The sequence below is a fragment of the Artemia sp. Qi Xiang Cuo genome, chromosome 3 (assembly GCF_049724085.1).
Source record: "Artemia sp. Qi Xiang Cuo chromosome 3, ASM4972408v1, whole genome shotgun sequence".
NCBI lineage: Eukaryota > Metazoa > Arthropoda > Branchiopoda > Anostraca > Artemiidae > Artemia > Artemia sp. Qi Xiang Cuo.
The window spans coordinates 54091699-54235877 of record NC_142796.1 but is presented as its reverse complement, the minus strand read 5'-3'; the positions used below and the strand labels follow the sequence as shown (position 1 = coordinate 54235877).

At 35.7% G+C, this 144179-nt stretch overlaps 5 protein-coding genes and 1 non-coding gene across 9 annotated transcripts in view; 2 read left to right on the top strand and 4 right to left on the bottom strand.

The window, feature by feature from the left end:
* The window catches only part of LOC148954282 (kelch-like protein 25), a 51609-nt gene extending 16544 nt beyond the window's left edge, over nucleotides 1-35065 (top strand). The window contains exon 2 of the mRNA XM_089086177.1: nucleotides 31272-35065. Within this exon, the coding sequence (XP_088942303.1) occupies nucleotides 31281-32393 (1113 nt within the window). The 5' untranslated portion in view covers nucleotides 31272-31280 and the 3' untranslated portion in view covers nucleotides 32394-35065. The remainder of the gene's footprint in view (nucleotides 1-31271) is intronic.
* Nucleotides 15624-15959, bottom strand: LOC148954283 (uncharacterized). Its single transcript, XM_089086223.1, has one exon. The coding sequence runs from the start codon at nucleotides 15957-15959 to the stop codon at nucleotides 15624-15626; it is 336 nt and encodes a 111-aa protein (XP_088942349.1).
* Nucleotides 35066-49814: 14749 nt separating the features above from the next.
* Nucleotides 49815-58198, bottom strand: COX6B (Cytochrome c oxidase subunit 6B). Its single transcript, XM_089086164.1, has 3 exons — nucleotides 58151-58198; nucleotides 52472-52560; nucleotides 49815-50053 (listed from the first exon to the last, which is right to left on the bottom strand). Exons 2-3 carry the CDS (start codon nucleotides 52555-52557, stop codon nucleotides 49885-49887), a joined length of 255 nt encoding a protein of 84 aa, XP_088942290.1. The 5' UTR covers nucleotides 52558-52560; nucleotides 58151-58198; the 3' UTR covers nucleotides 49815-49884.
* LOC148954279 (mitochondrial inner membrane protease ATP23 homolog) lies at nucleotides 49815-119099 on the bottom strand. Its single transcript, XM_089086159.1, has 8 exons — nucleotides 118944-119099; nucleotides 97688-97945; nucleotides 95270-95315; nucleotides 83328-83409; nucleotides 79864-80088; nucleotides 63577-63773; nucleotides 52472-52560; nucleotides 49815-50053 (listed from the first exon to the last, which is right to left on the bottom strand). The coding sequence occupies exons 2-7, from the start codon at nucleotides 97854-97856 to the stop codon at nucleotides 52548-52550; spliced, it is 732 nt and encodes a 243-aa protein (XP_088942285.1). The 5' UTR covers nucleotides 97857-97945; nucleotides 118944-119099; the 3' UTR covers nucleotides 49815-50053; nucleotides 52472-52547.
* TRNAF-GAA (transfer RNA phenylalanine (anticodon GAA)) lies at nucleotides 65876-65948 on the bottom strand. Its single transcript has one exon. It is a non-coding gene; the product is annotated as a tRNA-Phe (tRNA).
* An 84-nt stretch (nucleotides 119100-119183) lies between the features above and the next one.
* LOC148954278 (uncharacterized) lies at nucleotides 119184-140033 on the top strand. 4 transcript variants are annotated; one of them, XM_089086160.1, is made up of 3 exons: nucleotides 119184-119294; nucleotides 137848-138036; nucleotides 139309-140033. In XM_089086160.1, the coding sequence occupies exons 2-3, from the start codon at nucleotides 137909-137911 to the stop codon at nucleotides 139850-139852; spliced, it is 672 nt and encodes a 223-aa protein (XP_088942286.1). In that variant the 5' UTR covers nucleotides 119184-119294; nucleotides 137848-137908; the 3' UTR covers nucleotides 139853-140033. The 4 variants fall into 4 exon arrangements, with proteins under 4 accessions (XP_088942286.1, XP_088942288.1, XP_088942287.1 ...); XM_089086162.1 differs by having other exon boundaries at nucleotides 119187-119205; XM_089086161.1 differs by having other exon boundaries at nucleotides 119225-119243.
* Nucleotides 140034-144179: the final 4146 nt, after the last annotated feature.

The window sequence follows — 144179 nt, the reverse complement described above, 5'->3', positions numbered from 1 at the left end:
CTGGAATTAACAAAACAAATTGTAAAAGTAAGCCACTCCAAGGGTGGCAAACCTCTTTAAACGTATCATACAAGTAAATACAATATAAAAATGATAATAACCCATCACAAAAAAATGAATAAATAAAAAAAATAAGGAAACTAGCATTATAACAAAAAATCCTTCCAAGGGTGGTTTGACGGATAATCTGAAAGCTTGGAAAAAAACTTATCTGCAGCATCAAGAGGATTCGGCAAGCTGTATCTATCCCGGAGTCTACCATTCCTGGTCCTAGGAGGAACCCGAATAAAGAACTCTAAATATTTAAAATATTCCCTCCTGATTTCTATTTTATCTGATTGATTAAAAATGTCCCAGAAAGGAACCAGGTAAAAAACATGAGGGAGAGAAAGAGCATTATACAATTTCGCAAGATGGCGTTTACCAAGATTCAGCTGTGATCAAACTGCACGAGCATACGCATTACGGATCTTACGTTTGGTTTGGGCATTTAGTAATTTCTGAGTCGACTTTAGCGATGTACCAATAGGTAAACCAAGGTTAACAAGCTCCTGCAGTGGTACAAAACCAGAATCACCCAGATTTACTCTATCAGGGGTTTCAGAATGGTTAAAATTAAATTCAATTCAAATTAATTTATTTAACATAAAAAAATACAAACAAATTTACAGCGGCCATCTATAAAAACCCGAAGGTTTGTTTACGATGGCTGCAAATCCATTATTATAAAGCTCTACATCCACATAAAAACTATCTCTTTACGGGGAAAAATCAGCACTTGAACTGAATCAACATAAATAACATCTCCTACTCTAAAAGGATTACACTCTAGAAATCGCAAGTGATAAATATCAAATATAATCCTTAAAACATACACTCTAAAAAAAAAACAAAAAAAAAAAAAGAAAGAGAGATAAATCTAACTAAATCAACTATGACAAAATCAATAAGTATCAACTATGCTATAAAGCCGACTCCGTGGGCTTTGGCTGGGTAATTTCACGAAAATGCGATCATTATCTGTCCAAACAGTTTTCATACCAAACAATAATCAAATTCAAAAATCTAATCATTCAGGTTATAACCCAAAAGGTAACGCTTCAATCTACTCTTGAGCTGGCCTACATTATCAACTTGTCTAATAGCATCCGGGAGGGAATTCCACACCCCCGGTCCCGCAAAACGAGGCAGAAATGCAGCACGTTGAAACTTAGCCGCATTTAAAAAAAGAACAATCTAATTATAATTCTTAGCAATCTCCCAAAAACTTTTTTTAGAAACTAAACACAGGCCTACTTAGGTTAAGAATGTCATCCACATAACATGACACAGACACGCTAACAGTATTCAATATACAGCAAGGCAATAAATCTACTTGTGCTGTTAAGGTCGTGTTATAATAAATAGTAGGAGAGGTAATGTCCCCTTGCTTAAGTCCAATATTCACACAGAGTTCTGAAGGAATAAGTGAAGATCCAATCTTTAAACGTACTCGGAGGTGTCTATACATACAATAAAGAGGTTCAGCTACATCAACAGATACCTCATTTTTAATAACTCAAGCATAGCCTGAGAATGATTTTGAGATCCAAAAGCATTACTAATGTCATATGCGCCAATAGCCAAAGGGCTACCTGACCTTTCAGCATCCTTTAATATTGTATATAAACTCCTTAAAGCGTGGTAGCAACCGAGACGTGGTTGAAACTCAAACTGAAAAGGAGGCATGACACACTGTTGTCAAATAAGATCAATAGTCAATAACTCAAAAATCTTTGAAAACACACTAGAAACTGTAATGGGCCTATAAGACGAACATTGAGAAAGCAGTATCCTTTTTTTTAAAATGGAGTTACAACACCAGCACAAAAGCAATCGGGCACAACTCCTACTTTAAAAATCATCTGGAACAGTAAAGCCATATGGTCAAAAATGTAATCGCTGGCAAACTCAAAATGGCAAACACAAATCCCATCCGACCCACAAGAAAACTTCTTTTTAAGCTTCGGTATACGGTAACCTCTTTAATAAAATTACCTCCAACAATTAATGCTCGGATCTAGCTCGACTGTTCAAAAAACTCCGAATTTCATGATCAAACTTTTTAGCCTGTGAAATTGGGGCTTTAAACTGGGCAGAAAAATGAGCCACCCACTCAGACTTGGGTATTTCTAAAGCCCTAAAATCAGTAGATTGACCAGGGCAAGACTTCCAAAGCAAATTTGGATCGTCAGCGATATTTGCCACCAGTTCAGCTTGGATATTGGCAGCATGATCATGGAGCGCTTTACAAAATTTTGTTTTCATATGAATACGGACGGTATTTACAACACCAACTCTAGGCCTATCACACTCTTGCCATATACGAAACCATACTTTAGCCTGAGAACAAGCACTAGCTAAAATTGGATTTTAAAACCAACCATATTTTTCCGTGGTACAATTGCATGACCAGCACATCTAATAGCAGGAATAATTTGTTCACAATGTAGGTTAAGCTGTAAACAAGCTCAGGCTCGTCCCTAATTGCAGAAGAAGGTTGAAGGAGGTGGTAAGGAACTTTTATTTTAGTCAAAATATCATCACAAACTTTCCGGAAAAGTCCTATGTTGGTAAGATCCCAAGATTTCCAGACAGACCATTTAAAATGTAGAGGGGCCCTTGGAAAACTAGATATTGGAATACTCACATTAATAGGAATGTGATCACTACACAAAAAGTCATTCAAAACTGAAACTACATGCAGAGGCTTGCCGGAGAACAGAGCATGATCGATGTTTGAAGTAGTGTTAGCTACGGATATGAAGGTAAACTGTTGACTTTTCGGGAGCACATGGAACACATTAGGCAACATCTTCTTTAAAATTTGAGCTCGGGGCAACAATCACTTGATAAATTACAGTTGAAATCGCCAATGATGAGACAAAGTGGGAGGAATTGAGCAGTTGTTTTATATATTTAGCCAACTTGCGACATGCGTTAGTAGACCTCATTTCTGAGGCCTGATTGCCATAATCAGTGGGTAAATAAACATTCACAATAGCAAAACCATTGTAGTCCAGGACTTTTAGCTCAAAAAAGTGTCGAACCCGGACAAAATTGCAATATAAACGAAAATGGTACCAAAATAATCAGAAAAAAATTCTGTACAACATACTAAAAGTCCCCATAAATCCGAGTGGGGCGAGTACCCGAAAAACAGGGGAAAAGGGGGAAAATGCCGAACATGCCCATAAAATAGTTTAAAGTGAGTTTTCTGAGGTTTTCACATACGCTGATTACCAAATTGACATCTAAAATTCAGTATAGAAAAAGAGTACTGCGGAAAATGGGGGAACAGCGGAAAGAGGGGAGAAAAGAGAAGAATACAGGGTAGGCGTAGAAAGCGGTTTGAAAGATATTTTCTGGGGTATTCCTATCTGGTGATTACGAAATTGAGAACTAAAATGATATAAAAAAATTGATTAACATAAAACGGGGAAATGGGGGGGGGGAGGGGAAAAGGGAAATATACAGGGTAGGGGTAGAAAGTATGTGGAAATGTTTACAAATGTCAATACAGGAGATCTATAGAGGTTCGGCTACCCCATAGGTTCGGAAAAGACAAAAAAAAAACTCGAGAAAAAAATACGGAAAGATACTGAAATTACTTTATTCCGTATTCTTCGCCGTTATCAATAAGCGCGTGGGTTAGTCAACATAATCCTGTTCTATTTCGACATCCAGTAAGAGAAGCAAGGTAGACTAGTCACCACGGAGTTCCAGTGCCGACGACAAAACCTATCCTGACAGAATGACATCAAGCGGATCCAATAGTCCCCAGTATAGAAAGAAGCGAAAATGGACTCGATTCACCACCTGGCAGTGTCAGATCGTGTCACTGTAGTTGACAGAGGTTGGCTGCTTCAGCAAGTACCTTGGAAGATTGGTGATACTTATGATTCAATCTGTGACAGCTATGTTAGTTTCGTTACTCGACGCTGTACCTCCCCTAATGTTGTCTTCGATGGATACAGCGCTGGTCCAACCACAAAAGATGCTACCCACAACCGACGGTGTAAGGGAAGCCAGCATCAAGTGATCGATTTCAGCTTAGGGATGAAGCTCCAGAAAAAGAAGGAAGAGTTTTTGAGCAATTCTCAGAACAAACAGCGAATTATAAGCTACATCGGGGAAAAACTCAGAGCCAAAGGATTTGAAGTCGTCCTTGCGAAGGACGATGCTGACTATCTAATCGTGAAGACTGCCGTAACGAAAGCAGAAAACTATGAGACAATAATTCTTGGCAACGACACTGACTTTCTGATTCTACTCTTGTATCACCTCCCGCCTAATGCAAAAACACTTTACTTCGAATCGTCAACGAACGCAAAAGAAGCGCTAACATGGTTCTGGTGCCTCAACTAAGTTCAAAAAAAAATGGGAGAAGTATCCAGGCTACTTCTGGTAGGGCACGCACTCTTGGGATGTGACACGACCTCAAGAGTTTTCGGACTTGGAAAGCAAGCTGTGCTACCTCTTTTGAAGAAGAGCGAAGTGTTCAGAAAAAAATGCGAAGTGTTTCTGGATGAATCATCGTCTAAAGATGAAATTGTGAAAGCGGGTGAATATCCTCTCCTCAGCTTCTATAAAGCACGACCAAACGAAGATCTCACTAAGCTGCGACATCGAATTTTCTTGGAAAAAGTTTCTTCGTCAAATACTACGGCGTTTGTTAAACCTGAAAGGCTTCCGCCAACCGAAGCTGCAGCGTCATTCCACTCCCAGCGAGTGCACCTCCAGGTATCCCGTTGGAAAGGGGAACCAGCTGACTTCGACCCGGCTGACTGGGGTTGGGTCCTCAGAGACCATAAATACTCACCTGTGATGACCGATTTGTTGCCCGCACCTCAGACTCTTTTGAGTGTCTTGAGATGCAACTGTAAGACAGGCTGCGATAACTCGCGATGCAGCTGCAAGAAAAATGGATTAGTGTGTACGTTCGCGTGCGAAGAATGTCAGGGTATCAACTGTTTGAACAGGGACAACGAGATTGTCGAAGACTTGTAAGAAATGCCTGTGATTCAAGAAAGTAAAAGTTTGATACTTAAGCGAGTTATTTTGTCCATAGGCCTACTTATTAGCCATTAGCAGCTGGCTCAGGGTCAGGCTTCCCTTCCCCTTGTCCGTTATTTCCTCCAGTTGTGTTCATTTTTCATGGTTCTTGTTTTTTTTCTTTTATTTTAGGTGTCAGTGTCTTGATCAGCAGAAAGAAAAACCTCAGAAAACACATTTCAAACTGAATTTCTAACCCTGAATTCAATTGTATCTTTTCTTAACCTCTTTCACACTTTTCCCCCGGTATGGTGTGGCTCATGTTCTTTATTTTATTTTAGATGTCAGTTTCGGGATCAGCAGATAGAAAGACCCCAGAAAACATATTTCAAAGTGCTTTCTACCCCTACCCTGTATTTTAAATTTTTTCCCCTCTTCCCCCTGTTCCCCCCGTTTTCCGTTGTAACTGAATTTTAGATGTCAGTTTCGTGATCAGCGTATGGGAAAGCCCCAGAAAACTCACTTTGAACTATTTTCTGGGCATTTTTCCCAATTTCCCCCGCATTTCCCCCTTTTCCCCTATTTTTCGGGTACTCGCCCCACTCGGATTTATGGGGACTTTTAGTATGGTGTACAGAATTTTTTTCTGATCATTTTGGTACCATTTTCGTTTATATTGCAATTTTGTCCGGGTCAAACCCTAAAAGTCCTGGACTATTGCTACTAATGGCAAGAAAGTGATCTTCTGAATGTAAACATTCAAATTTATACTTGCTCAAGACAGCCAGCCGTCTGCTAGGTTGTCCATTTGGTTTTTGAAGAGAAGTAGGGTATATCAAAGTAGAATTAGCACGAGGTATTTGTAGTATGTTTTTGCGGTCCGGTAGAAGAAAGTGTGCATATATGCACAGTATGTCATATTTTTCAACCATTTTTTCAAGCAAGGCAAGTTTATTCAGGATGCCACCATTTATGTTCCAAGATAACACCAATACAGAAATATGGTTAGTTGCCATGTCTATGAATTTGCTGGGATTTTATTAGCTTTCGGTTTTCGGGACAGCTTCTTCTCTTCTTCTAATTCACAGCAGGCGGGCTATTACGTTTATACTATTTAGCCCTCTTCTTTTTGCTTCACTCTGTGGGTTACAGAGCTACTGTCTTGGTTGTCTCTTATTTATTAGATGTTCTCAGATGTCTTTCAATAGATCTTTTGACTCAATGAGTTCAAATATAAGATGATAGATATCGATTTCTGTGCTCAGTGTGCAGGTATAGTTGGCTAGGCTAGGCTCTTGGCTGATAATGAGATTTTGTGGTGTTTGAAGCATTTTAACAGTTTACAAAGCAACGTATGTTGTGCAGACGTCAGCATATTACATTCAAATAGGCAATGGTCAATTGTTTCATTATTCATATTACAATGCCTGCAAAGAGGGGATAGGGGAATTGAACCACTTGAATTAAAAAACTTACATGAGAATGCAAGGAAATTTAGTCCATTTGTTCCAGAACGAATTCTATGATAAATTTTAGAAAGATACTTATTGGGAAAGGGGAAAGGATAGGATTAATCTTATTAAAATTAATATCTGATAGCCTCCGTCGGTAAATATCTCCAATTGGGATTGGTCTCCCACTTGGCTGGTCAATATTTATAGCATTTTTTGCTATTTCCTCAACCTGATGATTACCACATATGCCAGAGTTGCTGGGAATGTACTGAAAATAAGTTTTTATGCCACTTGAAGCAAGATTATCAATAATGCTGAGACAATGATAAGTTTCAATGTCCAACTTATATTGAGGATCTGAGGCCAGCAACTCAAGGTTTAACAGAGAGTCAGAATATTGATAATATTATTTGAATTTTCAATCAAAGGTTGGTTTTCTGTAAGGTGTTCTAATGCCATGATTATGGCATTTAACTCAGAAGACATAGATAAATTATTAAATAATCTCTCACCCATTGCAATTTTCAGGTGAGGAAGGAAAACACCACTGGCAACCTTCTCATTCATTTTTGACCCATCAAGAAATATTTGGAAATGATTTTTATATGTAATTTTATTAAGTTCGGCAATTTTTTTTGGACGAAAGCAATGGGGGTTAAATCTTTATTCCACTTTGAGAACTCATTATTTATTATGAGACATGACCAATTTCATGGGGGGGATCGGGGGAAAGTGGGTGCAATAGACTATGCTGGTATAGGGAACTTCTTCTGAATATTGGCATACTCATCTGCAATGCCTCTTTACATGGCTGGATTTCTTAACCAATTATGTAGTGTGTGTGAGCTATTTGATTCAATTTTTGTAAGATGTTTTGTCAAAAGAAAGCTACGTCTCTCCCTTATTGTTATTAAACCACACTTCATCGGCATAAAATTGATGCTGTAGGGTTTCTTAAGACCAAATATGAGACGTATTATATCATTTTGTGTTGTTTAAATTTTTGCATCTGGGTCTTTGCACATGCACCATAGACGATGAGCCCATAGTCAATATGGGGTCTTATATGTGATTTATAAGACTGGAGTAAGGTTTTCTCCTTACAACCCCATGGTGTGGAAAGAAGTCTTTTTAGTACAGTTGTTTTTCTATAGCATTTTTTTATTGTGTTTGAAATATGGAGGTGGAAATTATGTTTCTGTCCAAGCATGAGACCTAGGTCATTTTTATTATGATCTTCTGGAATAGTTGATTTATTTAGAGTTAGTTTTGCATTAACATGGTTTCGCTTCCGGTGAAATTGGATTATTTTTGAGTTGGTGGGTGCAATGGGTAAATCTGAATGTTGAGAGAATTTTTCAAACTGGAAAAGTGACTTTTGCAGATTTGACTGTGCTATCTGGAAGGTGTTGCCAGATGACCATAGCACTAGATCATCAGCACATTGTAGATTCGTGTGGGGTAGGTTCATGTCCCAGAGATATAGGGCAAATAGGAGGCAACTGAGGACTGCTCCCTGAGGTAGGCCTTTGGTTATTGTCTTTTGAGGTGAAGAGGCTGAACCAACACAAACGATGAAACTTCTCACTCATATGAAAGATTTAATAAAAGATAATAGCTTAGGGGGTACTCCAAGGTTCGCTAGTTTGTTTAAAAGGGTTTGGTGGTTCAAGTTGTCATATGCCCCCTCAAAATATAGGAAAGCTGCTACTAGGACATTATTTTTTTAGAGATTCATTGATTGCATTTGTTGGCAAAATGAAAGCATCTGTTGAGGAGTGGTGTTTCCTGAATCCAGTTTGAGTGTGAGGGATCATATTATTTTTTTCAACAAACCAGAGGAGTCTGTGATAGATTATTTTCTCCATTATTTTCCCCATCATAGGAGTAATCATTATGGGCCTATAAGACTCAGAGTTATCTTTTGGTTTATTTTTCTTTAGGATTGGTAGGAGGGACGAACATTTCCATATATTGGGGAACCGAGAAGATGCCCAAGCGTGATTATAACAATTTAGCAATTCTTATTTGTATGAAGGTGTGAGATTCTTTATCCATGTAGGGTGTATATTGTCGTAGCTGCCGCTAGTTTTGGTTCTAATATGATGTATTGCATTATTCATTTCCTGGATTGAAAATAGATTAGTTATGCACTCAGATCCTGGCCGTGGTTGGTAGGAACTTGGGTTCATAGGAATTGTGGACAGTTTGCTTTGATTATTTTATGTTAGCCTATTAACAAAAAGAGTTGCAAATAGGTTAGCTTTTCCATTATCATTGTCATAATGGGTATTATTATGTATAAGCTCATACAGGAGTGGGTTGGGGGAAGTCTTTTTCCCACAGATGTGGCTTATGACTTTATGTATAATTGGCTCATGCGTTTCTCTGGAGAGATTATTTGTAAAATTATTCCAGTATTTATATTTAGCATCTATTATAGTCCTTTTCAGATTAGATTCTGCTTGTAATTTTTTTAAATATGTAGTAGGTGATTGTTTTTTTATGAAGTCTGTCCTAGCTGCCTTTTTTATCCTCCATTTATTTAGGCACTCATTTGTCCACCATGCTTTAGGAATTTATTTAGGGAATATTTTGTTAGGTGTTGTCTTGGGGATAGCATGATTAGGTGTATTTATTAATAAAGATGTCAAGGCTTCAGCATGTGTGTCAGCTGTTGTGTTAGAAATGCATGAACTTTGGGTGAAACTTGTAATTTCATCATTTAGCTTATTTTGAAACATAGACCAATTTGCTTTAGTGTTGACATACTTGGAGGTATGAGATAAAGTTTCAGCAGGTTCATTTAGGGAGCAAACTATAGCAAAGTGGTCAGTAGATAGACTATCAATTTTATTTATGTAAATTTTGTTCAACAAATTTAATGACACAATTTGTAGGTCAATTGTGGAGAATCTGTCACTTTTGGGGTTGAAATATGTATTCAGGTTTGGAGGGGTAGCAACAGCTAATTCATTATTATTAGAAGTCATATGCTCAAGAAATTTACCAGCTTTATTTGCTGGTTTATTCCCCCGCAAAAGGCTGTGGGCATTGAAATAACCACAAATAATAATATTTTTTAACATATTAGAATTATTTATATAATTAAAGAAATCCTTGGCATCTGTAGTTTGGCCATTAGGGTTATAAAAGCTTATTATGTAGGTTTTTAAATTATTCAGCCAAACACTGGTACCAATTACATCAACATCATTTGCAAAATCTGGAAAATTGATGCCACAAAATTTTATATTATTATTAACTAATAAAGCTACCCCACCTCCTTTTCTATCTGAAGATCTATCCTTTTCCTGGATAGTATATACCAGAGACTCAATTTGTTGATTTTGGGTTAAATGATTTTCCTGGAAGCAAGCAATATTAATGGAATTATTATTCATAAATGTTATTAGTTCATTTAGCTTATTTTCTGTGAGTGATCTTACATTCCATTGGAGTATTGATAAATGTTGTGTTGTTGATTTATTCTTCATATGACTGTGTATGTATGTTCAGCTTTGTTAAAAGTAAAGCGAGATCTTTTTTGCTTGAATGAGCATATCATCTGGGATGTAGATTTTTGCCAATTCTGCAATAATTTTTGTTTTCTGTAGTTGATGTATGTTCATGGCCTGAACTGCATTACAGTTTAGAATGAATAAGCATATATTTGGGGATTGCATTTTTGGTTGTGCATCCTGTTTGTTGGTTAAGGGATTGATTCCTGGTAGTGTTTCTGGTTTGTTTCTTCTTGGGAGGGGGGCCTGGCTGACCTCATCTCACTGGACAAGGAGGCTCGTTGGCTTGGTGATTCCTTCTGATAGGGATTTGCGCTAGGGGGCTTAGAAGATGGTGTTTTCTCTGGGGCGCTTGATGCATTGGGGGCATTTGTCGTGGGGGTTTTGGTTGGTTTCATTACAGCCTTTGTTTGGTATCGTTGGGCAGCATTTACTTCTGTTGCTGCAAAGGGGTATGGGATGGCCTATTCTGTTGATATTTGGAGTGTTAGATCTCTTTTCTTGTAGGCAGGGCATAATGATTTTTTTGTAGATTCATGTGGACCTTTTCAATTGATGCATGTAGGCTGAGTGTTGCTGCAAGTTGTCAGCTCTTTAGGATTGAAAACTTTACAATTACTACACTCTCGGAGAATTTCATTACATTTGTTTGTTGTGTGTCCCAGTTTGAAACACTTCTGACATTGGATAGGCTTAGGTTTGTATTCCTTGTGTGGTTTGATTTGCCCAAATAGGAATAATTTTTCTGGGATATCAATTTTATCCTTCAGTGTGAATAAGAAGGATCTACTAGTTTTTAGGCCATTAGAGTTAGGTTTTCCAAGTTGGGTAACATCCTCAACTGGGATTGTGTTTCCAGCCCTATTTGAGAGCCCTTCTTTTAACTCCTGAGTGGATATCTCTGGGGGAACATTATAAACTACTATTTTTGTTGGTGATTTTTTTGGGTTCCAATTAGATGCAATAATTGGGGTATTCAGAAGGGATTTTAGGTTAATTATTGTATCTGCTGATTTCTGATCTTCTACAGCTATTAGCAGAGATCCATCACGGTTAATATTAAGAGAGAACATTGATTTTAGCAATTTAAAAATTTCATTTTTATTTCAAAGGGGGTAGTGGGAGTAATTTTAAGGTAAATTCCTAAGTTTTTGGAGGGAGGATCTTGGGCAGGGAGAGGGGAAATGCTTTTGATTGGGGATATTTTTTTCCTTTTTTAGAGCTTCTAGAGAGGACCTCTTGAAACCCATTATCATCATTTATGGTTACATTATCCCCTTTACTTATCATTGTCCTATTCTCCGAATTGGAGCTATCATTTGAACTTTGAGATAGTGTGCTTTACTAGCCAAAATGGGTATCTTTCAATATCACACTTTCACTGGAAATTGATTTGGGATCTGGGGGGACTTTTTTTTTTTGAGGACTTCTAAACATTGCCTATTGGAAAAAGCTTTAAACAAATAAAAGACAAGACTAAAACAAGAAGGGGAAAATAGAAAGATATCAAACCGTCTGCACTATACTATGGGGAGGAGAAACACCACAGTATAGCCCTGAGGATGAGTTGAGCAGGATTGGTTTAGTAAAACTGCTGATTAGAAGCGATAATAATTCACAAGAAAATATATTTTAATTGTCTTATGACAGCTAAAAGAGTAACAACTGTGTTTTCTAGATTGACATGATACACAATATAGACTATTAGTGCAAGGGGATTCTTTGATATGTCCGTGGCCAGTTTGCGCACAGTGCCCGCATATCTGGGGAACTTTGCAATCTTTTGTCACATGACCATCTCTTTGTGGCAATGCCAATTATAGCATCTGCGGGTAGATACCGATATTTTTCGACGTGGAGAATCTCGTATCCAAGTTTAGGGGCTTTTTCTAAAAAAATTCTAAATCATTCTCAGAAGCGAATGATAATTTAAAAGTTAATGAAAACCCACAACGTTCGGCCTTGATGCAGTTAGGAATCAAGGGTTGTAATCCATCATGAAACTCGAATGTTACCTGCTTTAAGATGTCCGTAAACTGTTTAGCTTTGATTTTTACAGCTTCACTATCGTCCGAAATTTTAAACGAATCTGCAATTCTCTCAGCCGTTCTAACAATGTCTGCAAGAAATTTAAACTCGTCAATTTGCGACGACGAACTTCGATCTTATTTCTTGAAGGATCCGTATTATATACTGAATCAACAGCTAATTTACTAGCTTCAGGAGTCAACAAGGATTTAGGGGGATTTTCACCACTTCAAAATATAGTAGAGGAGTTACAAAAGTATTTCTATCCAAATCAGGGATACCCTTACACACTGACTCTTGTCTGAACTCGGTTAGAGTTTCTTCCATCTTTCTACACATTTGATTCACTGTAGAGGTGATGCAGGCCAAAACTAATTCAATACCCGCTGGGACTTCTGACCTTCTGGGGTCCCAAATCATAAATTTGGGAAGTGTCTCTTTTGAGCATTTATGAAATATTTTTGCAATATCCATGATGTTATCGTCATCATTAAGGTAGTTTCCGCATCTATCATTACAGCCGCTTACTTTTTATAATAGCTTTTCCCCCTTAAGAATAGTTTCTTTAGGAAAAAACTCCACACTACTCTTGACAAATTTATCAGTTTTCACGCCAGCATACATGCATCGGCTAATTTCTTTTACACTGAAAACAGCTTAGCAGAGATCTTTGCAAAAATGTCTGCTTTGTTTTTTTAGATCACATCTTCCCAGTGCAGTATAAGAACCTATTCAAAATCATCAAAATGCTATGCATATCCTAGGGCTCTATCCAAGTAATAGAGAGATAGGGGGGGGGGGGTCTGGGAGCTCCTCTAAAAAAATATATTCCGTTTCTGAAGTCCTCCTTCTTTTCAGATATGAACAAATCAAACCAGTAGTGGTAGAAAACCCAGGAGGCTTATTCAAATAAAACTCTGAGGTTCTATTGTCTCTTCTTTAAGTAACAGCAAAAACCATACCGCTATAAAGTGCCATGTTAAGGTGTACACTGAAACAATTTTGGTGTAAGAGCTAACAAAGTTCAAAAATTATAAGGTCATCATTTGTGTCGAGGTGTCAACAAGCCTTATAAAGATTGACTGATATTTAAGTTAACGCTACAATGCAGGTGTATGGTTCATTTATATGTATTGTGCATTCTAGAATTTTCTTAGTATAATCAAGTCAAAATAGATAATATTTAACTTTAGAAAGGCAAGTCTTTGTATTGAAGCAAAGGGTAGAGCTACAGCTTTAACAAAAACTCACAATAAATATAAGGGGGTGGAGGCTGATGCCCTCCTCAATGCCACCAATTTATGCCCTAAGTTGAATTTGTGCTTTGTTGAAAACAAATATTAGAATGTAACTCCTAGAGCTGGCTCTTTATTGTGTTACACACATGTGTTTATCTGTTGTTTTTCAAAGTATCTGAATTGAAAATTGTATTGTGTAAATCTAATAAGGTAGTGTACCTGAACAAGCAATCTAACTTTTCACTAGCATTATCTTATTCGTGGGTTATCTTACACAAGGATGCTTAAGTGGATTTCCGGACTGGTAGAGGTATCTGAAATGATGCGTTTGCCAAGGCTATCCTGGTTCGCAATTCTTTTTCAGAGTTGCCACTGGAAGTGACTGCACTCCCTAAGTACTCGAAATCTGTCACCTGTTCGATGTCCTCTCCTCTTAGTTGGATTCCCATGTGTGAACTATTGATTGACATAGCTTTTGTCTTTGGGGCGTTGATGTGTAGTCCGAATTGTTCAGCTTTCTCTGCGAGTTTGTTCAGGAATTCCTGAAGCTTCTGCTTGTAGGCTTCTATGCGCCCAACATCGTCGATGAAGTCAACGTCCTGAAGAAGATTCCCTGCAATCTGGATCCCTTGCCCATTTATCTGTTTAAAGATGTAGTCTACAACTAGGATGAAGAGGAGAGGTGACAGGACACAGCCTTGCTTGACGCCAGTCATCACCTTGAAGTAGCGTGTGTTGCCGCCCAATGTTTTAACGTAGTATTCCGTATCTTGGTACATGACGACTATTGGATGGATTAGCTTCTTGGGAATGCCGTAAAACTGCAATACTCTCCACAGAGTTTGACGATCTACTGAATCAAACGCCTTTTCGAAGTCTACGAAGAATATATACAAGCGCTGCTTCCCCTCGTTAGATTCCTCCTGCATGGTGCATAGAGTAAAAATAAGGTGGGCACAAGATCGTTTTGGCCAAAATCCATACTGTTCTTCACGTGAGGGAGGATCAAGGGCTGCTTTGAGCCTTCTTAATATTATTTTCGTGAAGAGCTTCGCAGGGATAGAGAGATGATGATTCCTCTATAGTTGCCGCATTCTTTTACGTCTCCTTTCTTGAAGAATTTGACTAAGGTTCCTGTTCTCCAGTCTTTAGGGAACTTTTTCGTCTGCCAGAGGAGTGAGAAGAAGGATAACCAGATGGCCTGGGTTCAATGCAGGCTGAACTTGGTTATTTCAGCTGAAATGCGGTATCTACCTGGAGTCTTCCCATTCTTAAGTTTTTTAGCTGCTGAGAGTATCTCGTTGACTGTCGGCATTACATCATTGATGTTAAGACTGGAGATAGGTTGATGTGGTATATCCAGCGGGACCACTGGCGTTGGGCGATTAAGTAGGGCTTCGAAATAACTCGCCCATCGCTCCTTTTGTTCTTTCGCATCTGTCAGGAGCCTTCCATTTTCACCTTTCCCCAGGCATTCTTGGATACTTGACTTGCCTACTATTTCTTTGGTAAAGTGATATACGGTACGTGTGTCTCCATGGCTTGCTGCTTCTTCAGTTTGTCTGGCCTTTTTATTCATGTATTGCCTTCTGTTATATATGGCACTTTTCCTTACATTTCTATCAACTTCTTTATAGGCCAAGCTCTTGGTCACCTGTGAGTGACCACTTTTCCAAGGGAGCTCGGCTTCAGCTTCTTGTGGTTTTCTATGAGATCACAGGTCTTTGTATATATCCACTGTTGCTTAGCTGGCTTTCTAAACCCGAGGGTTTGTTTGGCCGTGTCCGTGTAGCTATTGCGTATCGTCTCCCAAGCTTCTTTGACGTCTTCTGGTAGGTTATACAGGGCTTCGAATTTATTGGACAGTTTGATGCTTAACGAATATCGGATGCTTTTGTCGCTAAGTTTGTTTTGTCAGCTTCTGAGTATGTCCGTCTTCTGCTTCTGATTATTAGACTTCAGCTTCAATTTCTGTGTGGTGACTACTAGTTCGTGGCCTGAACCAACGTTGTCGCTTCGGAAACTACGAACGTCTTTTAGGCTTGTTCGCCATCTCCAGCGGATAAGGAAATGGTCAATTTGGTTTTTGATGGTGCCATCCGGGGATGTCCAAGTGTATTTGTGGATATCTTTATGCTGAAAGAACATACCACCCATCAGCAAATCGCTCCCCATAGCGAAGCTGACAAGTCGAGCTCCATTTTCGTTTATGGTGCCAAGTCCATGGTTGCCCATCACTTAGGGTAGTAGGATCTGTATTGGCCAACCCTTGCGTTGAGGTCACCTGCAATATAGGTGACGTCGTGGAGTGGAATTGAATTGATCACAAAGTGGAGGTCGTCGTAGAACTAAGTTTTAAGGGTGTCATCAGCATCATTTGTGGGTGCGTCGCACATGATCAACGATTTTTTTGCGTGGTTAGAAACAAATATTGCATACAGTATTCTTTCATTGACTGGTTGCCATGAGCAGAGGGCCTTTGTCGCTTTTGGACCTAATACTACTGTAACTCCGGCAGAGTGACTTTCAGTTTTTCCGCTGTATAAGGCTTTAAACATTGTACAGTCGCCACTGATTTTCTTCTCGCCGCTGCCTTTCCACCTTGCTCCCGAAATGGCGACTATATCAAGTCCAAACTTCTCGCATTCGCGAAGGACTTGCTCTGTTTTTGACAGTACTGACATGGTTCTAACATTCCATGGGCTGATTTTAAACGGTTTATTCGCATTCAAAAATCTGGTTCGGGGGCTTGCATGAGTCGTCATTAAATTTAGAAGTTCAGATTCGAGGCTTAACGTTGACGTTTCGTTAGCGGTCTTTGTTTTACAGGCGTAGCTTGCTAGGCCGACGCCCAACCAGTTTCTTTGGCTCGGCTACGGGCAGAGACGCCAGTCCCTGACTGTTAGGCCGGAACCCAACAGGCCTATTACTTTCAAGCTCGTCGGGCAGGGATGCCAACCCCTGAATGATTTGCCAGAGCATAGGACTGCATACCCAATAGGTGGGTGCTTTACTCATGATATTTACTTTGAGCTGATTAAAAACTAGGTAGCAACATGATTATATATATATATATATATATATATATATATATATATATATATATATATATATATATATATATACTCCTCTTAGTGACCCCAGGCCCCAGCCAATCGCTGATAATCAGGCCATTATTGTCATTTCAAAAGTTCCATCTCACCTTAATAATCCTGTAAAACGCCGTGAAGTGATTGACCTTATACCTGGTCATGAATGTATTCATAGCATAAAGCCCTCCGGCGATAAATTGGTGGTGCGGATTGATCAGACTGCTTCTAAGGGCTTTTGTGATTCTGTTCCCTCTATTATGAGCAACTGTGACGTCAAAGTAAATGAAACAAAATATATAGGTATTGTGAAAGGTTTATCTAATGCCTTTGACATGAGCATGCTTATGTACCATGAGTAAGATGTGATGTAGTTGAAATACCAAAATAAAGTTACTTTCTAAAGATAATTCCGATTTCTTATAATTAAGCTAAATCTAGTTGCAAAAATGAAAAGTCCTTAATCAGCAAAAAGAGAAATTGCATTTCTAGCTTCAGTCAGACAACGGCGCTAGTCGTTCGAATTTCGCTAAGATAATTGTAGCAAGAAAATGCAATGCACAACATTTCTAAGGAAGTTTAAAAGGCAAAAAACTGTGTGAACTCCTGAATCATCTGAAATATCTTTAAGAGACTATTGGACGAGGATTCGCGTCCTGGGGGCACGTGAGCCAATGGCAGGCAGTCCCTAGAGCGCAGGACGAAAGAACTGCGTTTGGGAGCGGGGTAAATGTGCTTTTTAATTTTAATATGAATATGTATTTGGATTTAAAACGAGTAGTACCGCAATTAATCCCGGTCACCATTTTATTGTCATTGAAGTGACCCATTGCTGTACAACTAAGCATGCAAGTTAAATAAATCTATTTTCTTTCTTATCTCTGTTTATTCCATTTTATATGTCTGTATTTAGCCTATATAGCTAATTAGTTCGCCATATCGTGTGCCAAGAAAAACTTCTATTGCTACAAATGACGCATGTCGGAAATTGGAGGAAAACTGCGAACTAATTAGGATATTAAAACTATTTGCTTCAAATTTAATTATTTGAAAGATACAGACATATAAATAGATTGATTAGGCCTAGTTCCGCTAGGCTGCGATAGGAAACCCATTATATCTCATAGAAGATAATAGCCTCCCCAAAATAGGTTAAGTAAAATAATAAATTTGTTTTAAGTTGATATAAACGCAAAAAAAAAAATATTGAAAGATTGTATATTGTAACAGAACTGGCTTTGTCAAAGGAGGAAGGTAAATGGACTTCGCTTTTAGCTGCTCTCGAATTAGGAAAACTTCGAGCAGCTTTGCTTGAACTTTGGCTATTAGAAATAAATGTGTATCCCCTCAAAGATTTGGGTACAATAGAAAAAATGGAGAAAAGGCTCAATGAAGAATTGTAAAATGAGAAAAAAAAATTAAAAAAAAAATAGTATTCAGTTTTTAACAAGTAGAAGCAAGTGTATAATTAGTAATTTTTTTAGTGTTAGTAATAAATGCAATGTAGTAGTGCCGTATATTACTAAATAATAAAGTATTTGTACCGTGAATTGAAAGAATTAAATAAAAGATAATACGGAAAGAAAAACAAAATCTAGCTGGACCGATGAAACGTTGGTAGAAACAGAAGAATTTTAGGCATAATAGTGGGTCTGCCAATGGGGTCTGTTATATTCCACCCCTGTTTCTTTTCCTTTCAGATAAATGACCTATTTTCGTTTCTTTAATTACATTTGTGACCCTTTTGGAAGAATACAAGTAAGGTATTTTCTACAAACTGTGTAGTATTTTCCGTAACCCAGGCAGGGTAGGAATAGAGCTACAAGGCGCCGTCATTATTATATTGACAGGGAGGGTTATTACCTCCAAGGAGAGAGTAGAAATTTTTCTAGCCGTAACCCAAGGCGGGTACATTTGGCTTTAGAAAGTGGCCATTTGACCACTCGATCGCGTTACCATACCCTGAGACAGGGTATACTGTAAATAGGGTAGTACCAAACCCGATATTTGCAGAACCGTTGGGGTAAGAGCGGGAATCTCACTAACATTAGGGCTGACAAGGGGTTCTCCCATTCGAGTAAGTGGCATAGCAATCTTTTTGCGTCATTCGAGTAAGTGGCATAGCAATCTTTTTGCGTCATTCGAGTAAGTGGCATAGCAATCTTTTTGCGTCATTCGAGTAAGTGGCATAGCAATCTTTTGCGTCATTTTTTGCCTTTAAAATTAGTGACCCTGCACAAACACCCCAATAAGTGGTGCCAGCAGTAGCTAGCACTACGAACATTGGCGGCAGCGGCATAAGCACACATCCTAGGAAGCTTAGCAAAAGTCCCCGAAGGAAGCAAAAAAAAAAGAAGAGTTATTACCCAGCTGTGACTGGAACTCTGCATGAGGCGAGAAATTCGGCGAAAGAAACCGTTAATCACAGAAAATTGAGGCATAGGGATAGGTCTTAAAAGGATCTCCTTTACCTACACAGATGACTTTCACGTGAATAATGGTGTTAGAAAAAATTCAAATTCTGAAGTAGTTCCGCAAAATGAGTGAACAAGAAAATTTGAATTTTGAACCATGGCTGTTTCAGAGCCATGTAGATGTAAAACAAGCCAGTGGACATGCTTGTTTACAAAGAATAATTAAAAATACATGAATATATTATTTTGGGTCGAGTGTCATTTGTATCGCTGGGGTCGACTCCCCTCGCACACGTTAGGTCCCCTAGTGGATAAATATCCGCGTTATTTGTGCTTATTAATTTTATGGGTTATTTGTAATGATGGCAAAGATCAGACTTAACTTATTGCTTTTTTTATAAACAGATACCATTCAACACAATTAAGAAAGGTCGTCAAAAGTCTGCCCATTGTTCTTAAAAACTGCTTATTTGAAAATGTCAATTTTCTTTTTATTTTGTTCTATTTATTTAAGAGCGAGAGAGAATGAGCATATGTAGGTTTTATTTTTGTAGCTAGACATAAGACATATCTTAGTACTTCAGTTTAATTAAATCTACGTTCAATGTTTTGTTACAACAAGCATCCTTGATTGCTATACTTCGCGCACCTTAGACTAAATTAGTCTATGTTAGTAAGGATTTGATTACGTTTTGGATGTCTTATTTTTGTTAGTGTTATTTCTATGCCCTTTCAAAGGATAATAGAAAGGTTGGAACAGAAAATAACCAAAGGTAGGAAGCTCGTGGTCTACTGAAAACGACAAATGGTGTTGGACCACGTCTTGTGGGAAGCCCGGGTAAAAACTCAAGGCCCAAGATTGTTTTTTGTATTTTTTTTAAACGATCGTAGGAAGGGATATTTCTCAGTCCTTCAAGTGTAAGAAATTATTATTTTTATGCCAATCAGGGCCAGTCAAAACAATACTTAAAGGTTGAATAGAAACTTCTGAGAGCTAGTTAGGTTTTCGTTTTTTTGATCAGAATGCTTTGAAAGAGAAACAGAGAGTTTACTTTCTTATAGCTCCGAGGCGAAAAAAAAAAAAAGAAGAGAAAAGCGTTTTAATTTCATTAGATTATATCCAGTGCGTAATTATCTTACAAATAGATCACCTTTCTTTAGTTAGGCTACAAAAACGTCATTTATTTTACCTGGGTTATCCATTACATTTATTTTGCTCTTATTATTGTGGTATATTTTTGCAAGTCTGTCACGTTATAGATTACCTAGACGAACTCAGGTCCCCTCGGATTTTCTATTAAAAATCAACCCAGGTCCGAACAAAGATTGATGTCATCAAAAACAAAACAAAAATTTTTACATATCGATTAATTTCTACCAATAAAAACACTGAAAGGTGAGGATGGTGATTTCTTTACTATTAATTTTATGTATAGATTAAGACGAGGCAACATTGCCTCCCTCCAACGTGGCTAAGAGTTTTCTAAGATGTATAATCCCTCCTTAAATTGCCTTCTGCGTGAATATTTGAAAAAAAAATTAAACTGTGAATAAAATTAATCAAAATAAAATCTAATATTCCTAAATTTACTTAAAAATTCGACAATCCGACACTATTCATAGCTAGAGCTTGATCTGAATCATGTTTTGCTCTATTTTTAGGCTTTTAGTGTTTAGTCTTCCTTTTTACTTGCCGTTTTGTTCGTTTTTCTTGCTTAAAATATCTGTCGAATTCTTATTTAGTTATTCTAATAATCAATTCGTACTCAATTTTTTACTTTAATTATTTATTAAAATATAATTTCTCAATAAGTTATTAATTAAAATTTATTTATCTCAATAAACTATTTAGAACCTGATAATTTATTTAAGTTAGACTAAGGTTTATGTTTAACTCGAAAAGACTGTGCTTCATTTAGTGAAAAGCGTTTATTTTTGTCAATTTTTTTCACTGTTTCCCCCTTTTTTAGTTTATGCGAAATTTATTTGAGCAACATGTACATTAAATTACCCAATTCTGATATAGTGAATACTAAAGAAATTTCCTCTTGAAACCTATATTTCTTCACCCCCATTATACCCGTACAAATTTCAGCCAGTTTTCAGTATACTTTGATAGAGCGAATTTGTTTTTATTAGCTGAAGTAAACACTACTAATTCGGAGCGTCGGGTATTTTGAAAAGAAGTTTAGTTTTTAAACTATGCAATTCAGTAGGCTATACCCTTATATCTGTCAGCTTTATAAAATCAAAAAAAAAAAACTACCAGTACAGAATTGTCTAATTATATGAAACATTTTATCTTAGTGCCGATTATAATTATTTTAGGCCTACAAATTGCTCATTAATGTGTTTCTTACTCGAGTAATATATGTACTAATAGCCAACTATTGGTAAATATAACCAAACAACCTATTGGTACGTTTATATGAAGAATTTCACGACGGATGTGAAATTATATCTCAATAATAATACGGAAAATTATAAAACCATTTAATCAGTTAAGATATATGGATTGAAACCCTGTGTATGTCCAATGGCGACTAAGTAAAATCCACAAGGAATTCCCTATTACTGTGAAGGTGTTTCTCGCTTAACGGATTCTAATAAGACTTTAATATAATATTTATTTATTTAGTGCTGAAAGATTTGCTCAAACAATAGCCTTCTAAAAAGATATTGATGTCAGTTCTTCATTATGCTTATATTCTTTGCTAAGCTTCCACTGGAATCTACAATGGAAAGCTTGGAAATCCTTCATCAAATTACCTTATTGGAAAAGTGAATATGAGGTACCAATGTTGACTTGTAATTACGAAAAAATCCTGAGACCAAGAACCTCGGCATTTCAGCCGTTAAACCCGAAACCCCATGAGAACGTCTAAGCGAAGAAATAGGGAAGACATCAGAAAACTAGTGGGTATAGAGGTCTCCACTAGTCCTTGTTATGCCTCATTCCCCCACCGTAGTATCGTTTGCGTAAAACCATGTGGTTATGACGCCGCACAGGCGTTTCTTATGTAGCACGGGCTTACATGAACAATGCAGGCATGAAAAGAATCGTAAAAGTAGACATCAAACTTAATAATGTAGGGTAAATTATGTTTATTTAATATTGATATTTTCGTTATCAAAACAAATTTGAAGAAATTTCTGTTTTAGATTTTCATTGAGAGTACTAATATTAGTGTATTTATTTAATTCTGTCTCATAGCTTAGAAATTATAACCCAATTAATGCGTGAATTATTGTATGTGTATTTACTTCAAAGAACATGTGATTCTGCCGCGTTGTTTTTATTGCAGGAAAGTAAATGGACACTTTGGTCATTGAGTATTACAATAAGCTGACCAGTACAGATACGACCCAGTAACATCTATTTTATCATATCTCAACCAACGAAGAGTACTCACCATAACTCCAGGCAAGTTTCATCCCAACTTCGTCTACGAAAACAACAGTTACCTTCGATCGTCGTTTCTTCGACCATGAACCATATTATGTATCAGGTAAAACTATATCTGAACCTCAGTATCAAGTGCTTTAACGAACTATATAATCACTTAAATGCCAAGAACCCCATCAATCAGTACAAGATAACAATATTTAACGATATTTGAAGTTAAATAATATTTAAATTTGAAGATATTCGAAGACGAAATTAAAGACAATTTGAAGTTTAATTCTGAGAACTCAATCAATCAGCACATGATAAACGATATTTAAATTTAAATGACACTTAAAGACATTTGAAGATATTCGAAGAAGAAATTAAAGACAAGTTGAAGTTTAATTCTGAGAACTTCATCGATCAGCGCATGATAAACGATATTTGAAGTTAAAAGATACTTAAATACATTTGAAGATATTTGAAGACAAAATTAAAGACAATTTGAAGTTTAATTCTGAGAACTCTATCGATCAGAACACGATAGACGATATTCGAAGTTAAATGACACTTAAAGACATTTGAAGATATTTGAAGCAGAAATTAAAGACAATTTGAACTTTAACTCTGAGAACACCATCGAGCAGTACAAGATAAACGATACTTAACTATATTTGAAGTGAGATAATAGTTGAAGATGTTCGAAGTTGAATTTAAAGACAATATATTAAGAGAGTCACTATAATACGACGACAACCTGTTTCAAATGGCACAAATGAACAATTTTACGCGAGAATACATTCTCTATGTGCCCCAAAATCCTAAAAAATTATATGCTGAGAAGAAGAACACCAACACCTATAGTGGGAAGAATCGTTTCCCAGTTGACCATTTGAACGATACTTAACGGTCATTTCCCAGTTGACTATTAGGGAAAACTTACCGTGTGAAGACAACTAGACTCGAACTGTTCCATGAAGAAACCATAACGTAAGTGCTTCAAAATTTTTGCCAGGACAAAAGAAGTGAAGGACAGTAATTTATAACAGAAGGGTGTAGTACACTAAGGACATGAAAGGTGACCAATAGATGTGAATCTACATGTGTTACTTCCTAATAGCTTTGACAATGCAAAAATCTCAATAGTGAAAGTGTTTTAATGTCATCAGTGAATATGTTGAACCAAATATTGTATGTTATAAATCATTCATGTATGTACAACAAGTAGAATTAGGTGTAATATTATTATGTTATTCACTTAACGTTGGGTATATAGTATGTAATACGTCATATATACAGCAAAATAAAAAAAAAAACAATTAATGTAAGAGTAGAATAATCCCAACCTTATTAGAAAATTAAAAGTAATCAGTGTTAGATAAAGAAAAAAAAAATCTTTAGCATAGTAGCTAACCTAGGATCAAAAGTAATCTTATTCCGGTAGATGAATTTTAGATAGGGGTGTAGAATAAAATAAGAAAAACAATTGAAAAATTTTAAAACTCCTAATGGGCAATAACTAATGACGGGGCGTCATTATTTCATGGGAAGGGTGATATGTACCATGAGTAAGATGTGATGTATTTGAAATACCAAAATAAAGTTCCTTTCTAAAGATAATTCCGATTTCTTATAATTAAGCTAAATCTAGTTGCAAAAATGAAAAGTCCTTAATCAGCAAAAAGAGAAATTGCATTTCTAGCTTCAGTCAGACGACGGCGCTAGTCGTTCGAATTTTGCTAAGAAAATTGTAGCAAAAAAAATCCAATGCATAACATTTATAAGGAAGTTTAAAAGGCAAAAAACCGTGTGAAATCCTGAATCATCTGAAATATCTTTAAGAGATTATTGGACGAGGGTGCGCGTCCTTGGGCCACGTAAGCCAATGGCAGACAGTCCCTAGAGCGCAGGACGAAAGAACTGCGTTTGGGAGTGGGGTAAATGTGTTTTTTAATTTGGAGTATGTATTCAGACTTAAGACGATTAGTACCGCAAATAATCTCGGTCACCATTTTATTGTCATTGAAGTGACCCGTTGCTGTACAACTAAGCATGTAAGTTCAATAAATCTATTGTCTTTTTATATGTGTTTGTTTCTCTCATATGTCTGAGTCTAGTCCGATAATAGGTAACTAGTTCGCCAGTCTCCAAGGTTAATGCTCCCAAAGGAATCTGATCTCCAGATAGCTCAAGAAAGAAGAAGTCACATTCGTATGTCTACATATTCAATTTTCTCTCATTAATTGAGACCCGCGCTATAAGTGGCGCTATAGGAGAAATCTCTATCGCCACGAGCAAATCTCTTCTATTACCGCAAATAATTCTTCAATGGTACACTTATTGGCTGTGGCAATATTAAGGATGCAAAACGAATTGGCAATTCTTTTGCTGCTAAAGCGTTTTTTGAAAATGCAATTGCTCTTGCTAATGCACTGAAGCTTGGCGTGAAAGTTGGTTATGAGATTTTCCGTGTTCATGAGTTTCAGCGTCCACCAAGGTGCTGCTATAATTGCCAATCGCCTAATCATCTGAAGTCGTCTTGTAATAACCCTAAACGTTGCTCCCGCTGTGCAGAAGAGCATGAATCGTTGCGCAATTCCCTGTGCCAAACTACCCCTAAATGTGCTAATTGTCATGGCAATCATGTTTCATTTTCTCTAAAATGCCGAATCCTTCGTAATGATGTAGGTAAACGTTCTAGTCAGCTAAGAAAATGACTATTAAAATCGAATTTTCTATATGCTCATTCAACATTAACGGAACGAAGGATAAGGATGATTCTTTGAACCAGAAACTATCTAATTTCGACATTTTGTTTCTACAAGAACATCTTTTGCCTTTGGTCAGTTTGAACTCCCTTTACAGGAGTAAAGAGCACTTAGTTTTCACTAGAAGTGACCAAAAAACTTTTGGGAGACCTTCAGATGGGCTGGCCTGCCTATTAAAACATAACCTATTCCCGCTATCCCCTGTGTGTTATCGTGACTGTGATTATTTCATTGCAATTCGTCTTGCTAACCTAGTTCTTATTAATCTATACCTCCCTTGTGACCAAAGATCATTTTCCTCTCTAACAAAGTATGCTAAACCATGTGCTTCACTAAAGACCCTTCTTATTAGTGTTGAGAGTAATGGATTGGATTGGATCCTTGTAGGCGATATGAACTGTGATATAAACTCTACCTCAACACAAACTGATTTATTTTTGGATTCGCTACCTAATGGCTAGCGGGTTTTGGATAAAGATACATCCCATTCATACATACATAATAGCGGTTCATTGTCTCATATTGATCACTGTGTTGTTTCTTCTGGTGTTTCTATTAGTGATATTCACATTGACTAGGATAAACGTGGTTATGACCATCTGCCCCTTTCAGCCACTGTCACCATCAATACGACTCGGGCTAAACCGAACTTATGTGCTAATTACAAAAAGTGGATAACCAAAAGAGACTGGAATAAAGCGGACTGGGCTCTATATCTATCTACCCTTGCTCTTCTTCTGTCTACAATTAAAGTTCCATTTAATTTACTCTGTACCAGTGTTATATCCCCACAAGCTCGAGTTCCTTACTGTAACTCCGGCAGAGTGACTTTCAGTTTTTCCGCTGTATAAGGCTTTAAACATTGTACAGTCGCCACTGATTTTCTTCTCGCCGCAGCCTTTCCACCTTGCTTCCGAAATGGCGACTATTTCAAGTCCAAACGTCGCGACGGACTTGCTCTGTTTTTGACAGTACCGACATGGTTCTAACATTCCATGGGCTGATTTTAAACGGTTTATTCGCATTCAAAAATCATTAATGTATACCTCCCTTGCGACCAAAGATCATTTCCCTCTCTAACAAGGTATACTAAAGCATGTGCATCGCTAAAGACCCTTCTTATTAGTGTTGAGAGTAATGGATTGGATTGGATCCTTTTAGGCGATATGAACTGTGATATAAACTCTACCTCAACACAAACTGATTTATTTTTGGATTCGCTACCTAATGGCTATCGGGTTTTGGATAAAGACGCATCCCATTCATACATACATAATAGCGGTTCATTGTCTGATATTGATCACTGTGTTGTTTCTTCTGGTATTTCTATTAGTGATATTCACATTGACCAGGATAAACGTGATCATGACCATGTGCCCCTTTCAGCCACTGTCACCATCAATACGACCCGGGCTGAACAGAACTTATGTACTAATTACAAAAAGTGGATAACCAAAAGAGACTGGAATAAAGCGGACTGGCCTCTAAATCTATCTACCCTTGCTCTTCTTCTGTCTACAATTAAAGTTCCATTTAATTTACTCTGTACCAGTGTTATATCCCCACAAGCTCGAGTTCAGCTGAATATATATTACAGCCAAATTGTTTCCTGTCTGAAAAAAGCTGTAGAAGTGGCTGTCCCGCTTTGTCGTTTTAAGCTTAAGACTAGAGGCTCAATATGGAAATCTGACCCTGATTTAAAAATTGTGAAAAATCGTGCAAAATTGTGGCTTAGACTTCGGGTAGCGTGCGGCCGCCCTTTAAGGGGTCACCTTTTTAACATTAAACAGAAAACGAAGTTGGAGTTTAAACGTTATCTTCGTAAAGTGAGGTACAATGGTGTAGAATTTCCCAAGACCTCTAGTCAGTGGAAACAAGTGATTAATGTTGCGAAATTTAATTCACCTCCTAATGCCGATTGGATCCCTAATGCCTCTTGGATTAATCATTATAATAAGATTTTTAATGTTATGAATTATGCGGTTCACTCTCAATTTGTTAACCTCTGTTCTTATGTATTACCTGCGAAAATTTACCAAGGTCATGTGCCTCCCGTTTCTGCTGACCGTGTCATTCGTTGTGTTAAGAATTTAAAATCTAAATCATGTGATATTGATGGTATTAGTGTTTTTCACCTTCATATTGATTCAAAAGAATTGATCTAACATTTGCAGTTATTATTTAAAATTTGTCTATGCACGTATTTTGTCCCCGATTCTTTTTTGTTCGGGAGTGTCACTTCGATTCTTAAACTTGGGAAAGATCCGACTAATTGCGCATTATATAGACCTATAACGGTAGCCTGTTTGCTGAGAAAAGTTTTTGAATATGTCCTGCTTCCTGAAATTCTTCCAAAAGTTGATTATGTGTCCAATCAATTTGTGTTTAAACCAAATATTGGATGCCAACATGCGCATCGAAATCTTACTTCTTTTTTAATTCAAGCACAAAAAGATGGATCTGAAGTTCATTTATATGCGTTCGATATTTCAAAAGCTTTTGATTCGGTTTGTCACAGCCAACTATGGTATTCTCCTACCCAGCTAGGAGTGAATTCATCTGTTATATGTGTCCTTCGTTTTTGGTATGCAAATTCGTATGTTCGACTTCTGTCAGGAGAGATCTTTTTTGGTAATATTCCAATTCGGTCTGGACTTAGGCAGGGAGGGGTTCTGTCACCATACATTTTTAATGCTTGTTTATACCCTGTGCTTTCTCGTATTTTTCCGTCGTGTTTTACGGGTCTAACTAATTTATCTTATATTGCTTATGCAGATAATTTATTACTTATTAGCCGTTAAAAATTCATCATTGTTAAGTTTATCAAGTCTTTTTCTAAGTTTTTGGAAAAAATTCACCTTGCGCTTAATACTGAAAAATATTAGTATTTAGTGTTAAATGCTAAAAAACCAAGTGGAGAGGTTTTCTGTAGATCTTTTTAGTTAAGTTGGCTCCCGCGTTGCGCTGGATTGTCATTAGTTTCCGCTTTTTTATTTCAGCTCTCCATGTTAGTACACTTACAGATATTAAGAATAAGTTTAAAGCAGGTTATGCTAAAATTGTCCCAAATCGTGGCCGACATTCTCGTTAGGCATTGGCTAAACTATATTCTACGTATTGTGACCATTCTTTTTCTATCAGGTTTGCGCCCATTTTTTAATAATAGTGATATGCAGGATATTAGAGTTTTGTATTTCCGTTATTGTAAATATCTTTTGTATTTGCCTCGTTGGTATAGAAACCGTAAGATTATTCGAATATTTAATGCAACTGATATATTGACGTCATATAATAAGTTGGACTCCAAGTTAAAAGATGAGGCCTGCAAGCGGTTGGGTCCTTTTCATCCTCTTGTGCAATTGTTTTGATTTGTATTTGTAGTTTTTATATTGATGTTGTTTTGCATGTGTTTTGTTTTTGTATGTCTTTACTTTTTATTTTCTTTTGTTACACCACTTTTTTATAATTGTTAGTGGGTCAAAAATATAATTATTATTATTATATATATATATATATATATATATATATATATATATATATATATATATATATATATATATATATATATATATATATATATATATATATATATATATATATATATATATATATATATATATATATATGACTTGGATATTTCCAAAACCTCCTGTATGTAAGTTTACAATGGTTTATGCTTATAATATTCATTATGCTGACAAACTTAAAAATAATATTTATTTTACTAATATATATATATATATATATATATATATATATATATATATATATATATATATATATATATATATATATATATATATATATATATATATATATATATATATATATATATATCTTAATTAGTAATCTTTGATATTTTTTGACTGGTTTGTAATCTTTGATTGCTGGACAAATATTTCTGAATTGATTGTTTGGTCCCTTGGTAGAAGCTAAGCAAATACTTTGTATTTTTTTACTTTCATTTTTGGTATATCTTTACCCAGGGATTAAGTTTGTTTAGGCACTGCATTATTTTAACTGATTCTTTTGTCATCAAATATCGAAAAAAGTATTTATTCTGAAGGGCTGTGAAGCGGATTAGTACTGCCAGTTTGGACTATAAAGTCTAGTTTTGCATCCTTTATCTCCTTTTACATGTCATCAACACTTACAAAATCAATGTCTCTGACCTGTTTAACCTGAATGACAATGGAGCTCAATCTATTGCAGTTTATGATTCAATGAAAAAAGGCAAAGCCAGGATATTCCACTAAAAAGGAGGAAAATATATCTTGTCATGGTGCAACCCAGGGGTACCAATTCACGAAAATGTAGCAAGGAGGCAAATATATTTTTTTTTAAATGAAAATATAGAAAAAAGTATCTTCCAAAATCCAGGGGAGGCAACTTTTATTTTCCATGAAAATACCAAAAAACTAAATTTTCTAAATCTAGTGCCAGAAAAAAATCTAAGGGGACAATTGACCCCCCACTCCCAATTGGTGTCCCTGGTACAACTGGATGCTGGATATGATAAGACTGCATACTTACCCTAACAAGTAGAAGCTAAGGATGTTTCCAGATTTTGATATGCAGCCTGGGGATAAATAACTGCATAAACAAAGAGAATGTCAGGTATCCCTCTGCACTGAATGCTTTAAACCATACCATAGCCTATAATCAAATTAACATTCCAATAATTACCATGTCCACCAGAATGAAAAATCTTTTAACTTTCCTTGGGAAGAAGTTGCTGAAATACAAGTGATGCATGTAAACTTAGTATGCTTTTTTTGTGTAAGAAAACATGCTCAGAGAGAGTTTACCTCAACAGTAAAAAAAAAAAAACTGGTTTATAAGGATAATTAGTTAACTGCTCAATTGAACTGATTAATTTATCTATGAGTTAATAATGATAGTATAATGATAATAATTTGCCTCTAAATTACTTGGACTATCTGTCTTGGCTTTTCTCTGTCTACAATTAGCCATGTCTTGATGCAACCTACTGCAAAATGCGTGGTGACTAAGTTTAAAGAGTGAAAACTTCTAAACTTCCTTACAAGCTTTAAGAGTTTGGTTAAAGTCATTACAATGGTTTCAAAATGGCAGCAGTTTCATGCAAGCCAGTGCAAGCTCATTGGCTTGCATAAGCTCAATGTCAGTTTAATTTGTTGACTGGTGGCACATTTTTAACTGATCAGCTATTGACCATTTTACATTTTTTGCTAAATAGCTGGTGTTACAGAATGGCTACATGAAACTGTTACTATCTCTATGGCCATCTTATTCTATAGGGCAAAAAAACTGAAACCAAAGAAAAATAAAATTAAGAAACAATTAACCAAACTACATTTTATTAGTCACAATTTGTCCAATCAAAATACTACTAAAGCTTCAAGAATGCATCCTGTATCTAACTTCTATGAACAAATGCTTGTCTCCTAACATACCAAGCAAGAACTTTCTATAATTTTAGTATTTATATTAAATCATGACTGTAATATTTAATTCGGATGTAAAACTTGATCGATCGACCTACAATGTTGAAAATGCAAGGTGATGTGTTACAGGACGGTGAAGGCTTGTGGGTTGCCTCACCATGGGAAGGTAACTACATGTTTTTTTATGCATTCTTAACTCTATAAACCCTCCTTTGTCTTTACTTTCTAATGCAGTGGCTATATATATATATATATATATATATATATATATATATATATATATATATATATATATATATATATATATATATATATATATATATATATATATATATATATATATATATATATATATATATATATATATATATATATATATATATATATATATATATATATATATATATATATATATATATATATATATATATATATATATATATATATATATATATATATATATATATATATATATATATATATATATATATATATATATATATATATATATGTACAAAAGAAAGGAAGTAAATACAAGTCAAATTTAGTAGCAACAAAATAAGTAAAAAGTCTTTTGAATTTACCAAAGAACTGGCCTTCCTTGTTATACTGGTAATGGGTTGCATATTTTCACACGAACAAGCTTTGGGTTGTAAGGTAAAGACTTCTTAAAAGTAAGTTTCAAATCTTGGTCTGTTGTTTTCCTCTCGAATTGCTTACAAAAAATTAAATATAATTAATTACACAATAGACACTACTTTATATATATTTGTAAATTTATATTTGCTTTATAAATAAGTTTATGTTTAACTTATTCCACTCGCTTATACTAAATTTACACCGACTAAAAATTTCATTGGTTAGATTGAATCATCTTTCAAAGTAATCACAGAAATATGTTATTGTTTTAGGAAAAGAAAATGCTGGTTGGAGATTGTCTAAATACGCTGTCGTGTGTGTTTTCCAAACTTAATGAAGATCGCAAAAGTAATAAATTCTGTGATGTCATCCTCAAAACCGGTCTGAAATCATTCCCTGCCCATAAAGTAGTTTTATCAGCCTCATCAGCCTACTTCAGCGCAATGTTTGGTGGCAACTTTCAAGAAAAAGATAAAAAAGAGATCATCATCAAAGAAGAATCAGAAGATGTAATTGAAGCTATGCTGGAGTATTGTTATACACGACAAATTGATATGAATCATCCATCAATGCTGAAATTGATCAGATGTTTTGATAAATTTGCCATTGACTCCGCAATTAAGCTTCTGGATAAGAACTTAAGCAATATAATTAATATTGAAAATTCTGTAAACTACCTGGAGGTATCCATCCAGTTTAGTGGTTTCAGAGAGTTAAAACGAGCCTCTGCTGTGTCTTTCCTTCAAATGAATGATAGCTTTATCACGAACTATTTAAAATCTATACATGTAGATATTTTACTTGAGCTGTTAAAACATGAAGAATTTTATTCGTCCAATTCTGCTGTTGCTTCTCTCTTTGAGTGGATCAACCATGAAACTGTTTTTAGTATATTATTAAAAGAGATCAGCTGCCCTCATCTGCTTACTGAGGATGCCAGCCATATTTTGGACATTTGCCATCCAAGTTTTAGAAGTCTTATTAAAAAGGGTGTGAAAAAGCAAAATATATACTTTGATTACAAATTTTTAGCTGATGATTTTGACTTTACTTTAGTGGAGGGTTTGAGAATGGAGTCAGTGCCAGGGTATTTTAGTAGAAAGTTTGAGTTAGGTAATAATTTTATTCTTCAACTTTATAAAAACCATGAAGGAAATTTCCCTCAACATAACATTTCTGGTTTGAAAATATGGCCTGAAGAAAATTGCTTAGCACTGGGTACTTATGATGTAGAAATTCTTATGACTGAAAGTCCTTTGAACTTATATGGGAGAAATTATAGATTTACATGTCGTTGGTCTTTCTGTTTGTCAAATAGCCATCCCCTAGTCTTCTATTTTGACTTTGATGATAGTCTAAAGTACAGAATAAGGGTAGTCATGTCAAAAGTCTAAAATGATGAATACTAACTTTAAAAAAAAATTCTTAACCTGTCAAATAGTGTAAGTGGAAAAAAAATGACTACCTGTTAAATAACTATTACCCAAGCTTTGCTTGTCACATTGACATGGTTGTCAGAACTCAAAGCATTTTCCCGATAAATCTACAATTTTTTAGCAGCTTTAGCTTTAAGTTATTTGAGTGCCTAAAAAAATGTGTCTATATGGGATAGAGTAATCTAAAGACCTGTGTGTATGTAGCGATTTAAATAGTAAAAAAAAAAAAAAATCACCAGAAAAATAATATTTCTCAAGTTAATAACTAAGAGTTGCTTGTCACACTTACACAGTAGCAAAAGAAAAAATAGTTGTAATTGTCTTTTTTTTTACAATTTCAGTTGTATGTTACTTTATTCGATAGAAAATAATCATAATGTTTTGAAAGAATGCGAATAAAAAGGACATATAGCGCTATTACACAATATTCTAACTTAAAGCAAATTTTTGCTAGGAAATTGTTTTGATTTTGGATGGCCAAACAGTGCGTCATTTTCCCCTCTTCCAAAATAATTTTTGAGAAATTTGATAATAAAGTTTTTGAAGGTCTAATCCTTTAATTTATAGTTACCTTTTACTTTGTGGATAGGTAATTAGAAACTCTTGCTTATACCCTTTTTTTGAAGTTATTATAAAGTTTTAAGAAAAGTTGTCTCTAATTGTGGTTATAAGCATCAAGAAAAATTAACAAGCTTCAAGCCCAAAATATCTAACAAAAAAAAGAAGAAAAACTCAAACAAACTGGAATATTTCTCAAGACGATTGAAAAACAGAACTAAATTAACAATAAAATAGGTCAAAGATTTATTCCATGTTCTAATATATAATCAGCCACCAAGTAGAATCAAACATAAAATACAAAACTTACAATAGAAAAGAATAAAACCTACCTCAACAAATGTACTCATTCTTTGACCAACTCTGCCTTAAAGCTTTTTCACTTCCAATCCTGATTGCCAGAAAATGTGTTTGGTTGCCCTGGGATTAATATTTTTTTTTTTTTTTTTTTGCTGTAACACAGAAGATAGTGATACTTCTGTCCTTATGTAATCATTGTTGATATTTAGACATTTCAATTGTGTTTTATGATGCTTCCATTACTCATTTCAAATCTTTGGTTCGTCTTGGTATTTTTAATTCAAGGAAGGGGTTTTGCTACTGGCTAGCCGATTCTTAGCTGAATTATCTAGAGTGTAAAAAGATAAAAGTTGTATATTTGTTAAGATGAACAGTGGCGGTTTGGTCCTGTATTGTGACATGTGTTTTGTTTTTTTGTTTTTTCATTATTTCTATTAGTTAGTTTCCCCTTGGTTGTTTTTTTGTCCGCCTTTTTTTTCATTCCGTATTTCTTATTTTAATGAGCTTATGCAGTGCTTAATTTGTTAATACCAGTGACTACAAAGTACAATTTTTATTGTAAGTTTCACCATTCAATACCAGTGAAAACAGTTCCTAGAGTCTAACGTTTTATGTATTGTCGAAACTGTCAAGCCAAGTGATGAATCTGCCAATTTCTATTTTATACATAGTATCATGAATATATACTTCTGCTAAGTTAAGACGCATAGGATGTTTTAAGGACGCACAAGATGCTTTAAGGATTTTATAGCTATTCTAAACTTGTAAGTTTTTCAAAAAATTCTACAAGGTTTTTTAAAAACAAGAAGGTACTAAAACGTTTAAGGTTTTTCTAACAGCCTTGTAAGGCAGTGTTTCCCAATCTTTTGACATATATCTACGCTTTTTGTAATTTTCGTAGTGCTGGAGCAAATCGTGAAAAACGGATATATTTTTATAGCTGTCAAAGTATATTTGTTTTTGCACTTTTAGGCTCATACTCAAAATAATAATAGAAGAGATGTAGAATTACTCACAATAAATTATAAGTAAAAATTATATTTTGAATAACATTTATTCGGAAAGATATTCATGATTTGATTCTCTGGTTGGGAATTTCAGTCTGTGATACAGTTCCACGTCCAATACCCTTGCACAGTGTTGGTGCATGAATATTCCCACAAAATTCTTGTGCAATGCGTACCCGTACTATTATTCTCGTATCCGTAGGGATACGGATGATCTGTTTAATGATTTCTTACCTGGCAAGTGATAACCCTAGGTAAACTATAATCTCTATGTCACCAATATTATAATTTTTTCTAGTTCATCTGAGCACGCATAAATACGCTTTTATGAAATGAATATTAAACTTATTGACTTGACTGTATTAAAATTCTTAATTATTGAAGATTAGCCAGTTCAAAATCTTGGAGTTTCTGCAGCACTTCCTATAGTTTTCTTCTTTTAACTTTATTGGGAAAAGCTGCCAGCATTCGTATAAATAGATTAGACAGCGTGTTGCCCAACAACTAGTAAAAAAGTGAACTGAGGCGACATAACATCAAATATTCTCGTGAAAGCCATATTGGCTGTAGGGGAACTATTAACACGTGACATTTTTGAATTAAGGTAAAGTACCATATACTAGCGGGTAAAAGACGGTTTTGACTTTAAATTAACATTATTTGTAGGACTCAAGACCTACAAAGATTTATGAAATGTAGTCCATTGTATAATATGCGGATTGAGGAGCTTTGAAATTCTTTTATTCCATATGAATAGCGGTGCCATGTAATTTATAATTACTCCAAGGTAGAGGTCGTCTCTGTTCCAGACAACGACAATCTAAAAAACAGACAATTAAAATTTTTCATGTTTTAACAGCTCAAGTAATACATCTAAGTGTGTAGATTTCAAATAGTTTTTGATGGAGCTATCATCCGCTTGAAGGAAAGACACAGAACAGGTTCGTTTTAATTTTAACTCTCTGAACTGGATGGATACCTCCAGGTAGTTATAAATTTTCAGTTGGAACACATTGTATATATACAAATGGAATAAATTAAACATGGCGTTTTATAAGGTAAGTATAAATTCATATATGTATATGGAGTTAGACTTGTTATATAAATAAATTTGATTGTTTGGAAGTAATCGTTGAAGCAAACAACAGATCACGATCTGAAACTCAAATCTAAGAAGACCTTACAAACCATAGTTCAATGAAAATATGCAACCTATACAGGATTGCCAAAACTTTTAGGGACAAAAGTGTCCAAATCAGCCGAAAAAGGACACTTAGTGTCCTTCTAGAAAATTAGCCAATATACAGGGTTGCCACTATGAATTTTCAAAACTTGTGAAAAAAGTACCAAAAACCAGTGAAATTCGTCCTTAGTTCTGCTACCTGCATGAGTTCTGCAGGTATTTCCAGCTTTGATATTAACGCTACCTATAAATTAAGTTTAGTGCTAGTTCAATTTGAAGAGAAAAAAAAAACATCATGAGAATGTCAACAGAGCGAAAATTTATATCGATACCGCTACCTATCTTAGTCGAAAAGTAAAGTACAAATCATAAAGATTCATTTTCACTTCGGCAAGTTATGCGAAAAAGATGCGAGTTGTTGATCTTCGGTAGCTATTAAGGATCTTTGGGTGCGACAAGGTCCGAATGGCTTTAGCAACGAAATATCTATTTTGACCTACTTAGTTTTAAAGTTAAACAAAAGACGTCGATCACCTTAACCATTCAGCTAACTTGTTGGTCAAGTGGTTAAAATCATTTAACAACTGCTCTATCTTGCCGTTTTCTGAACATTTAGAAGTAGCCCTGAGCAAAAATGACGGTTTCGAGAACTAAAAAAGTGAGAAGACAAGGCTGATTGAAATAAATTCGCTTGATTTATTATATATATAGGTACTTATGCACTATGCGGTGCCCACCGCTATATACTGTATAAGGAAACCAGACATGGAAACCCATCGGTAAATTTTTCGCAGTTCATATTATTGACTTACGAATAAAGTAAACATACCACTCGATGCCTTTTTTTTTGCTCTTTCCAAACATAATAATTAATTTTGTCGCAAATTAATTTTACACCCAGCCCTTTATATACCAATTCAGGGTATATATTTTCACATTAAGGGGGGGGGGGGTAAATGTTTTATTTGTGATGTAAATAAGAGGTAAGTTTAAACTTAACCTCCCCCCCCCCCTAATGTGAAAATATATACTCTGAATTGGAGTATACAAAAGGGTGAGGGTAAAATTCATTTCCGACAAAAATAATTGTTATATTTGGAAAGAGCATAAAAAAGGCATCGAGTGGTATGTTTGTTTTATTCGTAAGTCAATAATATGAACTGTGAAAAACTTACCAACCTGCCAAACGGGTATTTGCTATCTAAATTGATTGCAAAGCGTGGTTTGCTATATTTAAACGATTTTTTCGGTAAATTTTTTGTTATTCATATAATTAACTTACATATAAATTAAAAATACCATTTCATAGCTTTTTTTATGCTCTTTCCAAGCATAATATTCATGTCCGCTGCAACTCAGTTTTATTCCCACCCTAATATAAACCCATTCATGGTATAAATTTGCACATTTGGGCGTTGGGGGGAAGTTTAAACTTACCTCTCATTTACATTAGAAATAAAATTTACCCCCCCCCCCTAATGTTCCCTCCTAATATATATATATATATATTATTGAGCTATATCACCTAACATTAAATTTTTACTTACTTAAATTTCTTTCAGCTCCTTTCCCGTGATGAAAATTTTCAAACTGAAGGAATTTACCCCGGGTGTTGACAACTTGGCTTTTGTTTTGATTTCAGACCATCAACAATCGAAAGGTTTCATTTTGTTAACTTTTCATTGAGGTTTTTGTATGACGTTCGGAAGCAGGAAGAAAGTTTATATGAAAAAGGTGACAGCTTGTCTGTTATCTTGACCGTGACGAGTAAAAATCAGGGTTAATAATACCATTTATAGGTAAAAGAATTTTGAAGGCATTTTCAGAAAGTTTGCTTCAGGGTAAAGCAAGCAACCCAGGAAAATACAATATAGAACTTAAAAAATAAGTAAATATAAGTCTTCGCACTCATTTGGTGATCAGTGACATTTTTTTATGAAAGTAATTTGTTTTGCGTCATAAATTTGGAAAAATGTCCTTTTTTCAAAAACCTGCCTTTTTTTACCCAACAGTGTCCCGGTGTCACTCAGGGTGAAAAAGTGTCCAAAAGACACTAAAAGTGTCCATCTGGCATCCCATAACCTATAGCAGTTATTATAACAAAAGCTAGTACTCAGATTACTGATTATTTATTACTGGTTATTACTCATACGTAAAAAAGTATTTGTAAATGTTAGCAGTAATTTTGAAGTGTTCAGTATTGCCAGTATGATTATTTCATCAAGTTAGTATGGTGCAAAATAGTTTTTGCTCGAAGTTTGTTGTTATTAATATTTTTTTTTTTTCGGAGGTGTTTGAGGTTCATCGTAGTTAGTTCAGCCCGATTCCATTATTCCAAAAAGGAATATTTATAGATTCCGTAGATCTTTTCTAAACTATGGATCCCCTCCCCCTTCAAGGAGCATTTTGAGGGTTGGCTCTGGCCCTTTTCAAAGTTTACACTTCTAGAATAGAGCCAGCTTGTTGATACGCCCTTTGCCAGACAGTAATTTCCAATTTTTTATCAAGTGCAAAAGAATTAAATGTTACAGCCAGTAATGTAAGTTTTTATGCTATGGATATTTTCCCATCTTGCTCTATGTTACTTTTTTATTGTAAGATTTTGTTTTCTTCAATTTTTGTTCCAGTCCTGCAGTAAATCGAAGCTTCTAATTTTTGATACTTTGTTCTTCTGCAATAACATATTAGCAAAATGCATTGCTGTCATTGGCTCAGCAAAACAGGGTTGCCCAATTCCGAAGCCAGTTGTTCAAAAAGCCAAGACCTCGTTTCGTTCACAATTCGTTGAATGCTGTTTATGTTCAATGATGGTATTCCAGATAACGTTAGTCAAAACAAAGTATTGGTGCATCGAAAAAAATAATATTGAATTTAATTCTGATGGTAATTGGGTTAAAAGGGGATTTCTTGGCTGATTAGTAGACGACAGTAAGCCATTCCTCTCAGTCAACTTGCAGAGGTCAGTGTCCAAAATATTGAAACTCTAACCTCCCCCCATCCCTTCCTCTCTTGCTTCTTTTTTTTATAAATTTAGTCTTGATTTTTCATTGCAGGGAACACAGGTCCAACTCTGCATAAAATAACTTACTACGAGCTCACATTGGCAATTATTTTTGTATCGATTATTTCTTTAAAATAAGTTACCCGTACTCTTTGGTCCAGCCTATGCCGCTTGTGAATTTAATTATTTATAGAAAGAGTAGTTTATGTCTTTGATTCTGGAAAGAATTAACTTCACTATATAAATTAAAAGGTAACACATAATTACTATAAAGGTCTTTCGCAACAAGCCGTTTCTCAATAGCAAAACGTAACAGTTGAAATGCCAAAAACTAAAGAAAGGCCAAGCTGGCTTATAGGGCTGGCTAGTGAAAATTATTGTGAATAACAACTGGAAAAGCAACATATTTGAAAATTGACCCCGCTTCTATTATCATGGTCAATTTTTGGGTATAAATCAGAGTTAATAATGGGTCTCAGTCATTATTTTGAAGAATTTCCCAAAAAGCTATTCGTTTCTTGCAGCAACTGACTGCAAAATGAAAGGAAAAGCCAAAAGTGGGAGCTTTATTAGTCGTATTCTTTATAATTTGAAATTAACGCTAAAACCACTAGCCAGAAACTCTTTCTACTAGCAGGCTGGATTCGCTTTCCAAGGCTAGCCAATTCTTGTCTTCTCACGAATAACGATGGCAGCTTTCTGCTAGTCACGAATAATGGAAATAAACAATAGAAAGCTAAACCGTCTTTGCTTTCTAGCTCTCGAAAAAAGACCTTTTATCTCGAGTAAATGTTTCCGATTACCCCTTCCAAATTGCCTTGAATCCTTAAAGTGGGTTCAAGTATTGCTGCAAAGTTCGGGCTTTAAATTACCAAGAACAACAAAACAAAAATTTCCCTTGGACTCATCTCAGGTATATTTATCCGTAAAACTGCGTTACGTTATTAATGTTTAATTTTAATTATATTAATACTTGCATTATATTATAAAGCAATGGGGGGAAAATAGTGATAAATTTGTTAATACCTGAATTAATACAACACAAGAAAATATACTACTTTTATTTTTACCACTCTGAACGGAGAATTTTGAAATAAAATAAGTGACAGTTCATTAGTTTCTTATACTGTGAGTGTATGTCAAAAAAGACAAGTTCGATTGAATCACTGTTTTGACTGGCCAACTTTACTGTTTTGACATCTAATCGCATGACAATCAACTAACCAAATAATTCTCATCTTTTTTTCGAAAACCTAATTCGTGGTTGGAACTAAGTTGTATCGCAAATTTCAATAGGTAGATCCTATCTGCAAGTTTTTTTTCGATTTTTGAGAATATGGTAGAAATGCAGCTGCAAGAGGTCCACTGGAACCAGTAGAATTTTGTAAGTGGTATATGAGAAACAAATTCGGGAACTTTTGTGTCTTATGTTCTTATAACCATCATTCAAAGAATCCAAATGGAAAAATGAGTTTATATTAAAAGATTACTGTTGGAGCTTCAAGATTTAGGAGAAAGAATTCTAGATTGAACAGAACATTTCTAAATTCGCGCTGGGATTTCTCATTCACTTCTCTTGTTCATCTAAGTTATTTTTGTTAATTGATTTAAAACACTTTTTCCATAAAACAAGTCTTTCAAAGAAAAGTAAAGAGAAATTGAAAGAGGCTTCTATATATTCTAATCCTTGTAGAGCTTCATTACACCAAAAATGAACATAAATAGAGTCAAATAATCTTCTAAGCGTAAAACTACCACCAATCACTATCAATAAGTCAATGAAACTCAAAACGAACAGAAATTACAATAAATAGCTGAGTCAAATTCAAAACAAGCAAAAATTAACATGAGCAGGGCTGATAACCTCCACGCCTTCTCAAGATCAGAAAATAATTTGTGCTTTACTGAAAAAAATAAAGAACAAATGACCGTAGATTGTCAGTTTAATTGACATATACTGATATTTATTCTTTAAAGTTTGTTATTTTTTTACTTATGGAAGTAAAAAAAAAGTGAAAACATTTAAAGCGTGTTTTGTTTTCACGAAAAACACAAATTATGTTCTGGTCTTTAGAAGGCATGGGGGTTATCAACCCTACTCATGTTTCAGCTCCTTTAAAAGTTTCAATATTTATGGCTATTAAAGAGGGGTGTTGCCTATGATATTGCTTACATGCCCTTTTAAAAACAAGCATGCATACAGTTTTTTCGTTTAATTGAAACTACTAAACGTTCCCTAGAAGTTTCACCTTAATACCCTTAGCGTCATTAGTTATAGTAACTGTAGTAGTAGTATTAAAAGTATACACATAGTTCCTTCTGGCTATTTCAAAATCCCCGACAACTTACCCTTAAAGGTCTGACTTAATAATATAAGTTGTTCTTCAGGTATTGCTTTGTCACCTTTTTGAAAGCCCACATGCTCATAGTTTATTTTGATTTAGTTCAACGTCCGCCTTAATATTTCTTAAAGGCTTCACCTTAATACCCTTAGCTTGCGCAGTACCAATAGTTGTGGCAGTATTAGTAGCAGTATGCGCATAGCACGTTTACTTTCTTCCCCAACACCCCCTTCAACACACGCTGTAAGTTTCAGCTTAATACCATCAACCGTTCCTGAAGCGTTTTTGATGCGTCCGACTGACAACATGTGTGGGCATCGTGTGTTTCAAATTAGTTCCATATAGTTTCTATATATCCCAAATTGTTAATCCTAACACCCTTAGTTTTAATTGCAGCAGCAGGAACACTAGAATTAATAGTCATAGCCAACGCCTTATTGGCATTAGCAGCAATAAAAGCAATAATAATAGTGACAAAGGCATGAGTTGAAGCAGTAGTAATAGGATGCAAATATTTCCTTTTGGTTAGTTCAACATCCCCAAAACAAGCCCTGTTAGTTTCAGCTTCACACACCAAACTGTTCTTAAGATATTGCTGTTACACCCTTTTGACAACCTGCATAAAGACGACGTGTTGTGATTCGATTCACCTTCTCCCCTCAAATTCTTAGATAATTTCACCTTCATACCATTAGGCATAGTTGTAATAGTATTGAATAGCGGTGCTACTACTAGCAGCAGTAGTATTGACATATTGCCTTTTGGTCAGTAGGACATCCCTCTAATCAAGTCCTGGAAGTTTCAACTTAATGCACTTAGCCATTGCTATGACATTGCTGATATGTCCTTTTGATAATCTCTATGTTCATATACTTCTTGAAATTTTCATCTCAATATCTTAGCCTTACAAGTCATTTCAATAGAAGCGGTAGTAGTAGTAAATGTAGCAGTAACCGTAGAATTAGCAGTAATGTGTACATATTGCCTTTTGGTGAGATGATCTTTCCATTTTAGCATTATCCGAAAGTTTTAACTTAATACCCAAATCAATTCTTGAGATAAGCTATTTTGACAATGTGCATGTCCATAGCGTCTTTTGATTTTGTTCAAATTTCCCCTCAATACTGTAAATGGAGTAGTGTGGTAGTAGTAGTGGTGGTAGTTGTAGTAGTATTGGTAGCATGCAAATATTGCCTTTTTGACCATCTCCCTTATCATTTCTCGAATTTTCCAAATTAATATACTCAGTTATTCCTGAGTTACATCCTTTTGACAATCTGTATAGACATAACATGTTTGTATTTAGTTCAACACTCCCCTCAACATACTCCGAAAGGCTCACCTGAATGTCCTTCTTCTTTTTAGAAAGTAAAGTTCAAACATACATACCCTTCTCAATAACATGTACTATGTGTAAATATTGAACAAATTGCCTAACTTACAGCCCTTGTCCTGAAGACTCTGGGGAGGTTGGCATCCCTAAGGACACAATTACTGGACCTTTCAGCAATGCTGAACAAAATAGCTCTCTTAAAATTTTGATCGGACGTGTAATGGGGAATGATAGGCTTAGGGGGGCTGATTGCCCTCCATTCACTTTTGAGTCTTAAAAAGGGCACTAAAACTTCAGACTTCCAATCAAATGAGCTCCATCCGATCCAAAGTTTGTGTAACTACCCGTTCCATAAGAACCTTATATGCCCTGGGGCATAACTTTCAATCCTTGTCCATGCGCTCTGGGCGATTGTGTCCACCCTAAAGACATTGTTACATGATTTTGGACTATTGGTAACAATTTCAAATGAATGCGTTTCGGGAAAAGAGGGTGTCAGGGGGGGGGGGGGTCTAGCTGCTCTCAATCAAATATTTTCAACCACATCACAAAATTTGGTTAATTCCCAAGTTGCTGGAAACAAGGTTTTATAACACCTGTCCCAAAAAAATGCACCAATCTGACTTATGCCAGCATTCACCCCATTACACTCACTTCTGTTTTTTCCAAACTTTATGAAGGTTTCCTCTGTGACTGGCTTTAGGATAAAATTTGTCCGCGTATTGACACCTGGCAGTTTGGTAACTTAAAGAAAACTTCCACCACCTAATGCACCACCTAATTCCACCCCCACTTAATTCATACCATCGTAAGTAACCTTGATAAACCAAATGTCTGGCTGAACCTTGTCTTAGTTGATTTCCAAAAAGCTTTTGACCTGGTTGACCACACCACCCTAATTCGTTCACTAATGGTTAACTTTGAACTTGATCCTCTGTTAGTAAATATTGTTGTATCGTTTCTTTCGAATAGATCTCAAGTTGTTAAATACAAAAATATTTTCTCTAACCCCCTCCCTATATATTGTGGAATTCCTCAAGGAACCTTATTGGGACCACTTTTTTTTCTAGTCATGATTAACGATATTGGTAAGGACTTCCCCCAAAGGTGGAAATACGTGGATGACTTGTTGATCCTCAAAGTATGTCACAGGAATATTAAAAGTGACCCCCTTGAAATTCTAACCCACATTTCGGATGAAGCTAAGAACCTAAATGTAAATTCCACCAAATCAAATATAATGACAATACATTTCTTAAAATCTATCCCCGCCTTTCTTGACCCTATCCCCCAAGATATTTCTGTGTCTTCCTTTAAATCACTTGGGGTTACATTTTCCTCTAATTTAAAGTGGGATATCCACGTGAAAGATATTGTCCGTAGAGCTAATGCGTCTATGTCTCTCCTTAAGCTCTTCAATAAATTTAACGTCCCCTCATCCCATTCTTTAATGATTTATACCTCCTTTGTCCGCCTGCATCTTGAATATGCTTGTCCAGTTTGGCATCATGGCATCTCCCGTGATGAATCAGATAAAATTGAAACTATTCAAAAAAGAGCCCTAAGAATAATTTTTAAAGAAACTTTTGTACCATATTCACTCCTTCTAAAAAAGGCCAAGCTGGAAACTCTTGAGCACAGGAGAGGAAGGTTGTGCCTCCGTTTTGCAAAAAATGCAATAATAAACCCTTGCACGGAAAACATTTTCCCCAATAGACACTCCCCATCCAGACACCGCCTGCCACGTACTGTTTCTGAGCCCGTCCATATATTGTCCCCCATCCGTTGTTTAACCTCCAGATATGAAAAAACCTTTGTCCCCTTCATTACTGATCAAATAAACCACTAGTTTTTTTTTTCTTTTTTTTTGTACTAGTGATACCCATGCTTGTGTCCGTTTGGTTCTTCTGTTCCCTCCCCTTTTTATATAGTCTCTTTTAAACCTTTTTAACACTATTTTTATCTCAATTTTTTTTTGGTTTTGTTTTAGTTTGTGCCTTTTTAACTTTCTTACATTTGACACTTTTTGTTTTTTAGACTAATAAATGGCTTTGCCTTTCTGATATTGTTGTTTTTGGCATTGTTTAGCCAGTTTTTTAGTTGTTGTGCTATTTCTATGTTTTTTTTTATTATATGACCCCGAAATGCGAATTCGGCCCTTCGGGGCTTGTGATAGTCATTTTTTGAAATAAATATCTTATCTTATGTTTGACTCTTAAAAGGAAACTGGAACTATTCATTTCCAATCAAACGAGCCTCTTCCAAAGCTTCACAACAACCCTTCCGTAAAACTCATATATGCCACAGGGGTATAACTAAAAGACCTTATCTCTTGACTCAGAGGAATTCTGTACACACCACACGCTTTGTTACATAATCTGTGGACTATTTTTGAACGAATTGCTACTTCAAGCTTTCTATCGGATGCATTTCGGGAAAATACGATATGGGGGATGGCTATCGCCCGATCACTTTGACTCTTAAAAAGGGCACTAGAACATCTGATCTCCAATCTAATGAGTCCACTCCGGAGTTTATACGACCACCCTTTCCATAAAAATCTTATATGCCCTTTGGGCGTAACTTACAACCCTTGCGCTGAGGGCTCTGGGGGGATTGTCATCCTCAAAGACATAATTTCCAGACCTTTCAACTTTGGTGAACAAAATGGCTATCTCAGAATTTTGATTACATATGCTTTGTGAATTGATGGGCGTGGGGGGGGGGGCGTGTTGCACTCCAATCACTCTTGAATATTAAAAAGGGCACTAGCCCTTTCAATTTCCAATCGAATGAGCCCTTTTTGAAGTTTCTACGACAACCAATAGCCACCTCAAAACTTCTATCAGATGCATTTCGGAAATATACGAGGTGTGTGTGTGGGGGGGGGGGTATCCACCTTCCGATCACTTTGAATGCTAAAAAGGGCACTAGAAATTCTAATTACCAACCCAATGAACCTCCTCTGAAGTTTCTACGACCACCCTTTCTGTAAAACCCTTATATACCCCTTAGGTATAACTTACAACCTTTGCCCTAAGGGCTTTTGGGGGTTCTCATCCTCAAAGACATCATTTCCGAACCTTTTAACTACGCTGAACAAAATGACTATCTCAAAATTTTGATTGCATGTGTTTGGGAAATGGTGGACGTGGGAGGGGGTTGGTTGCCCTCCAATCACTTTCAACTATTAAAAAGGGAACTAGCCCTTTCAATTTACAATCGAATGAGCCCTAGTTGAAGTTTCTACGAGAAGAAATGGCCATCGCAAAATGTCTATCGGATGCATTTCGGGAAAATAACGAGGTGTGGGGAGTCATCTGTTCTCCGATCACTTTGAATCTTAAAAAGGGAAGTAGCACTTCTGATAACCAATCCAATGAGCCCACTCCGAAGTTCCTAAGACCATCCTTTCTATAAAAACCTTATATGCCCCTGGGGTATAACTTGCAACCCTTGCCCTGAGGGCGGGGGGGGGGGGGTGTCATCCTCAGACATAATTTCTGGACCATTCAACTACGTTGAACAACATTGGCTATCTCAAAATATTGATTGGATGTGTTTGGAAAAATGGTGGGCGTGGGGTTAGTTGCCCTCCAATTAGTTTCGACTGTTAAAAAGGGCACTAGCCCTTTCAATTTCCAATCAAATGAGCCCTTTTCGAAGTTTCTACGACAACTCCTTCAATAAGAAGTGCCCTGGTCTAAAACAAATAAACCATAACATAATAAAGAATATTATACATTGTGCCCACATCGGTCTTTACTTAGGCAGCGCTATTGCGCTGCCTATAATTCGTCTACGCTACTGGAACTAGTGAGCCTTACCCTTGATTTTGAGCGACTTCCTTGGGCACCGGAATTAGCTCATGATTTTATATCCAAAATGGCATCGACGAGGTACCGAATGACAAATTTTAGTGGCAATGAAAAGTGGAGGAGCAAAATGCGGACCGTAAATTCACACTCATCACCTGGAAAGTTTAATTAAGGTAACTTATGTTCGGAATTTTTACTCAATATTCCACTATGTGACCCGTCTATTACCCAAAAAGAATTAAAAATTTTAAAGTCCCAAGGACACCAAACAAGACAAAATTTGGACCCATCCCAGGTCTATTCATGCCTGAAAATCACAAATTCAAAGATTTTTCTTTTGGCTGTTCCAAAATTATGAAATTTTTTGGTTATTGTCATATTTCTGTCAGCATTGCCGCGTTGAATCGTGAAAGTGACCAAGCAAAACTAATTATTAAAATCCGACAGCACTTTCTGTCCAAAAAATTAACAACTTAGTGATTCCCAGCTTATTTTTTGCTCTGTTTTTTTCTCCGACGTTTCTTTTTGTCTCATTTGTCGGCCGCTTCTACCAAAAACTCCACATTGACGTTTTTTTCATTAAATTTAAAATTCCCGATTTCCCAAAGGTTTTTAAAGATGTATAAGGTTGTGCAAGTTTCCAATTAACCAATTCAAGCAATGCAAATCCATAACATATTTTAAATGAACAAAATTCTTGAAGCCTTTGAACTAAGCTAAGATATTGTCAGCAAGTATGCGGAAGCACTAAATTAAATAAATTTTGAAACTGAAGAAAACCGGATCTTTGGGTTTTTATATGAGTAAAATTAACCGCCGAAGATATAGCGCTACCGAATTGATTTTAAATAATGAAACTACATAGTAATATCATTTTATATAGAAAAAAATTACTGATGAAAACAGCTTTAGAATTTTGATCAGAAACACTACTTGGTATTAATTATGTTTTTTCTTTAGAATTTTGATCAGAAACACTACTTGGTATTAATTATGTTTTTTCTCGGTGAGCCAACTCGAGCTTACAATTTATAGTAGGGCGTGTCCCAGAACTGAATTAGCTTTCATTATTTCAGCTAAAATGAGGGGCTAAACACCAAATTTAGCCCCTAAAATTCTTACAATAGATAAAAGAGGCCACCGTTGTGGTCCGTTCTGCACTTATTATTATTTTTGTGTTATCTGTTGTTTTGAATTAAAATAGTAACTAATTATACAAACAAATAAATAATTATCATATATAACAATTCAGTTCTGGAATACAACCATAGTATTTTTACTGAGAAAACAAATTCAAGAAATGAATAGCTGCAAACCACAAGACAAGAGATGTCACTGATTCCTAGTATTTCAGTAGAACTAAATTTCTATTTTTAATGAGCCAAATCACAAATTATACGGATCGCCATGTAAAAGTGGTTTTAATTCTTCTTATTCAACAGCGTGCTAATTACAATTTTAACTTCTGTCTTTTAAGCTTTAGGTTAATTTTGTTTGAGATATCAATTTTAAGATAGCTCATGTTTTAGGATAGAATCTCTCATTTGGCTTCCGCTAATAAAGGCGGAAGCTGAACTCTCACTCAACATCCTTGATCGGAAGTGCCTAAGAGCCTATCCCAAGCTTGGTCAAAGAAAAAGTAAGGAAACTTAATGCAAATGTGCAATCAGAAGTACTCATGATCCACTATCATCAGGAGGATAACGCTCAGATGGTTTGGACACGTTTTTACGGCGCCCAAGCGCGTACCTGACCCACCGGTAGATCGAAATTAAGCCTCCTTCCTAATGGAACAAAAATCAAGAAGGTCAAACTAAATCGTAGCAGCCACAATGAAGAAAGACTCAAGCCTTGGGTTAGATTCTAGATGCACGGACACAAACGGAGACATTCATGGTTGGACCCCCCCCCCCCAGTAGACCAAAACACAGTGGCAGAATGTAGTCCACCGTATTCTTGGTGTCAAGTTGGGTTAAACCACCTAGACCTCGTCTCAAGTATAATTTGGTTCATTCAACCAAAGCTTAACGTTCTTTTAAAACGAACACTAGAACAAAATATTCACATGAACCACTGGTAAAATTTTCTGCTATTAAAAGATATAGTGGTTAACCAAATTTAGTTTAATTAAAGAAAACGACCTCCCCACAACTGAAAAAGTACTGTCTATTGAAGCCCAGTCTCCAGGGTGAGACTTTATAGTTTCAGACTTTCAGCATTTATAGAAAGAAGAGTGTACGAGGATATCCAAGAAGAGACGTCAGTATGTCCCAATGTGTGCCGCAGTTCACATTTTGGAAGTCACTGGTATAGTCGCAATTATGTCGGGAGCTTTCCTCCGCAGATAAATACCACCTGGAAAGTCTCCTCCTATTGAAAGAAGAGCATATATCCTTAATTCAATGTTACCTTTAAATAAAGGTAAAGAATCTTTCAATAAACTAGATGACGAATCGTCTCCAATTAAATATCATAATTATCTCATCTTATTATTTGAAACCCTAAAACTGTAGAGGTTAGCCTTTAACAGTTAATAAGTTTGACCAAGATTGTGCTTATTAATTTTTTTCAGGAGACAAGATTTAAAAATAAACACGTAGACAGATCAAGGATGCAATAACGCTAGCTTGTACAGATCACATTATTTTTCTCGAAAACAATTAAGAATTCAGTTTTATCAGTCTTTTCACTAAGCAGACAGGACATTTAAAGATGGCAGCATAGCAAGGATTTGAAGGAAACGAAGTGTCTGCTTTTAATTCTACCAAAGGTTCATATGAGCCATGGGTTACACTGCCTTAGATAAGTGCATATGTTTCACAATGGCTCAGTACTTAAACGGAATTTAATTACAAGAAAAAGACTATGTTACAACTATGAAAAAATTATTCTGAAATTTAGTCCAGCCAACGCGAGGATAATTTGGAATTCGATCATTTATTACAACAGCATACCCGTAATACACGAAAAAATTCATTATACCGTTAATTGAAAAGTAAAGCATCTTTATTTAAATTAGATTATCATTTATCTAAATAAGTGCTTAGCATTACAAGTTCCTATTGTTGTCTTGTATCCGTAAATTGTACTTATACATTCACGTAGAAATTAGCCCTCAATCCTTAATAAGTAAGACCAAGGTTGTTTGCGAACATTTACTCTGTTGTGGGCCTTCAAAACTTCATCGATGCCGTTTGATCGATGTCTTGTTCTTAAATATTTTTTTCGGGAGGCGGAAAATACTTTTTATTACCAAAAGAAAAAAAAACGACATAGAAAGCTGAAAGATTTTACGCCGATTCACGAGCTGCACCAATTGTGTTATTTCCACCGTAACCGATTTCCAGCACCTGTCCCCACCATGGCTGAATGATGCTGCCTTAGTTTAATATTTTTTTTCCGAGATTTCTATTATATAGCATTAAAAGTGCCAATTAGACCAGGTTTGCCCCCCCCCGCCTGGATTTCAGCTTATGGTGGCCAATGAAATCTTTCGAAAAAAGTTATATGATTTTATAAGAACTTTTCGAAATTACATACATCATTATTTTACGTGTACAGTATATTTTTTCTCATACGAAAAGGCTAGATGACTATAAAACGTTTTTGTTGATCGACAATCATTGCTTCCATTCATCCAAAAATATTTGATATTTTCCCACCAATAATGATGGGTTAAAAGCCATCATTTTTGTGTACTTTATCATACTTTACAAAAAAAAAACACGACCAAGAATAAACAATTTAAAATTTTGACTGAATAAGACGTTCCTTTCCCTTTATATTACATTATGGTAGAAATATTTCCTACGTATATTACTAAAACAAAAAAATTAATAGGTACAACCCATATTTATATATTTAATCATTCTGTTACAAAGAAAATTCACGACTAAGACTAAACAGTTTAAATTTTGCCTGGGAAACGACCTTCTTCTCTCTGTGTATCCCATTTTTCCAGCCATTGACTGGGGCAAATAGATTTGAAAACCCTTTTGAAATACTGACATGGTTCATAGTCTTCGCCTTTAATTTTCTGGCAACGGTAGAAATCAATATAGCTTTGGTAACAGTACCTAGAAAAACAATTGGGTAACAGTACCTAAGAAAACTATTTGGTAACAGTACATAGAAACAGTATTTTTTTTAAAGTTTGCTACCTTAATTAAAAGGTTTACCTTTATCTTTAATTTTAATTATAAATTTAAATACACTTAGGGCTTAAGAATTTATCTACAAGCAAAACAAATTGTTACTCTAACGAATTAGATGATAGAAGCCTGGCAATGGCCAACACAAGATTGGTCGAAATTACCACTTGAACATCAAGATTACCTGATTTATTAAAAGCTAAAAGTGAGCTTAAATACCAATACAAAGAAGAGGAGATAGAACAAACAATTTCTCCTCTCCTTAGTCAACATGGCATAGAAAACACAATGTTGCGCATTTTGAACCTGACCCCCAACATCTTGAAGAACAATCCTGTAGAGATCTGCCAGCTCATAGACTTTTTGCAAAAGCAAAAATGCAATTTAGAGCCCACTCTTCAGCACAACAAAAGTCAAATCAAACAAAGGAACTGAAATGAATCATATAAACCAAACTAAGTAGCTAATAGAGCTACACTTCAAGGAAAATCAAATTACCTTCTATTTTGAACAAGCTTAATTTAAATAGATTTTATTCAACTTATCCTTGGGCAAATTAATCTTATTTTAAATAGAATTTAGCTGACGCTCAACAAAATACCAGCTTAAAGGTCTTTTTACTGACATTATCTCTCTTAAATCCACCAAAACCTTGTTTACACCTGATATCATTGGATCACCCAATTTGAATGTAAGCAGGAGTTTTACTCAGCTTATCCTCAGTTAATTCAACTTTAGTGTAAATAAAATTCAGCTGACACTCCAGAGTATGCCAGTTTAGGCCTCTTTTTATCCAGACGATTTCTCCTAAATTCACCATTAACCTTGTTTATAGAGCTTAAATCTTTGGAAATTAAAGTTGTAGTATTTAATAAGATTTCACGGCAAAATCTTTATTTTGGTTTACCTGAAGTGTAAAATGCTAAATAGTGATAATAGTAATAAAAAAGAACTAGAACCATAATGTATCAGTTACTATGCAGTAAAAAAATATATGTTTGACTTTAAATAAAAACAGGCTATCTTTTAGTCCACTAAAATTCAAGAAAATACACAATTTCACGTTCACATATTGAATAATTCAAGGATTTACAACATTCACACTTGAAATATCATCATGTAATTTTAGTTGCTTCAATGTAGATAGCAACAGTGTAAATAGCATTTGGGACTGATGTTGTTTAGAAAAGAAGGCTGTTAAATTCTGAAATTAAGGAAAATAAAGATATTTTTGCAGGCCCCTCTGAAATCAGAAAAAATACCCAAAAAGATGCTCAGGTATGTGCATGCTCATAAGGTGGGGCCTGGTAAGCATTGACCTGGTTGGTCAAATATTCCTTGCTTTAAGAAAAGAAAACAATTATCAAATGATTTAAACAAAGGAAAAAACTCAATAAAAGATAACTGAACCTATGTTTCAACAACTTTTATAGACAGAAACTTTCTAGTATTTCATTAATAAGCAGGAGATAACAGCAAAAAACCAGTTCACATCGTTTTAGTTTGAATCTCTTCATATTTTTATAGCTTTTTTATGAAAAAAAAATCCAAGTACAAATTCACTGGACATGATAAAACACAAATAATCTACTTTTGTTAGATGAATGAACATTTTAATAAAAAGGAGAAAATAACAGGGGAAAAGGAAACTCTTTTTAAGGAGAAGGGGGGTGTTATAAGGTTGTCAGGGGTAAAATAAAATCAACGCCTCTGTGGGGAATTTTTTACCCAAGAGATTATCAACAAAGTAAATATTTTTGATAAATTTACATACATGCCAAATGATTTTTCTTTTTTGTCCAAAATAGGGGCTAGAAAACCTTTTCGAATTAAAAAAAACCTTCAATGTAGGAAAAATTCAGTTCCATTTCTCCCCTAATTCCCTTAGGAGAGGAGACTACTTTGAAAACTTATAGTATACAACGGGATCATAGACTCAAACCTGACCCCCTCCCTGCATGTGAGCATAATGCAGATCCTAAGTAAATGAACATCCTAAGTAACAAATTTCATCCTATGAGGCATAAAACATACCCACCTCAAAGCAAAAGCAGACAAATACGTTTAAAATTTCAGTTTTTAAGGTGTATGTCTAGGGTAAGTATTTTCAAGGTTTTTGTACCTAAGATATTGCAATCTCACAGGAAATATTAAAGGAGAGGGATAGAAGATTTTTTCATGGATGAAGAATCTAACATTTCAAACATACCACATTTTCACCTCTATATATTAAGTTTTTTTTCTTATTTTTTGCCCTGTCCTCTAAAATATTCCAGGAGATGGGTAGTTTCAAGTATTGCGCCCTACATAGATGATGACAACATTATACAAAGTATATTTTACCTTGTTTGGTTAGTGTTAGGAAATCTAGGATCAAATGGAGCAGTTACAAGCTTTGGTTCTCTCTCACTCATGATTGCTACTGACATAATCTGGAATGAAACGTATATATATATATATACTATTAATAAAAAAAAACTACAGCAAAAATGAGCAAATAAACCAATGAAAGCTTTAGCAAAGACCATTGGGGCTTAATCACCAGATCTATCCTCACCAAAACACTGTTACAGATACCTAACAAATTCTTTTACTCTGATCACAACATAAAATTAATTTTCATATCCAAATATCTAATGATTTTGAAATTTCCATAATTTACCAGAATTCCCATTAGCTCCACAACAACCTCCAAAATACCCCTGGATATAGCATTAAGTTACACAGTTTAAAAAGGGTAGCCAAAAAGCCAGTAAGTAATTAAGAACAAAAAATGGGTAGCCAAAAAAAACTTTTGGAAATTTATAACTGCATTGGGAATTGTGCACCAAAGAGTAAATACTGGACTGAAAAGATCTCTACAAGTTAAAAAAGCTGATGTAACATATGCAACTTATTGTAATTTTGGCTTGCTAAATTGGATTGATTAAAAGTAGCATCCAAAATTAATGCTATTTAGTGTGGTAAGTAATTACTTCTTGAACAATGCTTTCTTTAATATCTAATCAGCAACAAGTAGCAAGCAGAAGAAAAGTAATGGCAAAAAGAATTACATAACCCTCAGCACTATAGAGTCTGGTACAATCTGTAGTGGGATAATTGTCATACTCAACACTTTCAGTAAATTAAACCACTTTTTAATCTGATAATACTTACCAAATCATTTAGCCTAGCAATTACTCTCAACTAAAGATTATAGAAAACTTATTAGTGGATGCTAGCATTATTGTTAAAAATAAAAATGACCAGCACCATCTAACAACTGGCAATTTTTTAATTATTTTTAGCTAACATTAAACTGTAGCATACTTGTCTTTTCAAGTGCTTTAAAATATAGATGAGGGGAAAGAAGGCCAAATTATGTCACCACTAGCTCAACCAACTTAAAGTCAATTACCCTGGCTTAAGTGCAATAATTTTCCCTAGCTAATCTTGGCCTATTATGTGCTGATTGAATTTTAACACAACACTAAGATCAGTTTTAGCCATAAGTCTCAGTCAAAATTATTTCATTTATTTTATAAGAAACAAATGGATAACAGTTTAGTTTATGGTTTAGCCATCTTCAAAGCTAAAAGCTATAAAAACCAAATTATTACTTCATTACATTCTTGCTGATTTCCTTTTCTTTCATATCAGCATTGTTTCTTATTATGAACCAACTACTGATGAGAAATAGGTACAAAAAATAATACAAGTCAACCAAACCAACTAATTTCTGTATATAGAACAGGTACAGGACAGGGTGACAGGAAGCAACTGCCCTGGTACCAACAATTTGGAAACTTTCTTATTTTTCAATAGGAAATGAAATGGTAGTGCTCTTTTGTTATTAGAGTGTAAAATTCAGAAGAGACCACAAACAAGACTGTTACCCTTTTCTTTGACTCAGGTTTTGAAAACACAATTCTAATGATTTGAATAGGAACTTGAACTATAATAGGGTTTTTGATTCATTTATGGTATAGGACAGAAATCAAATTAAAAAAAAATATATACAATTTAATTTCCTATTCAATGCTCCTTGCCAAAATTTCAACCCCTGCTGTTATCAATGTGGCAAAGCCCCCCCCCCCCCACCGCCACTTTAATGCAGCTGAAAATAGCCATAGGCTTTGCACAAAAAGTTCCTGATTTCTACAAAAAAAAATTGCAGACCCACAAAGTACACCATTTCTAAAATATTTGTAAATATACATTGCGAATCTGTTGGTCAAATAACATAATTTTTTCAAATCTGATAGCAGTGTTCCAGATAAAATCAAATGCAATTATACTATAAAAAAATTATTTAGAAACATGGATGAAAATTTGAAAAAATGTGATTATATGATTAACTGAAACTTGCTACATAGTATGATTAATTGATTACAAGGGTCAAAATAGGGACACAAAGACATATTGGCAAGAGGACAATGAATTGTAAGATGCCATGCTCCACCACAAGTTCCAAAAAGCTCTCTGCCACTGGAAAAATAGACAAGTTCAAACAGCAACATGCAAGATAAGAAATGGCCCCATCAGCTTTGGAAGAGAGTTTCAAAGCTGACACAAAATGTTTCTTTGCAATCTAACCCAATTGATGTTACTGAATGGAAAAAACATTTTCCCTCACTTTTCTCTGATGATCTTCCCCAGTTGAAGCTACTTATAAACATGTTCTCCTCCACTATATGTTGAAACTTGACCAACAGAAGAAGTTCATCATTGTTACATCTTCAGCTATTCAAATCCAAATTTGTCTAACAAAACCTGGTAAAGCCCCAGGATCCAACAGGGCACTAAGTGAGATCCACTTCATCACTTCTTATACAATATTTGGCACTATTATTTCAGGCTTGTATTGCTTAGCAATATGTTACAACTGCCCTTTTGGAAGGTCTTGTTACCTGTATCTTAAAGAAAGGTAAAAACCTAAGGTTTGTGAATCATACAGACCAATTACCATTTGTTCCATTATAACCTAACCCCTTTACAAGATAACAAAAAGTAGCCAAACTAGAATTTTACCCTATTTAAGATCAAACACTTATTAGTTTATTGACTTACCTAGAAGGACCCTTTTTGGAAATACCAATTATCCTTTTTTGATGTATATATCCTTTCAGTGCTTTAGTTTTATTCACATATTAACAGAAAGCTAATTATCTTATGATTTTTGAAAATGTAACTTTTATTGCTTGATATTTATTTGATAAATCACAAATATTAAATATAATTTTTTCTTTTCAATTGGTTGTCAAAACAAAGGCCAGATTTTTAATTTTTGATGACAAATTACTGGTGAAAATTTCACCAAGAAGGCACATAAAAGACAGGGATCTTGTTACTGCACTCACATTGTGTTATGCTGTAGTAAAATAAGGGCAGTCCAAAAGCCTATCTCTATTTTTCTAGAATCCCAAAGAAAAGTGGTCTTTACTAAAAAGAGGTCTTTTACCCTAGAATAAGACCCCCAGTGCCCAATCTTGGCCAGATATTCTGATTGAAAGGTATCTCCTACAGCCATCATAGATAGAAGACTCCTGATCTTAGACATTATGCATATAGAGTTAGATAGTTGTGATTGGCTGATGGTTTGACCAGTTGGGATTGGCTAACTAGGCCACAATCTTGGGAAACGTCTTTCAGCTTCACAACTTTGCTCAATCCCAATTTATAAGGTTTTAAAGATATGCAAATATATCTCCTAAATTTTGAAAAAAAAAACTGCCAACACTGTTGGTAAAACTGCTGCATTTGCCAACCAAGTTAAAGAATTTTAGGTAAATTTGCAGGTGGCATAACAATTTAGCTAGGATGAAAGTGAAAATATCATTTGATGCCTTTTTTTATGCTTTTTCATAATACAATAATCACTTCTATTGCAAATTGCATCTTGAGCCCTTAAAGGGGCCCCAAAGGTATTTCATTTTGTAACCACACAAAGAAGTTACCAACACTAGTTAGGTTATTGAAAAGCAGTTACTAACATATCACTAATTTATAAATAAGTTATTCAAGAGTAATATATTCCAAAAATACTTATTCATAACAATTCAGACCTCATTTTTTAGGCATCTCAATTCAAACCGTTTTACCACCATTTCAAACCATTTCAAGTTTTTCAAATGCTGTAAAATAAATAGGGCTTTATTTTGTAATTTAAAACTTTGCCATCAACAATTCAGGGTATATATTTGCACATTATGGGGGGTGGGGGTGTAAAGTTCAAGGCAAATTTGCAGTGTGTCATGTAATTTAGCTAGGATGAAAGTAAAAACATCTTTTGGTACTTTTTTTATGCTCTTTAGTAATTCATATAAAACCCTTTGGGGCCCCTTTAAGGGCTCGAGGTGCAATTTGTAACAGAAGTGATTATTGTATTATGAAAGAGCATAAAAAAGGCATCAAATGACATTTTCACTTTCATCCTAGCTAAATTATTGTGCCACCTGCAAATTTACCAAATTTTGGAGGTGTCAGAAAAATTGTGGTGCTTTGCACCACAATTTTACAGACTTATTTTTTTACTGAGTGAGCAAAAATCTGGGTGGGGGGGCATCCCCCCCTCTCATACATGACAGCCCTGCTTGTAGGTAAGTCAATAGACTTATAATTTCAAGTGTTTTATCTTCAACAATTTTAATAATAACCACATTGATGTAAAGCTTTGATTTTTAGCTTTTCTCTGATATATACAATTCATCTCAATTCCTCTTTTGTAACAAGATGTGAGGGTTTTAGTTTTACGTAATTTTGCTCAATTGGATACTGGTTTTTTACCCTATAGTAGGCAAAGTAGGCAAACATGTCAAGTAGGCAAATTTCTAAGACTTAGAAATCAGAAAAGGGTGAACATGGAAGCTTAACAATACCTTCTTGGAGTAGCTTATGTTTTTTGCCCTGGATTCATTACTGAAAGTTTACTTTTCATAACTTAACCCCTTTCCAAGATAGCAAAAAGTAGCTTAACTAGAATTTTACCCAAATAAATGCTATATTTGGATTTTGAATTGAAATTTTTATACTAAATATATGTCTATTTCTTAGCTTCTGATTAGTGAGTTAGCCTAATCAAAAAAAATTATCCCCAATTCTAGGCTTATACCAAAATTAGAAATGTAAAAGTACATATTTTGTTTTATATTAATTTGTACATTACCCAGGGGTCTATGCAATACCAGGGGGGGGGGCAATATTCTACTTAAGCTACTTTTGGCTATCTTGGAAAGGGGTTAGGTTAGGAAAATGAAACTTCCAGGGATGGGTCTACATGCCAAAGTATGTCTTGGGAAGGTATTTTGAAGTACATACCTCCACTCCTTCTCTCTCTAAAGGGTCCTGACCTCTGATGACCTTTAAAAATATGAGTGTTATAAAACTGAAACCTTGCAAAATAGATCTTCTGCCTAAATTAAGTAGCCTACAATACAATTGTTTTCAGCTTCACAACTTTACTCAATCCCAATTTATAAGGTTTTAAATATATTCAAATACATTTCCAAAATTTTTAAAAAAACATAAATAGGCCTATAGCCTAGCTTAAAATCCTACTCAAATAGCCTAACAGGAGTTGCATTTTCAGAACTAAAGCTAGAGAAAAAGAAACTTGTAATTGCAAATTAAGGTAAAATTTTGTTTTGTCAAAATTGCAATAGGTCATGTGGACAAATTTGAGGACCTTCTAGAAGGAGAAGGAGTTGAGGTAGGTATTTCAAAATACCTTCCCTGGAGACATTTTTGCCTGTAGACCCATCCTTGAAAGTTTCATTTTCCTAACCTAACCCCTTTCCAAGATAGCCAAAAGTAGCTAAAGCAGAATTTTACCCCAGGGGAGAGAGTGGTGAAGAGTCACAAACATAACTTTAACTATTAAAATAAAGTAGCCTACATGAAAATCTAAAAATGCCTCTATTTTGTTTTAGCATGTCTCCTTCTGGAGAGCCAAACTCTACACATTTTAAACTAAAATACAGAAAAACATATTATCATCAACTACTATAGGTTGTATACTAATATAAGAACAAAATAATTTATAACCTTCTACTCCAGAAAATTTTGAGATGTAAATCGTTTCTTCTGTGATTTTCGAATGTCCCCTCAGATGACACTAGGGCCGTTTTTTCACTCATCAATGTGCTAAGATCTTACATCTTTTGTAAGAAAAAGCTTAAAAGTGAAATCTTTGAACTTTGAACTAAGCAAAGAGTTTATAAATTAATTGTATTTTATATCTCTATGGAAATAAGATCTTACATCTTTTGTCGTTTTTATGCAAACGTCTTTCATCGTTCTGCTCTGATCAGCGGTTTGAGAACAATAATGAGTATATCATCAAAGTTCTCTCATCATTGTTCCATATGGCAAAAAGAAAGAGCTGTAAGATCTTAGAACAAAGATGAGTTGAAAAGACGATAATATTTGTAGAAAGATGAGATCTTAGTGCTAAAAAACGGCCCTAATAGTTGGTGCTATGACATTACGGATTTTGACTCATTCTTAAAACAAATTAATTAAAAAAAACAAAGTTTTTCCGAGGGAAGTAAAGAGCGAAGTTGAACTTAAAACGAACCAAAATTATTACTTCACAGCCTATCAAAGATATGTCAATAAAACTAATGCAAATAAATCAACTGGTGAGATTTCTCTATGTTTGTAACATTACAGAAAACTAGATTGTCAAGTAAATAATTTGAATAAGTAAGTATAACAATAAGTAACCCTTCTTTTATCATACAACTTTGAGTGGTTCCAGAACCACATGCCTACACTTCTCCAACCACTAAGTGGCAAAATGAGCTCTGGCAGGGAAGCCCCAACTTCCCTTCCAGACCTAATTTTTCCTCCAGAGCCCAGTTTACCCCCCCTCTCAGCTTAGATTCAGTTTCTCCAAAAATTTTGTCAAACCTAAGATAAGCCTGCATAATTCAAGAATCCACTGAAACAGGTATTTTTCCTTAGTACATCTCTACCTTTTTATTACTACACGGCTCGTTTTCAGTTTTCTCGTCATTTTCACTTGATTTGGGAAAATTACCTTCAACGTTGACCCCGCCCCCACAGGATTTTGACAAAATTATGCCACTCGTTGGGGTATGGATTTATTAATCTACTCAGAATATCGTTGCAAAACATGGACTGGATAGACCCTATTACATTGTGAATCAAAATGTTTGACCAAATACCTTCCTAGGACATACGTTAAAGAATGAGTGCATCACATTTACAAAAATAGTGAAATTATCAGAAAACGATCGTATAGAAGGGAGAAAACCCTGATTGGAAAAATAAAAACCAAGCAGGAGTCGAACGCAAGCCACTCTAATTCGAAATCAAACGCTTTACCTACAGAACCAAACCTCTAATAATCTAATTTGATATATTAGTGAATGTACCTTAATTGCGCAGCTTATTAAGGGGGCTTGGAGGAGGAAGGAACATACGGGAGGTGTTCTTGTGAACCTTCGGTCAAGGGTTTTGGATCATAATTATTACAATGATGATATCGTTTTATACTTCCAAGCTTTTCTACTTAAAAAGTGACATCAAAAGTGTTGTTTTTAGTGCTATATCATTTATAAACACCACGTAGATATAAAATATAGCTTTCAAATGAGCGACTCTATAAAGCACTGGTAGGCCACAAGTCCCAGCTTTTCCACTTGAGACACGGCACAAAAAGTGCCGTTTTGTTGTGCCATTTGGAACTTGCTGATGGTGGCATTTATAGGAAGGACGTAGAAAGGGGCGTAATTTGTTGTGGGACAGGGGCAACTGCCTCCTCCAGACCCAATTCCCCCCCCCCCCCCGACCTCATTTTGCCCCCCAGCAGAAATTTAGTTTCTGCCAAAAATCTTGTCAAAATTAAGATAAGCCTGCATCATTAAAGTATCCAGAGAAACAGGTCAGTTTTCTCTAGTATATCTTTACCTCTATGGTAATATATGGCTCATTTTTCAGTTTTCACTATGATTTTCACTTGATTTGGGAACATTGGCTCCAAATTCGCCCCCCCCCCAGGATTTTGACGAAATTAACTCAACTGGACTTAGATATATATGAGAAATATCTTGTATAAGCTATTAAAAATCTGTCTAGATACCTGAGATACCAATATGCCCAATAACAAAACGCTCATACCGATACGCGTGATAAAAATACGTCCGATACCGATACAGTGTGCAGCCCTTTCGCCAGGGACTATGGAGGGTCATATCATCACCAAAACCAAAGATTTGACCTTGTAACTATGTTGAGCAAAAAAACTAAAACAAAATTTTAACTGGATGGCTTTGGGGGAGGGGGCAAGTTGCACTCCAACCTTTTTGGTCACTTAAAAAGGGCAATAGCAAATTTAATTTTAGTTCGAATGAGCTATTACTAACCTCTGTATAATGTTCTGGTCACCCCCTAGCGCTGCAAAAAAAAAAAAAAGAAAAAATCGGCAGACAGATCAGTGCTACCCATACAAAAAGTGATTTTTCTTGTGGTTCAAGGAGGGGGCCTGTAATTTCCCTTAAAAAGTTTTTGACCTTGCTGATTCCAATGGTACAATTTTCATTTTGATCTGACGCCATTTTCGAGGGGTTTCAGGCTTTTTTTGTGAAATCACCATAAATTTCTTTTAGCAATAAACTTTTACTTTTAAAGCAAACCGAAATAATAGTTACCATTCCTGAATCAATGCTACATGACTATTTTTTTCACTAGGCAGTTTTTTTCAAAACGTGTTTTTTTTAAATCGCCTAAAAGATTCTATCGGTAATATACTACTTCATTCTGGATGACCACATTGTGGAGAGCGATCGTCTTATTTATGTAATGCTTGCATTCAAATTGTACAAATAAACTTTCAAATGGGGATAAATCCATTTATTTAGACAGTGAAAAAACAGATACAAAAGTCCAGATCTTTCGATCACATATACAGCGACCATATTCAGTAGAAATACTAAAATAATGAAATTGAAACTAGCATATTTATATACAACAAAATAAATAACTTTTCGGTTCATTCACAAAATAATGAACTTTCGGATTATTCACTAGATTATTTTCAGAGTTCATTGACAAAGTTCATTCAAAGTCATTGTATATAAATATGCTAGTTTCAATTTTATTATTTTAGTATTTCTACTGAAGACGGTCGCTGTCTATGTGATCGAAATATCTGGACTTTTGTACCTATTTTTTCACTGTCTAAATAAATGGATTTGTCCCCATTTGAAAGTTTATTTGTTCGTCTTGGAACGGCAGTGTGGTCTAAGAAAACAACATCTAATTTAAAGGTGTTACGTCGAATATACATTCAAATGTGTTATCAGGAATCCGGTCTTCGTATTTTTATAATTTATCTGATGTCTTATATTGCGTACGCGGACGACCTGCTAATTTTAGGCCGGACCAAGTCTATTTTGGCATTATCTGTGCAACGTATTTTTATGATGTTTCGGAATGTTGCTCTGTCTTTGAATATTGATACATGCGAATATTTAGTTTTCAATCCCGAATCATCAGCTCATAATTTGTTCTGTGGTTCCCCAGTAATTCGTAATGTTGTGAGTTTACGGTGATTAGGAATTAGTATTTGTTCTACATTCTCCTTTTTGACACTTAACCATGTACCTAACCATGTACATTGTGCCTAACCATGGAAAATATTCACGCCGAGCTTTAGCTATAATGTATTCCATATATTGTAATCATTCTGTCTTGTTTTTAACTGATATGCGTTCGTTATTGAACAAGAAAGATTTGCGCCCGATCCTTATTGCTTCTTTTATATATTGCAAATTTTTGCTTCTCGCTTCATATCGTAATACATGTATTATTGAGAAGTATGGTGCTAACAACAGTATTCAATCATTTGAGTTGCTTAGTATTAATTTAATAAGACATGCCTTTGTGTCCCTAAACCCAAACCATAACATTATCAGTGTGTTTTTGTCTGAGATAAAGGTTTAAGTTGTCTACGTGTCTTTGTATTTCCTTTTTATATCTTTTCAGAGTAATTTACTCCGCTTGTTTTGTTTAAAAGTGGGTTATAAATAAAGCATTATTATTACATCCGCTCTTAGCCTGCACAATCAAACAGTTAGTGGTAACGAACGGTAAGTAAGAAGCGACCCAACTTAATAGTAACCAAACTCTAAAAAACGGAATTTTGATACCAACAGGCATATTAAAAGAATCGGATTTTTACGGTGATTTCAATCAAGGTATAAGTTTCATCAAGTTTAGTATTACTCATCAAAAATTACGAGCATGAGAAAATTTGCCTTATTTTTGAAAAAAGGAGGAAACACCCTCTAAAAGTCATAGAATATTAATGAAAATCACATCATCAGATTCAGCGTATCAGAGAACCCAAATGTAGAGGTCTCAAGCTCCTATCTACAAAAAGATGGAATTTTGCATTTTTCGCCAGAAGAAAGATCACGGATGCGTGTTTATTTGTTTTTTTTTCCCAGGGGTGATCGTATCGATTCAGGGGTCCTAGAATGTCACGAGAGGGCTCATTCTAACGGAAATTAGACATTCTAGTATCCTTTTTAAGGGACCAAGAAAATTGGAGGGCAACTAGGCCCCTCCCACACTCACTTTTTCCCAATTCCACCTGATCAAAATTTTAAGATAACCATTTTGTTAAAAATAGTTAAAATATCTAATGATTGTGTCTTCGAGGATTACTTAATCCCCTACTGTTCCCAGGGGAAGGGCTGCAAATTATAAATTATGCCCAACGTTTACATATAGTATTGGTGATTGAGAAATATACAGATGTTTTCGGGGGGACTTTCTCTAGGGCGGGGGGGGGGCGTCAGGGGTTACGTGGGAGGATCTTTCCCTGGAGGAATTTTTCATGAGGGAAGAGAATTTTCCATGAATGGGGTGTCGGATTTCCCAGCATTATTTAAAGCACGATCAGAAATTAAATAAAAAAAAAGTATTTTCAACTGAAAGTAAGGAGAAATTTTAAAACTTAAAACGAAGAGAAATTATTACGTATATGAGGGGGTTCACCACCTCGTCAATACCTCGCTATTTATGCTAAAGTTCTCTTAGTACTTTCAAAAGAGCTGTTTATTCTAATTAAATGGCCTTTGTGATTCAGTGGTCACTCTTGAAGAATTGGAACAAAATTCGAACTTTAGCGTATAGAGCGAGGTATTGACGAGGGGGGCGAACCCCATCATATATGTAATAATTTCTGTTCGTTTTAAGTTTTAATTTTGCTCCTTACTTTTTTTTTTTAATTTCAAGATAAAATCCGGTGTTGCCAGACCGGGATAAATTTGCTTCATCTAAAGATTTTCCAGAAGATTTGAGAGGAATGCGCAAATAGAAAACAACTCTAGTATTGTATTGAGTATAAGGCATTAAGAGTAGAAAGCTTACTTCAAACATTTCTTGAAAAGAGATAAAATTCTAAAAAGTTATTTGTTCTAACAGAAAACAACAGTTACTGAGAGGTATATCCAAATATATGTTTTTCCCTTTCTATACGAATCGGATCTGCCGAGTTTCTTCTCATTCGTCTACCTAGAGGCTCCAGATCAGCATAGCAAGGTTCAAAAACGGAGTCAACAATCTTTCTTGCTTCTTCGAAGGGAATTTTTCGCACAGCAACTACACTTTCAGCTGCGCGATTCTTCACACATTCCTGGAATTCACACACAAATCTGGTCAAAAACAGTCAACATATTATATATCAAAACCAATAATCAATCACAGCGATGCTGTATCTAAAAGACCTTAAAAGCTACTTAAAAAAACAAAAAAAAACACTTTTTCGCATGCTGGCCGATGGTCTGCTTAGCTCAGGTACTGATCACCGGATTTTCAGGCTTTGGCCAGGGGTGCAATGCGTGGTTGGGGGTGACTCATCAGACTAAAAGGCTAGCAGCCCAAAAAAACAAGAATCGCATTAAAAACTGGATGGATCACCCTTTTTGTCATTCTTAGTTGAACGTACTTTAAGTAATGATGTTAGGACTGTTTTATTTTTTTTCATTTTTTTTTAATTATATGTCGATTTTTATCTTTATTCTACTTTTTGACTTTGCTGAGGACAGTTATTATATATAATACAGAAATACCCAATAAGTTTTTTTTCTAAAATTGATGCCTTTCAAATTTCGTCATTGCACTGTGCTTTTTATTGTTTGTATTTCATAAAAACTAGTTGAGAAGCTCTTGAATGGACGAGAATGTACGAACTCAGCAGCTACATTGAGTTTAGCATCGCTTTTTTTATTTTTTGAACCTTTACATTTTTCTTACTTTACACAAATTTTCAGCTTTCATATCAAATTCTGACATTTTGAAGGTTATGTAGATCGAATAATTTCACATGTTCCAAAAAGAAATTCATAAAGAATGTGGAAGCTACATAAGCAGTACCGTTTCTTCAATTCCATCAATGCTTATCGTAAAATTTTGTAGGAGTTTAGGCTTATAAAGTTCTTGTCCTTAAATTGCATTGGTGAATTTATATCGGATTGCTGTAAATAGTAGAAAAGCAAAGAAAAGAAGACGCGTTACACAAAAATATACATAAAATTTAAAAAAATGACATCCTAAAACCATTCATACTTTCCCAGAAAAGAAAAGAAGAAACACTACACAAAGGTGCCTCTAAAATCCAAAATAAAATCCCATAAAATAATATTGTCCATGGCCTTCCTAAGAATTTCCGCGCCGGATGGGCATTCTTCTACTTCACACAAATTTTCAGCTTCTACATCGAAACCTCAAATTTTGCAGGTTGCATGGACCGAGTAATTTCATGCGTTTACTAGATATCGACTGGAGATTTTCCATGTATTTGATGTTAAGCTAAAGGACATAGCGGGGAAAGGGAGTGTCCGACAACAAAGTATATGACAAGAGTGAAGTGGTGCAAGTGCAACCGTTTCTTTAATTTCATTTATCAGTTTATTGCCAAATTTTATAGGAGTTTCGAAGAAAATTGTCTATGAAGGAAATCTCTGAACTTATACCAGCGCGATCTGGGATAATCAAAAGAACGGCACGTAACGGATTATAAGACCGTGATCGGGGGGTCGAAATTAAACGTTCTCAAGATGCTTCGGAGTTCTTATATTCGGTTTTTCTTCCAAATTGTTGAGATATCTCCCATGCAGGAGTAAATGGATATTGAAGTTTTTGGTATTAAACTGAATTTCGTTTTTCTGTATTTTGGATGCCGTTAGACCTATATAGGTAGCATATGCAGAGAATTTCGTTTCAGGAGAAGGCAGTGGGGGGGGGGGGGGTATGCAGACGCTCCTGCTTTATAGTACAACTAATGGCCGTTCAAAAGCTCTAGAAAACATTAAAGCTATTTTCAGTTGATAATCTTGGTGCAAGTTTCTTTTTTGAACTAAACATAGTAACAACAAAATTCTTCCTTTATTTCATTCAGTAAGTTTTAATTTAGTGGATTTTCTGAGTTGCTTCAGTACAACTGCAACTCGCCCGCCGAATCCTAAGGCCTAGGTGTAGCCCTAGGCTATGTCCAAAGTTTTATTTTTGTGCTTAAAATGGAATTATGAAAAACTGTTGGTTAGAAATAAGTACAAAAAATCCTGCAAACTTTTCGAATTTTATCCAGGCATAAGGAGAGGGCGTAGCTATGAAAACCCATTAAATAGAAATGTAAAGAATGTAATGAATTTAGCATTTTGTTGTAATAGTTTATTTCAGAAAAGGAATGCTGAATCAGTTTTACAGGTTAAATAATATTTTATTAAAAAAATCACCTGCCGAAACCTGGGATTGAACCAGGGACTTTTAGATTTTCGGTCTAATGCTCTCCCAACTGAGCTATTTCGGCTTATAACTTATAGTGTCACTAAATGGGTATTGATCAACAAAGAGTAGAACAATTATAATAATGACACGGTCATAGGACCAGTGGCGTCGTTTGGGGGTGGCAAGGGAGGGCAATTGCCCCCAATAATGTTGAGAAAAATATTATACATCCCATGCCCTTAGACTATCCAGATATGGTCCCCTCTTGCCCCCCCCCCCAATAAAAATGCTGGAGATTCGCCCCTGCATAGGCAGTGGCGTCATTTCATTCTGAGCTAGGGGGGAGGGGGCGAAGCAACCTCTGTGGGCCCCTAAACTGTCTGGCTCACAGTTGTTGAAGATCAATATTTCGGTACTTTCCCATTATGTGGAAACCTCGGCTATAGACAGTCGAATAAATGCAGTAGACCTGTTCTTTTGCACTAAAGGGCTAGGTACACGTAGCTGATTTCAGGAGCTGATTTCCAAATCAGAGCCGATTTTAACAGAAATCGGCGTCGATTTGAGCTTGAAAAATTTTCTAGTTTTCGGCGCCGATTTACAAAATCAACGCTGATTTTCATCATCATCATCATAAAAAAATAAGGATACAAATAAATAGTCAGCCAGAGATGTCTGTGGTGAAAGACCCCGCTACTGAGCTGAGAACTAAACTAAGAACTAAGCTGAGATCAATCATGCAATTATTAATGAACTCCAGTTGACTATTTGTGTCCATTATTTTTTGTTTTGAAAATATCGCGCAATAATTTTTTTTTTCAATTTTTTTTTTTACCGCTATCGTTTGTCCACTGATGCTGAAATCAGTTCCCGAAATCAGCTACGTGTGCCCAGCCCTCAAGATCTTACATCTAAGATCTCACATCTTTCTGCAAAGATTTTCGTTCTTTTAAATCATCTTTGTTCTAAGATCTTACAGCTCACTGATGTTAACAAACAGTGTGAAGGACGCAATCTTTCTGCCATATAGAACTATGATGAGAGAACTTTGATGATATACTCACCATTAGGCCTGTTTTTTAGCACTAAGATCTTACATATTTTTGCAAAGATTATCGTTTTTTAACTCATCTTTGTTCTAAGATCTTACAGCTCACTGATGTTAGCAAAAAGTTGTGAAGACCGCCACTGTTCTGCCATATAGAACAATGATGCGAGAACATTGATGATCTGCTCATCATTGTTCTCAGACCGCTGATCAGAGCAGAATGATGAAAGACGTTTGCACAAAAACGACCAAAGGTGTAAGATCTGTTCAAAAATTTCACTTTTAAGCGTTTTCTGACAAAAGATGTAAGATCTTAGCACATTGATGAGTGAAAAAACAGGCCTATTGTTCTTAGACCGCTGATCAGAGCAGAATGATGAAAGACGTTTGCAAAAGAACGCTTAAGATGTAAGATCTTAGTGCTAAGATTTCACTGTTAAGGGTTCTTTGTCAAAAGATGTAAGATCTTAGCACAAAGATGAGTAAAAGAACGGCCCTGATGTAAGATCTTAGCACAAAGATGAGTAAAAGAACGGCCCTAGTGATGGAGACTCGTAAAGTGGGTAATTGTTATCTAAATTAATCGAAGAACGCGATTTCTCATTAAATTTACAATATTTAAACTGTTGTTTTCTGGGGTTTAGGGGAGAAAAAGGTACCATATCTAGGTTAGGTTAGGTTACGCTTTTAATATATGCAATGCTTTACCCCCCCCCCCCGAATGTGCAAATATATAGCCCAAATTTGTTTATAAACTATTATATATTCATCCTATTTTGTTTTATTGCATTAGCATTAACCAAACTTGACTTTTTAGAGGTGTCCACATAATGGGAAAGTACCAATATTTCTTCACAGCGGTTAGAACGGGTCTCTCCCAAAATCGGCTAATAATAATAAGAAGCAATGTAAAAGTGCTTAATGAATATAGAGAGAACTTAAGTTGGAAAGTAATTTACAACTTTATTGCTAAACTGGGAGGTCAAAGTCTCATTTTTCCAAAAATCTCAACCATAGCATTGTAATCCAAAAATTTCTTCACTGAGATAACCGGCCTAGGTGATTCACGGGTTTGTGATTCGAACAAAATTCGAACTTTTTTAGAGTAAAGAGCGAGGTATTGACTAAGGGAAAACTCCCCAGTATACTTAATAAAAACATACAAATGTAGACACTCGTTGCGTTAGTTCATTCTTAAACTACGTCAGCGCAAAATTTCGAGAAATCCATTTAGCTAAAATAGGTAAACTTATTATACAAGTGGCACTCTAATCGTTTATTCTTAATGAGCCAAAATCAAAGCTGTGTTAACTCAAAAACGTTTATAACTTAAATAAAAAAAAAAGTTTTTTTTAACTGAAAGTAAGGAGCGACATTAAAACTTAAAACGAACAGAAATTATTCCGTATATGAAAAGGGCTGTCCCCTCCTCAACACCTCACTCTTTACGCTAAAGTTAGGCTCTTTCTCACAACTCTCTTTTTTAAAACAATAAAAACTATAGCGTAAAGAGCGTAACTTTTTCCGGATTTTAGAGTTTTGGTTACTATTGAGCCGGGTCGCTCCTTACTTACAGTTTTTTACCACGAACTGTTTGACTGCACTCACAAGAAGATTCTTTTGCTCTATGAAAGATTTCATCAACACCATCGTCAGTTTGCATGTCTATAATTTTACCTCGCGTACCTACATTAAGACCAGTAGCTCTAAAAAAAGCTAGGTCTACCTCCCGCAGCTGCTGAGACAAAGTTCGTGGCACAAAATTTTTTCCCGCTTGATGAGTATAAATATAAATTCAAATGTATGAAGTCTGGTTGCAAGTTCGTGGGCCCGAGTTGCCAATTTTCCGTCACTAGATGTTCTGGTGATTCATAAAACGGCCGAAATAGAGTTGTATCTATTCAGTACTTTGCTCACCAATAAATTTCGGTATGTCCATCTGTAGTAAATGATTTTTCCAGCTGAAGAACAGTTATGCCGGTGGCTTTTTGAGCATTAACAAACAGTTGGTAGCGTGTCTTGCAATTCACAATAAAACAGTACATCTCTTGAAGAGTGGAGAAGAAAGATGCCATTCATCTCAAGTTCTGAATGAAATCACCCAACACAAGGCTCAGTCAATGATCATGGCAGTTAATATAAATGGTATGCGGTGCAATCTCTATAGTGCAGGCTTGCCCACCTGAAAAGTGGCCGCTGATGACACTGGCTTGGTATTTTCACAGAAAAAAAAAAAAAAATTTCACCTTCTTCTGGATGTTGAACAGTAAATTCCCCTCCCCCCATCATAATTTTTCTTGAATAACATCAATTGATAAATCTGAGTTTTCTTTCATTGCTCAGGTTTTTCTTGTATAGCTCTCATTTGTTATGTTTTTCTCACCATTTTTATAAGTTGGTTTCTAAACCCCCCTCCTGTTGATAAAGCCTTATGTTTGTGAAATCGAAATATTTGGTCTTTGATTGTTGGTAAAATTTCTTTTTAACTCTCTTATTAACAAATCCTATCCATTTTCATATTCTCGTTTTGTTATGATCTTAGGTGTGCGAGATTAAGTACCGTCCTTCAAGGTTTGTAATGCTTCTTTGAATTGCCCTTTTATATAATATATTTGTCTTGTCTTTCTTATCTTTCCTGAAATCTAGAAGAAATTAATGGTCGGAAATTCCCACGTTGATTCTTTTCAAAATTCAAGGAGCTAAATTTAAAAGAAATTCCAGAAACAAAATTCATAAAATAACCATTTTGAATGAAACCAAATTTCAAATTTAACGTGTTGACTGGACGCAAAGAAGAAAAAGCACAAAAAACTTGCAAAATCCAACATGGTCTGGTATCTATTAACAATAATATGTCTACTGCTAGGAGCGCAAAAAGTCCGCCGTTGTAAAAAAATGGTGTTTTATTTAGAATGTCCAGGAACAGAGAAGACCTGAGTCACATACGAATCAGAAATGAGTCAGAGCAGACTCAAAATAGACTCAAAGAAATACAGAGTACATAATACGTATATATAGAGGGTCAGGGCTGTATCCAGGACTTTTTTTTTGGAGGGTGTTTTAAATTTTTAGGTGAGTCTATTTTAGTTTTATGTATATTTTTTAGTTTTATTTTTTTTTTAATACGCTGAAGACGCTTTGTTTGACACGGGTCAGGGCTGTATCCAGGACTTTTTTTCAGAGGGTGTTTTATATTTTTAGGTGATATTTTAGTTCTATTTATATTTTTTAGTTTTAGTTTTTTTTTTAATACGCTGAAGACGCCTTGTTAGATACGGGCGAAATATTCATTTTGTTTTTCTTCGTTTTCATTTACTGGCCATAGACCCATTTGTCGTATTTATATTTTTTTGTGTTTTCTATCAACCTAACACATGAATTTGTAAGATTTAACAATGACTTAGTTATTTTTGTGTATATGAATAAATATTTTGTCAAGTGCGGAGATCAGCGTGACAACCCCACGCCCCAAATTACCTAACCTACCTAGGCATTTAACAAATTACCTAACCTAATCTTGAGAGCATTTAACTTTGGGACCGACAGCCCGAACAACTCTGCCGACCTGGCATGTTGATGTGTAAGATTTAACAATGACAGCTTGTATATGATGTCATGATATACAATTTACTCGTCTCTTGCAATGGGTATATTGTAAAATTTGTAAATGAAATCATAGGCCGCGCAATCGTGCTGCCTTAGTAAAGAACGATGTTGGCACAATGTATTATTTTTTTAGACCAGGGCACTTCGTATCGAAGGAGTTGTCGTAGAAACTTCAAAAAGGACTCATTCAATTGGAAATTGGAATGGCTTGTACCCTTTTTAATAGTCGGAAGTGATTGGAAGCCCACTAAAACCCCTTCCACGCCCACCATTTCCCCAGACACATCCAATCAAAATTTTAAGATCGCCTTTTTGTTCAGCGTAGTTGATTTACAAATAGAAATTATGTTTTTGAGGAGGACACTCCCCTAAAGCCCTTAAGGCAAGGGTTTTAAGTTATGCCCTGGGGGCATATAAGATTTTTATAGAAAGCCTTGTTGTAGAAACTTGAAAAAGGGCTCATTCGATCGGAAATTCAAAGGGCTAGTGCCCTTTTTAATAGTCGAAAGGGATTGGAGGGCAACTAACCCCCCTCTCATGCCCACTTTTTCCCCAAACACATCCAATGAAAATTTTGAGATAGCCATTTTGTTCGAGGGTCGTAAATTATGCCCTTGGGGCATATAAGGTTTTTATAGAAAGTTTTGTCGTAGAAGCTTCAAAAAGGGCTCATTCGATTGGAAATTGAGAGGACTAGTGCCTTTTTATTAGTCGAAAGTGATCAGAGGGAAAATCCCCCCCCAACGCCCATCCTTTCTCCAAACACATCCAATCAAAAAACAACTTGTCAAAGTGCAATCGCCCTGCCTGAGTAAAGAACGATGTTGGCGAAATGTATTGTTGATTATTTTTTTCCTCTTTATATCAGGGTATTTTGTTTTGAATTGGTTGTAGAAACTTGGAAAAGTGTTCATTTGATTGGAAATTGGAGTGGCTTGTGCCCTTTTTAATAGGTGAAAGTTATTGAAAGGCAACTAACACCCCTACCACGCCCATCATTTCCCCAAACACATCCAATCAACATTTTTAGATAGCCATTTCATTCACCGTAGTTGGAAGTTTTTGAAATTACGTCTTTAAGGATGACAACCCATCCCCCACAGCCCTCAAGGCAAGCATTGTAAGTTATGCCCTCGGGGCATATAAGGTTTTTATAGAAAGTGATGTTGTGGAAACTTCAAAAAGGGCTCATTCAATTGGAAATTGAAGGGACTAGTGCTCTTTTTAATAGTCGAAAGTCATTGAAGGGCAAGTAACCCCCCTCTTGCGCCTACCATTTCCCCAAACACTTCCAATCAAAATTTTGAGTTATCCATTTTGTTCAACGTAGTTGAAAGTTCTGGAAATTAGTCTTTTAGGATGATAATCCCCTCAGAGCCGTCAGTGCAAGGGTTGTAAGTTATGCCCTGGGGGCGTATAAGGTTTATATAGAAAGTTTTTGTAGAAATTTCAAAAAGGGCTCATTTGTTTGGAAATTGAAAGGGCTACTGCCCTTTTTAATAGTCGAAAGTGAATGAAGAGTAATTAACCCCCCTCTCACGCCAACCATTTTCTCAAACACATTCAATCAAATTATAGAGATAGCCATTTTGTTCAACGTAGTTGAAAGTTCTGGAAATTATGTATTTCAGGATGAAAAACCCCCAGAGCCCCAAGGGAAAAGGTTGTAAGTTTAGCCCTGGGGGCATATAAGGTTTTTATAGCTAGGGTTGTCTTAAAAACTTCAAAAGGGGCTCATTCAATTGGAAATTCAGAGGGCTAGTGCCTTTTTTAATAGTCGAAAGTGATTGGAGGGTAACTACCTCTCCTCTCACGCCCACCATTCCTCCGAAGACATCCATTCAAAATTTTCAGATTGCCCTTTTGTTCAACCAGTGGCGTCAATTCATTCTGAGCTAAGGGGGGGGGGGCTAAGAAACCTTTGTGTGCCCTTAAACTGTCTGGCTCACAGTTGTTGGAGATCAATATATCTTCCCAGTAGTAAGCACAGGTCTCTCCCAAAATCAACTAATAATAGTAAGAAGCAATTTAAAAGTGCTTAATGAATACAGAGAGAACTTAAGTTGGAAAGTAATTTACAATTTTATTGCAACACTGGGAATGGTCAAACAAGGTCTCATTTTTCCAAAAATATAAACCATAGCATTGAAATCCAACAATTTCTTCACTGAAACTGCACTCACACGAAAATTCTTTTGCTTTATGAAAGATTTTATCAAAACCATCGTCAGTTTGCATGTCAATAATTTTATCTCGCGTACCTGCAATAAGACCAGTAGCTCTAAAGAAAACTAGGTCTACCTCCCGCAGCTGCTCAGACAAAGTTTGTGGCACAAAATTTTTTTCCGCTTGATGGAATATAAATATAAATTCAAATGTATGAAGTCTGGTTGCAAGATCGTGGGCCTGAGCCCACGGTGTGCGAGATTAAGTACCGTCCTTCAAGATTTGTAATGATTCTTTGAATTGCCCTGTTATATAATATATTTTTCTTGTCTTTCTTATCTTTCCTGAAATCTAAAAAAGATTAATGGTCAGAAATTCCCACTTTGATTCTTTTCAAAATTTCAAGGAGCTAAATTTCAAGACAATTCCAAAAACATGAAGAAATAGCACAAATAACTTGCAAAATTCCATATGGTCTGGTTTCTATTAACCATAATACGTCTATGGCTGCTAGGAGCGCAAAAAGTCCGCCGTTGTAAAAAATGGTGTTTTATTTACAAAGTCCAGGAACAGAGAAGACCTGAGTCACCCACGACTCAGAAATGAGTCAGAACAGACTCACAAACAGACTCAAAGAAATATAGAGTACATAATACGTATATATAGAGGGTTAGGGATACACCCAAGACTTTTTTTCGGAGGATGTTTTAAAGACGGATTTCTTTTCGGGGGGGGGGAGGGAGGGGTTACACAAAAAAAACTTGAAAAAACAAAAAAATCTATTTATTCATTATTGTTACGTTTTTACGAGTCATACAAACAATTCGGGGCGGGGGGGGAGGGTTCAAACCGCCTAACCCTCACCCCCTGGATACGGCCTTGTAGAGGGGGTCATTACTCCAGAATCAACTAACCGACATGCATTATTTTATTACGGATCCTAGGTCAACTACTTGATTGAAATGATAGTTGGTCTCCATGGCTGTAGCAACAAGGCAATAAAAATGTGTTGCAATATACGAAATACGAATAATAAACAAATATGTTTGGGAATGATGCCCACTGTATATTGTTCTGAAGCAGAACTGTATTAGAAACGGATTTGTTTTAATTGAGAACACTTTTTTTTACACAATTTATTTTTTCACTGTTCAAATCAAATTGACAGAAATTGTGACAGCTAAGTTGGGACAGTGGCGGATCCAGGGGGGGGGGCGAGGACGCAAGTCCCCCCTTAACGTCGTCTAAGGTCGTGTAATTTACTTAATTAACGCAAGTTTGCGTTAATTAAACTTCTCCTAACGCAAGTTTATCGGTTCAACCTATTTTGCGCCCCCCCTAAAAAAATCCTGGATCCGCCCCTGATTTGGAGCCACTCCTAGAATCAGGGTGGGGCTTTAGCATCAGCCAGCCCCCGCCCTAAATGACGTCCCTGAGAATAGGACTGTTACCTATTAGACATAGGACTGTTTTTTTTGCGATAAGTTGAATTAGATTTTCAGATATGAATCCACATTTTTCAGATATGAATCCACAGATATGAGTCTACATTGTGCCCCCTGGAGGATGTGACAGAGCAGGGCCGTTCCTAGTGTTGGTGGCACCAAAAAACCCAAAAAGCCTCAGGCACGGCACCCCTTCCCCGGCCACGGAACCCGGGGCAGCTTGCCTTGATCACCCCCTTTGAACGGCCCTGTGACAAAGAATATAACTTAGGCTAAATTTGCCGATTTTTGATGGTGTTTTGAATTTTTGATTACTGACCAAACCAAGCTTTAGCCTTTTCAAGTGTCTGCTTCTGTAATACGACTGTAACATTAAAGCCAAGTAAGAACACATAATGCCTTTCCATGTACTATTTTGTGCAAGGGGGTTGGGGCCCCCAGTCCCCCATTGCACTTCCTGGCTAAAGGACCATGAAACGGAGATCAGCACCGCCGGTTTGGACCTTAAGGGTCTCGTCCCGTCATACATACTACATACTTACATACTTATGTTATTTATATAATTCAATGACATAGTCAAGAAAATCACAGACCGTCAAAGTATGGAGCAGGCCTCCCCCCGCCTAGGGAAAATTCCCCCACACGCAAAAATTAGCAGCCACAGGGAAAGTATAAAAATAAGCACCTCAAAATGTCGATCAGATGTTCTAAACAGTAATCAAAGGACCAGATATCAACGATAGTTTTAGGACAGGGGCTGGTTGGTCTCCAATCACTTTTGACTTAAAAAAAAAGGGACAAGAACTCTCAAATTCCGACCGAATGAGCATCCTCTGAAGTTTCTATTATCACGGGGGAGGGTGGGGGTTGGGGATGATGAAGGGGCAGTCCCCTCCTGTACGGAATAAATTCAGCTAATTTTAAGGTTTAATCTCGCTCTTTACTTTCATAATAGCAGCGTAGATCAGAAGTATTCCCTGACATTAAGAGAGATTAAATATCAATTTCTATTTCTAGAGGGATTAAATATAAATTTTTAAAGTGCAGTGGACTCCCCGCATATTATTAAGCAACATGTTATAGTTTTATTCTTCTAAATTTTATTTATTGACTTGTTTAGTCCAAGGATATAAATCCTTGATCTAAAAACTGTTCCCTCAAAATACTTAAGAACTTCTTTGTACTTGCGAAATTGCGAAAATTTGACATCCTTTCATTTTGAGCATGTTGATGTTGTCAATAAAGCCAGCCAAGTATACACCCAAGAAGTTGGAAGAACTACAGCATACTATTATGATTAATAAAACAATTCAGTGATGACAATAGATAACAATTAATCAATAATAATCGGTTAATTATTTAACTAATAAAATGAGTGTAATAGGATTTACTGAAAAGTAATCCTGAAAACCTTGTTGACTTTTGTACCGTGTTGAATCTAACAATTAAACTATAATCATTTAGAGAACAATTAGAATAATATAGTTTTATTACTCAAAAATAATGTTTTTAAATATGTATTATTTATCAATAAATACATTCCAAGAAAATACATTCAAGAAATTACAGAACATAATATGATTCCAGTTATTTTATAATATAGATATAAATGTAATTATTTGAGGCTATGACTGCTTCGAAATAGAAAAAAAAGTTTATTCACTAAAATAGTTTTAAGATAACACGAGCCTGTAAAAATTAAAATAATACATAGTAAATATTATATGTTATACAAAAATTACATAAATAAAGCCTATATTATATAAATGAAGTCAATATAGATATTATATTAAATAAATAATTTTATAAATAAATTGAAAATAATTTATCGTATACATAAATAAAGAGTAAATACTATATAAATAAAAGAAAGAGCTACAAAAAACAAATCACCAAGTGCTACTTCAAAAGTGCTATTTCTGCAGTAGGCTATCTTGGTGACAATTTTAATGCTTGTGTTCACCGTTTAAGTTTTTGATATGTTATTAATCGAAGATGATTCGTAACAAGATGTAAAAGCCCATATGTCCAATGCTAATAAAAACTATTAGCGACAGTAGATGCGTATAGTTGGTTCTTTTTTTTCAATATTGTCATACAATAGTTTTTGCTAACTAAAATACATTTCCTATGGAATTTATTCAGCAATAAAATGTCTAACATAATTCATTATTATTTAGTAATGCCTAGAAAGAAAAGATAAGATTTATTCTTCAGTAAATACACATACGATGATACATGTTATTATTCCCCCAAAGGCTCATTGGCCTGTAAAGAAGGGGGAAGACAAATGAGTTACTTACTCAGGGATAAAAAACAAAATAAAATTTAAAATTATCACTTACTCACAGACATAAGAGCAAAAGGAAAAGAAAAGAAAATACAGATAAAATAAAACTATAGGAAAAAATAGAATAAATAAACTAAATAAATTAAGTAGATTAAATAGAATAAAAAAAATAATAATAATAAAAAATTATAATAATACAAAAAACAGATAAAAATAACTTCTACAAAGCCAAAGAATTTCTAACATTTTTTTTTAAACGAACCAAATGAGTGGCACCTTCGAACCGATTCAGGCAACGTATTCCAAACAATATGACACGCCATTAAAGGATTAAAATCTTACCTTATACAAGGAGTAAATAGAACTTGAACATGATTTGTCATATTGCAAAGATTATAATTATTATGATTAGAGGTAAAAGATAGCGGAATACTTAGGGGCCGGGGGAGGTCACCATGAAGCTGAGAAAAAGTAATGCATGCACATGAAAGAATGTATAGCGACTCAAGATCATGCAATGGGATAACTAATGAACGATTAGTTTCCTGAATGATGTGTCTAGCTTTATTGTAATCCTTAGAAAGTGGTTTCAGCAGTGAAGGAAAGGTTGACATCCACACTATTGGACAGTAAGAAACGTAAGATTGATCCAGGAAAAGTATGTCTAAGTTTCCTTAAAATACCGAGACTCCTGCATATCTTTATTTTAATAAAATCAATGTGACGTTTGAAAGATAGGTTTTCATCAACAAGAATGCCCAGAAAACAAACATATCAATCTTCAGATCTATGAATCATCCTATTTGGCTGGGGAATTTCTGATAACTGGGGATAAACCTGAGAAACACGCGAAAAAATCAAAAAACTGGACTTGGAAAAATTTTGGGTAAGATAATTAGCATCAAGCCACAAAATTACCCTCCCAAACAAATTTTCCAAATTTAATCGAAGCTCTGATTCGCAGCTTCCCGAAGTGCCAAGTGTCTTGTCATCAGCAAAACAAACAAGGACATCAGAAGAGGGAGAACTATAGCTGCCACTATGGGCAAGGGAAGGCTCAGGATGACAAAGTCTACAGCAATTAATAAGTTTCTGCTTTTTTACAACATAATAAAGATCATTTACATAAATCAAAAATAGTACAGACCCTAAAACTGATCCCTGGGGGACGCCAAAATTCACTTGTGAGGGTGACCGGAAAGGTAGATCAACAGAAATTAACTTATCCTTCAAATAAGACTGAAACCAAGGAAATATATTTCCCCTTATTCCAAAATAAGACATCTTCGATAGAAGAAAAAATCTACCTAACAGAATTAATTGATTCAAAGAGCGTGTTTCTGCCTGTTTTAGCAATTCTAAGGATTAATGTGAAATCTGACACGTGGCAAATCGGAACAATCATGTTTTGTAAACGCCAAATTTCGCAATGTTCCCATTTTATAATTTCACAATCCTTTCTGGTATCTCACAATAATCTTTGTTTGTTTGCGCCCAGCACCATCTAGTCAATTTAAAGCCGCTAGTCAGAAGATCTAGATTTTTTTTTTAACTTTTTCGCCCAGTTTCCATCTTATTACAGATAATATTTTGGTTTAATGTTTCAACACAAGACACCAGTTTCGCTATCAATCGACAGCAGAAATTCAGCGTAATCCACCTACCAAACTATATTTTTGAAATTTACTTTGTCGTTTGTTAGATTGAAAAATTCGTCGAAGAGCGCGTCAAAACATGCGAAAATAGCAAAATTTTCTATTTTAGATTATGCTCTAAGAAAAAATTCAAGCAATACTATATTTCAGGCTCAGCGAAAAGATAGATCCAAAAGCCATTTATGTAAATATCTTGTCCTTTTTGAGCAAGTTACAGCTGTAGTCTTTCTGTAAAATCCCAAGTTTCATTGGGAAGACAAATTTTAAATCCAGAACTCTACACCTAGCGATTTAACTTCACTTTCAATGATTCTACCATATCTTTGAAATTCCAATTGAAAGTATGTTAACAGTTTTTCCGTATTTCTTTTCGGTTATTTCTTAGTTCGCTTATTATTATTATTCGCTTTTCTTTTCACCTCTTTTAGCGTGCTTCTTGACATATTTGAGCTCGTTATTCTGCAATCTGAAGTGTAAAAGATGTGTCTTAATAGACCTCAACGTTGGGTGTTCATCATTTTAATGAAAATCATTCATCTATACAAACTTGTTATTATTCTAGAAACTTAACGTTATTTCTAAGTCGCATATCTTTGTATTATGTTGCATTCAGACATAAATAGGAAATAAAAGATGAAGAAAAAAGTTAGAATTAGAAAAAAATCAAACAGAAAAAAATATTAAAACCTATGTTAGAAAATATAAAAAATCGAAACGGCCATACGGCAGAAGTCTGTATAACAGCCACATACTAATTCAACAAATTATATCAGAACCACAATGACAGTAGCCACACTGGAAGTCATAGTCCGAGACAAATTATTGTTATTTGGAAGAAAGGTTATGACCTTGTGACAAATATGTCCATAGTAGTTTCAGATAATTTCTAATCCTTATCCTTCTTGTTTGTTCCCTCCTTTCTTTTCTCTGTTTAAAACAAGCATACTAAATAATCAACTTATTAAAAGACTACAATAAAAATTAACAATTGAATTCTACGCAGACGCAGATCCAGATATTTGGTTAGGGGGAGGGCAAGTATTCCTTTGCATTAATGAACTTGGAGGACTAAAAAAGAAGATGTGGCTTTTGCACTCAATAAGCCAGTACAAAAGAAAATAAATAAAAATAAAGTACTCATACTTTGATATATATATTTCGTAAATAAAGTATAGATATAAGAAGGTATCAATAACTTCATTGGAGGGTGTAAATAGCTAAGATTTGACTGGATCAGGTTACCAAAATTATTACGCATTTTAAAGTAGTAAATTTTCAGTTTTTGAGCATTACTCTTGTCAAATGGCAAAATAAACTATAAAGTAAAAGGAAATGTGTCTTCTGCAATTGATACGCTAATGTACTTAATAAAGTAAATAAATTAAATATGCTATGCTTGATATTTTATAATCAATGATAGTTAAAATATGTATCATTTTAGGAGCTATATTTCCCTGAAACTGGCTAATAATGCAAAGGTACACCGTGATTCAAGTGCATATCTGGTGCAGTAGAACAATGAGCAGTCCTTATTAATTTACGGATTCTTCTTCTGCTTCTAAAGATGTTTTTTCATGTCATTTTCCACTTTTATTTCCTGCTATGTATATATTCTTTTGTTCGATTTTGGCAATCCTCTTATAATAATGCGTTAAAGGTAGTTAATTGGTTAGAAAAAAATGTTTCAATGATAATTGTAGTATTGCAAATGATAATTTATTTTGTACACTGCAAAAGTAGGATTTTGTAAATATTTATAATATAAAGCTTTATTAAGAGTAACCAACCTGATGAGTCTTGGCAATCCGCCAGGGGGCAGCAGCTCCTCCCAAAAAAGCATTAATGAAACTACAATGTGTCAAATTAGCAGCTCTAATTTCTGTGCAGGCCAAGTGTTTAGTATCCGCAAAATCTAATTCTTGACGGCAATAGTCAAACATATGAATCATTTCATGGACTAGACTCCCTTGCACTGCATCTTTTGACCTTGCGGAATTTTGGCAAATGACAATCTAAAAGAAGAACAAAATAATATACTGCTTTGTGCCAATTCCCTAGTGATATCAACTGGGGGACATGAAAAGGCATATGTCCTCTATATTTTTCAACTCCCCCTCGATTTGGAAAAATACCATTGATTGGGGTGTTTACATTGAAAAATGCAATTTCTTTGTATTCTCATCGGAAAAATGAAAAAAAAAATAATAAAAATTTACCCCCACTCCTCGATTTTTAAAAATAAATTTTGCCCCCTCCCTAAATTTTTGTGAATTGAGCCACTGCAATTCCCATATATATTCCAATTTTGATCACATAACTTGTTTTTTTCGGAAGTTTGGCCCCATCGACACATTATCCCCTCCCACAACATATATCACGAGATCCCGGTCGGGGTGTACAAATGTACTTTCAATTTCAAACCAACCTTTCGAAACCAACCTTTAAGTTTGATACCTAAGTAAATCCAAACGTTAAAAAAAAAGTGGATATAAATTTCACAATTTTCGTTTTTCTGCTATATACATATTTTTGTCAGATCTTGACAATCCCTTTCTAATATTATAAAAACGATAATTTCTCTTGTATTTTCAAGAAAAAAAGAATTAAAGATTTGTAATAAAAGTCAGTGTCAATAGAACCCAACTCGATAAGACTTGGCAAATAAAAATAGTCAAACGTAATGATTTGTTCCATGTACTTGATTTCCTTACACTGAATCTTTTGACCTAGAGATTTTTGGCAAATGACAATCTAGAAGAGATTGAGTTGGACCGATTTAAGACGAATAAAAAAAGAGGTTGAGTTGTGCCAATACCCCAGGAATGTCAATGCATTGGGGAGGACAAAGGGACACATTCACCTTTGAATTTTTACCCCCCCCCCCCCGATTTCGAAAATACTTTTGGAAGTGATTTCAATGGAAAACGCCTTTTTTTCTTATTTTCATCGGAAAAAAAATAAAACGACTAATTTGCTCCCCTCCCTAGATATTAGTGGCATAATTTCGGCAAAATCCTGGGGGAAGGGCAAATTTGGAGCAAATTTTCCTAAATCAAGAGAAAATGACAGTAAAATTGAAAAATGAGTAATATATTACCGTAAAGGCAAAGATATACTAAAGGAAACTGACCCGTTTCTAAGGATACTTGTACTATGCAAACTTATCTTAACTTTGACAAGATTTTTTTGCAGAAAATAAATTTCAGCTGGGAGGAGAGGGGCTGAGGTCTGAGGGGGGCAAACTTGAATATGGAGGGGGCAGTTGCCCCCTGCCTCTTAGCAAATTACGCCCCTGCTAGATATTGGAAAATATACTTTGACCCCCACCCCCCTAATTTTCGTGAATTTATGCCACTACAATTGATGTTTCGACATAATTCACTTTTTTTACTTTTTTCAGAATTTTGGCTCTTTTAAAATACTATCCCTCCTCCTAGCATAAATTTACGACACCCCAGTTGGGGTGTACAATTGTTGTTTCTTGTACGATCAATTTCAGTCCAAAACCCACCCTTCTGTTTGACAACTAAATAAATTCAAACATTCAGCTAAAAATGGGTAACAATTTCCCATTTTTATTTTTTGCTATGCTTATATTTTTATGACATCACGGCAATCCCCTTCTACTATTATAAAAATGATAATTTTTCCTGTACTTTCCAAAAATCGATGATTTCTCTTGTACCGTTCTATAAGACGAAACAAAAATGAACATATTAATTTACGATTTGAACCAATTCCCAAATAAATTCTAATATTTTTCTTAAGTGCCTTTCATACTATGTACGTCATTTTCTATGTTAAGTGGTTAAGTTACGTTACATTAAGCATAAACTTTCACGCTTAAAAGTCTTTTCTCACTACACTCACACAAAAATCCATAAAACCATCGTCCAAGTCATAAAAACAAACAATACAAACATAAAAAGAAACTTGGAATGGAGATGGAGATTAAAGCTATGATCGAAAGTGAAAGGCTTTCTAGGAAAAGTTTATCAATTTACTTTCAAAACTTATTAATTGCTTATTCGAAAATTCGATTTTCTTGATCTTACGTTTGAACTTTTTAATATAAAATAAACTTACGTAACGTAAAATTTTAAGCCGAGCTTGAGTCTACTTAGCATTGCTTACGGTACAGACAAAATTTGTTTTACTTATTTACTTTCATAGTTCAAAGTGGCAACATTGACAAAAATGCGGTACTGACCTAAAAACTTCATAGTTTTTGAAACGAACGAAAGAAGAACAATTGAAATCATGGTTTTCAGATAAAAATAGACCAGAGATGGGTTGAGGGTCCCAAAAATGTTTCATTTTGATGTCCTTGGTACTTTAAAAAGGAACACATCAGCCACCAACCTTTTTGATAGTTTTTTTTTCCAGTTTTTCCTAATTTAGTTTTGAAAGGGTTTTGGATTGCCATACTAACAAAACAAAGATACAAACCCTTTACTGTTTCATAATTACGAATTAATAACTAATAAACTCATTATTAAGAATAATGCATTTCTATAACACAATAATACATATAAATTAAGAATTTACATTTCCAGTTTTAAAAATAAGCAACAGCAGGGTAGCTTCTATTCCTGGCTATAATTATCATCACCTTTACTGAAAAGGCTGTAAGATAGCACAAATGGGATTGGGGCTATTCAATCCACCTAGGATATTTTTCACTAGCACTGAAGATTTTTACATATAGCAGCAAGATCGCATCCAGGATTTTGTTCGGGGAGGGGGACAGAAAAAACTTTACAAAACGCAACAAAAATTTTATGTGAAATTTTAATCCTCGTAAAATGAACAGAAAGTTTTGAGTCACAAGGTTTTCTACAATAATTTATCTGTTTCATTGTGCTTTAACCATTATGCGGCAAAGATATGATTAAGTGATGCTTCCTTGGGAACTCCTCGTGGGCACGAAAAGCTTTTTATATAAAAAAAGAAGAGGAAGTACAAAAGAAAAATACTTAAATACTTCCCTCAAAGGTTTGGGAAGAAGCTTGAGAAAAGCTCTCGCTTTGAATTAAAAACTTGAATTGGTTTCTGTTTTTATTTCAAAAAAAGAAAGGAAAACAAAAAGGCTTGGTTTTCAGTCACTTTTTGTGAGAAATCCAGAACATTTCTTTTCCGTATAAAAAAAAAGACTTTCCTTTACACTCAGTAAAGGAACCGTCACATCGATGTTGATAGTGAGAGTCGAAAGATCATACTAATCAGCGTTTTAATTTCAGAAAAAACATACTTGATTGTGTTGTTGATCATATCCTCCGGTAACAATTTTTTCACAGGGTTCACAGGAAATATGTCTTCTCACATCAATGGCACTAAAACGTGGAATTAATTCAATTCGATTTCTTATTCAAAAAAAAAAAAAACATATGCAAAATACAAAGCATATATGAGAGTTGCAGAGATTAAAATTAAAGGACTATATAAAATGGGCAAGCTAAATACCACCAACACAAAAAATGTTTAGTGAAAGAGGTTTAGTGTTGGTGGAACCTAAATCAAAAGATTTTACAAAATCACCAAGCCAAAAAGCATTAGACGCCAAAAAGATAAAGCAACTCAGTAAAAGATATATCATAGTAAAATTATTATTTTCTGTCTTTCTCCCTACAATCCAGGTCATAGAGCCTTGAGGGAGAGGGGAGGGGTATTTGAGGTTTTTTGTTTTTTTGTTGTTGGTTAATAAATCTTATCTAATCATATCTAAAATATATTAAATATATTTAGTGTTAGTGTGTTGTGTTTAGAGTATAAAGTTTAATATTGGTAGAAATTGTACTAAAAGAATACACAAAATGGGCAGAGTAAACAACATTATCATTCAAACATGTTGGTTCTTTAGGATAAAGCTAAGCTAAGTGTTGTTCTTTAGGATAAACTGTTTATTGTTGGTGAAAATCACACCAAAAGACTAAAGAAAATAGACAAGATAAACATCACCAACACTAAACATGCTTAGAATAAAAGGTTTAGTGTTGGTGAAGGTAATTTAAAGGACTTTACAAGAGGAAACGCCCAACAACAGTTGACACTAGACCCATTTAGTGTTGTGTCGGTCTGTTGTGTTTAGTGTCGTTGGACAATGTTGGTGGTAGGCGGCTGACTGACTGTATTTCAAACAGTAGGCTGTACGAACAATGTGGTTCAATACCGCTCTCTAGGGCTATAATGAAGGAAAGGTTGAGGTGGCTAGGGCACGTTGTGCGGATGAATGATGACAGATTGCCGAACATTATTATTTTCGGCCAACCGTCTAGGGCTAAACGGAAAGCAGGTCGTCCTCGTCTGGAGTGGGAGGAAGTCATAAAGAAAGATTTAAAGGAAATGGGAACTTCGTGGGAGGGTGTAAAAAGGGAGACTTTGAATAAATTGGGATGGAGGAGGAGCGTGCGTAGCTGTGTTAGCCTCAGGCGGCTTGGTGCTGCGTTGAGTTGTTAGTAGTAGTAGTAGTAAACAACACCACCATCAAAAATGCTTAGAGTTTTGTTTTATTTAGTATAAGCCAACTAAACATATTTAGTGGAAGTTAAATCAAAATACTTTCCGAAAAAGACAAGAAAAAAAAACATTTGACACTAAACATATTTAGTGTTATGTCAGTCTGTTTAGTGTATGATGTTTAATGTTGGTGGAAATTAACCTAAAACACTATAAAAACGGAGGAGGTAAACAGTATTAACCCTAAATATATTCAGTCTTCTGTTGGCCTGATGTGTTTAGTGGTGGTGGATGTTAAGATAAAAGACTATACAAGTCGAGAAGCAAACAGAATAACTAAAATAAAACCAAAAAAGATTATAGGAATTAAACGGTTTATTTAATATATACTAAAGTTTCGTATAATCGCTAGATTGGTTTAAACAAGTAAGGATATTAGGATGAAGTAGGGTTGGTGACTAACGGAGAATAGATGAAAAACAGACATTCGAATAGTTAAAATTTTAACTACTGCAATGACTTTCTTTAAGTAAATTGTTGACAAGTCTCGAAAAACGAAATTTTCCGAAGCGGTACCCCAAAGACAACTAATCACAATGACACCTATAAAATATATCAAATCAGGATAATCCTTAATTGAATGGTTTTCTGTAACAAGTTGAAGTCCAGGTCTTAAATGTTTCCAACTAAGGTCAATGCTTTGAATAGAACGGTGATCCATGTAATGCTGTAAATAAATCTACAGCCAGAATTAGAGTTGATCCAATACGAGGGCATATGTCAATTTTTGGAAAAATTCAGGCAAGAGGCTGATAAGTCCACTTCTAAATATTGTCAAAACAAAGACAAATCCAGGGGCGCCATTTGGGGGGGGGCAGGGGTGGGCCATTGACCACTCTAATTTTTCTGGGGGCCCAAGCTTCCTCCCAAAAAGGCCTTTTTATTTTTACAAATTATACAGGAACAAAATTACAATTAGCAATTAGACAAAATTTTGAAACTGCTACATTTATATGTAGATTAACTTAGATAATAGTGAGATTAATAGTGCAACTGGGTCGTGCAAGGGTTGAAGTGACAGATCAGTTTCTTATTTTATTGATTCAACATCTTTCTTATGTGCTATCATGAGCAGTGTTTCCACTTCTACTTATTTTGGTAGTAGAATACCTATTTTTGGACTATTCTATTTCCAAATATTAAATCTACTTATCTACTTACTTTCTACTTATTTTTGGAGGCTTAAGTTTTCGTGCCGGCCAAGTATTTTGGTTTTGATTCCGTTCAATTGTAATCCTATAATTCCTTAATAAATGGAAAGGGACAATAGTCTTTAGAAGCGGCATCTTTGTTGGAAGCGGAATCTTTGTGGGGAGTAGAAACAAAAAAATTTAGAAAATTATACAAATCAGTTTAAATTAAGTAATTTATTTAAAAATGTAAAACCATCCATATATAACTTTTGTATTATTCGCCCAGTTCGCCAGTTTACTATCTAATATGAGCAGCTGAAGAGCCACTGAGAATTCATGAGTTTGTCAGGAGCTCAAAAGCATAAATTGGCAGCATTGTAGAAGGAGAAAGAAGCAGAAAAGCAAGTTTCTCTGAACAGATGGATTAAGAAGCAAAAGCCAAGTGAACCGGCTCGGCAAGTAAGTAACCTACAGTATTTGTGTTTTATTAAGTCGTTTCTTTTTTTTCGCGATCTGGTTGACCAAAGTTACTATTATGAACCGCGCGGGGTAGTTTATATGGTGTTAAGGGGATGCGGTACCTTAAATGTTCACCCTATCTCGCCCATTATAGACTTTTTTAGTTTGTCAGGCCAAACTATTTAGAATTGATTGGGCAGTCTTGCCCTGGCTTGTAGAGCTTGGATAAGAGATTCAAATAATCGACACAAAACTAAAAGCCGACACCGATTTTCTTGGAAATCTTAGAAAAACCATGTAACTTCTCGCGGTTTGTCCCGGAGATAGAGATGTTCAGTTTTAATGAAACATATATCATCGGAAAGCCTATTTTTTATTTTTTCTATTAATCGGAGTAAATTTTCTTCTTAAAGTTCAGGAAAGGACAGTCCCTCAAAATGTTCCAGCATAACTGCTAAGAAAACGCCGAGAATCACCTCAAAGGAATTATCATTTGACCATCTTGGTCCCTTTGGGAACTCCCTATGGTGCTAAAAAAACCTAATTCTTTTTTACTGTTGTGAAAAAGCTAATTCAGAAGTTAGGTAGCCTCTTTTAGCGACGAAGACCACACTGTCTTTCCGTCATAAATAAATAAGTAAAACAACAGGGAAATTTTTACATAAGACAGTGGAAAGTAACATTAAGTGACTGTTTCGGCTCTATATCCATGGGTCGTCCTCAGCAAAACAGGATAAGAGAATAAAAATAATATGAAAGAAGCTTACATTAAAATTCAATCATTAAAACTAAAAGGTTTTTAAAAAAAATGTTTTAAAACAGCCATAATATCATTACTCCAAGGAAGTTCAACCAGGAGTGGTACTCCAAACGAAGTGGACAGAGGACAATTCATTCAGAAGGAATTAAAATACTTACAGACAAGATTTTAAAGCTAATCTCGCCTTCTTGGCAGCTAACCTAGATGGTCTATTCGTAATAGGTTGACTGGAGTTATTTACTGGTTTTTCAATATAATTAGTTAAATCATTATTAATTGGATTTGTGTATAGGGCATTAAGTGAATATTCCCCCAAATATCTATTTAAAGAAATATTACTATTAATTTTGATTTTAATTTCAATTGCCTCACCAACAACCAGTTTTATGCGTAAATCATTGCTAATAAGGTAAGTTTCTTGAAAAAGCATTTTATGACTAGGGTTATCATATATGTTACTGCTTCATGTCAAATCGAAGGAAACATTTGTACCATTAGAATTTAAAGCTTTAGTTATATCATCTTTGTGTTGTTGCAGGCGTTTCTCTACATTTTGATGGATTCTACCAACATAAAATGGCCACAGTCACATGGTATTTGATAAACCCCTCTTTGGCGAGTAACTGGGGTTATATCTTTACCAGAATTTAAGAAATTCATGATTTTAAAATTATTTGTAAATACGACATAAAAATTATTTTGTGTACAAAATTATTTTGTGATCCTCACTTTCAGTTCAAAAAACTTATTTTTTTTATTTAATTTCTGATCGTTTTTTAGTTAATGCAGCTTTTATTTTGGCTCACCGTCATTGAATAAGTAAAAAAAAATGCACAAAAATTTTACTTTTCTTTTGCTAAATGGATGTCTCTAAATTTGGTTATGACGTAATTTACAAATTAACTTACGTAACTAAAACTTCTATATTCGTATATTTTTCTTCTGGCAAAAAATACAAAGTTGCAGATTTTTGCAGATATGAGCTTGAAACCTATGCAATAGAGTTTTCTGATACGCTGAATCTGACGGTGTGATTTTCATTAAAATTCTTTCACCTGTAGGGGATGTTTCCCCCCTCTTTAAAAAATCGGGTAAATTTTCTCAGGCTCGTAGCCTTTGATGAGTAATACTAGACTTAATAAAATTTATATATTTAGAATCAACATTATAAGCCTATTCTTTTGATACATTTATTAACATCAAAATTCCGTTTTTAAAAGTTTCGATTACTATTGAGCCGTATCGCTTGTTTTTTTTATTGTTTTTTTTATTACGTATATGTTATTACGTATATGAGGGGGTTCTCCCCTTAGTCAATACCACGCTCTTTACGTTAAAAGTTAAAAGCAAATTTAATTCACAAACCCCTGAATCACAAAGGCCGTTTAATTAGAATAGATAGCTATTTTGATAGTACTAAAAAAACTTTTGCGTAAAGAGCGAGGTAATGACTCGAGGTAGAACCCCATCATATACATTATAATTTCTGTTCGTTTTCAGTTCTAATGTTGTTTCTTACTTTCAGTTGAAAAAACTAGCTTTTCTTTATTTAATTTCTGATCGTTTTTTATATTATGCTTGGAAATCCGGCGTCCCCTTCATAGAAATGTCCCTTACCCCAAAGAAACATCCTCGACGGACAGATTCTCCCGAGTGACTCCCTCCTCCAGCCCCCCCCTCCAGAAAAAAATCCTTCCTGAAAATGTGTGTATACTTCCCAATAACCAATAAATTATGCTGGCAAGTCCGGCGCCCCCTTCATGGCAATTTCCCTTCCCCCATGAAAACTTCCTTCATCGACAGATCCTCCAACATAACCCCTGCCCCCCCCCCCAACTAGCAGAAAAAACCCTCCTGAAAACTTCTGTATACTTCCCAATAACCAATACTATATGTTAACATTGGGTAAAGTTCATAACTTTTAGCCCTCCCCGCGGGGACTTCGGGGGATTAAGTCATCCTAAAAGACATAGTTATAATATTTTCAACCATGCTGAACAAAATGGCTAGCTCAAAATTTTTATGGGTGACTTTGGGGAAAACATGAGCGTGGGAAGGGGCCTAGTTGCCCATCATTTCTTTTTGTCACTTAAAAACAGCTCTAAAACTTTTAATGTATGTTCGAATAAGCCCTCCCACGATATTCTAGGACCACTGGGTCGATACGATCACCCCTGGGAAAAAAACAAATAAACACGCATCTGTGATCTTTATTCTGGCAAAAACTGCAAAATTCCATATTTTCGTAGATAGGAACTTGAAACCTCTGCAATAGGGTTTTCTGATACAGTGAATATTAGGATGTTATTTTCACTCAGGTTCTATAGCTTGTAGGGGGTCTTTCCCCCCTTTTTTTAAAATCAACCAAATTTTCTCAGGCGCGTAACTTTTGATGGGTAGCACTAAACTTGATGAAAGTTATATATTTAAATCAGCATTGAAATCTGATTCTTTTGATGTATCTATTGGTATCAAAAAACCCGTTTTCTAGAGTTTCGGTTACCATTGAGCCGGGTCGCTCCTTCGCAGTTCGTTACCACGAACTGTTTGATTAAGATTACCTCTATGTTAGTTTTGTTTTGTTCTTTTTTCTTCTGCAAAGCACTGTTAATTTTATGGATAACAATGCTACATGGGTTGAGGGGCATAAGCCAAAGATTGTCGTTTTTTTTCTTTTCTTTCTTTTTTTTTATTGATGGAACCACACAGTTTGGCAGTGCTGTTAATTTTATGGATAACAATGCTACATGGGTTGAGGGGCATAAGCCAAAGATTGTCGTTTTTTTCTTTTCTTTCTTTTTTTTTATTGATGGAACCACACAGTTTGGCAGTGCTTATATAATTCTATATTGTAAAATGTCGACTCGTCACATTAAGTTGCAATCAATTTTCGGTATTCAGGCTTCACATCTCCCCATTCAGTCCAAAATTATGAACCTGTTTGGCGGTCAAATTATCAGTAGTTCTTCAGGCTAAATGGGAGAACTTCACAGAAAAAATGCAAATAAGCTTACAACGGAGAAGGACGTAACTGAAACTACTCCAAATTGAACGCGCCTTTAGTTTATTTTCGATCTTTCATGACATCCGAATCATTCATTCAAGGACTTCTGCAAAGGCTTTTTGCTATTTGGGTTGCTATTGCATGAAGCCCAAAGTTCCTATTCTTGTCTTTACGGGTAGATAAGAATCAACTCGGGTATCATCATCTGAAAAACACCCTTTGTGGCTTTGCTTAAATTGCTAGGATTTTTTCCGAAGTTCAATATACTTTAATAGACTTTCATACCATCGATAAGTTCTAGCACTATTTTTATTGAACTACCGTGCCTAAAATGGAAACTGCTACGTAGTTTGGACTTATCATGCTAAAAAAAAGCAACTTTTTAAATATTGAAAATGAGTTCAATAGTGCTTCAAAGTACAAGAGTGGCTTTTAACCTTTGAGTATATCTTTCAGGTGCCTGACTCAGCACCCGAACAATCCATTGCCGTCGCTTTGGGTCCTTCGAAGGACGTGGTGGTCGGTCAGGCCGAGCTAGTAGAAAACGAGACTACTCAAAGAGACACTGCGCCTGTCACTGCTCAAGAGGCACAATCTGGACGAGATACGACTCGAGATGAAGAGCACCATCGTTCAAGTGGTCCTACTGATATTTCTTCATCCTCCCACGACCATCCATGTCAAACACAGCTGCTACGGTACCCTGCACAGGTTTCAGCAAACGGCAAGCTAAGACGGTCATTTAATATTTTGTATTATGGAAAGCATCCTTGGCTTGAGTACTCAGTTAAGGAAAATTCGGTTTTCTGTTTCTGCTGCAGACACTTTGGCGGCGTTAGAAGATGGAAGGACATCTCAAGCGTTCTAGAAGAGCATGCGAAAAGTGACCGCCACAGGGACAGTGCAATTTCGTGGACGAAGTTCAAAGCTATACAAGCCAAGGAGATGCAACCCATCGCATCTGTTTTGTCAAAGGACAGGAACAAGGAGATGAATGAAAACAGGGAACACATAAAGGCTTTACTGAAAGTAACGGCCCTACTGGGGCGACTGGGTACAGCCTTTCGCGGCCACGATGAGACTGAATCTTCGGCAAACAAAGCATATTTCGTCGAAACTTGCAATCTTCTCGCCGAGTATTCTCCCACGCTTTTCAACAAGCTACAAAGACGATACGGCCATTATACGTCCCAAGAATACCAGAACGATCTAATTTCAGTTATCGGATCTAGGATTTGGTCTACAATAGTGCAAGAAGTTAAGCGTGCCAAATACTTTGCTGTTCTTGTCGACGAGACAAAAGATAATTTGAAGAAAGAACAGTTCGCCATTTTTCTGAGGTACTTCGACGAGGGAAAAGTACGAGAAAGACCAATAGGATGCTACCATATGAAAAGCCTGGATGCTGAGAGTTTAGCCAGCTTCCTTCACGACACAGTGGTGAAACTTGGTCTCAACTGGAACTATTGTGTTGCTCAGTGCTACGACGGAGCAAGCGTGATGAGCGGGTCCTTCTCTGATGTTCAAGCGCGACTGAGAGCGAAAGCGCCACAAGCAATATACATTCATTGCCATGCGCATAGACTAAATTTGGTCATTGCAAACTGCGTTGAAGGTGCTGGACTGTTGCCTCATTTTTTTCGTTACTCCAAAATCTGTAAACGTTCATTTCCAACATCAACACCAGACATCAGCTTTTTATCGAGTTCCAAAAGGCTAATCAAATGGCAGTTCTGGAATTAGAAAGGAGTCCTTTGACAAGAAAGTCACACTGGCATCGATCAGTATCGAATATAACACTCCGATATGAATTTGTACTGGCTGTACTGTCTGTAGTCAGCGAAGGAGCTGATAGTGAAGCTCGAGCAGAAGCAGCTAGGCTCTAGAGAAAAAGGGAATATTTCACAGTTATATTCCAGTTGCTCTATATGGAAGCAATTCTGAGGACGACAAACTCCCTTTATGAGCAGCTTCAGGCAGTTGATCTGGTAATATCCAGGTCCCACACCTTGATTCAAGCAACAAGGAAGGAAATAGCTGAACTGCGCTCTGACACTTCATTTGAATCGCTTTTGGAGAAGGCAAAAGTGTTTGCTGAGGGCCTTGAAATTGAAGTACCTGACATGAATGGAACCGCGACAAGATCCTCCTCTGCCGGTCAGAAGGGACGACCTAGAAGAACCCAAAAAATTATCAAACACCTGAAAGAATTCATGACCACTTCGACGTTAGGAAAACACTTTGTCGAATCCAACAATAGAGCTCCAACTCTAGCGGAAGAACTGAAAAGAGAATACCTGGAGACTGTAGATCGTCTGATTGCGGAATCCGACAGACGGTTTACAGATAACCTTCCAGTGCTCAGTACACTCGAAGCTCTGAACCCCAGCTCTACCAAGTTCATGGATGCAGGGCTCCTCAAGCAATTCTCTGAACTTTATTTTGAAATGGACATTGGCCAGATTCTTCTTGAGGCCCAAGCTAGTATTGCCAAGCGGTTTTTGATCGAGGAGGAGGCAAAGCCGAAAAACTTCATGGATGTCATCAATAATATCGAGACACTTCCAGTGGCCTATTCAGAAATTATCAAAGTTATTCATATTGCTGCCACACTTCCTGTCACGACAGCCAGCAATGAACGCTTGTTTTCTGGGCTGGAAATAGTGAAGAACTATCTGCGCTCGACCACAGGGGATGATCGTCTTAGTCACCCGCTTTTGATCTTTGCAGAGAAGGATTTAGTTAAAAACTTGGGTTTCGACCAGCTTGTTGACGACTTTGCAAAGATGAAACCACGACGGTTCCCCTTGTTCCTTGAGTATTCATTGATCTGTTTCGAAATTTTGTTGTATTTTTTGATTTCGTTAATATACGTGATTGAGCAAAGTTCTGTATTGTTACAGCTAGAACCTGACTCCAACTTGGACTAAAGTATTTACTGTAAGGAGCGAGCTGAATAATTCGGCTACAGAATATACTTTAGTCAAAGCGTGAGTTTCTACAGAGGTTCGACTTTCGTCAAGTTATAAGTTCGGAAAAGTGGAAGATTCCCAAATGGCTGTTTTTTTAACATCGCACATACCGTTTACGATTTCTTCAGATATCTGGCCTTTTCCGAACCTATGGTATAAGAGCGGAAGAAGGAAAGGCAAAGCAATTGAGACAATTTTCTTAATTTTTACGGTAAATCCCAAGGAAGCCAGTTTTTTTTCGGGTAAAGCTAGAGGCAATTTTTTTTTATACAAGCCTGCTTCGGGGCCCATGTCGATTGCTTGCCCACCCTAAGGTTTGGCTGAAATGGCGCCTCTGGGCAAATCCATATGCTTTGTTATGTCCTCTCATTCCTTTGTTTTCGTATACTTAATAGAATGAATACAGTATTAAAAATAACGTTTAAATTTTTCAAAATGTATTGAAATTTGTCAGTTGCGGTTAAAAATACTGAAAGTATGAAACTTAGAAGGGAAATAATATTCAGAGAGCACTAATTCAAGTAACACCTCTTTCCCAGTTCAAAAATCCCTAAAATACACAATTTTGGCTAAAAATTGCACCATTAGTCTGATTCCTAATTTGATTTTGAATTCTGTAAGTAAAAAATTAAATTAAATAGCTAATTGAAGCATCCAAAGTATTCCAAATTTCCACCCAAGACCAATTTTTTTAAGTTGTATATGCTTTTTCCTGTTATTAGTACTGATTAATTTCTGCTTTCTTTTTGTTACATTATTAAGCACTCGATTTTAAGTTCCCTGGCTATTATTATTTTGTATTATTTGGGGTAGTTTATTGTCTTCTACTACCCAAGGTCAGCACAGTCTCTTTGAAGGCAAGGGGTTGCCCTTTTCTTTCAAGTTTTCTACTTTTTCCCAAATGTATTTAATCTTGACAGTTTTATGCAAAAATGTTCAATCCTTGGCACAAATAACACCATGGTCTTATTACAATTCTGATTTTGTGTTCTGATAGCAAACATAATTAAAAAACAGCAAAGTTCATTTTTCGCCACACATATGACTTTTTCCATGGAGGTCTGTAACTAAGGCAACCGAATTATAGCAAAGACTTCACAAACTACAAAATTTTATATTTTTTTTCTTCTCCTTAGAACTGTTTCTTTTCTGCCTTCTTTTTGTTGCATTATTCGATGTTCAGTTATTAGTATCCTTTGTCGTTTGTAGCAGGGGTACCGATTGGTGGGGCACCTTCTTGCATCTTTACTAAAAAAGTAAAAATAAAAACGCTACCTCCGGTAGATTTTAATGCAACTTCCCGTAGATAAAACAATTTTTTTTCCTCTTAAGCCTCATCTTGACTAACATCAGTCACCCTGCCAGCAGCAGCACCGGCTACGACTGGACAGCCAATCATAGCCTTACGAAATTTTTGACGGCTGTCAAAATGGCTATCTAATCACATCACATATCCTAATCACATGTTGGCTAGCGAATCACAGCCGGCTGTCAAAAATTGCCGCTAGTAAGGTGAATAATGTCAATCAAGACAAGGCTTCACATTTTCAAGAAAAACACCGCTGCTTGAACTAAAATGTTGTTACTGAGGGATCATCGGATGACCAAATGTCCAAGTGTAAAAACACTTGATATCTAAGCTGAATTGTTCAAAGTCTCATACAGCGTTTGAATAAGTAATTTAATGTTCTTGCTTTTTGACTTTATTAGCTATTCTAGTTAACAAGAACATAATTTTTCACATTTTTAGCTATTTTTCCTTGGTGCTGGCAACCATGCAGAGGTCAACCATCATTAAAATTGTGGCATCAATACAAGAAGTCGTTCCCGTTCCGTATGTTTCTTAAACTAAAAGAATTGTGTATCATTTTCATATATATTTCCTCGTTTCAGTTATTTACTATTCTTTTTTTTACAGACTTTGTCAATCACCTTCTAAAAACAGGTATTTTTTAAAGAATTGTTTCTTTAAAGATGTCAAGAAACAACTAAACGTTCTTGGCAATGTAATGAAGCAGGCGAGAAAAGAACCTTAGCCTAGTCCCTGCATTGGATCACAGACCCACATCCGTACTTCCTTTCGCAACTGGGATACGTATGAAAAGCGTAGACTCAGACACTATATAGACCTTTTTATTCTCCATTGACTGAAGGCTAAGTTAAGATTCATGCAAAGATTTTATCCCATATTATTGCAAGATCTCCAAGTAGTGTCAAAGGGTCAAAGCCCTCTCCCTCAACCTTTGTTGCACCGAGACCTACTACACAGTCCATAAACGCTATACTTGGCAGAATACACGTACATCTATCTCCCTTTATAAACTTATAAATACTATAAAAACAACTTACCATCCTGAACTCTTCAGGGCAGCCATCATTGTTCTGACTAGCGGACCTAAAGTTCAATAGTTACATTAAAACATTTCTCAAAAGACAAGGATGACATACTGAAATACACCTCCAGAAGCAGAAGTTATACACATCCCCCGGGGCAAGGACTCTAAATTATGCAAGTAACTCTAGGTAAAGTACCTGTTACCAGTATCTTTTCTCTTTACCAGCACTTTTATTTATATGCAAAATACCACCAAAATACAAAATTCTTTTTTTTGGCATTTATAAGTCAGCTCTGAAATTTCTGTAGTCTTTTTTTTGGTGGGTATCAGTACACAGCTTACTAATGAAATCTAAGTTTGGGTGATTGAAAATCACCCCTAGAATTTGATCATAATATCTTTTATATGGAAGTTGTAAATTTCCAAAATCTCCAATGCGCGTGCTTTATAAACTACATTTATTTAAAAGTCAAAATTATATGTTTCGTGGCCAACAAACATAGTTCGACTTACAGTTCGGTAAAACATAAGAAGAAATGTAAAGAACACACACTGGTGATTTGGATATTTCAGAAAATGACGACAAATACATTTAAAAAATAGTGTATCTTGACAAAAACTACACAATTTATATTCAGTATGTTCAGGGGTTGTGTTACAGAGGTTTTAGCCCCCTTATTTACAAAAAAAAACAAGACTTTATATCATAAAAATGTTACATACAATAAACAACATAAAATCGTGATTTCACTGGTCAGAAGCTTGTAGCCTTATTTTGAACAAACGGTTCACAGTTAGATTTTGGTAGAAAAGTGAGCGTTTTATACTTTGATATTATAAAAATTGGCCAAGAATTTCGGTCAAAATAATTGCATAGTCACGGGATCTGGATTCCACTGATGTTTAAAGACTGGAAAAGGCGTTGCAAATCAAATATAGCTATTTCATCAAATCATAAGAGTCAGTTTCAACTAATATAAATTCAGTTTCATGTAATATAAAGATTAGATAATTCTTCATAAATGTGACACAAAACATATATATTTCTTTTGGGAAAAGGAAAGAAAAAATACAAGACAATACATTTTGTGGTAAATATCTCAAACATATTTTGGAGGTTGTTTTGTGTTGCACCATTCCCAACAAATAGTGGCAATTTGACGTTCAACAAAAAAGCAAAGAAAAATAATACGAAAATTATTAAGAAACCAAAACGAGGATGACTCTCAGCAAGTGGAAATAAAAACAACAACAAAAAAACCAGCAAAGCAGATATTTCAGCAATGACCTCCAACAGCTGTTTTCACTGCTCAAAAAATGTTAAAGAAAAAAGGTATAAAACAAAAGCTAGGCTTTTGAAGTAAATTAAACCAAAACAGAGAAATAACCCATTTTTTTTTAGCTATTTCTGTGTTTCAGAAGAGCTTTATTAAAAAAGATTTTTTCCATCCCCCCTTTTTTAGTGCTGACGAATACTTGGGCGAGGTCTTTGCCGAAATATCTGCTTTGTCTTTTCGTTTTTTTTTTCACTGGCCGAGAGCCACCCTCGTTTTCGTTTTCTTAGGTGTTTTTATAAATTTTGTTTCTCTTTGTATTCTTCGTTTTATCGAACATCATGAATAACCACTGTGGTCTTAGAACGTACTTCTTTAAATTTGACAAAGATTGATTCTCTTGTTTCAATGAGCAGGTGGCACTAAAAACCGCTTAAAGTAGGATCTTCTATTGATATTGCAGAGTAAGCCAATAAAATGGTGGCTTGACATTTCTTTCAAATCCTATTTTTTTTCATTATTACAATTACACTAATGTCGTTTTCAATTTAAACATGAGAATATCTATAAATCAAAACAAAAACCTGTTCCACTATCACCCATGAGAGATTTCAGCTTCAAAAGGTCTTGAGCAAGTTGCTCAGAAATCAGATCAAAAGTTCAAACAAAACAAAAAATGAAAGAAAAAGAAAAATGAAGCATTTTATATTTATCAATTCTAACAATTTTGCCGAATATCACGCAGCAAATACTAGTTTTACGCTCGTAGTTTAGTATAATTGAGCTTTTTTACATTTACTATTGTATTTCAAGCATATTTCTCAGCAATCTATTTTCTATTTCAAAATAATATCAAGTAACTAACCATGCAAAAAGGAGATCAAAATACGGCAAATCACTACAGCATAAGGTTGATGTGATGTCTTCCTCTTTGCAATATGAGCATGACCTCCCATAATAAGACACAAAAATATTCAGAAAAAGTTTCACACAAGGGGGTTCATACAATATAATCTAGACCAAAAATTAATTTCCTTTGTTATTTTCTACACGTGCTGCGGTGAGTTGTTAGTAGTAGTAGCAGTTTTAGAAAGATAATCATTTTTTCAAGCAAATGATTCAATATTAAACAATAAAAAAGACAAATAATCACTTACTATCCTTCACACAGGAAACAACGTTTGATTCACATCTAATGTGATCAAAAAGGTCTCTTCCTTCACCTAACCAAAGCTTCTGAAAAAGTGAAGGCTTGTAAGTTTCACCTCTTCTTCCTGGATAGAGGTCATAGCCCCATTCATCATCTGATTCTCCAGTTACAGTCATGCTTATGTAACAACGTTCCTTCTTCTTATTGCACGTGGGAGCTATGTTATAGTAACTATGATAGCTAAACAGTAGCTATACACAAGATCCTAAAAAGAGAGTACAACTGTAAAAATATTAATTATATTTCGGTATTTTTATGTCATTTGCCTCTTTTTTTCCTTTAATCTACAACCATAGTTATAAGCTTAGATTTACGAATACTATGAGGGTTATTTCTAAATGGCTATTACGAGCTAGAAATTCGCTGAATTTATCTATTAGTTCAACCAATTTAAAACAAAGCGATTAATACATTTAAACACAAACAGCGTAAATAGAGAGGAAAACAATAATCAACTCAAATATAGGTTTTGCTGTATACATCTATTTTAAAACTTGAAATTTTTTGTAGTTTGTCCTAAATACAGCTTATGTCATTAGGTGGGTGAAGTTCTATCATTAGCTAAATTTTATCGCTTCTTAGGCCTGCTTACAGTAAATTGTAAATAGATGTACCTAGGATCACAAGAAAAGGGCGCAAAACTTACGACTGAATAAGAATTTTGTGGAGGGACAAAGACTTGAAAAAAATTAAAAAAGAAGTATAATATACTTTCAAACATTACAAAAATATGAGGGCTTTCAAGGGAAGTAGTTGCCTCTGTGCTTTCCAATAACAGTCCTCTTAACAGAATATCTCAGATGAAGTACCATTATTTAACATTTTAAAACTGTGAACTGGAGTAGGAATGGTTGTTTTTAATTGTTGATTTATCTTAGAACATAAATAGCAGCATAGGTTGTAGGGGTGCAAATCAAACATGGTTCTAATCCTTAGAATTTTTTTTTAAACTAAAGCCATGCAGATATTCATTCGATTTATTGAATACAACACACAAAAACTATTCTTTTTAACTACTTGAAAAAGTGGAATCCATCCTTCACTAGAAAAATGGGATCTTTTTTAGATGGGGGGTATTTATTCAGAAAACAACATAGCTTCATCTTTTAGCTCAAATATGCGTTTTAAATGCTTTCTTTAAAGAGCCACTGTGAATTACGATTTATTAAAAGAACTTTTTCCACAAAATAAGTTTTTCAAAGAAAACCAAAGAGCTCCATTAAACAAAAATGAGCAAAAATAAAATCAAATAATCTACCAAGCGTGAAACTACCACAAATCAACATCAAGGAATAAATGAAACCCAAAACGAATAGAACTTACAATAAAAAGCCGAGTAAAACCCCAAACGAGCAGAAATTAACATAAGTTGGGCTCAAAACCCCTATGTCTTCCCAAGGCCAGAATATAATATGCACTTTACTGAAAAAATACAAATGAATATGCATTGTCACTTTAATATACATAAACTGATATTTAGTAATCATAATGTAAATATTGTTTGATTTATTTAAGTTATAAAAGTAAAAACATTTATATATTTTTCAGTACAGTACAAATTATGTTTGCACCTACAACCCTCGCCCTGAGGGCTGGGGGGGGGTTCATTCTCTGGAAGACCTGGGGGGGGTGTCAGTTCTGGAAGACCTAATTTCCAGAACTTTCTACTACGTTGAACAAAATGGCTATCTGAAAATTTTGATTGTATGTTTTTGGTGGAATGGTGGGCGTGAGAGGGGGGTTGGCTACCCTCCAATCACTTTTGACTATTAAATGGCACTAGCCCTTCAAATTTCCAATTAAATCAGCCCTTTTTCAAGTTTCTACGACAAAGATTTCAATAAAAACCTTATATTCCCCAAGGGCATATAAGATCCTCCCCCAGACTTTGAGGGAAGGGCATGTGGTGGGCGTGAGAGGAGGATTAGTAGCCCTCAAATTACTTTCGACTATTAAAAAGGGCACTAGCCCTTTGAATTTCCAGTCGAATAAGCCTTTTTTGAAGTTTCTACGACAGTGCCTTCTATAAAAACCTTATATGTCCCCAGGGCATAATCTAAAACCCTTGCCTTGAGGGTCGTGAGGGAGTGACCTCCTCAAAAACATATTTACTATCTGGAAATCAACTTTGCTTAACAAAATGGCTATAAAAAATTTTGACTGGATGTGTTTCGGGAAATCGTGGGCGTGGAAATATAAATGTTTTTACTTTTGTAACTTTAATAAATCAAATAATATAAACATTTTGATTACTAAATATCAGTATATGTATATTAAACTGACAATGCACATTCATTTGTATTTTTTTCAGTAAAGTGCAAATTTTGTTTTGGACTAGGGAAGACATAGGGGTCTTGCGCCCAACTTATGTTCATTTCAGCTCGTTTTGAGTTTGACTCGGTTGATTATTGTAATTTCTGCTCGATTTGGGTTTCATTTATTTATCAATGCTGATTTGTGGTAGTTTCATGCTTGGTAGATTATTTGATTTTATTCTTGCTCATTTTTTTTTTGATGAAGTTCTTTTCTTTTCTTTGAAAAACTTATTTTGTCGAAAAAGTTTTTTAAATTAATTTCTGTTCGTTTTATATTTAGATATTCTTTTAAGGGAACAAGAAAATAATACTTTAAATCTTTTCGTTTTTTAAGACTTTATAGTTTGGCCTGCAAAATTTTGATTGGATGTGTTTTAGAAAATGGTGGGCGTGAGAGGGGCGTTAGTAACTATCCAATCACTTTCAACTATTAAAAAAGGCACTAGCCCTTTCAATTTCCAATTGAAGTAGCCCTTTTGAAGTTTCTACGACCACGCTTTCAATAAAAACTTTATAAGCCCCAGGGCATAACTTACAACCCTTGCCCTGAGGGCTGTGGAGGGAGGGGCTGTCATCCTTAAAGACCTAATTTCCAAAACTTTCAACAACGTTGAGTAAAATGGCTATATAAAAATTTGGATTGGATGTGTTTGGGGAAAAGGTGGGTGTGAGAGGGGGGTTAGTTACCCTCAAATCACTTTCGACTATTAAAAAGAACACTATCCCTTTGAATTTGAAATCGAATGTGCCCTTTTTTCAAGTTTTTACGACAAAGATTTCAATAAAAGCCATATATGCCCCCAGGGCATAACTTAAAATCCTTTCCCTGGGGGTTGCGAGGGATTGTCCTCCTCAAAAATATATTTTCTATCTGGAAATAAGCTACGCTGAACAAAATGGCTATCTCAAAATTTTGATTGGATGTGTTCAGGGGAATGATGGGTGTAGAGGGGGGGGGGCTAGTTGCCCTTTAATCACTTTCGACTGTTAAAAAGGGCACTAGCCCTTTGAATTTCTAATCGAATGAGCTTTTTTAGAATTTTCTACGACAACGCCTTCTTTGAAAACCTTGTATGCCCCCAGGGCATAACTTAAAACCCTTGCCCTGAGGGTAGTGGGGGAGTGTCCTCCTCAAAAACATATTTTATGTCAGGAAATCAAATACGCTTAACAAAATGGCTATCTCAAAATTTTGATTGGATGTGTTTGGAGGAATAATGGGCGTGGGGGGGGAGGGGGCTAGTTGCCCTCCAATCACTTTCGACTATTGAAAAGGGTACTAGAACTTCGAATTTCCAATCGAAAGAGCCTGTTTTGAAGTTTCTATGACAACGCCTTCTATAAAAACCTTATATGCCCCCAGGACATAAAACCCTTGCCCTGAGGGTTTTGGGGGAGTGCCCTTCTCAAAAACATAATTTCTATCTGAAAATCAACTACGCTGAACAAAATGGCTATCTCAAAATTTTGATTGGATGTGTTTGGGGGAATGACGAGCGTGGGGGGGGCTAGTTACCCTCCAATCACTTTCGACTATTAAAAAGAGCAATAGAACTCTCAATTTCCAATCGAATGAGCCCCTTTTGAAGTGCCCTTCTCTAAAGGAAAAAATAATACATAGTACATTGTGCCAACATCGTTCTTTTATGCCCTCAGGGTATAACTTAAAACCCTTGCCCCGAGGGTTGTGGGGAAGCGTCCTCCTCAAAAACATATTTTCTATCTGGAAATTAACTACGCTGAATAAAATGGCTATCTAAAAAATTTTAATGGACATGTTTGGGGAAAAGGTGGGCGAGAGAGGGGGGTTAGTTGCCCTCCAATCTCTTTCGACTATTAAAAAGGGTACTATCCCTTTGAATTTCAAATCGAATGAGCCCTTGTTTAATTTTCTATGACAAAGATTTCAATAAAAGTCTTATATGCCTCCAGGGCACAGCTTATAATCTTTGCACTGTGGGTTGTGGGGGAATGTCCTCCTCAAAAATATATTTTCTATCTGGAAATCAACTACGCTGAACAAAATGGCTATCTTAAAATTTTGATTGGATGTATTCGGGGGAATGATGGGCGTGGGGAGGGGGCTAGTTGCCCTCCAATCAATTTGGACTGTTAAAAAGGGCACTAGCCATTTAAATTTCCAATCGAATGAGCTTTTTTAGAATTTTCGACGACAACTCCTTCTTTGAAAACCTTATATGCCCTCAGGGCATAACTTATAACCCTTGCCCTGAGGGTAGTGGGGGAGTGTCCTCAAAAACATATTTTCTATCTGGAAATCAATTACGCTGAACAAAATTGCTATCTCGAAATTTTGATTGGCTGTGTTTGGGGGAATAATAGGCGTGGGGGGCTAGTTGCCTTCCAATCACTTTTGAATATTTAAGAGGGTATTAGCCCTTTGAATTGCAAATCAAATGAACCCTTTTTCAAGTTTCTACGACAAAGATTTCAATAAAATCCTTATATGCCCCCAGGGCACAACTTATAATCCTTGCCCTGAGAGTTGTGGGGGAGTATCCTCCTCACAATTATATTTTCTATGTGGAAATTAAAAACGCTGAACAAAATGGCTATCTTAAAATTTAGATTGGATGTATTTGGGGGAATGATGGGTGTGGGGGGGGGGGCTAGTGGCCCTCCAATCACTTTCGACTATTAAAAAGGGCACTAGCCCTTTGAATTTCCAATCGAATGAACTTTTTTAGAATTTTCTACGACAACGCCTTCTTTGAAAACCTTATATGACTAATGGGCATGGGGGGGGGGGGCTGTTGCCCTGCAATCACTTTCGACTATTAAAAAGGGTACTAGCCCTTCGAATTTCCAATCGAATTAGCCTGTTTTGAAGTTTCTATGACAACGCCTTCTATAAAACCTTATATGCCCCCAGGCCATAAATTAAAACCCTTGCCCTGAGGGCTGTCGGGGAGTGTCCTTCTCAAAAACACATTTTCTATCTGGAAATCAACTACACTGAACAAAATGGCTATCTCAAAATTTTGATTGGATGTGTTTGGAGGAAGGATGGGCGTGGGGCGGGGGGGCTAGTTGCCCTCCAATCACTTTCGACTATTAAAAAGGGCACTAGGACTTTCAATTTCCAATCGAATGAGCCCCTTTTGAAGTTTCTACGACGACCCCTTCCATATGAAATGCCCTTCTCTAAAGAAAAAAATATACATAAAGATTATACCAACATTGTTCTTATATGCCCTCAGGGCATAACTTGAAACCCTTGCCACGAGGGTTGAGGGGGATTGTCCTCCTCAAAAACATATTTTCTATCCGGATATCAACTACGCTGAATAAAATGGCTATATTAAATTTTTGGTTGGATGTGTGTGGGGGAAGGAAGGGCGTGGGGGGAGGGGGGCTTCTTGCCCTTCAATCACTTTTGACTCTTAAAAATGGCACCGGCCACTCCAATTTCCAATCACAAGAGCTCTTTTCGAAGTTTCTACGACAACGCCTTCTATAAAAACCTTATATGCTCCCAGGGCATAACTTAAAACCCTTGCCCTAAAGGTCTTAGGAGAGTGTCTTCTTCAAAAAGACATTTTCTATCTGGAAATCAACTACGCGGAACAAAATGGCTCTTTCAAAATTTTGATTGGATGTGGTAGGGGGAATGATGGGCGTAGGGGGCTAGTTACACTTCAATAACTTTCGTCTATTAAAAATGACACTAGAACTTTCAATTTCCGATCAAATGAGCCCCTTTTCAAGTTTCTACGACAATCCCCTCTATATGAAGTGCCCTTCTCTAAAGGAAAAATAATACATAGTACATTGTGCCAACATTGTTCTTATATGCCCTCAGGGCATAACTTAAAACCCCTGCCCTGAGGGTAGTGGGAGAGTGTCCTCCTCAAAACATATTTTTTACCTGGAAATCAACTACGCTGAACAAAATGACAATCTCAAAATTTTGATTGGATGTGTTTGGGGGAATGATGGGCGTGATTGGAGGGGCTAGTGGGCCTCTAATCACTTTCAACTCTCAAAAATGGCACTAGCCACTCAAATTTCCAATCAAATGAGCCGTTTTTGACGTTTCTAGAACAACACCTTATAAAAACACATTACAAGCCCCAGGGAAAAGATTAAAACCCGTACCCCGGGGGTTGTGGGGGAGTGTCCTCCTCAAAAATATATTTTCTATCTTTAAATCAAATATGCTGAACAAAATAGCTATTTAACATTTTTGATTGGATGTGTTTGGGGGAATGATGGGCGTGAGGGGGGGCGGGGGCTAGTTGCCCTTTAATCACTCAACTATTAAACAGGGTACTAGTCCTTCGAATTTCAAATCGAATGAGCCTGTTTTGAAGTTTCTACGACAACGCCTTCGATAAAAACCTTATATGCCCCCAGGGAATAACTTAAAACCCTTGCCCTGAGGGTTGTGGGGGAGTGTCCTCCAAAAAAGATATTTTCTATCTGGAAATTAACTACGCTGAACAAAATGGCCAAAGATGGCAAAGATTTCAATAAAAATCTTATATGCCCCCAGGGCATACCTTAAAACCCTTGCCCTGAGGGATTTGGGGGAGTGCCCTTCTCAAAAACATATTTTATATCTGTAAATCAACTACGCTGAACAAAATGGCTATCTCAAAATTTAGATTGGATGTGTTTGGGGGAATGATAGGCGTGGGGGGGGGTAGTTGCCCTGCAATCACTTTCAAATATTAAAAAGGGTACTAGCCCTTCGAATTTCCAATCGAATGAGCCTGTTTTGAATTTTCTACGACAACGCCTTCGATAAAAACCTTATATGCCCCCAGGGAATAACTTAAAACCCTTGCCCTGAGGGTTGTGGGAGAGTGACCTCCTAAAAAAGATATTTTCTATCTGGAAATTAACTACGCTCAACAAAATGGCTATCTAAAAATTTCGATTGGATGTGTTTGGGGGACTGATGGGCGTTGGGGGAGGGGGGGGCTAGTTTCCCTCCAATCGCTTTCGACTATTAAAAGGGCAATAGCCACTCCAACTTCCAATTGAATGAGCTCTTTCTGAAGTTTCTATGCCAACTCCTTCGATACGAAGTGCCTGTCGAAGAAAAAAAACACATTGTGGCCACATCGTTCTTTACTTAGGCAGCGCTGCGCGCTGCCTATGATAGAGGTATTTCTGATCACTCCCAATTTCCTCGCATAATTTGGTAAAAGGTGAAAAGACTTTTATACAGTATACAAACCTACCATATCCTTACAATAGCTGTTTAAACCTAAAAACAATAATCCTAACCAGTGGTGGCAATTGGGGCAGGACAGGAGAAGTTGTGTCCACGACCCTAGATTTTGGAAAATACCTTTTTTGGAGTATATCCCCAGAAAAAATTATCTCTTTTTGTATTTTCATTATAATAAATTGATATAAAAATCTCCCCCTCCTAGACTTTTAAAACTCATTTTGTCCCATAAAAAAATTCCATGAATCAATGTCACTATTCTTAACATCCAACACCCTTAGCATCACAACGCATGGGCACAGGGAATAAAGCTATAACAAGGAGTACAGACACGCGCTTTGCCACTATTTCTAGTTTCTAACTGATACGTTAAAATAATATTTCTTTTTGTTTGTGTGTTTTTTTGCAATTAAGTTTTTGTGACTTGGCGCAATTTTCCAATACTTTAGAAAATACTCTAAATACAATAGCACATTTGTCAATTCCAACACTTTCAAAAAATTAATTGAAAAAAAGTTCTTCTACAAAAGAAGTTTTTCAAAGAAAATTAAAGATTCTTGTTCAGCTCCCGTGCTGTGAACATCTAACCAAATAAATAGCATTCGTAATCGGATTATATTTGAAGTGACAAAAAGGATAATTTATTGCGCAACCCAAGTATATTTCATAAGGAATGAAAGTGATCGCAATTCCTGACCTAGATTCAGTGTGAGATTATCTTTTTAGATTTTGAAATCTCATTAATTCAGTGACCTTGAAAACAATTTCTCGGACTACAAAGCTATAACTCCACTGTGACGTCTCTACCTGCTTGATTGGATTGAGTTTATATTGGCGACGGTTTTTGGCATTGATTTGGAGTGGATTTTTTTCTATTGAATATTATTACCGTAAGTGCAATTATGAAATAATGGATGACTCGGATATTATTTTGAATCCAATATTGAATTTTATTTCTCGATCGATGGTATCAAAGTAGAAACAATAATTGCTAAGTCGACAAGCTTTTTCAGTCATGAAACCATTCTAAAAGCAAAGGAGGTCTTACATCAGGCCGTAGAGGCCCGAACATTATAAATTAGATGTTGAAAAGACGATAAAAATATCCTTAAATTTTTAAATGGCTATCTACGGTATTGAAAAGAATCTATAACATCCCAGAATACGGACTTAGTTTACGACGTGAAATTTCCACACTTGGTGAAACGAATTTTGCAACTTCAACCTATCACGTGAATGAGCTTTCCTAGAAGATTGATGATTCTCGAGAGTTAAATCAGCAACATCTCACTGCAGATGAAAGCTCTCCTTCGCTCTCTTCTACTCATTGATCTTGCATCAAGGACCAATCTAATCCACCTACCTATGCTGTTGGGTAAAAAAATTGCCCGTTCAATCTTTCATCTCCACTTTTCAGGAAAGATTTTATTGATAAAATGTGTCTGGAAGTTGCAAATGATATTTCAGAAGTGAAACGTTCTGCATCATGATAGAAAATTGTCGTAAAAAGTAAACCCACTGCCTCCTCAATTGCTGACCAGATGAAAAAGTCTTGACCTGACCTTCCAGCCCCTGTAAAATCTCCCGGATTCATGGGTGTAATAAAAGGCGGACTGACAGAAATCAATGAAAAAGATCTAGAGAAAATGATTACAAAGTTTCTCAAAGCTTCGTAGAGTGGCAAGTCACACGTCTACAAGATTTATTTTGAACAACGGAGTGATATCGATTCTTTTCTGAAAAATTCTGTGAAGGTGGGTTATAAGAAGTTAACTTTCCAGAATTTCATATTCATGCCTAGACGGTGTTTCAGATGCCATCAACAAGGACATTTTGCTGCTGATTGTAAGAACGCAGAACTGTGCTCTTGCTGTGGTTCCTCGGAGCACTCTTCCACCAGGGATAATCCATGTGTTTGGAACCTGTTTTGCATTACATGTAAAGAGTTTAATCACACCTGTTACAGTATCAATGCCCTGGCAATGCTCAAACTGATAAACGGGCAGCTAAGTAGATAGATGGATATTCGTTTTCTCTCTTGGAACATTAATGGTGGTCTTATAAGAAATAGGCCTATTCTTGAAAATATACTTCATAATCATGATATTCTGTGTTTGCAGGAACATTTCCTGACGATCCACAGCCTTAGGTTACTTGACATTAGTGCCACCTTCAGAACTTTGTCGGTTCCAGCTAAACGTATTGCTTCTAAAGGCAGTGCTTCTAGTGGTTTTTCTACTTATGAAGCATCGAATCTCAATTCTAGAGCTTTCTTTCCCAATTAAATTTTTTTAGCTGTTCGAGTATGTGAATGTGTAATAATAAATGTTCGTTTACCCACAGATCACAAAGATGAAGATTCGGAGAGAGATTTCGCATTAGTAGTTAGTAAACTTAGCTCTTGTCTTCGTGATGTCCTTAAACTGAAAATCCCGTGTTTGGTCGTAGGTGATTTTAATTGTAATTATAATTGCAGGTTGTCTTCAGCTCCTATCCGTGCTTCTTTACTATTAGGAATGATTTTAAAGTTCAACAGAAATCAGCTCAGTTTACTTACATTCATTCTTCCTCTTGCACATCTAACCTCGACCATGTTGTATCATTAAAAGCTTCCGCAGTCACAAGTCTTCATAGTCGCAGCCACAAGAACCGCAGTAACAAGTAGTCACAAGCAGTTGTAGTCACAGGCAAAGCAGCTGTATCAGTAGTAAATGTAATAGTAGTAGTAGCAGTGCTAGTAATAATAATAATATGCACAGTTTTTTGTTTAGTTCAGCATCCCTGTAACATATCCTGAAAATTCAGCATAATACCCAAGCCATTCTTGAGATATATGACTGATATGCTCTTGTGACAACCTGCATTTAAAAGCAAGAATGCTAGCAGAATCAGTAGTATTCATAATAGCAGCCACGAGAATTCACGGTCAAAAGTAGTTACAGTCGAATCCATTGTAAAGATAATTGTAGTAGCAGCAGGAGTACTAGCAGTAGTAACGGTGGTAGTATTAGTAATAGGTTATACAAAGAGTATCTTATGGTTCATTAAACATCACTCTCAACGTGTCCTAAAAATTTCAGCTAAATACCCTAAGTTGTTCCTCAGATACTGCTGATGCATTCTTTTGATAACCTGCATGCAAATAATGTTTTGATTTAGTTCAACATGTCTCTAAATACTCCCTGAACATTTCACCTTAATACCCTCAGCCTTAGAAGTAGTAGCAGGAATAGAAGTAGTATTCACATGGTGACTTTTGGTTAGTGCAACATTTCACTCAACTGGCCATGAGATTTCAATTGAATGCCTTAAGCTGTTCCTGAGATATTTTTGATATGTCTTTACGACGACCGGCATGCACATAATGTGTTTTGACTTAGTTCAACATCTCTCTCATCATTTCCTGAAAGTTTCGCCCTTATACATTTAGACTTAGCAGTAGCAGAGAGGAGCATGCAAATAGTGCCTTTTGGTTAGCTGACCCCCTGAACAGACCCTGAAAGTTTAGCTTAATATTCCAAGCTGTTCCAAGATATGGCTGATATGCCCTTATGCCGGATGGTTTACATGGTCAACCATCCGTTGTTGTTGCAGAAATTTGAAAGGTATGGTATAAGAGGCCTGTTGCTCTGGCGGTTTGAATCATATTTTTCAGATCGTTTTCAATATGTAGAAATCGATGGCATCAAGTCACACGGTCTGCCTGTAAAAAGAGGAGTTCTCCAGGGGTCGATTCTGGGTCTGCTACTCTTTCTTTTCCTCATCAGCAACCTAGTAGAAACTGGTATGTAAGAGAGAGTGCGATTCGTGATCTTTGCTGATGACACAAATATTTTTGTTTATGCTGAAAATGAGGTAAGTGTACCATTACCAGCACAGTGCATTATCCATACAGTTCGTTCACGGTGCCTTGCAAACAAAATGGTTGTTAATGTGTCTAAAAGATGTGCAATAATGTTTACAGCGGGTCATTGCTCCCTGGTTGATTTTCCTTGTATTTTGATAATGTCCTTATTCCAAATAATCAGGTAATGAAAATTTTGGGTGTGTTTTCAGATACTAACCTCTCTTATAAGTCTCCTGTCTCCAGGGTATTCTTTCGTGCCAGGTAAGTGTCGTCCACAGAGTTCAATTCTTTCTTCCCGTTGAGGTAATGGTCTCACTGTGTTATGCGTTTTTCAATTCACAACTTTCTTATTGTTGTTCTGTCTGGGGTGTCACATGTTTTTCTCTACTAACTCCTTTAAGACGCCTCCAGAATAAAGCTGTGTTTGGCCTTCCCCCAACCTTCCTACAAGCCTGCATAGTATTTTTTTCAAAAAAGCTCCTTCTTCAAATCTTTCCCTTTCTCTTTGTATATCCCATCTATTCATTGAACTTCCAATGTTTCAAATTATTTTTACCAGCATTCCCGAATTTATTTAGGTACTAAGCTATGGAATTCTTTTCCCTCTGATATTTTGTGCGAGAGGTCTTTTCTGAAATTGTTTAGTTCTGCTTGTGGGTTTTATTTAGACTGTAGCGAGATTTCTGTATTTTGGTCTTTTCCTGTATTTTTTTTTGTCTGTAATTTTTTTTGCCACTTTTTGTTATGTATTGATGTGTTTTACATCATATTTGATTATTGATGTATTTTACATCATACACTCTATTTTACATTATGTGTCTTTCCTGCATTTGTAACTACTGCTGTATTGATTGGGCCACTACAGGCTAAGCTTCCAGGGCTGCAAAATCTGATATATTTGTTTTATTTTTGGTTTTACTCTTTCATTTTTTGTTCTATATTGTTGTATTTGAGTTTATAGTACTAAATATGTGAATTGAATTGATAACCTGCATGCGAATAGTTTATTTTGATTTAGTTCAACATCCCCTTCATCACACCCTGGATGTTTCAACTCAATACCCTAAGCTGTTCTTGAGATATTGCTGATCTGCCCTTTTGAAATCTTATGCATGAAGTGTGTTTTGATTTATTTCAACACCCTTTTCAAAATACCTTGAAAGTTTCACCTTAATAACCCTAGTCTTAGTAGAAGTGGTAACAGTCGTTTCAGCAATAGCAGTTGCAGTAATAGTAGTAGAAATAGTAGCAGTAACATGCAGATAAAATACTAATAAGATAGAGCCTGATAAACTGGCAACAAACTGACAAAAAGGTCAACTACCTAATATTTGAAAAGAGTATTGAATATGGAATTGATATTGATTCACAGCATTGATTAGTATTCAGGTTTTCATGATTATTCTGTTGGTTAGTTATAGCCAATACGAAAGTTCAGAAAAAAAGTGAAATGAAGCTATCATCCTGCTAGATAAATGTATCCTCTAGGCTATCCCAGTTAAAGCTGTGTTTTTCTGTAAACTGAAGTATGTGGGAACCAAAGGTTTAGGCCTACTAGAAAAATTCCTTATTGTTGGATTTACACCGCAGTATATTGTGATTCTTCATAAAGTTGAATGTTAATTGCAAAGGCGTTTGAGAAATTGTGAAAAGAGCTGGCCTATTCATGTATTTTCATTTCTGTGTTGAATCTTTTTTGGTGGGCTAGGCACACTTTAGCTTAGAAATTAATAATTTTTTTTTTTTACACTTTTTTCTTGCTTCTTTTGCTTTTCTTTGTTGTCTTTATTTTTCTTTTGCTCGCTACTTAACTTACGCTTAGTATTACTTTAAAACTAATCAGAGGCAACGCTGTAGCGTTGCCTATAGTAAAGGCCATACAGCTCCAATGTTTTATTATTTATTTATTATTTTTTTTTCCCAGAGGCACTTCATACGGAAGGGCTTGTCGTAGAAACTTCGAAGGGGGCTCATTCAATTGGAAATCGAGAGTTCTGTGCCTTTTTTAAAAGTCGCAAATGATTAGAGGGCAAATAGCTCCCCCCCCCACGCCAAATCATTACCCCCAACACATCCAATCTAAATTTTGAGAGAGCTATTTTGTTAAGCTTACTTGATTTCCACATAGAAAATATGTTTTTTAGGAGGACACTCCCCCACAACCCTCAGGGCAAGGGTTTTAATTTATGCCCTGGGGGCATATAAGGTTTTTATAGAAGGCGTTGTCGTAGAAACTTCAAAACAGGCTCATTCGATTGGAAATTCAAAGGGCTAGTGCCCGTTTTAATAGTCGAAATTGATTGGAGGGCAACTAGCCCCCCCCTGTCCATCATTTCCCCAAACACATCCAATCAACATTTTGAGATAGCAATTTTGTTCAGCGTAGTTGATTTCCACATAGAAAATATGTTTTTGAGGAGGACACTCCCCCACAACCCTCAGAGCAAGGATTTAAGTTATGCCCTGGGGGTATATAAGATTTTTATAGAAGGCGTTGTCGTAGAAACTTCAAAAAAGGCTCATTCGATTGGAAATTCAAAGGGCTAGTGCCCATTTTAATAGTCAAAAGTGATTGGAGGGCTACTAGCCCCCCCCCCCACGCCCAGCCTTCTCCCAAACACATCCAATCAAAATTTGGGATAGCCATGTTGTTCAGTGTAGTTGATTTTCAGATAGAAAATATGTTTTTGAGGAGGACACTCCCCCACAACCCTCAAGGCAAGGGTTTTAAGTTATACCCTGGGGGCATATAAGTTTTTTTTTATAGAAGGCGGTGTCGTAAAAACTTTAAAAAAGGCTCTTTCGATTGGAAATTCAAAGGGCTAGTGCCCTTTTTAATAGTCGAAAGTGATTGGAGGGAAACTAGCCCCCCTCTCATGCCCATCTTTTCCCCAAATACATCCAATAAAAATTTTGAGACAGCTATTTTATTAAACGTAGTTTTAAGTTCAGGAAATTAGGTCTTTAAGGATGACAACTCCCCCACAGCCCTCAGGGCAAGGGTTGTAATTTAAGGATTCTCCGATCCTTCATATTATTTCTTATAGAAGGGATGCTTGTACAAACTTTAGAGAGGGCTCATTTGATTGGAAATTGAAAATTCTTGTTCACTTTTTAAGAGTCAAAAGAGATTGGGGGGCAACTAGCCTAACGTAGTGTAAAGTATTGTAATTTACTTAACTAACGCAAGATTTCGTTAATTAAACTTGCTCCTAACGCAAGTTTATCGGATCAACCTATTTTGCGCCCCTCCCCCTAAAAAAATCCTGGATCCACCCCTGGTGTAAGGGCACTATAACTTTTAATTTGTAATTCAATGCACCCCGTTTCAAAGTTTATGCAACCACCTCTTCCACATAAAGTGCCCCTGGACAAATAAATAAGTATTAATTCATTGAACCCTCATGGTTCTTTACTTAGGTAACGCTATAGCATTGCTTCTGACCTAAAAAGTTGAGTAGAAATTTCAGCTTCCATTTTTATGAATATCCGAAATTATCTGAGGGGAATATGTTTGGGGGAGCATATTCCACGGCTGGGAGATTTCTGCTGGGTGAAATTTGACTCAGGGGAATTACCAGCAGGAAAAGAAAAAACGTTCTTGGAGGGGGGAGGAGTTTCCCAGTGGGTGAGTTTTCCAAATGTGAATTATTCAGGGAGGGGATGACTAAACCCATTCAATAATATTCTAAATTTTACTTCTGAAAGTAACGGGAATTAAAAATCAATGGAAATAAGAGATAGCGCTTCAGGTTCCTTTAGACAACTATTTTTGTGTCTTGAAAAAAGACATTTTCAAAAGAAAAGTCTTCCAAAGAAAGAATGTCTTTTGAAAAAAGACAATTATACATGTGAGGGGGGAGACTTCCCCCCACCACTTTTTAAGCTAAGGTTTCAGTTTTTATCTCAAGGTTTAAAAATGAACGCAATGCTATAAAAGTATAACTCAAAATAACATATAGAATAATATATGCACATAACACGGAACAATTAATCAAAACTGCCTATTATGAGTTGAGGCTCACCCAAATCATGGACCAGTTTCATTTATACTTTAATAGCAAACTATTTTTGTTCGTTTTCAGCTTGCTTTTCATATTCAATCAAAGCATTACTTGCTTTATGATCTATTTATTCATTTATTATATTATTACTTGTTGTATGTTGTTTGCTATGATTGTTTATTTAATTTCTGTATATTTTGGGTTTCATTTATTCTTTAATAGTAATTTCTGGTCGTTTTTATTTTTAAATATAAAAGTTATTTTTATATCCTGGGCAAAATTTTAAAAATTAGTTTAAATTTATTCTAAAAAATTATTTATATAACAGTTTATTTAATATATTTTTTTTATTTTTTGATCGCAAAAATTTTCAAGTCTTTATGGCATGGGGGGGGGGGGGTTGCTTACTTTCCAATTATTCTTGACTTTAAAAAACGGATCTAGAACTTTCAATTGAAATCGAATGAGGCTTTTTTCAGTCTATGCAATTACTTCTTTGATAAAAACCTTATATATGAACAATAGACAGCTTCCATAACTTGTGGACAGCAATTGACAACAATGAATGGATTGAAAAAATAGCAAGTTTAATTAATGCGTTAATTAAGTAAATTACATTGCTTTAGACTACGTTAGGGGTGGGAGGCACCCCCCTCACCCCTCACCTGGACCTGCCACTGCCTTACACTCTCTGTTTCTTTCCTTGTTAGGGAGGAGAGCAGATGCCTAATAGGTGTGTTAATACCAAAACATTCTAACTCTCATTGGACCTTCAGGTATAAACTGAATTAGTTCAAAGGAAGGGATGGGGAAAAAGGGCATGGGGGGGGTTATTTGCCCTTCAATCAATTTTGACTCTTAAGAGCTGGACTAGAACTTCCAATTTCCAATCAAATGAGCCCAATCTGAAGTTTATATGAGAATCCTTTCCTGTCCCCGGGCCCTTGGTGGTTTTGTCGACGCCAGAGTTTTATTACTTAACGTGTCAACTATTTTTAACAAAATGGTATTTTTAACCCTTGCATATATAACAGTTCTGGGGGGGAAATAATAAAAAATGTTGAAGCAATATAAGCTTAATTTATTTATTTATGTTTGCACCGGTTATCTTTATGTTTGGTATGATAGTTAATTTTAATTTCTGTTTGTTTGGGGTTTTGTTTATTCTTTAACAGTAATTTCTGGTCTTTTTGAGTTTGAACTATAATAGGAATTAATTTCTGCTGGTCTTGAGTTCAATATGGCTCTTTACTCTTCTTAGAAAACTTATTTTTATGTAAGGTTTTTTTTATGAAAGTTTTTTTTTAATTGATAACTTAAAAGGACTATTCTCAAGCTGACAGGCAATGCTAACTAATCTTTCAAGCTTACAAATAATGCTCTTATTGGTATGTCAGCTTTTTGATAGCTTTAAATATGAATAGGAAGTGAAACTGGCTTTGCTTTCCAGATTGTAAACAATCCCATATAATTGGGGGCTATCCATTACAGGCCATGTCTGAGCTGCTAATAAGTGCTAGTTGTAAAAAAAGAGAGCAACGCTGGCTCATAAGACCAGCTAATGAAAACCATACCAGCTAGTCACAAATAAAATTATAAACCAAATTAGTTAAAAATTGAAAACACTTCCAGAGTCAGAATAGATGAATTGCTTCAACAATCGATTTAGGAATCAGTTCCTAATACCAGGATTAATAATAGGTCTCAGACATGATTTTGCAGGGTTTTCAAATTTAGGCCAACTATTCATTTCTTGAAGTCATTGACAGTAAAATGAGGAACAATTTGGAAGTTTTGAATTACAGTAGTGACCATAATAATTTGATATTAGCACTAAAAATCACTAGCCAAAAACATTATCTACTATTAAGCTGGATTTGCTTTCTAAGTCTAGCTGATTTTTGACTTTTTGCAAATAGTTTGACAGCTATTCACTAGTTGCAAACAATGGATAGCTGGGCCAGCTTTGCTTTCCAGCTTGTAAATAAGCATCTATTGCCTAACAGGGATGGTCAGCATTTTGACCATGGTCTACCATAAAAGTTTTGAATGTTGACCTGATCATGAAAGTTTTGAAACTAGGCTAACCTATAACTTGGAATTAATTGTCAATGCCAACTCAGACTGTCTGGTTTTGTTAAAAGATAAACAAAAAGAATTGGTTCAAACATATAAACTTTATGTCCTTGCCCTTGCAATGTTTTCAGATTTGTAGGTCAATCTTTGTGATAGCCCAGCTTAATAGCAAACTTCCTAAGCAGTCATAATCTATGATAGCCAGTAGGCTAATTTACCTTATCACACTTGCCAGTGATAAGGACAAATCTTGTCTAGATGCACTCAAACCTAGATGATCTAGAATAATGAAATTAAATTAAAATACATTGTTTTATCTAATAAATAAAAGATGGTCTATTCAAGTAGTTTAATTGATCTATTTCACTCATCAAATGACTGTTCAAAATTAAATGAAAGACATAGGTCTATGAGAAAAATCAATGTTATAAGCAAACCTGTACAAAGATTCTCTATTTCTCAATAAGTGAAAACAACAGTCAACCAAAGGGATTAAAGATAAATAGAAAATGTCTTAAGTCTAAACTCAGCTTGAACCAAGCCTTCCGTTTTTTCTAGGTTTTTGGTTCTTCTCTTGATATTTGACTGGATTAATTATCCCTAGGAAGCTATCCTGAACTGACGAGTAAGTATTAAATTTTGAAGAGAAAAACATAAGCCATTGCCGTCACTATTCCATGTACAATTTATGACTATAGTGTTTATTCTTTCCTAGAAATAGTGATCCTAGCATGTCATGTACATATATTTTGCAGCAGACTCCATTCAATTGTGTTTTCATCAAATCAAAGACATTTGACATGTAACATTGAAAAAATTGAATCCAGAAGAAAAAATGACAAAACAAAGGAAAAATATAGGGAACTTTCTAGTTAGACAGCTCTAGAGAAGTAAAAATCTTAATGCAACAAAAGCAGTAGTCCCATCACCAATAGATTCCTTGTTTTATGCTTATTTACAGGGTGAATTTATACTTTTTCATATAATTTTGCTATGAAGCAAAGGAGTAGATCACTTGATGTCTTAAGGTTCTTTCCAAATATGATAATTGCTTCTGAGGCAAATTCATTTTTTAGCACTTAAAGGGGCTCAAACCAGCTTATAGTAACCAAAAGTTTGGCTATATACATTTTCACTTAATTTAGCTAGTTTGAAAGTGAATATATTACTTTATTCAAAATTCCATTTTGAGCCATTAGTGGGGGACTAAAATGTAACTTATTACCTTGTCTATAGTTATTAGATTATGACATAAAGTCAACAAATCATTTCAAAACAAATTAAATAAAAAAATAGCTTTTAAACAAGGCCATCAGTAGCTTTCTATCATGCTTCTGCCCTGTAAGCAGCAAAGAAAAAAGCAGAACAAAAAAAAGGAGTAAAATGATGCATTAAAAATTGTGATTTTCCTTGTTGTTTGAGTTAGGGCTGTTGTTGAGTATGCAGCCCCACCATATTTTACTTTCAACTCTCCTAATGTACAAATATATATCCAAAATTATATATTTTCTGTCTATTATCCCAATGTGTCTCTCTTGTTTCATCCTGTGTACCTATAAATTGAATTAACTGTGACAAAACACACAACCTTATTCTTTAACCTTAGTTGCTAGAAGATGCCATTTAAGGTAAAACAGGTGATGGGTGGCAGGATGCATTGGAAATATACAGTTTGGGCTATATATTTGCACATTAAGAGGGGTTGGGGGTAAAGTATAGTGGGACTGCAAGGAAATGTGTTAGATACAATTATTCTGCATATTATGAAGTATTCTGATTATCCTACTAATACACTGGTTCTAAAAGAACTTGCATCCCTCAAACTGAATAAATCTGCCAGTCCAGATGGTATTTACCCATTTATCCTAAATGAATGTTGTACAGTTTTGTGTCAACCTCTTTCCCTGCTGTTTAAGTTATCATTAAGTATTTCCAGCCTACCTCAGAATTGGAAAACCGCACATATATTTCCTATATTTAAAAAGGTAGAAAGAACCTTGCTGAAAATCTTCAACCCATTAGCAAGACATCACCAGTTGTTAAAGTTCTTTAAAGAACAATCAATTCTGCAGTTGTTAAACACCTTGAAGCAAATAATGTTTGACACAGTTCACAACATGGCTTTTGTTCAGGAAGATCTCTTGACACAGATCTCCTTGGATTGTATGATCACATCACCAAGTTGCTTGATATTGGGGTGCCTACTGATATGATTCTGCTTGATTTGTCTCAAGCTTTTGACAAAGTGTGTCACAAGCAACTTGCAATTAAATTCTGTGCAGTCAAGCTTGAAGAGAAATCCCCGCTCTGGATCCATGATTTTCTTTATTTGCAATCTTAATGTGTTCAGTTATTTGATGACTCTGGTAACTGTATTCATTTTTCCCCTCTGTATGTTTTGAGTGGAGTTCCTGAGGGAAGTGTTTTGGGTCCTACACTATTTAATATATTCATCAATGATGCTCCTTCCATTATCAGCAGTAAATCTACTCTTTATGCAGACAACCTGAAGCTTCTTGGACCAGCTCTGTCCTGTGAAGATCATGCCCTGCTATAAAATAATCTTAATATGCTGGGTCAATGGGCTTAAACCTGGCTTCTTGAATTCAATGTTGCCAAGTGCTATATCATTCACTTTGGCAAACTGAATCCTTGCCATTCTACCCACTCTCTTCTGTAAATAATGAGCAGGATCTTGGTGTCACTATTGATAATTAACTAAAATTCAGCATTTATGCTAAGAGGCCTGCTGCTGGGGCTAGTCCAACCTTGGGACTGATTAAGCACACTATTTCCATTTGTTCCCCTAAAGTCATGCATATTCTACATAGAGGACTTGTGCATCCTAAACTTGAAGTTGGAATGTCTCTTGCCTCTCTATATTTTAAAAAAGATATAAAAGTTCTTGAATATATGCAGAGACATGCCACTAAAGTGATATATGGCATGCAGAAGCTTTCTTACCCTGTAAGACTATAAAAGCTGAATCTCTCTATACTGGTTTACAGGAGAAATAGAGGGGATGCCATTTTGGTAAAGTTCTACCAAATCATATTATTGAGTTAGGAATAAAGTGAATACACCATTCAATGCCTTTTTTATGCTGATTATGAATATAATAATCATTTCTATCAGAAATGAATTTCAGCACCCCCCTATATATGCCAATTCAGGGTTAGGTTAGGTTATAGAAATATATACCCTGAATTGGCATATATAGGGGAGGGGGGCTGAAATTCCGATAGTTTGAATTTTTCCAATAGAAATGATTACCATATTCATAATCAGCATAAAAAAAGGCATCAAGTGGTATATTCACTTAATGCGTAAGTCAATAATATGATTTGGTAGAACTTTACCACCATTTTACCCTACAAGTTATTGAGGGCTAATACTCTCCCAGCATTATTCCCTACTGTTGGTACCAACTGAAGAACTAGAGGTGATCACCTGAAACTTGTCAAGCAGTCTATAATATCAAGACTTTTCCTCTATAATACTGGAATTTTCCTTGGAAGCAATTATTAAATTTCATTAGACAGGGTAGTTTAAAGGGGGACAACCAGGACAAACTGCCCTGGGTGCTGTAGCTCAGGGGGGGCTGTGGCTGATGCTTTTTTGGTTTAATTTGGGAGAGGGCACCACAATTCATTCTGGACTTGTGTCCGCCAGCTCTAGGAACAGCCCTACATGTGGAGAATAAAAAACCCATCAAGTTCACTTCCTTCCTAGCTAAATTATTTTAATATCAATATACTTACGGTGGTATTACCCTAGAGGTTGCCAAAATCAGTTGCATAATGACCATAGCCTTCAAAAAGTGTAAACCATCTATGGGACTTCTCATATAAGGATTTTAGTAACTTTAAAAGCAATATTGGCAAATGTGAAAATATAAAGCACAGTTACCTTACTTGAAAATTAATGCTTAAAAAAGCGCTCTAATTTTATTTTCTTAGATTACACTGTCAGATTTACAGAGAGCAAAGAGTTTGAAAACTGCAGACGTGTATATCTAATATTGTATATTTTTGGAAAAAATATTGAGCAATAACCTCTTGGTTTACTATAATAGATATTTTGTTTAATCTTAACGAAACTTTCTGGACTTGGTCAGTGGGCTAAGTTAATATAAGAGGATTTAGTGGTCTAAATAAGAGGTTAAGGTAGGCCTAAGACCCCCAGTAGGCTACTGCCAGTGCTTAATCTTGGGCAGATATCCTGATTAAATTGTTTTTAGGTTAATAACTAGGGATAGACTGGGGTAAATATTTAACAAATCATATTATTGAGTAACAATTAAAGTGAATATACCATTTGATGCCTTTTTTATGCTTTTTCCGAATATAATAATCATTTCTATCAGAAATGAATTTTAGCCCCCCTAACCTAACTTCCACCCGCAAATGTGTTAATATATATCCTGATATGACATATAGGCCTATAGGGGGGGGGGGCTAAAATTCATTCCCAACAGAAATGATTAGGCCTATTAGCCTATATTCATAATGATTATTGATTATTATTATCATTTAGCCTATGTTCATACCTCATTAAAGTATATTGAAGTTAATGACCCAATTTCTTCAATTATAAGTGAATCCTTAGTAGTTGATGTGAAATTACCTGGGTCCTCAATTGCTTTTAGAGTTTTAGCCATTTATCATAGTCCTACTGTTTGTGAATTGTCTTCATTTAATAATAGAAAAATATTGCAGTATTTATCCACTTTCTTTCTATCTAGTTCTAAGTTTCTAGTAGTTGGTGACTTTAACCTACCTTCTATTGATTGGACATTGGATACAAAACAACTTCCCGATGAGTCAATTGAAAATCATTTCCTTGAAACTTTACAAGAACATTATTTGTATCAGCACATTCAAAACCCTACTTGTTTGTGTGCTAAATCAACCCTTTCAGTTTTAGACCTTGTAATTACAATATCACCAAATGATGTTGCCAGTGTTGAGTTTTTGCCACCACTAGGAAAAAGTGATCACTTGGTATTGGTGATATCACTAAATTGTGTCGTAGTTTGTTCTGATATTCCAAATCATTCTCCCAAATATGATTATGATAGAGGAAATTACATTGCATTTTCAGATTATATTTCATCTTTTTCTATACGAGAGGAGTTACAGTAATGTAATGCTACTGCTGATGCATCTTTTGATTTTATTAAGCAGGCCCTTATAGAAGGTAAGGATCAATATGTATCAATATATACTAGTAGACAGTTTTTCAAAAAAAGACAGATCCTTCCTTGGTATATTGTACAAATGCTAAAAGAAAAAGGTGATAGGTGGTATGATCATTTAAGATTTAAAACCTTAGATTCTTGGTTAAATTATAAAAGAGCTAGAAATAGAGCAACTAAATTCTTTCGTTTAAATTGTCAAGAGGTAGAGTCAAAAGTTATAGCATCAGTCCAAAGTTGCCCAAAAAGATTTTGGAAGTATGTGAGAAGGAATCAAGTTTCACAATCCCCATCATCCACTTCCTTTATAGATCCTGAAACTTTTTTACATATAGATGATAATTTTGTAAAATCACAACTTTTCAATTAGGTATTTGGGTCAGTTTTTACTCAAACACACACCAAGACACACACTCAGTTTATTCCTCCAGATTTAACAAAAGAGTTTGTTGATTCAGAGTTTACAGTCCAGCAGGTTTATCTGACACTCCAAAATCTTGATCCAGGAAAGGCACCAGATATTGATGGATTTTGGATGGATTGATGGATTGATGGAGTTTGCTGGACCACTCACATATCTCTTTAATCTTTGTCTCTCATCTGGTAAATGTCCTTCAGCTTGGAAAAGAACTATCATTAGGCCATTGTACAAGAAGGGTTCAAACTCCCATTTCAATAATTACAGACCAATTTCTAATACATCAATCTTTTCCCGTATAATGGAGAAAATTGTGGTGAGTAGAATCCAAGCACATTTTGAGGAAAATAATTTATGGCATTATGCTCAGCATGGTTTCCGTAACAACAATCTTGTAACATGCAACTTCTTGAGGTGATTCATGATTTTCAATTGATGGCTGATAAGGGTATTTTGTTTGATTGTATTTATATTGACCTTTCCAAAGCATTCGAGAAAATTTCCATTCCACTTCTGATAAACAAATGTCAACTATATGGTATAGGCCCACAAACTAAAGCATGGATAGCAGATTATCTTACAAATAGAAACCAAGAAGTTGCAGTAGGTTATGCTCTGTCATTACCTATGTCTGTCATAAGTTGAGTTCCAGAAGGCAGTTGTCTTGAGCCAGTACTCTTCTGCCTTTTTATCAATGATTTGCCAGGCGTTGTTAGGAATTCAACCATAAAAAATGTTTGCAGACGATATGAAAATCTACAGTCCAGTCATGAGTGATCATGAGATCTCTTTACTTCATGAGGATTTGGTTGCTCCGGAACAGTGGTGTGATGGGAACTCAATAATCATTAATGAGACCAAGTGCAACATTATGTACTATTTGTATAGACTCCCTCAACATTACCATTACTTTGTTGTTGGTAAGTTAATTTCAAGTGTAGAATATGTTTGTGACCTTGGGATTTGTTTTGATTCAAGTCTCAAATTTAATAAACATGTATCAGACATCATCCATAAGGCAAATTACCAATTATTACATCTAAGGCGTACTTTTTCTAAGTTTAATCTTCATTCACTGATTTCACTTTATGTATCCACTGTATGTCCAGTACTTGAGTATTACTCATCAGTATGGTATCCCCTTAATAAGAGAGATAGAGAGAGTGCAACGTAGGGCCACCAAACTCATACCATACCTGAGTCATCTACCTTACCACCAGAGAATGCAAAGACTACAGTTGCCTTCTCTCCAGTTTAGACGTGATAGAGCCGACGTAATAAATACATTTTGCAGTGTTAGGAATATTGATAATACCACCCCAATTCACTTTTTCACTTTTACAGAATACAGTAGTACCTGTCAACACCAACACAAAATTTATCCACCATGTTCACAGAAAAGAATAGGCCAAAACTCTTTGTCTAGCCAAGTGTGGAAGACTTGGAATTCACTTCCATCAGAAATAGTTGCAAGTACCACGGTCCAGTCCTATCACAATCCATTTTGAGAATACTTTTACTTTTGTATTAGCTGATTTGTGACAGTTATTTTGTAGGCTTACTTTTTGGTAGGTTTCAATTATTAACAGATATGTTTCTGTTAAGTTGGTATGTTATTGTATGTTTCAGTAATATTGTTTCCAATGTATTCAGTTACTGTATGTTTTTGTTATGTCATTGACATTGTTATAGACTTTTTTATAATTGTTTTGTGCGACAAGCTTGTTAAAGCTTACTGTATCTGGGTATTAATAAATAAATAATCAGTATAAAAAAGGCATTGAATGGTAGGCCTATATTCACTTTAGTTGTAACTCAATAATATGATTTGGTAAATATTTACCTAGACTGGTTGGGATTGGCTACCTACAATCTTGGAAAGCTTCTGGTTTTCAGCATTTGAATTTTGGTAATTTTTTGCAGTTCATAGCCTATTATTGACTTACAAAAAAAGTAAACATACCACTTGATGCCTTTTTTATGCTCTTTCCAAATATAATAATCATTTTTGTTGGAAATGAATTTCATCCCCACCCCTATATATACCAATTCAGGGTATATAGGCTATTTGCACATTAGGGGGAAGGGTTAATTTTATTTCTGGGTAAAATTTTACCAAATCATAATATTTACTTACAAATAAAGTGAATTTACCACTTGATGCCTTTTTCTATGCTCTTTCCAAATATAATAATCATTTTTGTCAGAAATGAATTTTACCCCCACCCCTATATATTCCAATTCAGGGTATATATTTGCACATTAGGGGGGTGGGGGCAAATTTTATTTCTGATGTAAATGGAAGGTCAGTTTAAACTTTACTCCCACCCCCCTAATGTGCAAATATTTACCATAAATTGGTATATAGAGGTGGGGGTAAAATTCATTTCTGAAAAAAATTATTATTATATTTGGAAAGAGCATAAAAAAGGCATTGAGCAGTATATTCACTTTATTCATAAGTCAATAATATTATTTGGTAAAAATATACCTATTTCTGATGTAAATGAGAGGTAATTTTAAAATTCCCCCTCCTCCTCTAATGTGCAAATATATACCCTGAATGGGTATATATAAGGGCAGGGGTATCATTTTTCAACAAAAATGATTATTAGATTTGGAAAGAGCATAAAAAAAAGGCATCAAGTGGTATGTTTACTTCATTTGTAAGTCAATAATATGAACTGCAACAAATTTACCTGAATTTCAAATGTAGATCTGGTTCAATCTTTGTGCAGGAAATGTTTCCATTACTTAAATGTGTATTTAAGGCTAGGTTCTATTGTTATCTATCAGAATATTTGAAATTGTCAGTATTATTTATGGATGAAAGATTCAAGCTAATTACATACTATTAAGTAGAATTTGACAAATTTAGTGGTGTAAAACTCCACTTTCTAGGGGTTATATGGTATTACACATTTTACAATGTTTTAACTGTTAAAGTAGTGATTTGCTGTCTAATTCCTAGGTTTGATAAATTTCTGCTTTAGCTACTTTTGGCTATCATGGAAAGGGGTTAGGAAAATGAAACTTTCATGAATGGGTCTAAAGGCTAAAGTATGTCCTGGGAAGGTATTTAGAAGCACCTAACTCTGCTCCTTTTCCCTCTAGAAAGTCCTGAAATTTGCCTACATGACAGGTAACCTTTTGAAATTTTGACAAAACAACATTTTACCTTAATTTCAGTTATCAGTTTCTTTTTCTCTGGCTTTAGTTTTGAAAATGCAATTCCTGTTATTGGAATAGAATTTTAGCCATATCAATGTTTTTTTTTCATTTTTTTTTTAATTTAGGAAATGTATTTGCATATCTTTAAAAACCTTATAAGTTGGGATTGAACAAAATTTGAAGCTGAAAACAATTTTATGTACTTCATTTAAGCAGAATATCTATTTTTCAAGGTTTTACTTTCATAACACAAAGGCTTCTAAAGGTCATCAGAGGTCAGGACCCTCTAGAGTCAAAGTAGTGGAGGTAGGTACTTCAAAATACCTTCCCAGGACATGCTTTACCCTGTAGATCCATCCCTGAAAGTTTCATTTCCCTAACCTAACCCCTTTCCAAGATAGCCAAAAGTAGCTAAAGTAGAATTTTACCCTAGCTTATGAGACAGAAATTAGATACAAAAAAAAAGAAAAATGTGACAGAATGGCTCCAGGTTCATTCTGGTGTCTGACAAGGCTATATCCTCTCTCTTGTGCTCTTCATGATTATCAACTACCTACTTTGGCCATGCCACTTTTTTGATGGGATTTAGTTGAATGAGAGTCTTTTGTTCATCTTTGTTCTAAGTTCTTACAGCTCACTGATGTTAGCAAAAAGTGCAAAGGGCACCATTTTCCTGCCACATATAACAATGAGGAGAGAACTTTGGTGATACAATCATCATTGCTCTTAGACTGCTGGTCAGAGCAGAATGATGACAGACATTTGCAAAAGAATGCAATAAGATATAAAATTTTAGTGCTAAGATTTCACTTTTAAGTGTTCTTTGTCAAAAGATGTAAGATCTTAGTACAAAGATGAGCAAAAGAACAGGCCTAGTGATTTTGCTAATGACATCATGCTCCTTTCTTGTCTAGAAGAAGAATTACAACAAAACATCACAGAACTCTCAAACTCAGCTGCACAAGCTGGATTGTCAGTCAGTACTGTATTCAAAATACAAAAGTTTTTCACAACAACACCAATACTATACCAGACTGTCACTGATTATTGGTTCCAATGAGCTAGAGAAAGTTGCAGAATTGAAGTGTCTTAGAAGCCTAGAGCACAAAATTACTCCATGGGTTGCTTATGAAGGCAGTATTTTTTACTAAAGTAAGCAAAGTCAAGAAAAGCTCTGCATACCCTATGAAGCTCAAGCTCAAACTCCTGAATATTAATGTCCCCTCTCTGCTATTATTCAGAGTATGGGTGCTTACAAAACAGCCCATGAAACAAAAACAAGGCTCTGAAAATGACTGTATCCCTTGCATCCTGGGAATTCACAAGTCTGACAGAATTACAAAAATTTACCCCCCCCCCATCCTGATATTAGAAGATGTGGATGGGAGAAAGCCATGCCTGAAAAAGGGTGCTACTCTGGTTGAGAAATCTTTAGAAGACAATGGCTACAATCTCTTCTGAGGTCATCATAGGAAGGCAATATTTTCAATATTTGACATAAAAGGAATCAAGTCTAAGCAATTCACTTACAGTAATTCTTGACATGCTCTTGTACCTACTTATTTCATTTCATAATTCTTCTATTTCAAGGCACCCATTGGGGACAGATAAAATATTTTTTCGCTGCATCTAAAAACACAAAATTTTGAAGTATTCTAATTTTCAGTTGAGGAACGTTTGATGGTAAATTTGTTACAGTTCTGATTAATTTGCTTCCCAAATATAATAACTATTAACACATAATTGTTCCTTACGTTCCATAATAATTGGATACCCCTAGGCTGTATACACACTGTTGCGGATTTATTGATTTACCTTAAAACACCTTAATTAATACTTGCCAGCCATAAGGACAAGTCCTGTGAATGCCAGTCAATGATGATGATAACTCAACTCATTAGGTGCATCCCATACTGTGAGCCAAGATTTCTTTCACCAGTCTTTATCAGCTGTAGACTTGAAGTTTTGAACATTGGGAGACATAACAACATTCTGGGGTTCCATAGGCTGACTGTGTGATTAGAACAGAATTTGTTTTGCAGCCTGGTGTTAGTGCATTTTTGTAAAGCTTCAAGGGGTGGCCTCTAATGCTTAGAAAACTGACCATCTAGAACAGGCTGGGGATCACATTCTGGTCATTTACTAACTTGTATGTCATTAATAAATCAATCAACCGAGAGTTTGGTTGGTACTGGCTACTACAGACTGTGCATGAAAGTTAAACTTGAGCTTATCATCAACCAAGACTCACAGATCTTTTTTTTCCAGAACTGCATATGAGTGGCTGTTTTGAACCATTGCTAGGTTCCATAAAATACTGGCACAAATGGTTATTAGCTTCAGAATGACTGACTCTGGATTTCTGGATATTTAATTCAAACTGACAGGATTTTGCCCACTTTGAGAATGCATCAGGATCAGCTTGGATGGCTGTTGCACTTTGTAGATCATGGATGGGACCAATTATTTTGGAATCATCCACATACAAGCAAATTTTATTCTCTATGATTGAAGGCACATTGTTGATGAAAATATTAAATAAAGTTGGACCCAAACAGAAGTGGACTGGGAGCAAAAAGCTAAGGGGCATTTGGGTTAAGCAGCCCTACCTATGGTCCTCCTTATAGAAGGATTTTTTTTTGTGTTTAATCAGAAAGGGCCTTTAACAATGAGTGGAAATCGCACTCCACATCATTTGTGCTGCAAGGCAAATTAGTGCTACCTGCTAAGTGAGAAGTAGGCCTACAGTAGGAAGAGGACAGATACCACTAATCATTTTTTGTGCCAAATCTCCCTGATGCTTGGTTGGACTGGGAGTTGCTCAGCAATTACAAAACGTCTGCAAGTTGAAAATGTAAAACTAAAAAAAATGAAATCAAATACACATTACAGTTCTTTGTCAGAGTTCAACCTGTCAACACCTCTCTAAGTTCAAAGCTACAGTGATTGTGACCTTTGTCCAAATGGCAAAACAAAAACAATACTGTCCAGAATGCAGATTACGAGTTACTTCTAACTCAATTAAATGTGCAAATTGTGACTCTTGGTTCCACGCAGGGGCCGAAAACTGTGCCAGGATAGACATTACTAATTGGAGTAACTCCTGGATGTCCCTTGACTGCTATACTAAATCCAAGGTAAACCTTACTTCTTCTCCGGGTCTTTCTGTACCCCGTTCTGGCTTCCCTCGAACGCCTCGTACCCCAGTTGAAAGAAAAAGAATTCTTAGCATCCTAAGTGACCTAAGCAGTCCTACTCCTACTCCTTATCCTGACCCTCCACACAGCCAGCTTTCTGTTTCAACAGAAAAATCAAACAAGCTCCAGGAGGCTAGTTCAGTTGGTCCTACAATTTTACGTGCCCCACCCCAGTGCCAAGTTCTTGAAGTCCTTCCCGAAGGTCCAATACATGTATCATGCCAAACCACTGAATGCAACATGGATAAATATGTTCAAACGGACAGCGTCGCGACATACCCCTCATCACAAGCAGATTTTGCAGAAAATTTTATTTTAAAATAAAAGCTAACGGAAGTGTTAATGCTAATTAGAGATTTTTTGTCAATCTATGAAAATGACTCAAGAAGTCAACTTACAAATTATTCCATCGCAAACAAGGCAAATAAAACCTTCGATTTTCATCATCAAAACAGAGCATTGTCCCCAAGCTCAGTGAATATTAATGAAGGACGCAGAGGATTAAGTTCATCAGCTTTAGCATTGTCCCCAAGTTCAATGAATATTAATGAAGTACTCGGAGGATTAAGTTCATCAACTTTAGCCACAACGAGTGACATAAACCTAGTATTTTGCTAAACATAGTAATTGGTGTCTATGTACAAAATTGTGTACATAGTCCCAACAATTTCCTTGTAGTCCTTATTCCTTGCCAACTTTTTAAATGAAAGATAGCGAGATAATATTTTGTTTAAATTAGAAACTCGCAATATAAAGCCTTCACCCACTGCCAACTTTTAAACAGAAAGAAAGGCAGGTCGAGGCAAGTACCTTAGGCTGTCGAGACTGACGGTTTTCAGCGATATGCACCCATTCTTTACATTGTTCAAGAGAGTGTTCAGTTCTGCTTGAAACTTGTGTGGGAAATTCTTTGAACTAGTATCTCGTATGCTTCAAATCTTCTAAACTCAGTGAATTCCTAAGCGCGAAAAAACTGAGCAGAATTGTCAATTATATAAAATGTGGCTTCAGGTGGGAGGGGGCTTAATGAACTCCTTCAAATGTACCATCTGTCTCACACCTTTTACATTGATGGGCCTTTGTTTTTGCTAATATTTTCACTATTTTTATTAACTAATTTTTCCCAACCCTAGTTATTTTTTTAACTTCCTTTTCGGTTTTTAGTCCCAATTGAAGTCATCTCCTTGACCCATTTTAGGCCTATACAGACCTGAAAAGTGTGAATTTCAAACATTGTTCTTTTGGTTGTTTCAAAATTGTGAAGTCATTGGGGTAGTATCATTTTCGTCAATATTGCCACGTTGAACCGTGAAAATGGACAAGCGTTTCTTTTTTTTTTTAATTTGGCACTCACTACTACGAAAAAGGGCATGATTTTATGTTGTTACTTTTTCAGTCTTCTTCGTTAAAAACTAAATTTCTAATTTTTCCTAATTGTCAGTTCAGAAATTGTACCTGACCCCAATATCACCTCTATTCAACCTAATTATAATCCTGACCTTGAGAACTCAATCAGAGATGCCCGAATTTGTTTTGAAAGTACTGAAGTGATTCTGACGAATAATAAGAACTTCTCTGCAAATAATCACAAATGTGCTAATATAATTTTGGCAGGTATATGCAAATTAGGGGATAAATGTCATTTTGGACATGATCGTGGTCCAAGCAAGCTGCAGGAAAAAAGTATTCCTGATAATAGTGTTATAAAAAATTGCAAGTTTTTTAAGCAAGGAAATTGTAAATTAGGTCATAAGTGCCCCTATAATCATGGATATATTACCCGTAACTTCAAAAAACAAAATGAAGCTAGTCCAAGAGTTTGTTCTCAATTTTTATATAACAAGTGCGACCAAAAGAAGTGCTCGTTATTGCACTTATGTCGTCTTTACCTCACTGGCAAGTGTACTAAAACAAAGTGTAATTTTGACCACGTTCCTTTATGTAAGTTAGCATCAAGTGGGCGTTGTTTTGGGTGTGATAGCCTGCATATTTATGTCCCCCCTTCCTTTTTACGAAATAAATCGAGCTGCAAACAAAAAACAAGTGCACAAACTTGGGCAGTTCCAGCTGTTACCAGTCAAGGTAACAAGGTAACCCAACGTTTTTTAGGGCGACGCCAAAAGTATTCACGACCCCCCCTCCCCTAGTTCGTGTTCCATTCGACTTTCAGTCTTATCCCCCTGCATACCCGATACAGCGCAGTATACCTCGTGAATCCATCCCTCGAAACAATCCTCCGCCCCATGTACTTACGCCTGCCCAGTCAGTCCAACCCCCACACTCACTTTACTCAATTCGGACCATCCCCAAACCCCCCCTCACGCATTTTCTTCCCAAAAATCCACTTCCTTTCGACTCCGTTCTTCTCCGTGCGTCCAAGAAGTTACCGACCGGTTCTGGACTCCACCCGTTATTTGCCGAAACAAACCCAACCCCTCCCCTCTCAGACACCCCCCACCGTACTTCCCTCCCTCAGCATCATCTTGCCCCCCCCAACCCCATATAAAGAACACTCCCAATTTGACTTAGTCCCAGATCACCAGGAAACCTTTCTCCCTTCCCTTGCACTTCACCCCCCCTGGCTGCCCTACCAGTGTGACTCTGGTTTAAGAGTAAGCAGGCAGAATGATCCACAGGTAGTACATCCATGCAGAGTTTCTAAAACCGTAAATATTAAGACAAATTCCACTATAGTTCCACCCCAACTTAATAATATTCCCATAATTTGTTCGCTGTCCTTCTTTTCTCTCAAGCCCTGTCCAGTCCCGCCTTTTAATAATGCATCAAAACCACACCCTTACCCACAGCATCCTTCTCATAAACTTAAACCCCAAATAACTCCCAGCCCTCATCCCGAAAAAGATGCCTCTCTCCTTCCAGATCCACGTTCCTCCCACCCCCCACTGCCTCCCACAATTAACAAACAAAAAAGTGCTCTCTTTAGTAACCGTTTTACCTTCCCAATGTTGCTTGTTAAGAACATCGAAAGCCTGAGTTTTGACAAATTGATCAATCTAGAGGCCCTCTGTCAGGTACTCAAAATTGAGGTAATCGCCATAACTGGGGTCCAAGCACAGAACCCTGATTTATTGAAAATCAATAAATACTCCCAATTTATAAAACATCATCCTCATGATCACTCCCCAGGTAAAAAGGGAGGTAGAATAATATTATTTCTCAATCATAATCCCTTTCTTAAATTAATTCATACTCCCAACCTTTCAGATTACGATGAAATCATTTTGGTAAGTGTAATACCCAAAGTTTTATCAGGACTCATCAATTTGATTGTGTTTTGCTGCTTCTATTATTCCCCAAATAAAAACGCTGTACAAAGACAGCGATTCTACCAACAACTGCATAGCAGTGCAGACTTTGTCCTATGCAAATTCCCGAACGCCGGTATTTTCTTAGAAGGTGATGATATTGATCTGAAGTTGAATCCCCTTTGTAGTTCCCTAAACTTAAAACAAATAGTAGAAATACAAACAACAAAAGAAAATTCAACTCTTGATTTGATTTACACCAATTTGCAGGCTTTCTATGCCTCTCCTGTTCCCTTGCCCCTGGTGGGAGGAATTTACTATTTTTATTTATTAACGAAGCCTCTTAATAGCTTTAGTCATACTTTTTCTGTTACTGAGTTCTCTTATTGCCCAATTTCCAATGATGGCCTTTACAAATTTGGATCTTGGATTACCAATGAAAACTGGCTGGCCTTCAAATGAAAAAATGACATTAATTTTAAAGTCTCTAAATTCCAAAATCTGATTAAAACAAAATACATAAATTTCTTCTCTATGAAAAAAAGTAAAAATATGTTCTAATGACATAGCATACATCACTACTCATTTGAAAAACCTAATTAGAATCAAATTGAAACTACTAAAAAGTGGTAAAACATCCGAAGCGAGCTCACTACGTAAACATATAAAAAAAGAAATACGTAAATCTGCTTCTTCATATTACAAATGCAAAGTCCAGGATTTATTTTCTATAAAGCCAAAACAATGGTATAATAGAATAAAGAAAATTTGTGGGAAAACACATAATAATATAGATATTCATTTTCAAGAAGATCGTACAGTTACAGCCAATGATCTGAACAGGTTTCTTTCTTCAACAGTTCAGAACCTTCCTCCCCTTTCTTTTGACACTCCTTATGATTTGTGCTCTCTCAATTTTCCCGTTATTTCGCCCTCTGATATAGAATCAAAAATTAAGAACATTAAAAAGTGTAGTAGATGTCCATTAGACATTCCGATTATACTAATTGTCGCCTGTTCCGACAACATCGCAGAACATTTTTCCAGACTTTTTAATGAAGTTGCATCTACCGGTGGGTTTTCAAATTGTTGGAAATTAGTTTTTATTGCTCTAAAAAACATTACAGTTAGAATTAATGATTTTGATTTTGCCCGTCCCATTACTCATACTCCAGTTTTTTCAAAGTTATATGAAAGCTTTTTAGCTGAGTGGTTGAAAGTAAAAATAATCCCAAATGTTGACCAAAGACAATTTGGAAACCTACGCTCTACATCTACTACCCACTATCTTGTTCACCTTATGGACACAATGTGCTAAACACTCTAAAATCCCAATAACCGGCTCGATGTTATCACTGTTGACTTACAAAAAGCTTTTGATTTAATTCACCATATTACACTTTTAGAAAAGCTATCTTATGACTTTCAAGTTGACCTTAATCTAATTAGAGTAATTGCATCTTTCCTCTCTAACACAACGAAAGTCTTGAAATAGCTGAATGTATATTCTGCTCCCCTTCCAATTTATGATGGTATGCCCCAAAGAACCCTCTTAGGTCCAATTTTATTTCTTGCAAGGAAAAATGACCTCGGTCTTTATTTCCCAGATAGATGGATATTCGTCGATGATCTAAATGTGTTAGAGACAAGTTCCAAACATTCCAAAAGCAGCCCAATATACATGTTGGAATCGATATCAGCCAAAACTCTCACTGATGATATGAAAGTCAACCCTTTAAAATAAACTGTTCGTAGTGTCAATGTTCCTAAAGCTCCTTCGGTTTTCTCCTGTCAAATCCCGTCTAAAAAGGCCATTGCCATTATGAAATTACTGGGCGTTACCATCTCAAGCGACTTAAAATGGGATTGCCACATTAATGACATCTTAAAACATACAAATGCCGCATTTTCCCTCCTTAAGCTCCTCTATAAATTTTAATTTCCTAAATCACACTGATTGAGGATTTTCTTATCATTTGTATGACCATCCCTTGAGGACACTTTTCCTGTTTGGCATCCTCCCATTTCCATTGAATTGTTGGACTAAATAGAGGCAGTACAAAAAAGGTGCTTAAGAATTATCTTCAATGAGGGTGAAGTACCTTATATTTCCCTTCTTAGGAGAGCTAATCTTGTCACCCTTAAAGAAAGGAGAGCAAAAACTACCTTGCGTTTTGCTAACAATGCCCTTCATAACCCTCAAACAACTCCTTTTGTGTCCGGTCAATATGCATCCATTTATCCTTGCTTCCCATTTTCCGTGTCAGCAAAAATATTCCTTTTTGCCCCAAACCGAGATCGCCCGGACAGATATAGAAGAAATGTTCTCCCAGACCTAGTTAACCTTTCCAAACCTTGACTCTCCGCTGCCCCCCCCCCCTCACTTGCTCTTTACCTCATAGTTATTAATTTAATGCCCATTTTGCAAATTTGGGGGATTTATATTTTTTTTTTTTTATTCACCAACTAACTTATGTTTTTTTTTGTTTGCTGACGTTTGAAGTTGTTATATTTTTGCTGACGACATTGGCCTTCTAATTTTATGAGTTTACTTTGTGCTTTGTTTTTAACGTTTTTAACGTTTTTACGTATTTGACATTGACCCTTTTATAATTTGCTGTTGTTGTTTGATTGTTTGTTCGCTGTATTTGACGCTAAAGTGCGAATTCGGCCCTTTTGGGCTTGTGATAGCCATTTTTCAGCAATAAATCTTATCTTATCTAAAAGGGTTTAAAAAAAGAATATATAAAAAGGGGAGGGAGCAAAACAACCAAATGAACATAAAACTTGGGCATCACCAGTACCAAATAAAAAAAAAGGAAAACTATTGATTTATTTGATCAGTAATGAAGGGACAAAGTTTTTTTCATAAATGGAGGTAAAGCAAAAAATAAAGGACAAGATAGGAATGGGTTCAAAAACAATCTGTGGTAGGCTGTGTCTGGGTAGGGAGTGTCTTTTGGGGAGAAGTCTTCCATGCAAGGGTTTGTTGTTGCACTTTTTTTTTTTTTTTTTTATTTATTATTTTTTTTGCAAAAAGGAGGCACAACATACCTCTCCTGTGTTCAAGTGTTTCCAACCTGGCCTTTTTTAGAAGGAGTAAGTATGGAGCCTTAGCTTCTTTGAGAATTATTCTCAGGGTGCTTTTTTGAACATATTCAATTTTTTCTGATTCTTCATGGGAGATGCTAGGATGCCAAACTGGACAAGCATTTTCAAAATGTAGGCATACAACTGAAGTATAATTTCTTAAAGAATGGGAGGGAGGACTCTAAATTTATTTCAGAGCTTAAAGGGGAAAATGGACACATTAGCTCTATGGATAATATTTTTAACATGGATATCCCACTACAAATTAGAGGAAAATGTGACCCCAATTAATTTAAAGGAGGACACAGAAATATGTGGGGGGATAGGGGGGGGGTGAGATTTCAAGGAAACATAATGGCATTATCACATATTTAGAGGGGTTTACTCTCATGTCTAAGTCTGCAATATCATTAAGGATGCTCATAGGGCTGCTTATTAAATTTTATAGCATGTTTCAACAACCGTGAGGTCATCTGTAAGGTCAATGGAAATTAAACTGAGCCAGTAATTAGGTTTTTCAAGAATTTTCCCAATTGAGTTGATAAGAAAAACCAGGTAATAGGAAGTAGAATTGGATTTGAGGTTCCCAAATTGCCTTAGGTCAGTAAGAGGCAAGATTATTCTTTTAGTCAATCTGCAGTGAATTCTTCATATAGTTTCAAGAACTTAGGAGTGAAAGAAATAGGATGAACAACTTCAAATCGAGGTTTTCTGTCTCTTTTTTAAGGGGTTTTTGAAACCCTGTTTCCATATTTCTGGATATTGGCCAGACTCAGTAATCTCATTTAAAAGAACAGACAAGGTCTTTGAAAGAAAGTCACTGAAAGCACTTATAAGAGAAAATTGGATATCCAAAGGGCAAACACTTGTTTTTCTTAGTTTCCCAATTCTTCTTTGATCTTGGAAGGAAAGGGAAAAGAAGATGAGATATCATCTGTTGGTAATTGATAAGATAATGTTGGAAGGCTTGGGATGATGGAAGTGAGCAACCTGTTAAGATTATTTACAGTAAATTCAGGGGATTTGGGTACGTTGAAATTAAGCTGGTCTAGACTCCTACCATGCAACTTTTTTGATTTTGGAATACCAATTTTTTGGGTTATTAGTAAACAATTCTTCGAGCCTATTTTTGTAGTAGGGTCGAGCAGAATTACGGATTTCACTTTTAATTGATTTTTTCAGTCCATTAGCTTCAACCAGTTTGCCATTTCTGAAAAAATTCATTTTTTCTAATTAGCACTTTTATGGGTTAACAAGGGGTTTATAACTTAAGGACTTTTTAAATCTTTTTTCTGGGAGAGAAATTTGGCATTTAGCTTTTTGTGGAAAGTAGCAATTTTTTTTTACCAAAGTTATGCAAATTGAAAATATTGGAGGACAGCATTTTAAAGAGGGCGGTAAGAGCCTTGAGCTGTTGAAAATAAATGCTTAAAACTGAAAGAAGATGGATAGATCATAGCTCCCACCCAATGGGTACATACCTGAGAGGGGACTATAAATCTTATTCATATTAGTTAGACTTATATCTAGAGAGATGTTTCCCCAAATAGTTGGTATTTTAACTATTTGCTTAACTTCGAGAGAGGAGCAAATTGAATCCATCTTAAGTTCATTGCCATCACCAACAGAAAAAGTCCAGCATTTGGATGCTTAGAGATAACAAAATCAGTGCTGATCTGCATTTGCTGGATAAATCTATGTTTTGCATCAATATTTTGGTTTGGCGATTAATAGAATATAGCTATTGCAATAATATTACAGAGACAGGGAAGTGCTTAAGGCCTGATACTTAGCCAAAGGATTTCATCATGCTCAGATAATTAGGGACGGGATAATTTTGGGGCAAAGGTTGCGTTTAGTGAAAAAACAAGACACCACCTCCCTTTTTTCCTATTAGGTGATCTGAAGGACAGAGTTTAATAAACTCTGAATAATATGATAAACAAAAAGTCTTTTGGTCATGGGACTGTACTTCTGTAACAGCTATAACATCAATTTTGTTTAATTTCAATAGTATCCTGAGTTCAGTAAGCTTTTCAAAATTTAGACTTTCAACGTTAATGATTAAAATTTATGAATTTTAAAGCGATTTGGGAAACGTGACAGTTGATAAGTTTCAGTAGTTCTTGGGCTGAATTTTAGTTTTGGGCTACGGGATGGGGCAGATAATTTTTGGGGCGGACTTTTTGTTACAGGATAATTTTTGCATGTAAGAACTCTCAAACCAGAGTCACATTGGTAGGCTAGCCACAGGGGATAAAGTACTAGGGATAGGGGAAGGGTTTCATGATGATCCGGAAAGAATTCAAATTGGGAGTGCTCTTGATAAGAGGGATGGTAGGCAAGATGGTGCTGGGTAAGGGAAGTAGAGTGGAGAATGTCTGAGAGGGAAGGGGTTGGATTTGTTTTGGTAAATGAAGCATGGAGGGCAGGACCAGTTGACAAATTCTTGGACGCACAGAGAAGAACGGAGTCGAAAAGACGTGGATTTTTGGGGTTGGGTTGACTGGACACGCCTAACTACCTGGGACAGAGGAGCGTTTTGAGAGATGGATTCCTGGGGTATAATGCTCTTCATTGGTTATGTAGGGGTATAAGACTGGAAGTCCAATAGAACACAACCCAGGGAGGGGGAGGGGGTTACAAATGCTATCAGTCTCAACCTAAAAAAAGGTTGGATTTAAAACCTACGCTCTGCTACTTTAGATATAGTGTGCAAGATGATTGGGCATGATGAACAGCATCACCATCCAAGTAACATTATTTGATGGAAATTTTATATATGTAGAACTGTAATTTTTCAGTCTTTTGTGCATGTGCTTTAGATTAGAAAACGGGATTTATTGGGTATCTAAATTTGAAAGAAGTTTATATAGAGTAAAGTTCCATTCATAACAAGATTTTATTAATGCCAAGATTTAGCTTGGTCTAAGTTTAGGTTTTCCATTGACCTCTGGTTTCTATTTGCCAATTGTGTTTGCTATTGGATTTTCTGATTGCTTCACACTAGGAAAGAATTAATGTGAAATCCATTTTAAATTAACTAGTAAGTGAATTGACAGATTGTGTAATGGGCAAGACCAGGGGTACGTTTGGAGGGAACACTAAACGATTCTAAAATTACTTTAAAACAATCATCCCTACTTTCTTATCTTAAAAATTGCAATTATGTTAAAAAAGATTAGCTATTTTGTTTACTAAAAGATTGTAACCGACCTTCTTATCACTCCTTTTAATTTTGATAAATTTTGGATGCTTTTGTTAGCCTAATTTACTATGTTTAAAAAGCTTTTTTATTCCTGGGTCCTATCCTTATTGGCTTTACTGTTAGACATTGATTTTTTTTTTCAAGAAATGTTTTATAAGTCTAGCTTTCAAAAGTTTAACTTTTGTATCAAGGAAATCTGTATTCAGTGCATTAGTTCAAAAATTCATTGGAAATCTTGATTCCCAAAATCCAATAGGCCAGAATCAATAATGATGCCTATAAAAGGATATTAGCTTAGATGAAGGCAATGCTAGGTTGTTGTGTTTATGTGAAAGAATTTTTTTTTTTTTTAGGAAACTGATTAGAGGAGAAGTAAATACAGGGATTTGATGTGGAGAACATGGTTCTTGTAGTTTGGTTTGGGTTAATATGAACTCAAAGGAGATCATTCTGGGTGCTAGTATTAGGTCCTACTCAGGAGGGCATCCTGTTTGACAGTCCTGCTTGAGTTTTGTTTATTGTATTTATGGTGAACAGCATAATGCCCCCTCCTTTTTCCTACATGGATGGTTTTCGATCTAAGTTGCATGAATTTTGCTCCAATCAATTTTTGAGACATTGGGGCTCTGTAGATGAACTTTTGAAATGGAAATGATGCTTTAAAAAAATCTACTAAAGGCTTATATTTTTTCATCTTATCAAAGTTAGGTTTAGCCCCTTTCACGTGGGATATTTTTTGGTGTTACTGGGCATGGAGGAGGAAGAAATTAATGTTGTCAACAAAACCATCGTGTCTCTTTCATGCGGGACATTATGTTGTGTTACTGGTTGAGGAGGAGGGAGAAATTCATGTTGGCAATGCAAAACTACTGTTTCATGTGGGGTATAATGTGATGTTACTGGGTAAGGAGTGGGAGAACTTTTTGTTGTTAATACTGATTTTACTCGACATGAGGGAGTAGGGGAAGCAAGTTTAGTGTATGATAGTAGCCTACTCTTAAGATCTTCAAGTGGAAAGGCAACTTTGGATGTCTCAAAGAATTAAGTCCATGGATGGAAAATTCACATGATAGCTTAATTAATTTTAATCTATTTAATTTTTTGTTCTTTTTTTTCAGGAGCAAAATGAGTGTTTGATACAACAACATAAATTTGAAACAGAAGCAGGTTCTGTTCAGAATGAGTCTGGTTCCAAGCTATTCAGACTCTGAAGAAGACAGCTACCATTCAGAGGACAGCATGTTTGAGTCATCTCTTGCATTTACCTCAATTGCAAACAAAGAGAAAAATGAAGAAGAATTTCCATGGTAATACTCCAATTTTCATTTCATGCATAGGGGAGACACAGGAGTGACTCTTAATGATGGTGCTTCAAGATAAAAAATGAATTTGTCTTTCAGGCAGGGGCGAAGTTGGGTTGAACACACATGGTGCTTCTTATGTCCCGTTTTTTTTTCCAAAACAAGGGACAAATCCCATAACCCTTCTCCCCCGCCCTTTATGTGCAAATCTGATTATAGTTAATACAAGTCATTTGAGTTCAGTTTATTCAAGGGGAGGAAATAAAAGGTTTGGAAATTAAGAATCCACTTTGCATGCCAGTCCAAAGGTAACATGAGTATTTCGTTCCTGTTTAGACACATATTTCATGGTTTTTGGTGTCTCTTAGATCATAATCAAATAGTTAATATATTAGAAATAAAAGAATAAGGAAATCAGAAAAAAAGTTGAATTACAAAAAATACCACTTTCAGATCAAATATTACTTGGTTCAATCAAAGACAAATTTTGACTTTTGACTTTAATTTTGACTTTGATTTTTACTTTCTTTTTTAAATTATTAACCCCTAGGAACAGATATTGAATGAAACTTCAAGGTTGTTAGTTGCAAAGATACTACTGCTGCTAACGTCTAACAGAAAAAAATATCTAAGACCAACACTTTTTGAAATACAGTTTTTGTTGTTGTTTGACCTTTTCAGTTTCAAATTCATTGGAATTTCAATTCAAAATAATTGTAGTGGAGTAGTAATGTGTTGAAAAATATATTAGTCATTAATTGGACTATAATTGCTTGCAATCTGATGAGTTTAATCAATGGATTGACTAATTAAACCACACAGTACATAATATTTCTAGAATTTGTATGTTGGTTCAATTGTTACTTTAATACACATTTATTTTTTGAATCAAGAAATTTTTAACCCCAAAGAAGTTAATGGGAAAATACCTCAAACTAGATGGACCCACAAAGACAATGCAATAGAACATCAGTATAACCATCCCATGCAACTGGAATTTTTGTGTCAATTGAATTTTCGCTTTAATACGAACTCATATGGATTCGTTCCCTTTTGAATCAAGAATTACTTTATCGTAACAAAGTTTATAAGAAATATTTCAAACTGTTTTGAACCAAGAACGCAAGACAAGCACCAGTTGTTGGGCCTTTCTCCATACTTTCAATTTTTATGTCAATTGAATTGTAGCCTTAACACAGACTCATATATTATGGTGTTTGATTTTGAACCAAAAATTATTTAATACTAACCGCTTTAACACAAACCTCTATTTTGCAGTTCAGTTTTGAATCATAAATTATTTAATCTCAAAGATGTTTGTGGGGGCATATCTGAAACTGGCTTGACCAGAAAAGACAGCACAGTAAAGCACCAATTGTTGAACCCTTTCCGTCTCGAAGAAACAGAAGAAGGCAATGCCAAATTCTCAATTTTTGAAAATAAATTTCAAACAGCTGAGCTTGGTGAACTTCAAAAATTACAAAAACATGTTAAGTTAGCTCCTCGATTCGAAGAATTAACGACGATAAATGGACGAAAGATATGTTGGAAATTCCAAAAGGGGAAATGTTCATTTGGAATGAAGTGTAAATATGCCCATTTTACTGACCTCGTTCAGAATGACTGCGAAAGTAAGCCAGTTCATTTGGATTCTAACGAGGAAAGTATGACAGAATTACCTTATAAACAAAAATTATTTGATGAATGTGAAGTAGAAACTATGGAAGAAATTAAAAAGAGGAAAAAGAGACCTGGTCTTTCGCAACACATAGTTCCTAGCAAGAAAGCTATGAAGCTGTATAATAAGACAAAAAACATTTGAGAGATTGTCAGTCTGTGATAATTTTGATCATGTAAAATAATATTTATTATGTTGATTTTTTATTCCCCGAGCGTCCTTTATTGTGTCCTGAAATGTTTCATATTATGCCTTGAAATTCCCTTTATCATGTTTTCATTATGTCCTGAAATTATTTGGCTATTTGAAACAATAAATATTTCTTAGTAAATGGATATTAAAATATGGCAGGTGCTATTCAAATTATGTTTTGAATACAGTGATGACAGTGGTCAAATATGGCTCTGAAGCATGGACGCTCCGAAAAGCGGATGAAGATTTGCTAGATGTTTTCCAGAGAAATTGCTTAAGGAGTGTTCTGGGTACCCGGCTGACTGACCGTATTTCAAACAATAGGCTGTATGAAAAATGTGGTTCAATACCGCTCTCCAGGGCTATAATGAAAGGAAGGTTGAGGTGGCTAGGTTACGTTGTGCATATGAAGGATGACAGATTGCCGAAGATTATTCTTTTTGGCCAACCATCTAGGGCTAAACGGAGAGCAGGTCGTCCCCGTCTAGGGTGGGAGGACGTCATAAAGAAAGATTTAAAGGAAATCGGAACTTCATGGGCGGGTGTAAAAAGGGTGGCTTTGAATAGATTGGGGTGGAGAAGGAACGTGCGTAGCTGTGTTGGCCTCAAACTGCCTGGTGCTGCGGTGAGTTGTTAGTATTACTAGTAGTTTTGCTATTGTAACGTAGCTATTGTTTTTTGGGAGGTGGTACAATTACCATCCATTACAAGGAGGGGGAAATTTACTCCCTTCTGTCAGACCTTAGCTATGAAAATCTGTCTTGCGGATTCTGTAGTGCGGCAATGGGTTTTATAGGGGGCCGGGGGCAGTGTCCGCCAATACCCACCTCCATGTCCATGGTTAAATGACGTAAATTTAGAGGACGTTAAAAAAACTGAGAAGTTGGTTTTTTGCTTTCGTTATTGACCTGTTGCGAGTGAAAGGAGAGTTTTAGTATCGAAAAAGTTTAATTCTCATCACTTTTGGAAGCTAGCAAAGGAAATATAAAAATTTTAGTGACTTACCTAAACTAGTCCACTTTTTATATTTTTTTAAGTTTCAGCGTCAAAACAGTTTATTGACTTTATATGTTTACAAAGATATGTTTACGTTATATGTTTTGTCGCATATAAATATATTTTTATATACGTGTTACATGAAACATATGCTAAACACGTATATATTAAACAGAAAATACATAGTAGAAATCTTAACGGTACTGTAAATATAAATGTCCCAATATAAAAAAATTGGTGACTTTCCCCATCGGCCCCTAATTAATTTTTTCCATTAATTTCACCGAGTTTACTGTACGCGTATTTACGGACATTTTTGAAGGGTAATGCAATGAGGCCTATATTTAAGGATATTGGGTAATTTTGAAATAAGATTTTTTTCCTGAACTTTGCTTTTTCTAAAATACAGCTTTTCTTGTTTTTTTAATAAGCAAAATGTGCATGCAGACCAATGGTCCACGTAGCGCATATACTGATCTCCTGATTCTCTGTCTTCGGCCTGGAGTGCTGTGCGTGGTTAGGGATGTCCTCCAATGCTTTTCGTTCCCTAGATTGTTCCAGATAGTAATAGGGAGTTGGGTTGACACTGGCTGAGCTTATAGAGTCACACTGCTGATCCTTATCCCAAAATAAATAATCAGCGACACCAGGACTTTAACCCCTGCCTCAAAGAACACTTTTACCTGAACCAGACACAGTAAAAACAAACAAGGAATATCATCCAGTTCCTGATCATATTATCTAAGTCAACAATTGCGTAAAAAAAAACATGTCAAACATTCCCCTATACTCCTACCAAGCCCGTATCCAGTATTTTTCTCGGGGGGGGACTTCAAAAAAATATTTTTCTTTTATGAGTCGGACAGACATTTCTGGGGGGGGGGTACCCCCATAACCATCCCCTGGATACGACCTATCTCCTGTACAGACCTCAAACAGCCATTGAAAGAGAAAAGACTCAAGTAATAAATTAAAAATCATAATTGGAACATAGTTTTTTCGTAACTTTTTTTCTAAATTCTTCAGTCCATTTCATTTCGTTAATTTTATTATGATTACTACTCCATGATTTTATTCCTCGATGAATAAAGGAGAACTTAGACCTTGCAGTGTGCCAATTGGAGCTGACAGTTCATTGTTCGCGTGAGTATAATAACTGTGGCAATCGGACCTTACCTGAAAAATGCCTGAGAATCAGAAAGGTAAATTAATATGAATGTATTCAAACATAAAGAGTAGGTGATAAAAATCCCGTAGGCCAGCTGCTGGTAACATTTTTAGCCTTCCATACACCGATCTCACCGAATCATTTGAAGATTTATTGCAAAGTAAATGGATCACATTATTTTGGAGATCTCGAATCTCCTAGGGATGAAAACGTCCCAATTCATACCGAAGACCAATATGAAATATATTGACATATAGGCAAGTAAAGAACTATGTGGCCACAATGTATTATTTCTTTATTTTATTATTTTTTTTACCAGGGCCCTACGTATGGAAGGATTTGTCGTAGAACCTTCGAAAAGGGGTCATTCGATCAGAAATTGAAAGGGCTAGAGCCCTTTCTAATAGTCAAAAGTGATTGGAGGGCAACCATCCCCCCTCTCCCACGTCCATCATTTCCAAAAACACATCCAATCAAAATTTTGAGATAGCTATTGTGTTCAGCGTAGTTTAAAGGTCTGGAAATTATGTCTGAGGATGACAAACCCCCACAACCCTCAGCGCAAGGGTTGTGAGTTATGCTGCGAGGACATATAAGGTTTTTATGGAACGGGTGTACGTATAAACTTCGAGGGGAGGGGCTAATTGGATTGAAAATCAGAAATTCTAGTGTTCTTTTTAAGAGTCAAAGTGATCGAAGGGCAGCCATCCCCTCCCCCAACGTCGTATTTTCACCAAATACATCCTATAGAAATTTTCAGATAGCCATTTATTCAAAAATAGTCCAAAACCCATATAACAAGGCCTTTATGGTTGACACAGCCCAAGAGCTGGGGGATATGAGTTTTAAGTTATGCCCCAGGGGTATGTAAGGTTCTTATGGAAGGGGTGGTCGTATGAACTTTAGAGGAGGCTTATTTGATTGAAAATGAATAGTTTTTGTTCTCTTTTAGGTGTCAAACGTGATAGAGGGCAACTAGGCTCCCCCTCCCTGACATCCTCTTTTCCCGAAACGCATTCAATTAAAACTGTGAGACAACCATTTTGTTACCAGTAGTCCAAAGATCCTATAACAATGTATTAAGGGTGGAAACAACCTCCTAAAACATAGGAGGAAGGATTGTAAGCTACGTTCCGGGGTATGTAAGATTTTTATGGAGTGGGTGGTCGTATAAACTTTGGATCGGATGGAGCTCTTTTGATTGGAACCGGAAGTTTGAGTTCCCTTTTAAGAGTCAAAAGTGAATGGAGGGCAATCAGCCCCCCCCCTCCCCAAGTCTATCATTCCCCAAAACACATTCGATCAAAATTTAAAGTGAGCTAATTTGTTCAGCCTTGTTGAAGGGTCCAGTATTTATGTCTTTAGGAATGTCAGCCTCCCCACGGTCCTCAGGCCAAAGGCTGTAAGTTAAGCAATTAGTTAATTGTTTACATATAGTATATAGTACAGGCCTCGACCGAGTCCATTGATTTTGAATTGAAGTTATCAAGTATTTTGCAGTAGGTTGTATAGTTTGCATCAAGACATGGCTAATTGTAGATAAAGAACAGCCAAGACAGATAGTCCAAGTAATTGAGAGGCAAATGTTTAAATGGCTGGGGTACGGGTAAATGGCGGGAGTATGCGTGAATCTCTTATTGGACACATACTTGTTTGTTAGTTTTTGGAAAGGCATGCCTGCCTAGAGTCTCAGGAATGTTGACAAAGAATTTAAAATTGATTTAAGACCGTTAGATTGCCTGTAATGAGAGGCAAACAAGGCACGCCCACCTATGGTCTTAAGAAGGTTGACCAATAATTTAGAATTGACATAGGACCATTAATTTGCTTCAAATAACAATTGAGCTTTATTTTCCAAGAAGACGAAGGGCATATCAGCATTGTCATAGCAATAGTTAATTGTATTAAGTTGAAACTTCCAGAACTTGATGAGAGGGATGTTCTGCTGACAAACCAGCAGTACTGTAATACTATTACTGCTACTAGTACTACTGATATTACTATTAACACTTTTACTAGTAATATGAATACTACTACTGTGACAACCATTATAACTATGCCTAAAGGTGTGAAGGTGAAATTTTCAAGGAATTTTGAGGGGGGGAAATGAACTGA

Bases quoted from the DNA above. Each gene is read 5' to 3' on its own strand.
- LOC148954283 (XM_089086223.1), bottom strand. From the start codon at position 15,959: ATGTCAGTACTGTCAAAAACAGAGCAAGTCCTTCGCGAATGCGAGAAG.
- COX6B (XM_089086164.1), bottom strand. From the start codon at position 52,557: ATGTCAGTAGCAATCATGAGTGAGAGAGAACCAAAGCTTGTAACTGCT. The intron at 50,054-52,471 runs GTAAAATATACT...TTGTTTTTCTAG, and splicing joins CCTAACACTAACCAAACAAG to GTACTGTTACCAAAGCTATA.
- LOC148954279 (XM_089086159.1), bottom strand. From the start codon at position 97,856: ATGACTGTAACTGGAGAATCAGATGATGAATGGGGCTATGACCTCTAT. The intron at 95,316-97,687 runs GTAAGTGATTAT...ATTGAACTTTAG, and splicing joins TGTTTCCTGTGTGAAGGATA to GTCCGCTAGTCAGAACAATG. The intron at 63,774-79,863 runs GTTGGTTACTCT...TGTGAATTCCAG, and splicing joins GGATTGCCAAGACTCATCAG to GAATGTGTGAAGAATCGCGC.
- LOC148954278 (XM_089086160.1), top strand. From the start codon at position 137,909: ATGAGTCTGGTTCCAAGCTATTCAGACTCTGAAGAAGACAGCTACCAT. The intron at 138,037-139,308 runs GTAATACTCCAA...TCTATTTTGCAG, and splicing joins AATGAAGAAGAATTTCCATG to TTCAGTTTTGAATCATAAAT.